Source organism: Pieris napi, chromosome 1 (genome assembly GCF_905475465.1).
Source record: "Pieris napi chromosome 1, ilPieNapi1.2, whole genome shotgun sequence".
Lineage (NCBI taxonomy): Eukaryota > Metazoa > Arthropoda > Insecta > Lepidoptera > Pieridae > Pieris > Pieris napi.
In genome coordinates this window covers 11,255,023-11,374,072 of record NC_062234.1, presented here as the reverse complement: position 1 = coordinate 11,374,072, position 119,050 = coordinate 11,255,023, and the positions used below count along the sequence as shown (strand labels likewise).

General features: G+C 34.5%; 18 protein-coding genes across 26 annotated transcripts; 9 read left to right on the top strand and 9 right to left on the bottom strand.

Moving 5' to 3' along the window:
• Positions 1-2,022: 2,022 nt before the first annotated feature.
• LOC125063422 (ran-binding protein 9) lies at positions 2,023-22,974 on the bottom strand. 3 transcript variants are annotated; one of them, XM_047669853.1, is made up of 12 exons: positions 22,713-22,974; positions 11,846-12,010; positions 11,423-11,625; positions 11,091-11,275; positions 10,118-10,230; positions 9,410-9,567; positions 8,776-8,887; positions 7,736-7,834; positions 6,308-6,379; positions 4,481-4,590; positions 3,863-3,974; positions 2,023-3,011 (listed from the first exon to the last, which is right to left on the bottom strand). In XM_047669853.1, the coding sequence occupies exons 1-12, from the start codon at positions 22,957-22,959 to the stop codon at positions 2,878-2,880; spliced, it is 1,710 nt and encodes a 569-aa protein (XP_047525809.1). In that variant the 5' UTR covers positions 22,960-22,974; the 3' UTR covers positions 2,023-2,877. The 3 variants fall into 3 exon arrangements, with proteins under 3 accessions (XP_047525809.1, XP_047525815.1, XP_047525822.1); XM_047669859.1 differs by having other exon boundaries at positions 11,435-11,625; XM_047669866.1 differs by lacking the exon at positions 6,308-6,379.
• A 303-nt stretch (positions 22,975-23,277) lies between these two features.
• LOC125063445 (translin-associated factor X-interacting protein 1-like) lies at positions 23,278-30,708 on the top strand. Of its 2 annotated transcripts, XM_047669887.1 has the most exons (13): positions 23,278-23,421; positions 23,503-23,637; positions 25,133-25,270; positions 25,610-25,791; positions 26,050-26,225; positions 26,602-26,728; positions 27,120-27,228; positions 27,561-27,727; positions 28,179-28,257; positions 28,569-28,685; positions 28,880-29,032; positions 30,006-30,180; positions 30,459-30,708. In XM_047669887.1, exons 1-13 carry the CDS (start codon positions 23,293-23,295, stop codon positions 30,635-30,637), a joined length of 1,866 nt encoding a protein of 621 aa, XP_047525843.1. In that variant the 5' UTR covers positions 23,278-23,292; the 3' UTR covers positions 30,638-30,708. The 2 variants fall into 2 exon arrangements, with proteins under 2 accessions (XP_047525843.1, XP_047525834.1); XM_047669878.1 differs by lacking the exon at positions 25,133-25,270.
• LOC125063457 (homocysteine S-methyltransferase 2-like) lies at positions 23,924-24,955 on the top strand. The gene has a single exon (XM_047669899.1). It carries the CDS (start codon positions 24,098-24,100, stop codon positions 24,914-24,916), a length of 819 nt encoding a protein of 272 aa, XP_047525855.1. The 5' UTR covers positions 23,924-24,097; the 3' UTR covers positions 24,917-24,955.
• A 177-nt stretch (positions 30,709-30,885) lies between the features above and the next one.
• Positions 30,886-34,097, top strand: LOC125051441 (WD repeat-containing protein 89-like). The gene is made up of 7 exons (XM_047651771.1): positions 30,886-31,180; positions 31,259-31,482; positions 31,581-31,756; positions 31,941-32,204; positions 32,355-32,446; positions 32,750-32,852; positions 33,240-34,097. The coding sequence occupies exons 1-7, from the start codon at positions 31,032-31,034 to the stop codon at positions 33,369-33,371; spliced, it is 1,140 nt and encodes a 379-aa protein (XP_047507727.1). The 5' UTR covers positions 30,886-31,031; the 3' UTR covers positions 33,372-34,097.
• A 394-nt stretch (positions 34,098-34,491) lies between these two features.
• LOC125051192 (cysteine and histidine-rich protein 1 homolog) lies at positions 34,492-38,600 on the bottom strand. 4 transcript variants are annotated; one of them, XM_047651434.1, is made up of 7 exons: positions 37,933-38,600; positions 36,791-37,029; positions 36,440-36,601; positions 36,103-36,335; positions 35,755-35,915; positions 35,159-35,358; positions 34,492-34,523 (listed from the first exon to the last, which is right to left on the bottom strand). In XM_047651434.1, exons 1-7 carry the CDS (start codon positions 38,134-38,136, stop codon positions 34,496-34,498), a joined length of 1,227 nt encoding a protein of 408 aa, XP_047507390.1. In that variant the 5' UTR covers positions 38,137-38,600; the 3' UTR covers positions 34,492-34,495. The 4 variants fall into 4 exon arrangements, with proteins under 4 accessions (XP_047507390.1, XP_047507459.1, XP_047507542.1 ...); XM_047651503.1 differs by having other exon boundaries at positions 36,103-36,314; XM_047651586.1 differs by lacking the exon at positions 36,440-36,601.
• A 143-nt stretch (positions 38,601-38,743) lies between these two features.
• On the bottom strand, positions 38,744-39,913 carry LOC125051511 (SAP30-binding protein). The gene has a single exon (XM_047651907.1). It carries the CDS (start codon positions 39,724-39,726, stop codon positions 38,866-38,868), a length of 861 nt encoding a protein of 286 aa, XP_047507863.1. The 5' UTR covers positions 39,727-39,913; the 3' UTR covers positions 38,744-38,865.
• A 733-nt stretch (positions 39,914-40,646) lies between these two features.
• On the bottom strand, positions 40,647-47,370 carry LOC125054708 (WD repeat-containing protein 89-like). The gene is given in 7 exon segments (XM_047656775.1): positions 40,647-41,524; positions 42,362-42,464; positions 42,750-42,841; positions 42,992-43,170; positions 43,173-43,245; positions 43,430-43,605; positions 47,361-47,370. Coding segments are annotated over 7 exon segments (765 nt in total). The 3' UTR covers positions 40,647-41,392.
• Positions 47,371-50,717: 3,347 nt separating this feature from the next.
• Positions 50,718-54,249, top strand: LOC125049427 (trafficking protein particle complex subunit 11). 2 transcript variants are annotated; one of them, XM_047648716.1, is made up of 2 exons: positions 50,718-52,497; positions 54,056-54,249. In XM_047648716.1, the coding sequence occupies exons 1-2, from the start codon at positions 50,926-50,928 to the stop codon at positions 54,071-54,073; spliced, it is 1,590 nt and encodes a 529-aa protein (XP_047504672.1). In that variant the 5' UTR covers positions 50,718-50,925; the 3' UTR covers positions 54,074-54,249. The 2 variants fall into 2 exon arrangements, with proteins under 2 accessions (XP_047504672.1, XP_047504679.1); XM_047648723.1 differs by lacking the exon at positions 54,056-54,249 and adding an exon at positions 53,543-53,654.
• A 139-nt stretch (positions 54,250-54,388) lies between these two features.
• Positions 54,389-55,211, bottom strand: LOC125049442 (proteasome subunit beta type-1). Its single transcript, XM_047648749.1, has one exon. The coding sequence runs from the start codon at positions 55,118-55,120 to the stop codon at positions 54,422-54,424; it is 699 nt and encodes a 232-aa protein (XP_047504705.1). The 5' UTR covers positions 55,121-55,211; the 3' UTR covers positions 54,389-54,421.
• Positions 55,212-55,826: 615 nt separating this feature from the next.
• Positions 55,827-56,477, top strand: LOC125049450 (dolichyl-diphosphooligosaccharide--protein glycosyltransferase subunit DAD1). Its single transcript, XM_047648761.1, has 2 exons — positions 55,827-56,121; positions 56,201-56,477. Exons 1-2 carry the CDS (start codon positions 55,914-55,916, stop codon positions 56,329-56,331), a joined length of 339 nt encoding a protein of 112 aa, XP_047504717.1. The 5' UTR covers positions 55,827-55,913; the 3' UTR covers positions 56,332-56,477.
• On the bottom strand, positions 56,470-76,547 carry LOC125049437 (E3 ubiquitin-protein ligase AMFR-like). Its single transcript, XM_047648738.1, has 11 exons — positions 75,945-76,547; positions 71,642-71,899; positions 68,451-68,603; positions 67,840-67,950; positions 66,781-66,959; positions 62,935-63,045; positions 61,841-62,022; positions 59,961-60,091; positions 58,702-58,831; positions 58,083-58,149; positions 56,470-57,945 (listed from the first exon to the last, which is right to left on the bottom strand). Exons 1-11 carry the CDS (start codon positions 76,185-76,187, stop codon positions 57,795-57,797), a joined length of 1,716 nt encoding a protein of 571 aa, XP_047504694.1. The 5' UTR covers positions 76,188-76,547; the 3' UTR covers positions 56,470-57,794.
• A 359-nt stretch (positions 76,548-76,906) lies between these two features.
• Positions 76,907-84,141, top strand: LOC125049897 (protein VAC14 homolog). Of its 2 annotated transcripts, XM_047649422.1 has the most exons (13): positions 76,907-76,919; positions 77,019-77,156; positions 77,231-77,381; positions 78,040-78,270; positions 78,606-78,823; positions 78,889-79,009; positions 79,412-79,535; positions 79,948-80,171; positions 80,240-80,396; positions 81,259-81,539; positions 82,166-82,284; positions 82,895-82,974; positions 83,355-84,141. In XM_047649422.1, the coding sequence occupies exons 2-13, from the start codon at positions 77,056-77,058 to the stop codon at positions 83,618-83,620; spliced, it is 2,073 nt and encodes a 690-aa protein (XP_047505378.1). In that variant the 5' UTR covers positions 76,907-76,919; positions 77,019-77,055; the 3' UTR covers positions 83,621-84,141. The 2 variants fall into 2 exon arrangements, with proteins under 2 accessions (XP_047505378.1, XP_047505370.1); XM_047649414.1 differs by having other exon boundaries at positions 76,913-77,156.
• A 208-nt stretch (positions 84,142-84,349) lies between these two features.
• Positions 84,350-88,439, bottom strand: LOC125049888 (serine/threonine-protein kinase TBK1). Its single transcript, XM_047649403.1, has 7 exons — positions 87,400-88,439; positions 86,893-87,120; positions 86,495-86,630; positions 86,266-86,417; positions 85,939-86,175; positions 85,366-85,869; positions 84,350-85,242 (listed from the first exon to the last, which is right to left on the bottom strand). The coding sequence occupies exons 1-7, from the start codon at positions 88,144-88,146 to the stop codon at positions 85,036-85,038; spliced, it is 2,211 nt and encodes a 736-aa protein (XP_047505359.1). The 5' UTR covers positions 88,147-88,439; the 3' UTR covers positions 84,350-85,035.
• Positions 88,440-91,004: 2,565 nt separating this feature from the next.
• On the top strand, positions 91,005-97,167 carry LOC125063025 (cactin). The gene is made up of 10 exons (XM_047669236.1): positions 91,005-91,252; positions 91,328-91,651; positions 91,914-92,151; positions 92,595-92,769; positions 93,591-93,877; positions 94,044-94,167; positions 95,274-95,650; positions 95,984-96,174; positions 96,310-96,454; positions 96,959-97,167. Coding segments are annotated over exons 1-10 (2,052 nt in total). The 5' UTR covers positions 91,005-91,250; the 3' UTR covers positions 97,148-97,167.
• Positions 97,168-97,376: 209 nt separating this feature from the next.
• LOC125063034 (NADH dehydrogenase [ubiquinone] iron-sulfur protein 3, mitochondrial) lies at positions 97,377-98,410 on the bottom strand. Its single transcript, XM_047669248.1, has one exon. The coding sequence runs from the start codon at positions 98,288-98,290 to the stop codon at positions 97,502-97,504; it is 789 nt and encodes a 262-aa protein (XP_047525204.1). The 5' UTR covers positions 98,291-98,410; the 3' UTR covers positions 97,377-97,501.
• Positions 98,411-98,518: 108 nt separating this feature from the next.
• Positions 98,519-105,972, top strand: LOC125063020. Its single transcript, XM_047669223.1, has 11 exons — positions 98,519-98,905; positions 99,046-99,149; positions 99,266-99,452; positions 100,143-100,302; positions 100,548-100,659; positions 100,886-101,111; positions 102,687-102,874; positions 102,947-103,088; positions 104,093-104,317; positions 104,719-104,829; positions 105,061-105,972. Exons 1-11 carry the CDS (start codon positions 98,717-98,719, stop codon positions 105,634-105,636), a joined length of 2,220 nt encoding a protein of 739 aa, XP_047525179.1. The 5' UTR covers positions 98,519-98,716; the 3' UTR covers positions 105,637-105,972.
• Positions 105,973-107,209: 1,237 nt separating this feature from the next.
• On the top strand, positions 107,210-110,458 carry LOC125050543. The gene is made up of 4 exons (XM_047650466.1): positions 107,210-107,940; positions 108,310-108,483; positions 108,584-108,700; positions 108,835-110,458. The coding sequence occupies exons 1-4, from the start codon at positions 107,629-107,631 to the stop codon at positions 109,003-109,005; spliced, it is 774 nt and encodes a 257-aa protein (XP_047506422.1). The 5' UTR covers positions 107,210-107,628; the 3' UTR covers positions 109,006-110,458.
• Positions 110,459-112,089: 1,631 nt separating this feature from the next.
• On the bottom strand, positions 112,090-113,538 carry LOC125050538 (uroporphyrinogen-III synthase-like). Its single transcript, XM_047650454.1, has 2 exons — positions 113,359-113,538; positions 112,090-113,212 (listed from the first exon to the last, which is right to left on the bottom strand). The coding sequence occupies exon 2, from the start codon at positions 113,142-113,144 to the stop codon at positions 112,392-112,394; it is 753 nt and encodes a 250-aa protein (XP_047506410.1). The 5' UTR covers positions 113,145-113,212; positions 113,359-113,538; the 3' UTR covers positions 112,090-112,391.
• Positions 113,539-119,050: the final 5,512 nt, after the last annotated feature.

The following is a 119,050-nucleotide window of genomic DNA, read 5'->3' as shown; positions in this document are numbered from 1 at the left end:
CCTATAAAAGATGTGAAGTGTTTTGTTTACACATTACGGAGAATGTGCAAAAACTATGTTGAAACAATAACATAAAATACATTGATAATGTTTGCGATAAACCCGGCAACCCTAACACGATGAGAACTGCGACGTTGTGCTAATTGCATATTAAATTATTTCAGAATATATATAAATTCGGACCTAACCTCAATCCAGCGCCAAAATAGCGTGACACAGAAATAAGCCAAAAAATTCGACTATTAAATTTGCACAATATAGAAAAAACTAATTACTAAAACATAACTTAGAATTTATTATAAATATTCTTTGTATATTTTTTGTGTTTGTATAGGTGAAACTGTGCTTTGTGTATGTTTAAATGTGTATTCTGTTTTTGGCTTTTGTGTACAGTGTAATTGATTGAATATTGATTAGTAAGTAGCTGTAGGAATACCGTTGAGCAAATAAATATATAAATAATGACCAATGTTCATTTACGACCAAGGTAATACAAGAGTACCTTGTAGGTTATGCAGAAATAAAAATCATTTTGACGGTTTAAACACAATATATTATTAAAAAAGAAAACAATACAATATACGAACAATATTGTAGAATCGTCTTTACAAAGCAGTGTCTTAGCCCGGCGCACTAACACATCTAAGTCTATTTACATTTCCATGAAAACCTCCGCATTATATTACAACAAAACGCGTACATAATTTTTTTTAATATGTTAGTGCGTCCAACTGTACCTACAAAACATTCTCACTGCTATTAGAAATCGGCGAAAGGTCATATAATATTTTACATCAAACTGGGCACACGACACGGGTCTTTCAAAGAGAGCATTTTCACTTCCGTGGGATAACTATAAAAGCCAATATAAAACTAATTAATGTACAGCTAATTTAATATTCATGAAATCAAAACCAGGTTCGAAAGTGAAGTAAAACTGACGACTCCAATCTTTTGAAAACCTTAGCACAATACAATTAAATACCAACTTAATATAGAACAGGCTAAAATTGTTTTATGGACAATTTCAGTAGCCCTCCGGAAAGTTTGGTACTAAAACGGAAGAAAATACTTGAAGGGTCCAATAGCTTTACTAGATCTATGTAAAACGTGTTCGCTTTCAAAAATATTAAAACGTCGATACAAATACTTAAATAAGTATTGCCATTCGACGTATTTCCGAACAGTTTCGACTCAGGGGCCATCAAGAGAGGAGTACCAGTAAATTAAAGGCCTGCAACAAATTTTCAAGCTTCCTGGTGTTGTAGGTAAATTCTAAGAGCTCGGTTGACTCCTGTCTTATAAAAAAAGTTTACACAGCAAACGTCGTTTTGCCATGTATATTATTTTTTCTAGGAAAAAAAAATTTAGTTCAATAAAAATAACTTTCGGCTATAATAAAAAATAGGTGTCGTAGAGGGGTGACAATTGACGGTTGTAAGTATTTTTGTATGCTGTATAAATTTATATAATTTATGCAAATATTATAATCGGTCGTCATAAGAATCGGTCGAGCCGTTTCGAAAGAGTTTGGGAACGAACATTGTGACACGAGAATATTATATATTAGATTGCCAAGGTGTGATCAATGAAAAGCAATATTTATACATCCGAAATTATTTACTGTACGTAAGTTACGTAACCGGTCGTGTGCACCAAAAGCAGTGACCTTAACTCTTAATCAACTACTTGCAAACAGTTCGTCTCACATTATAATTATTATATTATTTATTTTTTTAGCCAATTAATTGGCAGCTACTCGTCTAGTCATTATTTAAAATCACGAATAAAAAATATTTTTACAAAATTAAGAACAGTATGAAAGATACAGGGCGTTATGAAAAAGAAAATATTTTTTTATACCTATCACTAGCTTTAGGTAATATTCAGAAATGAGACTGCTATTGGGGATCGCAGTTCGCTCTAAGTCTCGTTTCCGAATCTTACCCTTAGATACAAAATTGCAATTGGGAGATTCATGAAAATTCAAGTCAAAATAAATTTAAATAGCCATTTTTGTTAGTGTTTGTTAAAACAGGCTAAGTTATAAATTTGATTGACTTTCGAATTGATTTAGGTATTGGAAAAATTGTAATGAACACATACGGGCGGCCGCTCACTCGCTTCCAATTAATTGGCCAACAAAAAGCTCGGTAAAGTTAGGTTTAAGCGGCGGCACTATAAGTCTTATAAACCCTACAACCCACGCTACTGCCTATTGTACATTGCAACCAATCGTAGGCCATACATAATTCCACAAAACGCGTCTTCATTGTAACAAGCATTTTAGAACATTTATTATTTTTTTTTATCTGCGTGTTACGTAGACAAATACATTTGATGAATCACAAATCCATATACAAAATCAAAAACAGGGCGATCGTACATGAATACCATACAATGACTATGTAAGTGCTCGCTATCGTATAACATAAGTAGTGCCCCGCGTTACCGATTTATATTAATATTTATATTCTATAATATATCTATGTATTAAAGTCGGAAGTGATATCGTTTACCACCTCCGATTAACGAGCACACCCGCTAGTAACGTCCATATCGTTCGCACCGACCACTGCAATTTAAGCTCACCGCAATTTTAATTTTTGTCAGGACACGATAAAATCAACTATCAAAATGAAAAGCGTAAGTACTTTGGTCATTTGTCGGCACTCCATAAACAAGAGATACAATGTAAAACGATTCCAAACAGGGGCACGATGTCTCACTCCGCTAAATAATCCGTAAGGAGACAAAAACAAAACGCTTACGATATATTCGTCTCACTCCGTTAAGCTGTAAATGATTCGATCGAAAGGGACAACATCAGTGGCGATGACGGTGGGGGCGGGGAGCGCGGGTCGCGGCGCGCGGGGGTCAGCGGCGCAGAAGTGCGGGAAGGTCGGCGAAGGCACAGGCGCCGAGGGACGCTCGCGCCATACGCCGGAGGAGCTCACGGGAGTGCGACACGCACGCTTCCACCGGCGATATCCACGGCATGCCTTGGAACTCTATATAGGACAGATTTATTATAATCAGTTGTAGTTTTATGTAGTTAATTTAGCGTAGGATGAACTCTACGATTTAATTATACGAATTTTATTAATTATATTATCTATACTCTGATTTCTAATTCCGTTGAGTTCTGACATTTCATAAATGTTGCTACTAAAAAAGTTCTCCACCGAAAAACGGACAAATTTCACCAATTTTAGGGCAATAAAATAAAATGCTACGTATTTTTTTTATTTTTAACCTACAAAAAGGTAAAAATAAAATTAAATGTTATCTTTAAATCCGTAAAACCACTTATAGTGTTGAGCACCGCACTTAATAAAATGAATACATTCATTAACAAATAAAATGTTTGTATAGAGACAGATGTTGACTCGTATTGAAATTGAAAAATGTGCCAGGCCAAAAAGGTTTGTAATCTCTGACATGTCAAAAAATGATAGCTGTCAGAATTCTACGGAATTAAAAGTCCGAGTATAGCATTACAGCATCTTAACACTAATTCGATAGCAAAGAAAAGAAAAATTTACCAAAGCATTATCAAAACAAGTAATAGGCAACGTTACTAAGTGAATAAGTCAACGATTAATTGAATATAAAAAAATATATATTTATATCGTCATTTGTGATTTTCACTTAAAAACAATTTTAAGCTCTGCTTAATTCAATTTGCTCGTCCATTTTTGGAAAAGAAATAGGTATAGCTAAAAATTTCTAGCACTAATAACCTATTAACGAGTATATTTATTTTCCTAACTTATTTTTTTTTAATATTTTAAATTATTATAAAGAGTTTCCACATAGTTTTTACTTTTCTGCTTGTTTATGCAGTGTAATGTATACTTACCCAGTATAGCGGAATTGAGCGCTTCGCAGACAGCCTCGCGGCGCACCGGCTCTAATTGCCAGCCCAGCGGGCTGTCCCATGGGTTGCTATAAGCTAACAGGCTAAAGGCATCCTGCAATGTACATTATAATTTCCCAATAAATGTGTTTAATTTCTACCAATTCCTTAAAAATGCAATGTTACAATAGAATGATTCTGTTGTATAAGAACCGCTTGACGCATTTAGTATACATTCATAAATCCAGGAGGTAAGCCCAATTACCAAATTCACTTGTGACTTCAATTCAATTACGCATCTTCGGCCAATATCAGACATGAGCGAAGTTCGAGTTCACTTACAGAATCGAAAAAAACTATACCGATTTCCACTATTGACAAGATATTAAAAAATTATTAAGAAATTATTATTTTCTAACAAAATTCACATTTCGATAATTATGATATTCGCATGTACGCATTTTAGAATTATTTTTTAAATGTTTCTTTCAATGACTTGAAACTGATGTAATCGGAAAATAATATAGAAATCTGTTACCTTTTCAATTATAATAATATAACCTTGGTGCCTGAAAATTACGGGCTAAGTCTGATGATTAGGTGGGTAAACTTATACTATACCTCTAGCATTGACTTGTGGAAATGGTCCTGTGACAACTTCTGGCTCATGGCATACAGCTCTCGTCCGAACGAGAGCATACGTTCCACGCTTACGCGGCAAGCTTCACCTTCTGTATATATAATATATCTGTTATTACGTATATAATATTTTTAAATAACCAGAAACAAATTATTCTTTGCTAGTGAGAACTTACGGTACACCAGAAACACACAACTAATTCAAATCAGTTACAAAGTTTCTCTTTAAAGCATTTATATACTTTGGCTACTTTAATATATATTCTGATTTGACACAACAGAAGTCGAACACTGTCAATTTACATAAATTACTTGAATCGGTGGTAATTTTTAATATAAGAAAAATTATATCTAGGTACTTACTTATTCGCTAAATAATTAAGAAATTAGTTTAATCGATAACCAATCACACAGACGTGGTAAGGGATTTCGGAAAGTGACGTCATGATATCGATAAACGTGATAGTTTGTGTGTATGTATCCGTCCGTGTATATCATGCGTTGTATATAGATAATATATATATAGAAAACAAGGAACATGCATAATATAATATATCGCCGTTTTGATAACCATCCCATTAATCTGCATGCTCAACCAATGATGAAATGTTAAATTTTTCATTGCAACAAGCATTGAAGTCTTAGACCAATGCAAATAAGTTCATTCAAATGGACATCATAGAATCGTCAAATTTGCTGTAAACTAGAAATATTTGCAAAAATTGGTGCGTGCGTACAAAGTACACATGTCAGAAGTGAAAAGTTCTTTGGCAAACTAATTTTTAAGTCTTGATTTATACAAATATAAAACTTTACATTACCGAGACTTAGATGGAGGGAAGGAAAGGAAGATATGTTAGGAATTTAATGAATTCATTTGAGAATTCAATAAATTATTTTGCATTAAATATAAAATAATTCATTTGAGAATTCAATAAATTATTTTGCATTAAATATAAAATACTAATACTCTCTTTAAGAAATTTTTATTTAAAAAATAAAATTTCTATAAGGTATTTCGATACGCCCTTCTCACTCTCTCAATCGGTCTGTCTTCTTCATTTCGGTCATTGTGACCCTAATATTATTATTATTGAGTTTCATTCGTAAACTTGTTACCCTCATGCGGCTTAAAAAGTTTCACTTTAAAAATTAAATTTGAGTTGCAACCAAATATTTTTATTCCAGCAAATTCAACCGATGAACTTAGATTATGAAAATGAATAATGTTAAACGACAACAGTTGTTAAATTGATAAGAGAGAAGTCAGTCGAAGAGACCAAGTGCACGCACAATCTCACGCCAACACACTGACCAGGTTTCGTGTCAAGCGATAGCTAATTAGTACACTGGTGACCCGTTCGCATCAAACTATATAATTAAAAGTGAGTAAAGAAATTTAAAGTGATTCGTTAGGTCATCTTAAGAAACATTTCAAACGGGAAAATTTCCTATTAAAGGGAGCGTTCAAGTATTACGTAACGTATTTAGGGGGGTCCTTTTGTAAAACGTTACGATGCGGGGCGGCGATTAAATTACGCGTTATTGTTAATATTTTTTTCGACTTACACCACATAATAGTAACTAAAGAGTCACTAGGTGGTCACGAAACGTTTTACTATACTTGGGTACTGAATAACGTTACGGCGACTTACATGAGGGGGGGGGGGGGCAATAATCTCCAAAAATTGCGTTACGTAATACTTGAACGCTCCCAAAAACAAATTGCTGAGACTCGAATAAACTTGTTAATATTAATAACGTTAGCTAGCGCGTGTCACGACCGGTCGACATTAGTACGATACGCACCGAACCGGCGCGGCGATAGCAGGGCGGCGACGCACGCGGTGACGCCCGGCATGCCTTTCACTGGCTCCGGACCTAAAACCACCACCCTCGCTCAACCTGCGACCCTTCACTTAGGGCGCGACCACCCCACATGCATTTTCACGTGTGCCGTATTGGCAATAGCAAAAGCTAGTAATTCTATGTTTACCCATGTCACTAAGCAGCATAAGTTCCTAAATATTCCTAACCTATACAGTGATCTTTTCAAAATATATACAATTTACGGGTATGGCTAATTGTAGTTTAGAGAGCAATCTTCTGGCAGCATTACAAGTGTATGACAATTTAAAATGGCAAGACGATCGAGTCTAGGTATATTTTCTTTTAGACTCGGCCGTATTCCCTTAAAAATCATCAAAACGCATTTCTTACCATTGGTACTTCCTGTAATTCCCGGTGATGACTCATGCGTGGGCGCAAATGACATAAGAAGCCCTAAGTGCAAGTCCCACACAGGAAAAGATCCACTTATTGCGTCATTAAAACTGAACTTCTGCCCAAACCATTATTGCTTAAATACATTGCATTTGCTCAATTTGCTTATTAATATTAAGGCAATACGTGAATCTTGTCCAAAGCCCGGGCAAATGGCGGATGGCGTGATTAACAAGGCCGCATGCTAACTAAGTTATGACATCCCAAGAAAAACATTGCAATATAAAACGGTAACCCAATGTTTCTTATGTGAACTTGGGTTTATTATTTCTAGTCTTCTCTGCATATTTCGTATTAAACCTTAGACTACAATGAAAGTTTCAAATAAATCGAAATTTTGTTATCGAAATGGGATGGTGTTAGTTTATACAAAATACTATAGACACATATATTATATTAATAGTAATATTAAATAAGTATAACTAAAAAGCGACGAGCAAATAAAATATAAATGTTATAAAACGATAATTATAAATAAAATATTATGTATGAGTGATATGATGTGCAAATAATAATTAACCATGTATTTACATAATTATTAAATAATTTTAAAACGTAAATGTTTTGTGTCTAATTAAATTAAATTCCTTCTTAATATCTTTAGGACCTCTCCTTGGATCTTGGAGATTCGTAAACCATATAGTAATTAGGCTAATTTGACGCTACATATATTTAGAGAAAAAACTTTTTAACCGGATTAAAGTGTATTATTATAAATTTACAATTATTTAACATAATTTTTCAAAAGTTATGTCAATAAAAGACAATACTACATATTGTTAAATTAATTAATTCCCAAAGACCAATTCCTTTCGTTGTAACAGACGGAAGAATGGAGAAATAATTCAGTAATTTACTTCTTGAGTCAATTTCCAAACATATATATCAGTGTTTATATTTAAATTACATAGTTCTAAATTCTTAAAACTTTAATAACATCGTAAAAGTACTTACCGTCGATCTCACCGTTGGGTGAATCGGCCGAATCCGTAGCGGGTGGCGCCGGCACCATTTCTACATCACAATTTTGTTTCTGTTCTATATCTGTCACCCCTGTAAAAGCACAATTTTGTATATAACCGTATTTCCTTTAAAATAGATTTTGGAGGTTAGTGCGCATCCTCCGACCTCCATCCTGGACCAATCAAAGCACTGGTCCTAGTGATAAAGGAATACCCCCAGAATAGGCTTTCTTAAAAGTAAACGAAATTATACACCATTTACAGTACCAGGCCATTTATAAGTCGAATCGTGCTTTAGAAAGAGATACTAGCTTTGTAGAGCGTCATCTCTGTCACACGAAACACTAACAGTCCGGTAGAGTCTGGCTAATGAAAGAAGATAATTGAATTATTTGAAAACTTTTGGATGGCAACACAAAATTTCAATGGATTTTTTAGATTTATTGTCTTGATATTTCATGCAATTACTCATTATTATTTCTATTATATATTTTTTTTCCGAATAGTTAAAAGGTATAATAGCCTAAACTTTGTTTTATTTGATAGAATATTTCGTTTCTTTCGCAGGATTTGATTATTCCGAATAAAGTTGTGTTTTATAATAAATTTAGTTTTAGTTTTCCATCCAATTCTAGTCATTTTAAATATCAATAGTAAAAGACTAAACACGTATAGTATTTAATTTCATAGAAATACAGTTACTATCAATGTAAAAAATAATAAAATAAAGTATCAAGTTATTTTAATCCACAAAATATATCAAACTTTTAGGGATACCATATTAATTTTTTTTCAATTTGCCGCGCTTTTTCATTATCTTCTTTCATTAGCCAGACTCTATCTATTAGGAGACAGAGACGGCGCTATACGAAGCCGAAGCTAGCCGAGTATCTCTTTCTAAAGCACGATGCTTATAAATGGCCGGGTACTGTATATATGTTTCTATTATTAAATATAACTATTGAAAATAGCTTATTGGTAATTACATTTACGTTGTAAATATAAAGATAAAAATGAATCATCAGTATTCACCATTAGTATGGAGGCCGTTGTGAGTGTGGTGGTCAGAGGAGGGCGAATGCGCCCTCGAGGTGTGAGATATCACCGACGTCGCCACGCCATTGTGGTTGGTCCCACCGCATTGCTGGAAGGTGATAAAAAAAAATGTAATATAGAAAAATAAAACTACTTTCAAATACATATTACCCTTATTTACCTAGGTATCTATTGTGAATGCCGGGATGCATCTTAAAAACTACTGAAACGATTTTAATGTAATTGTTGGAATATACCTGATTCAATTTGTGAACAAATACTACGTAATTTTGCCTTATACACTACACTATACATATTCTATCTACTTTCAATATTTTGTTATGACGTTGTCACTTTAAAGTGACAAAATTGATGAGATCATTGCATAGTTTTATGCATAAAATTAAATCATTTTTATTGATATATTTAATATTTTTTACGGATACAAATAAGGAGAGAATCCTCGAACGCATAGGCCAATCCAGTGGTAGAGCGATAGATCCGGCGGACGCGTACAATGAGCGTAACGGGACAATAAGTCATGCTTTAGCGCGCGTGCAGCCGGCTTTCATCGATTTATGAGAAGTTGTCACGTCAAAAAGAATATGACATGATGTGTGATTAGACAAACCTGTGCATCATCAGCCGTGCCATTGACCATCTCAACAAACTGGCGGCACTTTAGGAGGAAGAGTAGGTCTGGATCTCTCTCCAAGAGTCCCGGATACCAACGCCGTGTGCTCTCTATCGCCTCGCCGATACGCCCGCTTAGCACCAACGAAGATATCCCTGTAACATTATTTTGTTTGTTAATATAAAGGTAATTTAATGCCCATTAGCCAATAACTGATTTGTGCATTGTATTCGTGGTTATTATTTAAATATTTACAAAGCTTAAGTTATCGAATAAATGACTAAAGTACGTCTCTGGGTATAAAAAAAATGTTTGAAAATGCTCAATAGTAGTAGCAAACTGTAATAGTTTCACAAAGAACTCTTTATGTTACTCATAAAGTGTATGTATCGATTTGACTAATGTCAGGGGATGTTAGATTTATTTGAAACTTTGATTCAATAAATAATATTTTCATTAATAAATAAAACGCGTAGCAAATTTTTATATTAATAAGAAGCCGCCGGTTCCTCTTCCGCACAGATTATTTGACACAAGAGTATAATATTTTTAATGTCTCATTGACGATTATTCTGTCATAATAAATTGTCTGTATTAAAAAAAAAATATTATCTATATATTTATATAGGCAAAAAACAGGCTGGTGATTAAGAATTAAGTGCTAACCCATGGCAACCCCGAAATTTTATTACGAATTATACATACGTTGTCGATTTTTGATTGAGGCGATATCCTCGTGTATATGTTGGCCTGTGGCGCGGGAGAAGGATTGAGCTGATCCACAGTATCCATGGTGTACCAAATATGATGACACCATTCTGCAATAAGACAAAGACAGAGTTAGAAAATTATCGAACTTTTAAAAAAATCGGTTGTCTGTAATGTCGGTTTACCGACGATAGTTGTGACAACGTCATAAGAAAATACTGATAGAATGGTTGGATTTTTCAAAAGAAAATTTTAATTTTATTTATTTGATAGATATTTTGTATGGATATAGAGGAGGTAAATGGAAATCACTATTGAATTGATCATGTTACATTTTACAATTATGTCATTTTTAACGAACGCAGCCGAACTCGGAGGGCGATTAGGCCTCTTTGTCGCTCGCCCGGCCTTAAAGTCGTGTCAACCATAGAAGAATGATCATTTACTTGTCTATGAAGAAAAGAAAATGTCCAAGCATCAGACTTAGGTATCTGAGGCCATGACCAAAAGTTGTAGTGTCATGGTTTTTGGACTATCCGTTTAACAAGAAATACAATAATACAATTTTTTTTACAGAACAGGGCAAACGGGCAGGAACTCTCAATGCCAGAGGGTTACGCGAATACGTTGCCGGCCTTTTAAGAATTGGTACGCTCTTTTCTTGAAGGACCCTAAGTCGAATTAATTCGGAAATAATTTAGTGGGCAGCTGGTTCCACATAGCGGTGGTGCGCGGCAAGAATTGCCTTGAAAAACGCTCAGTCATGGAAAATTCATCACCAAAACCATTACTAATCACGTCAAGTGAATACAAAATGGATTCAAATTCCGGTGAAAATGAAAACAACTTCAATGTCCTTCAGTATTTAGAAAATCTCATTTTATTAAAGCAGTTTTTTTAGACACCTAGTTTCAATCTAAAAGATAAATTTACTAAAAGGCTTATAAGATCTATAATATTCCATAAGCACCTGTGAAGCACCTGCTGCCACTGGCCCTGCTCATCGGGTAGTGGGAATTCGTCAATTGCGAGACGCGTGCGCGCACGCAACTCTCGCAGCATATCTTCAATGTCGAATACGAACGGCTGCTGCCCAAAGTTTGCGTCAACTACCTCACCAGGCGTCTGAAGTCCCACAGTCGGATATAGATTGGCCTGCAAGGTATTTTAACGTGATTACATTATAAAATTAATTATAAAGAACAAGTTCAACCTATACTTTAACAATTTAGAATAGCCAATTGTAGTTGTACCTCGGTAGCTATCTATCAATAAAATATAATTTTGAAAAATCTTAGATACCATCACACGCACCGGAAGTCCTCTGAAGGCGATACCAAGATGGTGTCCGTTCTTTGTATAAAAGCAGGTATTGTCGACAAGGTTCACTCCACAGCCGATGACGTCGCCAGTCGTAAAGGTAGGACCGTAAGGTTGCCCCGTTCCGGACGAACAGAAGGAATGTCCGTCGTCGCCATGGTAACCGTATGAGTGTTTGTCCCAGCCTGAAATATCACGTCGTACATAAAACGGATGCACAAGATTAACTGAAATAATTGTAAAATCCTATACGTATAGAGGCAATACTCGAGCGGCTTGTCGTGCGCGTCAGCGGTCATCGGGTACGAGCTCTAAAGATGCGAGGTGTACGTGAAGAGGCCATCCTAGCGATGTTTCTCGCAGCAGTAGAGTACCTAAGAACCCTTACTTGCGGCTAGTACACACCGGGCAGTCTATTCATGTTGACGCCATGAGCCGACAGGCCGATGCCCATGTAGCCATCTCGTCCCTTCGACACGATGCGGACCTCAAAGTAGTAGAGCCCGCAAGCGGCTGGGATGGGATGTGTCGCACGTACGCTGGCTGCATCCTTGTGGGTTTTGCCATGACCTGTAATATTACAAATGCTCATATTACATGTGCTCTAATAAGCAACTTGATTGAGATTAAAAACAGTAGTGTTACTTCTTGATATACTTTTTACCTACACTGTATAATTAAAGTATAATATTTAAAATTGACTGTAGTTATAAAAATCACTGCTATCAAATAAAATAGTATAAAGCGTCAAATAATATAAAAATTAACCTATTTCTGAAATCGTCGTCGTTCTACTAAAATATTTACTTTTGGCGTTCCGATATGAATTAGATAAAATTACCTACTAATAAAAATTACTTATAAAATCAAGAATACAAACATAGCAAATATCATAGAAATGCGTGTATCTCATGATATCAGGTTACGGCCTTATAACATTACAATATTTAATTCTTAAACACTGTACCATAACTACCTAATTTACATATTTTGGTATTTCAGCTTACAAGGAAATATGTTGAGAATTATACAAACGTTACGCATCAAGACTTGGAACATATTACAGCCAAATACGAAACTTTTGGAACCGCAAGGTCAGTGGTCGGTGTTAACGACCTTATGCCTCAACTACTAGGCGAATCACACCATACCTTTTAAAACAAAGGCAGTAGGCAGAAACCAGGGATCTCTACTTGCTACGGCCCTGACACTTTCATGACATTCACCATGCATGCTCGTCGGTCATGGGTACTTTTAACTTGTCCCTTCTCTAGTACTTCCTGGATTATGTCCAGGAATGTACGAAAAGGCCTAGCCAACCCGATCTAACCATCCACGGTTGCCTTGTATATACTACTTGTTACCCGCTTAATATTTATACTGCTTATGCTAACGCATATATCATGCGGAAGTAAAAGTGGGTATCATGGTGTGAATGTATTAGCATACACAAACACAACTCATTGCTAAATATATTAGAATCACACGTAAATAGCACGGTGAGCGCGTGTTGGTAAACATTATCAAGCGTATCAAGGTCGACCGTAGTAAAAACTGCGTAAATAGTCCCGTTACCAGCAAAACAATCGTTTCTAACCACGGCGTTCATGTAGATGGAGACGCCACGCCAACGCATAGATATCTTAAAAATCGCCCACCAAATAAATACGCCTGATTCTTACGATCAGAAAGTGATACTTTCTAACGCATCTAAAGTTAATCTGGTGAGCTTGTATGTATTACAAACGTTTTCGTAGAAATAGGTTTTGCAATATCTGATACAATTTGCAGACATAAAATGAATAAAAGCTAAATCAATTTTCGCATATCTGCTCTCACGAAGGATGGTCGAGAACAAAGTGCGTATTCCAAAGATGTGAGCGTCTCTCGCGCAGGTTAACAACCCCATGTTTACGAACGCGATTTATTTATTCTGCGATAGTACTGCCCGCAACAGTTATATATATACGTATAGTTTTTAAGATATTAAGAATTTTGAAACCATTATCATTAACAAGCTAATCAGGACTAAAAAGAACGATTTTATTCGAGTGAAATGGAATTAAATTTTAACAAACTTTTTAGATAACTCAATATTGCGTTGTTATTAAAAAAATATGACGAATATAGGTAATCTATCACGTGTAGACTATAAAACGTCATTAATAATAATAACAATACTTCATTCGTGTTCCACTTTACACATACCATGATAAGCGTAATAGCTAGAACTCAAACTTTGATTTAAATATTATGTAAGTTCTTTTTCGTTTATTATAATTACTTTCAGAGCTCTCGACTTAGCTTAGGTATCACCCTTACACTTCATTGTAAAGGTATTTGATTAAGAAATAGCATGACTATAATTTAATTTTAAATCGACCTTAATCTATTTTCAAAATTTGTTTTGAATTCGAATACACAAATAAATAATTACTGATTATGGTTAAAGACTCATGATAAAGGTGAACGACTGAACAATTTAAAACAAGTAGTTAGTATCGCAAACAATACTGATGCATTTTTTGTTCGCAATGAGTAATACATTGCCCTCCACCTGCAGCGGTTACTGTCTCTAATGAATCATCAACGGGTGTTTTCACACGGAGAGAAATATGAGACACTCATGAATAGAGAAGTACAGTTCTATTAATGAATCAGATGATTGTTGTAAATTTTTGAATGCCGAAAAGTAGTCTAATAAATGAAGCCTGTCATATGCCGGTATATATTCTTACTACTAAACTTAAAACTAAACTAAACTACTACTAAGACTTAATTGCAAAATAAAAAATTATCATTTTATAGAACTTTATAATTATCCATTTTTATAGTAACACTTAATACAAAATTCTCGTGTCAATAATTAAAGAAACTAGAACATAAAAATTTAGCTAGATAAAACATAAAAACATGCAATAAATTAGTAGCTATAATACAAACCATAACCGTTATAATAATACAAAAAGTAGACGGGCGAGTCGCTTTATGAAGCCACTCCAGTAATTAAAACTTTAAATTCCGCGAATACGAGGAAAACATTATCTATTAACATTCAGTTTCATTAATTTAGCAATGATGAAAGGATTCTTTGCAATATTCTTCTGAAAGACGACGATTTGGTAACTTAATAAGTTATTATTTTCTAAGTCTTCTTCTTAATAGTAATACTACACATATTATTAACAGTAACATTCGGATTCGAAATTTTGCATTACTCCTACAAAATCTTCCACCATTCTGAATTTTACCCTAAGACTAACAGAATTCCTAACAAACGTGACGAGTGTTTTTCAAGCTCTGTTCGTACTGATTCAGTTTCAAAGACAGGTATGTATAAGCCTGACCATTGTGGTCTGTAATTTTCTTGCAAACTTTTGAAGAGTTTCAATCAATACTGGGACCGTGCGCTTTTCAATAAAAACTCTTTAGGATTCATCTAAGCAAAATGTATTAAAAGTTGCTACAAAGAACGTGGTTGACAATATAAAAAAATTCATAATTAGCACGAGGCTTAGTATGAAAAATCATAAAGCGTGTTTATAGCTCACTTACTATACAAAGTTCAGGGCTAATCAATTACTGAGTTTCAAGCGTGCCCTTAACAATGACTACGTCTTCATGCATAGCAAAATCAGGTACAATTACAATACAGGCTTTAAAAACCTGAGAGGTTAAAGCGAATGTTTTAAAGTATTGTAAACTTTTTCGCATGACCTTAACCTTTGCCGTTAAGGCTGTTGCCAGGCAACAGGGCACGTAAGAGCAGCGCATTGCGGGACACCCGCAACTAAATACAGCATTACATAAATTGAATCCACCAGCTCCAATTCTCGATTTATTCATTGAACTTAATATTATTATAATTTTTAGCATACTGAGGCACTACTTCACATACGTATGAAAATCGAGCCTAAAAATTCAGGATGAATTTAATGAATTTTACCATATGGGAAATGATGAATCATGAAGTCCAAGAAACGTAAACAGTATTAAGGGTCTACAATTACTTTACTAAAAACTTTTGTACCCCAGAACGGTATTGTCAGTTACTAAAATATTGTAAGACATTAAATGAATTTTCTTATATGCCCCGATGTCGAAAGGATATAAAATAATTGTAGGCCCTTAAGGTTAGGAAAACAATGGAAAATCTACAACTAATTAGACACAACACATTACCTATATACCTAAATAATTTTGCTAACAAACAGAGCATACGTCTATTTAGAAATTACTTTTTGCAAACTATTTCCTATTTCCCCGTTACAGAACATAAACAACTACGCTTTAAGCTCCATAAGTTGACTTCGAACAGATAGTTACAAAATCAGATACATGTAGCAATAGTATCAGAACAAAATCGAGAGATAAAAGACATATTATTCTTCCCTGCGCTGTTTGTTAACAAGCTCATATATATTATATGCACGTACGATACATCCAGAGGCGTAAGTGGAAATAGGGCAGGTGGGGTCTTCTTCCCGGACCCTGCGTCCCACCTTACAAAAGAGAAAACCACTTCCATTAAACAGTTCACACGAGCCCCATACACCACTCACGCGTCCAGCTGCTCGGTCCTTATCCAATCCAGAAATCTTATCACGACGATTTTAAAGTTATGCCAGAGGTGCGGCGAGTAAGCAATGTGGAAGCTCGAAGAGGGCACAACTCTAAAATCTAAATCTCCAATTCTTGGGATATCTGCGATTGAGACACATTAGCTGGGAGCTGGTTTTAACGGATATCCGTTAAAAAGTCGTTACATACAATTTAAAGTATCTCGATTTTAATCCACTAAAGTAGCATTCACCAATGTTTGTTTTTATTGCAAACATTATGCAAATGACGCAAAGCAATGCGAGAGATGTGCGACATTATCGCAAAACATGCAAAGTTTTTCCTGATAAACGAGCAATAAGAGCAAAGTGGTGCTATGGAGCCGATTATACTCTATCATCTATTTAATTCTAAATAAACTATTTTACTAATTATTTTAAACTACTTTAGTTTACCAACGTCTAAAACCCGTTTTATAAAATGCTGCTAAGGTCTCTCCTCTACGTATTTCAAATTAAACCTTGTTCAGTACATGCGATTCAGATATTGTTAATAAGATTCACTCATAGAATCAGGTTTATCGAAGAAGGCTAGTTTTTGTGACTTGTACCGCTGTAAAAGTTATGAAGCTACGTATAATATGCTAGGTATGTCAGACTTACAAATTCAACAGACAAAAATACTAAGTTACTCAGTAAACAAAATGGAAACTCAAGTAATTTATCACGTTGACTTGCTGTCCGCAAACAATTGTGATGTTATTTAATAATATAATATTTAAAAATAAATCACTGCCGCTAAAACCTTTTTAGGTCTGGGCCTCAGATTTCTGTAACTGTTTCATGATCATTTGTCAATCTAGTAGGTGATCAGCCTTCTGTGCCTGGCACACACCGTCGACGTTTTTGGTCTAAGGCAAGCCGATTTCCTCACGATGTTTTCCTTCGCTGTTCGAGCGAATGTTAAATGCGCACATAGACAGAAAGTCCATTGGTGCACAGCCGGGGATCGAACTTACAACCTCAGGGATGAGAGTCGCAAGCTGAAGCCACTAGGCCAACACTGCTTTAATATTTAGCAAGATTAAAACCAAATTCTCAATAATTCTGATATTAACGTTGTGAAATGAACTTGGCCCGATATTGGTGTGACCTACATCGATTCGGCGGCCAACTTGACACCGATAAACACGAACCACTCTTTACATGAAGTATCCATTTAACTTAAGCACGTCTTTTCTATGGAAACGCATAGAAATTCATCCATGGGGGATTAGAAAGTCATTTCTATGGGACATTTTAAAGGCAAGTAATCCCTCTACATACCTACTTTACAAAAACTAAATGAAATGTGAAATGAGAGAGAATTACGTTAAATTAACTCTAATCCACTCCCTTTAATTAGTGTGCTCAGTTTTACTGTCATACAGTACGTAAGCGTTTACAAAAGACCCACAGCTAACTTAAAAGTAGGTAACTCATAATTATATACATATAATTATAATCTCTTAACACCGTAGCAAGTAGAACTTGACCTCAAATTAGATAGAAAACAAAAATCGTTGAACTAAAAAATACCATTTAAAGTATAAAAGAACCGTTACGAAAAATCTGAAAGCAAATATAATTTTGTTATGTTTAACGTATCTTGTGCAACTGAAGAAAAACATCAGAGCACAGCAACTGAAAACTTCTAATGTCAAACGTAACAAAGTAAGATTACCATTGTTTTAAGAAAGTTTATTTATGTAATCTCAACCTATTGCTAGGGAAAATACAGTTGATTTTTCAATGCTCAACTATCTAATATTCCTATTCATGCACCTCGGAAGCAAGGCCAGCAAGCTTATTAAAGGCAGCGAATATAGACCTTACAACGAGGGCATAAGAATGGATTTAAAATGCAGAGCAGTAATGCGAGGGTGGGGATCCACGTGGCGACCCAACGCGAACGCAAGCGAGCTTGACCTAGTTAGTAGATGCTCATGCACCATTTCGGTCCTGTTACGAAAGCCCTTCACCAATGCGTATATCTTTCCATTGCTGATCCTTTCTATTATATATTGTTCCTGGACAAAGTACTTTGCGATGATTTAACTTCGGGACTTTTTCGCATATTTTGCCGTAAATTTTACGCAGACGTTGCTAAAAACTTCTACGTGCAAACATTAGCGTTCGAGTAAATACTAAATTTTCTGTTTGAATAAGAAATCCAGATCTATATTTATCTATTACGGCAGAAGTGCAGATGTTAGTGTTAATGAAGAAATATGCATCGTAGGTTTTGGCAGAGCGCCGTATAGCAGTGTCGTCAACTATTTTTGATACGAATATTCTGTAAAAACCAAACAAAGAAACTGGACCAGAAGTATTTGTTAAATACATCACTCCTATCCAACGTTCCGTAATTTGTGGTCATGAAAGTTCGCTATACTAATATGGATTATAAAAGACTCAGCATTTGAGTTATCAATGTTGAAATTTAATTCAATTTTTAAAATATGTATATGTATTAGGATTTTCATATTTGAAAAGTGAAAACTTTACCACCGTAGTTCCGTAGTAAAAAAGTATGCGTATACGCACAGTGACCAAAAGAAAAGGTCGCAGAGACAACATCGACGTTGAGACGATTTAAAGGTTCAATTATAATGACACTACAGTAAAATTTATTTTTATTTACGTACGTACTTTTCTGTGTTAAAAATACACAGAAAAGTACGTACGTAAAGCGTGTAATTCATTTTAAATGGACAATATATAAACAATCAATAATAATTATTAATGTATTTATAATAATTATTATTAGTAAATAATTAGTTATGTTGCATTCTTATTCCGTAGAAATGTGGGTCAAGTAATGTAAAATGTAAATGTTGTAAGCGACAAACATCGTGTGGCTAACGGCTGTTATGTACAGCACTCATAGTAAAGGTATTTGTTTTTCAATTGATAAACAAATTTGTTTTAAAAAGCACGCCAATTACATCACAAAAAATCAAAGTCACGCTTTAAAATAAAACCTATATAGTATATATTTATGCTTTTAGGGTAAACGTATAAAACCACAATTGAAGAACGTTATAATGAGCACTACGGTTCATTGACTGCGAACAAAGACAATGAGAATAAGTTTAATCCAGTTAGCGAGCAATCTTCCTATTGCTTCTGACTGATCTTGAGACATTCGATGACCTAAGGACAAGAAGTCTTTCGAATTGTAAACGAGTTAAGTCTTAAGCAACGATGAGCTAAGCTTATAGCAATACAATTCATTTTAGACATTAATGATATTATGTAATTAACGTATCAGAAGTACATAAATTCAAAAGACATAATATAAAGAAACCTATGCTAATATGTGTCAATACATATGTATATGAATTGCATAATTTACTGTCAATACATTGTTGTCTCAAGGAATAGAATCCATCTTCGTAGCTACTACTAAGAAACGTTTCCTTAAAGAACAATTTTTTTAAATCCATTCATCAACCTGCTTTATTTTACGTAGAATATTTTACTGTATAATTTGACTGAAAATTTAATAATTAGATGAAAAAAGAAATTCAATTAAAGACTGTAAAAAAGATAGTGATATAAATAAGTACAGTGTTCTAGCATAATTCATGTCAATAGATCTACGAATAGATTTACGAAGGGTAATTTTCAGAAAGTTGCACGCACTGCATGACCTCATTCCCTAACGACCTTTGAATCCCTTGGGGTGAAATCCACATAAGTGACATTTTTAAAAGTAAGAACTTATCTTCTTTTGCAATAACACTTTTTGAAAGTTGTTTATCTTAAGACAAAGAAAAAACATATAAGAATACTTTCGGAGTAGAATTACAAACATCAAACGTGGGTATATAATATACCGTCCGGTATATGTATAAAACAAGTTTAGAAATAATTTAAAAATTGCGTAATACTGAGATGAGTGCTTTCTAGTTTACGTCATTGTATACAAGTTTCTTGACGTTTGACGATACGAATAACAAGATTTATATAAAAACGTATCACATAATAAAAGTAACAGCCTTCACGCTGGTAATTTTTATACTTTCTAGTATGTAGGATATTACCTAGAGTCCTGAATAACATCTACCAACTGTATCTTTTGTATTCCATAAATAAAAATATTTAATTCTAACTTTCAAGCATAACAGCAGAAAATAATAAATAGCAGGATATAATTACATTCAATTTCAAACGCGGAAATAATCGATTCTTCCATAAACAATCAAGCACGTCACAAATAGTTACAACATACTACGTAGAATATCAGAAGATCTACGCCCTGCCTACACAACTCCTCTATTGTATCTAAGACTGTTGGCATTAATTCAAGCGACAATAAAAACAATAGTCACTCCTAATTCATGCGTACCATCTTGTAATACGTGATTTGGTGCTTCAATCGTTTTCAATACTGGTTTCGATAACCCATTTTTTTTAACAATTCAATTATTAACGCAGGGAAAAGTTAGGTAGTCGGGAATTCAATCGATATTCGCCAATAGGTCATTATAGAACATAGATTATGAATTTTACATCGACTGCATCGCTACTGCAACTGGCAACGGACATAAATAACATTCGAACGAAGGCTTTGTGAATTAGACTGTGTCAAATCAAAATGCACATATTAAAAATTTACTGGAGAGTCCTCTTGCATGAGTCAATTGTCAAAGTACATCGAAAACGAAATTAATTTTTAATACAGAAATTATTGTAGATTATTATAATTCTACTTATTTCGAAATACTCAGACTAATCCAACTTGTGAGATTTGTAAGCCCTGTCGATTCTAACGATAAAATTGTCATTTGATAAGGTCTTTGTACTAAAACAGACCTCAAAATGCTCCGTCTGGAGTCTAGACTAAGTCTAGACAATTTTAGGCAAGTGCATTGGCTTGTTCAAGCACAGGTCGACACCCGACTCGACGTGATATATTGTATATATTGGATTTTAATAATCAACTATCGGTAGGTGTATAAAAATAAAAACGCGTAAAATTTAATCGAAATTAAAAATTAAATTTATTGGGTATCAAAACTACCAATGATACTAATCAGCAGATAAATTAATGTGGTGTCTAAAGAAAATTGTATAATTACAATTTATTTTACATTGCATTTAAAGTTGATTGCCACGAAGACCACAGGGACAACAATCTTATATGTTAGAATTTAGCCAATAAGTTTTTTATATGAAAGATTACATCAGCTAAGAGGACAAACTGTAAAGAAAACACTTTTTTACCAGATTGAAGTTATGTATTTTTATAAATTTACAATTATTTAACATAATTTTAAATTGTTCCGACGTTTCGCGTGCTTTACAACGTGCGTGGTCACCGTGACCATGTAAAATAATTGTAAATTTAAAATAATACATAACTTCAATCCGGTAAAAAAAGTGTTTTCTTTAAATGTGTAAAAGTTTTGTCAATAAAAGACAATATTAGGTCTATACTTAAATATCTGCAATCAGGTGTAATGAAATATGGAATTAGTTATTGAAATGCCAGATGCAAACACAAACAAAAAGCATATAGGAATGTCTATTTAAAATGTAGTGAATCCAAACCACACAAATACATTTTATTTAAAGTTTACAATATTTACTCAAATGTTCTTAAATATAACCTTTAACCACATATATCTAATCCTTAATGAATAATAATGATAAATAATTAGATAACAAACCTTTTCTTTTTTACTTTTCAAAGACATTTACGATGTTTTAAATAATAATAAAAACAAATCAAATCATATAAATATGAATAACGCAAAATAAGCTGATTTGTAAATAATTTTTGTTACTAGCTTCAAATCTATCGACAATTTCATATAGAGAATTGAAAATTATTGTATACATAATAATCTTATCTTCTTTTATAATTAGTTAAAAAAAATAAAAATTTATAGTTTTTTCATATTTTACCCATATTTTAAGAAATATTTAATATTTATTGTTAAACTACTTAATCCATTTCTCTAAGTGTAATGTTTAAAAACTATTTATATAAAAACAATTGTTTGAGACTGAATACTTCCAATTATATTTCTTTACTTTACAGCTTTCTGTTTAAAAATTATATTAGATTTACCATTTTATAGCATTAAGTTCTTGGCATTTTAACTCAAGTTATAAAATTAAAAAAACCATTTGACACAATTTTTATTTTAGAAAATAAAGTAAAAAAAGCATTTTATTAAAAAACTAATTTATAAAAAAGGTATGTTTTTAACAAGTTCAATCAAGAGCATACTAAAACAATGACTTGCTATACCAACTCGTACGTGGTATTTTTACGTATCATATCAAAGAAACTAACAAAAAAGTGATACCTTAGCATTGATTTATAGGTAAAGGTTGTTACAGATATTTGTTCGAAGGAGAGACCTTAAGTCTATTATATTACGATTGTTATATTACATTTAGTTGAACGTAAACGAAAAAGTCTTTGTTAAATGCCAGCGTTAATGTTTTATCATCAATGTTGATACAAAATATACGATCAGCTGATTTCTTTGTTTGCATGACAGCTAAGATTCGATGCTTGCATTTAAGCTGACACGTCAAATACCCCTATAAATACTTATGTATTAAACGAAAATTTTTAAGTACGCGAATACATCTTTATAGAGTAACCAGAATCGCAATTAACTACTCCATAAACAAACCTTGAAAGTTCTTACCTTTGTAGTGCACTCTTAGATTATTCTGTGATAGACCGATGTAGCTGAATTTGTCCTTCGTGCTCCATGATTTTGGCAGCGGTGTCTCATCTTCGTTCACATTAGGATAAAGCAATTTTAAACGATCTACATTATCACTTTGCACTTGATTTTGGGAATCCATCGTCCCTCGTCCACTACCCATCGCAGCCATTTCTGATTTCCGTATATCTTGACTTAGAGTGACGTCACATCCAGTTTTTGTCATTATGTTGGCATTAAGTAGGATTGACATTGCCATATTTAGCGAAACCAGAGACTGCACTTGAAACAATGAACAGACTATTTCAGCCTTTATAGTCTCATATAAAATATATAAGTAATATAAATATTTTTATACTTTTATCAGATTTGAGTAAACATTCATTTTTTCTTTAAGTTATTTAATTAAATTTATTTCTTTAGAATTAAATTGATTACAACTAACACCCTACAGATTACGGCTTTTACGTATTTGACAAAAAGATAATCACTGCAGAAACCGCGTAATCAAAATTCTTCAGTTAAACTCAGATCATTTCAGTGGAAAATTTATTTTATCATGCACAAAAATACTCCAAAACACGTTAAAGAAATCGAATGCAGAGTGTTTGAAAAGTTAAAACTTGTAAAGAAAACTAATTCCACATTGATAGAAAAGAAACAAACATATTTTGATGAAGTTCTTGTGGTATAAAAAATTACCATTACTATAAAAAGGACTTTTAATTAATTTAAATAAAGTTTATTGTTAAATGTTTAACCATTTTAGATATATCGTGATGCATGTAAAGAACTGATTGAAAATTCAATTACATATTCTTCACTATTACATGACATACAAAACTCTTATGAAAATTCTCTAGGCATACGTGATGAGCGTTTAAAGCAACTCATCACTCAAGATGTAAGTTTTTAAATTTATTTTTTATCATTTTAACCATAATGAACAATAAGTGTTTATGAAAATAGGCTTCGTAGTTAGATTTCTTCATAAGTATCGATGTCGGCCCTTTGTTAGACAGGGCCTATCTATATCAATTATTAACTTATTTAATACTGACACAAGTTATATCATTGAGTCAATAATTATATTTACGTTGTATTGAAAACAAAAAGTAGTCAATAGAAAGACGAAAGATAATATGACTAATAAGTTTTGTCAATTGTCATAATAAAAGGTTGTGTCATTAATGAGGTTAATGAACTTACGAACTGTTTATATTTTTAAAATTTGAATTGGTTGTAGGAGGTGGTGGTAGATTTCCGACCTCCACTATTAAATTAAAATTTTTAAACTTTTTTTTGTTCAGTAGGTTCTTTTTTCATTTCATTTTCGTATTAAGTTCTAGTTTTTTAAATTTAAGATGAAGGAAATTAACCTTAAGAACGTAGAAAATATATACGTATTAGACGGAGGGTTCTCGTCGCAACTGTCCCGGCACGTTGGTGTTACACCTGATGGAGACCCGCTATGGACATCTCGCTTTCTACAGACTAATTCTCAAGAAATAGTTGATACTCACCTTGACTTTATTCGAGCTGGTTCAGACATTATTTCTACTAACACTTATCAAGCTTCTGTTGAAGCCTTTATGAAACACCTGGGAATATCATCGGATGAAGGTTTATCATTAATTAAACATGCTGTGCGTTTAGCGCAACAAGCGAGGAGTAAATACATAGACGAGTGCAAGTCCCGTGATTTAACTCCACGTAATATTCTGATAGCAGGCTCTATTGGGCCATTTGGGGCATCTCTGAATGATGGATCAGAGTACAGTGGAAATTACATCAAAACAATTTCCGAAAAACATATTCAAAACTGGCATAAACCTAGATTGGATGTTTTAGTCAAATCTGGTGTAGATTTAATTGCATTTGAGACCATACCTTGTGAAAAAGAAGCTCTAATACTTGTTAATATGTTGAAAGAATATCCAGAGACAAAAGGATGGATATCATTCAGCTGTAAAGACGATATGAGTATAGCACATGGGGAACATTTTTCTAAAGTAGTTATGAATTGTCTGCAAGCAAATCCTGAGCAAATACTAGCTATAGGCATTAATTGCTGCTCGCCAAAACTTGTCGGACTTAATAACAAGTCTGGAGGTAGACATACCTATTGTGACATATCCAAACTCAGGAGAAAAGTTTATTCCCGGACATGGATGGGCAGATGATCAATGTCAACCATTGCACTCATTTGTGTCTTGTTGGTTGGACATAAATGTTAAGTTCATTGGTGGCTGCTGCAGGACCTACTGTGACGATATAGCAAACATTCGTAGCGAAGTTGATATTTGGCTTAAAAATAAGCAAAAGAAATAAATTCTTACCAATTTGTAATGTTCCTATTTGAACAATATTTGTCAGTATTAAGGGTGATATTTTTGCAGAAAGTGTTTGGTGTTTCGGTAAATAAAAAGCAATATGATGATAAAATAAAACAATTACTTAGAAATAATGATGCCTTGAGAACTGAAAATCTTAGTTTGAGCTTTGAGATATCCAAATTAAAGAAAGATAATGGGAAGGTTTGTCATTACTGCATTGTTAAGACTCATAAAAACATGGTTGTGTTGTTCTTCTTTTTTCATCTTTTTATCCTCATATCTGTGTAACTCTGTGGTGATTAATTTTGTATTATAGCATTATAATTTATATTTCATGATTCATTTAATATACAGCTTTATGTAACATTGTTTTCTTTTTATATTATTGCTTATATGTATGTGAAAATGTTCAGAATAGTTGCTTTACAATATAATTAATTCACTTGGAGATAACTGCAACATAAAGAAAAAATGTGTGATACTGTAATGTATTCAATTCTATACCATAAACAAAATTAAATAAAATTTATTTCCTTCCAGTTAAAGGATGAGAATTTTTCAGACTACTTATCGTTAATGCGTGAACGAGACGCTAGATACACCCTATACTTTGAGAATTTATCGCTGCATCTGAGACTAAAGGAGTTAGATGATGACTCCAGTCAACCAATGGCCATCCGATCTGACCCCATCGTACTCAGAATTGCACTTGACAGATGTCGGTACGTTCACAATTATGGTTACAATACCTATCGAAATCCAATAAAGCGTCCGATACCGCAAATCTATAATTTTTCACATGATAATAATTCAAAGTAGTAAAAAATGTTTAACGACCCACTACGTAATTATGAAGTAGGTACGTCAAAATATAGCTTTGGGTGCCGTGATATTACTTTTCAAACTAGTATTTAATCTACACATTGATCCTAAAAACTGGTTAGCTGTTGCAAATTATAATATATACTAAAAATAAACAGCGAGCAGCTATCGTCAACTCAAACCGAGTTGAAGAGTATGAAAGAAGAATACGCGGAAACAGTGCCGAGACGTGACTTCGAACATCTGGAAGGCGAGCACCAAGAGTTACAGACACAGGTGCAGCACCAGCTCGCCCAGTACGAACACCTGCAGAGCACCTACAAGAAAGTCACTGGTAAATGATTTTTAATTGCTTATGTGCCGCGTTATTTCCCAGAGTGATTACTAGACGCGTTAGCTTAAAATTCTTGTATTCACATTCTAAGGAAACAATTTTACAGCCTATGGTCAAAAATATTTTTATTTATTCGTAAACTGAATCGTAAGCTAATCCGGTCCCAAAACATATAATGATTAAAGGTGCAGCAGTTTATAGTGTTTAATGATTTCGTTTTTATTTTTTCATTAATATATTAGGTAAGGTTAAGTTAGCTTACCTTCGAGAAAATGAATTGATAAATTAAAATCAAAGTAGGTATTTTTTTAAAATATTTATTTTCTTCATAAAAAGCCCATATATATATTTATATTGTATGTTTTCTAAATTATAGCGCATAAAAATAGTATCGAGGAAGAACTCATGGAATGCCGGGAGCGATGCCGAGAACTAGAGCGGGCTGGTACACCACGGCCCCCTTGGGATCTCTGTGCAGACTTTATTGGCGGCGGCAAAAAAAGGTACAACATGCACTCTGTATCATACAAATCAAAGGTTTATTACTAAAATATTTCGCTTCAGTAGGTTAATCATGTTTATATTAAGTATAATTATATTTATTTCATTTTACTTGATTGTTAATTTGCTGAGACGGAACGGGAGCGAACTGAGCTGATGACGGAAAGAAGCATTATCGTATCGTTATAAAGAAAAATATATTTTCCTAAATTTGTTTAAACAGTAACTATCACATACCCGATCGCTAAAATCGCATTTTTAATCATTAATACTATATTACTGATTTTAATGCGATTTTGATGACTGAAATAAATAGAAGTTTATTTTTATAAAATAATCGTAAAAAACTTTCTGACTTCAAACTATTATTGATATGTTTAAGTGCATCACCAGATGGTGTCAGCTTACCGAGGGTTTGTCGTCCCGCGATAAATTGCGAGCACTGCTTAAGGAGTTGGGCCCAGCAGCCGAGAGTGAGCACTTGGAGTACTTTGATGGACTGGTGAGATTTAACGCATAGACCTATGGGTTTCCAACAATACATTAAAATTACTAGAGAACAAGCCACAACATTGACAAATCTCCAACACTCGGATAGCATCTAGGTCCGAGTCAGGATTAACATGAAATTCTGTAAGTTCCCTGTAGATGTGTATAACTTGTTAATAAAATAATATACTTTTCTCGACAAAGTGGAGGAAAATAATAATTCTACCTATGCTTTCTATCGAGAATAACTGTACCAAGCGATGTGTGTATCAAAAAAATTTGGCATTTATACAAATAAGTTACATAATCCTAATTGTTGTTTTATAATATACTTCTCATAAAAAGGGCACGGACCCCACTGTCCCCCCATACTTACGATACTCGGGCCGCGTACGCAATCTGCGTCTGTCGCGTCGCGAGGTACGCGTCGTGGTCAACGATGTTTGGCGCGGTCGACCCCATCATCCTCATCTGGCATTGCAGGATTTCGTGACCAAATACTTTGAGGATAGGTAATAGATCCTTAAAATTATGTATTTATACTGTACCTCACGGAGTCAATATTCTTAAGTAATTACTAGCACTTGGCTCATTATAGGTGTTTATTAATCGACTTAAAAAATGCGCAATGTACACTGGCTTGTTGAAGGAAAACATCGTGCGGAAACCAACATGTCTTAGACTTAAAAATCGACGGCGTGTACAGACACATACGGCTTAATCTGCTTAATCTCCTTCTTGCCTATGAAGAAAAAAAATATACAAATTTATAGTCGTAGCCCCCCCACTGATATTTTTTATGAATACCTAGAAAACATATAAAGTATCCTTATTATTAATTCATATCCACACGTCATGTCTAAGCTGAGAAACACAAAAAAAAATTGTATTTGCACGATTATCATGAACATTTGTTTCATAAGTTATATAATTATTACTTTTTATTTGGTGACAAACGAACAGATACCAACAGTCGTCAGTGCGTGCAGAGTGGGCGTACAATGTATGCGCGGGCGCCGAGAGTATGCTGGACGAACCACAGGTGAAACATTAATAACCTTGTCATTAAAATAAAATTAAAATTTAACCCCGTTATTCATAAAAAAAAATCCGTCTAAATCAGCATTAATCAGCAACTTAAGTCCTAATCTGTTTCTTTTTATTAGGTATAAGTTTAATTATAAGTCGCAAAGGGACTTTGTCTCAAGCTCCAGATGCATTAAAAGATCTGTTGCTGTGATTGTTTATAATCTGCATTTTATAAGTCTTGACAATGGCATGTTCTGTTTTATAACTCTGTCTCGCTTTGTGTCTCTGGCAATAAATAAAAGAGCGGTAAATTTAATAATGCAGGTGCGTGTATGGTGGGGCGCATTGCACGGACAGCTTAGTGAACAAGTATATTGGGGTCTTCGTCGCCAATGGGACCAATTGCATCAGCATCTACGCCGCCATGCGTTAGATGGAGAGGTACCTATACATAACACATTATTAAATTTTGATGGATACATTTAATGTGGTAAATATTTTAAAACGTGAAACGTAAGTTACAATAGAAATCGACTCGTTTATCATATTTTAAATAATTAATGTAATAAATATGTAAATTTTTGCAAATAATTATTAATTATTTAAATTATAAATAATATGTTGTTCTGTTCTAGATTGTAACAATAGAAGAATTTGAGCGGGTATCGCGGTCGATATTCCCGCTAAAAAGTGAAGTTGACATTAAAAATTTAACCGACGTTGTTAAGAAACAACTTAAAATCAAACTCAACTGTAATGAAATAAACTTGGACAAACTCTTCTACGAGGTATAACGCTTGAAGTATTTATAAAATTGAAATTTGCCATCAAAATCTATACATAAATAGATTATCACCGTGAACGGTACTTTTGATTCAAATATCATTCTTATAACACACTCACGCTGTAATGGTTGCAGCTCATTTCAAACATTTTATAAAACAAAAACCTTGGCGATTAAAAATAGTGGCGGAGAGTTTATTGTCAGTTCTTCTCGTCCGTTCTTCGCCCTTGATTTCAGAACTGACAATAAATATAAAATTAGAAGCAATTATGTATTTCTTTATTGACGTTCATAAGTGTACATTGTTAAATCCCCTTGTATATAGCATTATAAGTATATTTATTGTAAATAATAACATTAAACTATAATTTTGATATAATTTTCCCCTTATGAATCTATTCTGATTTTGTTGTAAATTTAATGCGTTTTCAATCATCTATGTTATGTTGCGATTAGTTTCCTTCGTTTTTTAATATTCATAAACTGTAAATAATTAAAACAGCGACTTATAAAAATCTTATACCTAGTTGACGCTGGCTTATGCACAAACCGTGCCAGAGCCATAAAGGAAAAAAAAAGAAGTGTACATTGTGTTACATAAATGAATAATGACAACTTAATCAACATTAATATTTATTAATGTCCACCAAGTGCGTACAAGTAACTTTTTCGTAGTCAATTCAAAGTAGTGGTGACGTAAAGGTAAAAAAATTAAATGAAATTAATTTTTTCGAAAAAACAAATGCAATGTGTATAAAATTGAATTTCCTAAGCAAAGAGGAGATATTTGAGGTCCAAGTGGCCAGTATGACAAAACGTCAATTTCATATCTTAGGATCTAATAATAATATATAGGTACAATTAACTTTTGAATTACCTTATAACGAGACCCGGCGGAACAACGTTCATAATGTTTTCACCTGAAATCTAAATCCAGTAAATTTCACTCAATTTTCAATCACACTATTTGAATTTAGAACGAAGAAGGCTTTGACCGTGTGGAGTTAGCTCGAGAGCTGTTCCGTCAGCGTCAATTGTGTCAGGACAAATATATACGTGAGGTTGTGGCGGAGTTAGGAGGCCGACGTGCCCAACACAATATTACAGTTGATGCACTCAAACGGGCTTTTGCGATTGTCGATCCGGCAATTGGTAAGGCAATATAATTTAGTTATGTATTTTTTTGACGGTATAAATTTTATTTAATGCATTCTATTAATGTGTACACACATTAGGTCCACGTCATACCTAATGTGTGTAATTAAATATATGTATTTGAATTAAGGGGTACTAATGTATGTTTTGATATTTAAAAAAATTCAGTGTAATGAAACGATAGAGTAAAAAAATAAGTAATTATATTTATTGGTTCCCAATATCTCTTTCTACCATGACCAAATTGATAACATAAATACTCTGATTAATTACAGACCATGTCCGTATGGAACAATATATCCGATGGGCATTTTCGGATCAGACTTCAGAAATCAGCGCTATCAGCTCGCTACCTCTTCAGAACATTGTCGTACGCCTGGCTGCTGGAGACATTGAGAGAGTCGGGCCTAGATCCAAGGGAGTGCGTCGCAATTATAAAAACACTAGGAATTAACTAAATAAATTATTGTAGGTATTTATTTTTACATGTAATCTGCACTTTAATTATATACCTTATAAAAACTGTGTTTTCTTTCATTTCCTTAAAGGGGGAAGGCTTATAAAGGACTGCATTATGCAATCCTAGATAGAACTTTTTATTTTATATTTCTTATATCTACTATCCACAAATATTTGTGGAATGTGTGAGGAATTATCTATGTTGCTTAACAGCAAATGTTCATAAGTGACAACTGACATTGGCAATGACACATGTTCGAGCGATCATCACAATTGCCATGCTTGTTTGTTATTATTTTTTTGGAAAATTCTAAAACGTGTTGAGCAACGGACGTTAATTTTTCCGTAGATAAAGAAAATTTTGAAAGGCTTTAGTAGACAGTATCAAAATGACCGATATAATCGAAAATTTGGAACTTGATCGAGATATCATTCCTTCCGAAGAAATAGAGGAGCAGTTCAGCAAAAAATACCATTTACTGACAGAAACAGCAGTAACACTTAAAACAACATATGTTGATACAATGAGTGTCAGTAGGTACAGTATTAAGCTACAAAAAAAAAAATTGAAAATTTTACCAACTACAAGCTTAGTTTCAAATTGTTCTCCTTTCAGAGCATTAAAAATTGGAGTAAGTCTCCAAGATAACACATTAGAGGTGTATGAATTAAATAGTTCATCATTACAACATGTAAGTCGTTTACAAGGCCATGACAAAAAAATTACAGAGATTAGTTTTCATCCAAAGCAGGAAAGTCTTTTATTTTCTACTGGTCTAGATGGTTACATTAGGTTATGGGATTTACGAATGAATGGAGAATGTGTTCAGGAGTTTAAAGGTAAATAAAACAAAACCCATGTTTTAGTTAAATTTGTGTCAATATTATTGTATGTTTATCAATCAAAAATACATCAAATTGAATTACGATAATTGCAGAAGATGCTGACTCTCCAATCAGGCCCTATGAGTGTATGGATGTATCGGACAAAGGAAATGTGTTTTGTACAGGCAGCCAACTTGTAAAAGATGAGTGTTATATTGTTTTTTGGGATCCTCGTACAACAAAGCCCTTGGGAGCTTACTGGGAAAGTCATACTGAAGACATCATTCAGGTATACTTGCTTAACTTATTAAAATCGTTTTTTTGCCTTCCATTTTGTAATGCATTTATAGCACTGATGTTTGGCTAAGTATTACATTTGAGTTTATTGTTTTACAATAAAATAATGGTTAACTACATACATTTGCTTTAAGTTATAAATACCATGAGATATTTAATATTAAAACTTGTTACAGGTGAAATTTAAACCAAATACTAACACAGTTTTGACATCTGGTGCTACTGATGGTCTTATTAATATATTTAACCTGTTGGAACATGAAGAAGACAGTGCCCTGCTATACTCACTGAATGTTGGCAACTCTGTGGAGAAACTTACTTGGCTCAATGACGACCAACTGGGCTGCGTTACACAGTCCGATGACCTTCAGATATGGAACACAGCCACTGGTGACATGATCAAAGAATATAGTAGAGATAAAGTTGCTAGGAGTATTAAGGTACATTTATTTATAAGGATTTTCACAATATAAAGGATTTAAAAAAAAATATATTTTGCCATTACTAAAAGTATATAATAATTATTATATCAACATTTTACATAAGTCTAATGTATATAGATATGTATATTATGTGTACATACATTTCAGAGGAGCAGAGATGATGATTGTTATGTGGTAAACATGTTTCCTGGTCCCGACAATAATAACTGGCTGCTGGCAGGCTCTCATGGTGGAAATGGGTAATTTCAAATGTTTACTATCTTAAAGTATAGTATGATAAAGTACTTTATATGCTGAAGGACCTATATAATTTATGACATTATAGAGTTGATGGTAATCGAACTTAAAAGGAATGTTACATTGTATAAGCAACAAGACAAAAAAAGTTTTTTGAGTGTTTATATTATGTAGTGTGGTATGGTATGGTATATATATATGGTAATTACATCTTAATTTTTAAACTAGAAATTGTCACAACTTTAGAGTTAAAACTTGCTAGCAGCTTCCATATAAATGAAATTAATATGTAATTGTTTTTGCAGAAACACTCTGAGGTCACTTAGTATAGCTGACAAACGATTATTGCCTAGCACAGACTTTGTCAACAACAAACAAATTGTTAGATGCTGCCACTTTGATACACATGTGAGTTCCTTAAATAAAACTCATTATTCATGTTTTAATGTATTTGATGATTTTTTATCATTTTTATATCTTGTCTACCATGAAAATTATGTGAATTGGAAAAACTATTTGAACAAAAAATACACTTTTTTATTGTAACATAAAATAATTATACTGGATAAAAATTTGACTTTTTTAAGTTGGTTTAAAAAGTGTTTTCTCTCTCATTGGCTGACACTCTACTAATAAAATGGGTGTCAATTGGCTGCAGTTATTGTCTTTTGCCCGACCCGCAGTCATGTTTGCCCCTCTATTTCATACAAAAATCATTTTTGATAAATGATAAGTATACAATCTTGTTATTAACATCATAATTACACGTTTATCATAAAGACTTTCTTTTTTCAGAATAACCTCTTAATAACAGCAGGTGAGTCAGGTCTAATCAGCGTATGGAGTGAAGAGCAATCACGCGAACGTGACGTCACGCATGTGCACAAAAACGATAAGTTGCATGCACATAGACATAGACCATACTAGATAGATTATTGCCAGAAATGTGATTAGCCTTAATTGATATTAGATTAATGACGTAGTACTTTTCTCAAACAACTAAATATTGCTACTAGGACTTTTATTCTGTTAGTCAAGGTTTAAGATCTACATTCTACACAATAAAAACACTATTACGACAGGTACCATATTAATATAGACCTTATAAAACGTAGTGAATATGACTGAGAACATAAAATGTCAACAACGAAACGATAGTTCTGTTTGTGCAAGCGATAGACTCACGATTTTTTAAAATAAAATCATGAGTTATGAATGAAAATCAATGTTACGAATTACTATTATTTATTATAAATAATTATTGCTTGTATTATAAATAATTATCGATTGTTGCTTTCACAGTTTGTTAAAACCGTTTCGCGTCAGAACTTAAAATTCCAAATATAAAATATTTCTCTCCATAATTTTAATCGTATAGCATAGAAAAACTTGTTGAGTTTTTTTATGTGGCTCATCTGATATTAAATGATACCGTCGCCCATGGACACTCCTATTGCCAGATGGCTCGCAAATGCGTTGCCAGCCTTTTAGTAATGGTATGGCACGGGATAATTTTCAAAGTCATAATTATACTAATAAGGGGGCATAAGTCTTGTGTGCTTATTTTTACGTTGTATGAACTCCCTACAAAAGAGTAACGGCCAATATGGAAATGATTATTTCGTAACTTTATAAATAAAACATTTATTATTTGATAATTGTGTTTTATTACAACTCCAAATATTATATTAATAATATGGCTGGTTAAAACATAAATAGAATCAGTCCTCCATTAAAATACATGAAATTTCATATACCATAAAATCAGGTAAACATATAACCCAGAAAATATAAAGCTATTAACTAATGGTCTAACTACCACCACTCCTTAAAGTCAATTTGTACTCGAATATAATTCTAAACTCATGTTTATTACAATAGCATTAAAACAATAAAATTAAGCTAAAAAGCACATTTTAATTAATGTAAATAATTCATTAAAAATCCAATAAAATAATGTATGGTTAATATGAACCTTGAATAAAAAATGCAATTTTGTGATCTTTGGTTATGAAGCAAAATAAAACGCATCATAAACTGTATCTTCACTCTTACTTGTTCGTAAGAAACATGAGAAGTCTGAAACAAAAACATACACATTAAAATTTGATGTTTTTTAACAATTTAGAACAATGTATGTACGTCGCCGTGTGAAAATAGCACCGTCTGACTTGTGGTATTTGAGATCGCTGTATATTTTTTATTTAAATTGACTACAGTTATGTACAGGGGTACAATGAATATATGTCGACAGTAATCTTGATACTTAATAGGCTTTTGTTATATTACATAGTAGCAAACCATTCAAGGGAAACGGTAGGAGAACACCAGTCATGGGGACCACCATGCTTTTTTGCTGGTTATGCCATTAAATTGTAGCTTATGTGAAACGTTGGTACTTTCAATACAGCGCCATCTGTTTGAATTGTGACTATCAAATAATAAACCAAATATATTTTGCAATAAAATAATATTGCGGGTAGAAATTGAGATGTAAGCTATCCTATCTTTTAAGTTGGATCAAACTACACACGGTGTGCAAATTTGATTGATATCGGTTCGGTAGTTTAGGAGTCCATAGCGGACAAACAACGTGACATGTAATTTATATATATTAAGATAATTGTTGTGAATAAATGACCACCTTTTTCGAGTGTACGACGTGAAATCGAGTGAGGTTACAAGTATACATAGAGGAGATCATTTATCGTTACCTAAAATGTATGGCTTTGTTGGAGAGCAACCGGTTGGTGTCCTCAGGGTCAGCGAGCGGCAAAGGCGCAGGCGCAGGGTCGTCATCGCCGCGGAAGGTGTGTGATGAGACCCGAGGGGCCAAGCGCGCCTCGCCAAAGGGACCCCTCGCTACTACCCACTGCACTGAGAGCTCGCATTGCGGCTTGCTCTTTAGGATTAGCTGTCCAAGTAGATTAGACGAGATTACAAACCATATACTAGTTGTTTATCACTTTGAAACCGTAAATATAACGTGGTATTTGTTACCATGGTTACCATACTTTTTATATGAAATAACATATTATGTAGTAATAAAGGTTATTTTTAAAACGTACTAGCTGACCCGGCAAAACTTTTTTTTAGTTCAATAAAAATAACAAATTACTATAATATTAAATAGGGGTATTTTTGTATGCGAGTATTTATCATTAAACAATAAAAACAAAAATTAAGGTTGACCACCCTTAACTTACTGAATATGCATAAAAAATTTCATTTCATTAGATTTCGTAATATGTAAATATATTTAATATTACCAAATTTAATGAAATTGCCATTATTTAAGAATGCGGTGTACCTGGTATGTTATCTCACGATGCGCAGTGTGGGTGGGGTGTGGCTGGTTATTGTTGATGAAAGCCTTCACCACCCATTGATGCCCGAATGAAGGAAACCGCAACGTTTCGTAGTACAGCTTATGGATGAACTCTTCCGTGCGGTACGGCTTCAGCTGCAAATCTGTTTACCCCCGACATATTAGCTCTTACCCTCTTAGAGAGCGGTAAGGTTCACTATTGTCTATTACAAAGGTTTATGTAAAAAATAATACATCATTTTCAAATAAATATATGTTTTAACTGATACAAACCGAATAATTATATGCCACCCAATTTCCATTTAAAACGCTATCAGTGGTGATGATTACCATTAAAAGTAATCTTCTCTAGGGACAGGAGGGAGAATATCTGCGTGTAGACGCGTGTGTGGTCAGCGGCCCGCGCCTCGCGCTCCGCCAGCGCCGGCAGCACATCTCCTGCCGATTTGTGCGGCCTCTCGCAGACCGCCTCGTGTGCGCTGGCCTCGTGCGCAGGCCCGCGCCATCCGCATCCGATACGCTCGTAGAGACACCCCGTCAGCCTGCCACAGCATCCCACGTCACTACCGAATCAATGCCTCCTACGGTACTGGAGTGTCGGGTCGCATCACAGTTTGTTACGAAGCACTTACGATACGTTAGGAACGAACAAAGCGGCGGCACACACCTGCGATACCTACGCCGCTTGTGTGCCGTCGCCTCGAGCGGTCGGCTCCTGAAGGAAGCCAGCAGGAGGCCGACTACCCACACCACGATGCGAACCAAACCACTCACAGCCGCGGGCGACGCTACTTCCACAGATAACTGAGAGAACTTGTACTCGTTTCCACTGCGGGACAGAGTTTTAATGACTCCTATGTCTTATTAAATCAAGAACTAATTTTCATACCTGCATGTATGTCAACAAATTTAATATGAATTCTTATCCTAAAAATATATATGAATAAGAAGTACAAATGATTTTTCAATCCAAGGTGAGAAAATTATGTAAACATTTACAGAATAAGCAATAAATTACCTATCTTCACAAATCTTGTCTTCATGATTTTGCAAAGCATGCCTAGGGAAGACACGAGTACAAAATTTGCATTCAGAAGGCAGTTCAGAAACAGTTTTTTCAACTGCTAGGTTTCTGGAGGCTGAGGTTTTGGAGATCTCGACACGGCAATTCGGGCAGGTAGCTGACTCGTCACGAAGCTGCGCATCCGCCAGTAGATGAGTGAAACATGGGGCACACATCAAGTGTCCATTGCTACACTGCAAGACAACTCAAGTTTAATAACAGGATTGTGATTGTTAGGACTTTCACTATTTGTGAGTTGTAAATGTGTGTACACAAAATAAACAGCATCCACTATTAAATACTGAAGTAAAAGTTTAAAAACATTATTTTCCAATTATAAAAAGAAACAATGTAGTTATTTGACACAAAAATTTAAGTGATATGATAATATGTTCTACCTCTGCCCCTCTCATCCATGAACCTGAAAACACAAATAAGTACAACTACTTAAAGGTTCAGTTGAACTTAACTGTCCATTAAAGACAATTTTATGGTCATTAAAAAACTTGTTTGGCTTGAATGAGTACGTTATAAAAACTTAAAAGAGTGTTGAACATAAAACATATTACATACAATCATAATCTCAACACATTATATCAATTGCATGTCATAATAATACTGGGATTTATGAAAGAGGGATATGGTAGCTCAATAAAGAAAGACCTATAATATCTTAAAATATTTCTTTATTGATTTAAAATTACACAACAATTAACACTTACAACTCCTACATATGTCTATAAGATGATAATTAGACTATATAAAACTTATACTATGTCACAGTAATTCGCTTATTACAAAATAACAAAATTTTTTACATACAGAAGTAAGAATATATATTTCTTGTTTTGATAAACTTCGAAGACAATATTTAGAAAATAATATTAATACTTGCTACATGATTGATTACAACAGGATCAAATTAAAAGTGATAACTATAGCAAATATTATTTCATAAGACATAACCCAAAAAAGTGATTTAAACGATTGTAACTACGAATTGGAAACATTTCATTTAGGTAAAACATAAATTAATCAAATGAAAACAGCTGATATATTGTAAATTCAATGTATCAGTATCAGCTGTTTTGGAATACCTGGTATACGGCGGCTGGAGGCAGGTCCAAGCAAACTGCGCAACACAATATACCCCCCAACCTATGTTCTAATTTAACAGACGGGTCTTCGTCAAAGGCAGTCTTACGCTTTTTAGGCGAAGGACCCTCATCCTTTTTTAGCTCTAATAAAAAAGAAATTTTACTACAAGTAGGTAAGGGGCTATTTTCAGGTACATCAGACATTTTTAATTTATTTTATTAATTTTTACTACTCGTAAGCACTGCGATCAAAACAAGAATAACATTTAACAAGACAAATTAATAAACAAAGAATATCAACTATCAAGCAAAGATTAAAGAACTAAAACATCGATAACAGAGCATGTCGGTACACAGATAGAATAATACATAATATATTATATCAGATAGATTATTTCTTTCTACCTAGGCAAAGTGTCCACTATCCATCTGGTTAGATATATATACAACTTTTTTATTTTGGATTTATGATAAAAAGTTATATAGACATAATTGTAGGCAAAGCGATTTGCTACAAAATGTGTCTTTACAAATTTTATGTATGATGGATAGTAAAAGGGATATAGCCAAAAACGCGTTTTTTGCACCCCCTTTTTCCAACATGGCGGCCGGGGGATAAGCACGTCAAGGGGTTGCCCTTACACCACAAACTTGAGGTTAAGCTTGGATTGACCCCCCTACATGTCCCATGTTGTTTGGCCCTCAAATTATAACATTTCAATGGACTACATGTCTTTTACTTATAATTGTATATTAGCCAAATATATTTGAAAAAAAAACTGAAGAGAGAAAATATAATAAATATAAGATAGAGGGTTATATTAAGTAAACAAAGCCTACAGGCAACAATAGTATTGCTTGTATTAGTTGCTTATTCATCTTTAATACTCATTCATGTGGGGTAACAGTTTCGACATATTATGTTATAACAATTCAGATCTTTGGTTTTTTAGATATTGAACCAAATGCTGATATTACTGTACCCTTTGTTCCTGTAACATTAGTCGTAAGAGGCTGTTGAAGAAGACCTGGTTGCTTAATTGTTGGCTTCGAGCCAACATTTGGTGCAGCTTGATCCCATTTCGACTTTCTTTTTTTCTCTTCATCACTGTCAGTCTTCTTACCAGATATAAAATCTATTTTTGACAATTTCTCCTTTTTTTCCTTTTCTCTTCTTTCCATTTCTATTTTCTGAACTCTCGCTAATTCATCATAATAAGACTCCTTACCCCATTTTAAAGGATCATATATTTCAGGTGGATAATTAGTATCTAATTCATTGATATCACAAAACTGGATCAATTTTTCATAAATACTAGGATTTCTAAAATTCTTTTTGTCTTGAATTATTTTGTTCATATCATATCCTTCAGTGAGCATTCGGTTATAGAATTTAGCAATGGAATCCTGTAATTCCTTTGGACATTTGCCTGGTGGCTCAGGTGGTATTATTACTCCATCTTGAGAGTCATCAGCATCTGAACGTTGGACTGCATCGTCTGTGTCTGTTTCCATAGATAGTCTTCTCATGTCATCCTGTCCCTCTGCAGAAGGGGACATTTCTTCTTCATCTGACACCACAGTGTCATCCACATATGAGACAAGTCTTCTTTTGGGAGAGGATGGTTCTGACAAACTTTGTTTACTATCAATGACAGTTTTTGGGCTAGCAGGTTCGGATTGTGTTGTTTTGGTTGCATCTTTTTCGGGAGTTTGTTGCCCATCTTCCATATCTTCTTCTCCTTCAGAGTCGGTATAAGTAGCAGTAAGGGAAGCTAAAGCTTGTGAAGCCATAATTCTTGTCCGTTATACCCCAATTCTGCGCTATTTAATTATTTATTGAAAATGAGTATTCAAGGAATGTTCTAATTAAATAATTGTAAGTTATTGAAAGTGTTATTTAATTAACTCTAAAACGGAGATTTCACTTATTGTTAATAAGTACAAACTACAAATACAAAAAGTTGTTTTCAGACTTGACAGTTGACACTTTCTTTTTTCACTTATCGCCAATGGCGCAGGCCATAGTCTTTCGACCAAACAGCCTAGTCTTTGTAGAATTTTTCCTTTAATTATAAAAGTAATATAACAAAAACCTATTAAGTATCAAGATTACTGTCGACATATATTCATTGTACCCCTGTACATAACTGTTGTCAATTTAAAAAAAAAATATACAGCGATCTCAAATACCACAAGTCAGACGGTGCTATTTTCACACGGCGACGTACATACATTGTCCTAAATTGTTAAAAAACATCAAATTTTAATGTGTATGTTTTTGTTTCAGACTTCTCATGTTTCTTACGAACAAGTAAGAGTAAAGATACAGTTTATGATGCGTTTTATTTTGCTTCATAACCAAAGATCACAAAATTGCATTTTTTATTCAAGGTTCATATTAACCATACATTATTTTATTGGATTTTTAATGAATTATTTACATTAATTAACATGTGCTTTTTAGCTTAATTTTATTGTTTTAATGCTATTGTAATAAACATGAGTTTAGAATTATATTCGAGTACAAATTGACTTTAAGGAGTGGTGGTAGTTAGACCATTAGTTAATAGCTTTATATTTTCTGGGTTATATGTTTACCTGATTTTATGGTATATGAAATTTCATGTATTTTAATGGAGGACTGATTCTATTTATGTTTTAACCAGCCATATTATTAATATAATATTTGGAGTTGTAATAAAACACAATGATTAAATATTAAAATGTTTTATTTATACAGTTACGAAATAATCATTTCCATATTGGCCGTTACTCTTCTGTAGGGAGTTCATACAACGTAAAAAGCCTTATGCCCGCTTATTACTGAACTATTAACAATTTTCATAGTCATAGTATAATTATGACTTTGAAAATTATCCCGTGCCTTACCATTACTAAAAGGCTGGCAACGCATTTGCGAGCCTTGTGGCAATAGGAGTGTCCATGAGCGACGGTATCACTTAATATCAGATGAGCCACATTAAAAAAAACTCAACTTAAGTTTTTCTATACTATTAAAATTATAGAGAGAAATATTTTATATCTTAAATTATAAGATCTAACGCGAAATGGTTTTAACAAACTGTGAAAACAACAATCGATAATTATTTATAATACAAGCAATAATTATTTATAATAAATAATAGTAATTCGTAACATTGATTTTCATTCATAACTCATGATTTTATTTTAAAAAATCGTGAGTCTATCGCTTGCACAAACAGAACTATCGTTTCGTTGTTGACATTTTATGTTCTCAGTCATATTCACTACGTTTTATAAGGTCTATATTAATATGGTACCTGTCGTAATAGTGTTTTTATTGTGTAGAATGTAGATCTTAAACCTTGACTAACAGAATAAAAGTCCTAGTAGCAATATTTAGTTGTTTGAGAAAAGTACTACGTCATTAATCTAATATCAATTAAGGCTAATCACATTTCTGGCAATAATCTATCTAGTATGGTCTATGTCTATGTGCATGCAACTTATCGTTTTTGTGCACATGCGTGACGTCACGTTCGCGTGATTGCTCTTCACTCCATACGCTGATTAGACCTGACTCACCTGCTGTTATTAAGAGGTTATTCTGAAAAAAGAAAGTCTTGATGATAAACGTGTAATTATGATGTTAATAACAAGATTATATTGTCAATCTCCAATGTCTTACTGATCGGCTTGATTCTCTATCGCTACGCAGAGACATTGCGTCTCTTTGCGTTTTTTACAAAGTTTATCACGGAGAGTGTTCGGAAGAATTGTTTGGGTTGATCCCTCCTGCCTCTTTTCATCACCGTACGAGCCGAACGACCTCTAAATTTCACCAGCATCATCTTGATGGTTGGAGGTCTTCCACGGTCCGCTTCACAAGGCATTATCTTTTGCGAACTAGCGAACTGTGGAATCGGCTCCCGGGAGGGGTCTTCCCTCAGAGATACGACCTCCAAATTTTTAAAAAACGAGCCTACTCCTCCCTCAAAGGCCGGCAACGCACCCACTAATAATGGGTGTCTATGGGCTGCGTGGACTGCCCTTTTTGGTCGTCCCGCAAGCTCGTTTGCCCCCCTATTCTATAAAAAAAAAATATACTTATCAACAATGATATTTGTATGAAATAGAGGGGCAAATGTGACTGCGGGTCGGGCATAAAAGACAATAACTGCAGCTAATTGACACCCATTTTATTAGTAGAGTGTCAGCCAATGAGAGAGGAGAAAACACTTTTTAAACCAACTTAAAAAAGTCAAATTTTGATGCAGTATAATTATTTTATGTTACAATAAAAAAGTGTATTTTTTGTTCAAATACTTTTTCCAATTCACATATATATAATTATTCCATTTTTATGGTAGACAAGATATAAAAATGATAAAAAATCATCAAATACATTAAAACATGAATTATGAGTTTTATTTAAGGGACTCACATGTGTATCAAAGTGGCAGCATCTAACAATTTGTTTGTTGTTGACAAAGTCTGTGCTAGGCGATAATCGTTTCTCAGCTATACTAAGTGACCTCAGAGTGTTGCTGCAAAAACAATTACCTATTAATTTCATTTATATGGAAGCTGCTAGCAAGTTTTAACTCTAAAGTTGTGACAATTTCTAGTTTAAAAATTAAGATGTAATTACCATATCACACCACATAATATAAACACTCAAAAAACTTTTTTTGTCTTGTTGCTTATACAATGTAACATTCCTTTTAAGTTAGATTACCACCAACTCTATAATGTCATAAATTATATAGGTCCTTCAGCATATAAAGTACTTTATCATACTATACTTTAAGATAGTAAACATTTGAAATTACCCATTTCCACCATGAGAGCCAGCCAGCAACCAGTTATTATTGTCGGGTCCAGGGAACATGTTTACCACATAACAATCATCATCTCTGCTCCTCTGAAATGTATGTACACTTAAATTAAAATATCTATATACATTGGAATTTTGTAAAATGTTGATATAATAATTATTATATACTTTTAGTAATGGCAAAATAATTTTTTTTTTAAATCCTTTATATAGTGAAAATCCTTAAAATAAATGTACCTTAATACTCCTAGCAACTTTATCTCTACTATATTCTTTGATCATGTCACCAGTGGCTGTGTTCCATATCTGTAGGTCATCAGACTGTGTAACGCAGCCCAGTTGATCGTCATTGAGCCAAGTAAGTTTCTCCACAGAGTTGCCAACATTCAGTGAGTATAGCAGGGCACTGTCTTCTTCATGTTAAATATATTAATAAGACCATCAGTAGCACCAGATGTCAAAACTGTGTTAGTATTTGGTTTAAATTTCACCTGTAACAAGTTTTAATATTAAATATCTCATGGTATTTATAACTTAAAGCAAATGTATGTAGTTAACCATTATTTTATTGTAAAACAATAAACTCAAATGTAATACTTAGCCAAACATCAGTGCTATAAATGCATTACAAAATGGAAGGCAAAAAAACGATTTTAATAAGTTAAGCAAGTATACCTGAATGATGTCTTCAGTATGACTTTCCCAGTAAGCTCCCAAGGGCTTTGTTGTACGAGGATCCCAAAAAACAATATAACACTCATCTTTTACAAGTTGGCTGCCTGTACAAAACACATTTCCTTTGTCCGATACATCCATACACTCATAGGGCCTGATTGGAGAGTCAGCATCTTCTGCAATTATCGTAATTCAATTTGATATAGTTTTGATTGATAAACATACAATAATATTGACACAAATTTAACTAAAACATGGGTTTTGTTTTATTTACCTTTAAACTCCTGAACACTAAGGCTTCAAAGCCAAATCCTTTCGCAAAATTCGCCATGTTGTGCTTTTGGATAACCCCAATTGTTGAGAACGTCGTGAAATTGACAAATTTTGATCTTCTTCAACACTGTGGCTCACGGCGGCGATGTTTTCTGTTGAACGACCCGGTCGAACACGTGTTGGTGTTGGCACATTTTGTACCGAGCCTGTCGACTCAAATTTCGAGACCAAATTCTTAATAGCGGTCTCAGAAGGACGATTATGCTGGCCGAAAATATCACGAATTTTACGAAATGTAACTTTAACAGAACCACCATTTTTATAGTGGATTTGAATTATTTTAATGCGATTTTCGAGCGAAATTGAATTCATTGTAATAATTGCCAAAGCACCTGCTACGAATACCGCCAAAAACTAAATGTCAAAACTATCACGTTCTCGGTGTTGCCACAATTGAAAAACAAACTTCTTGTTGAAATACCCTTTATTATATTGGCATGTAGATTAGAGATCGATCTTTAGATATGAATCTATCCAAGATTGGTTATAATCTTAGATTGAGGATACATTATTAATTTTGCAGTAATGAAGTGTTGACGATTAATAGAGACTATTGGAAGGAAAATGCTCTAGTAGTTGTAACTTTGCTATTAATTACCGCCACTTTATCAATGCCAACATTTACGTACTTGATATAATAAATGGTACCTTAGCGCGGACCGATCTCAAAGAGAACATGCATATTATGTTCGACAGTAAAAGTATTTTGTGTTTATAAAAATAAATCCTACCCTAGGCTGTAATAGAATGTTACGAATCTATTGTTTAAATATACAAATTATTTTTTTTTGTAATTTTAGTCGTTTAGGCTCAAGCCTCTGGTGGCCAATTAAAAATCCTTCCATCCGTTAACCCTGCATATAGTCTGAAAAAACAACCTTGATATTTGCTAAACTAAATTATTTTTTTTTTAAAGGTTTGGTGTCTCCAAAAAAATTAGTTAAAAAATTAATACAAGCAAAGCGAAAACATTAACTACATCAAAATTAATATACCAACATTTCTACTCCACCAAAAACAGGAATAATAAAGATGCTCAACTTAAAATTAAAAATATTTATTCATTCGAAACCATAATCAAAATCTGATTCAAGAAATTCGATGCCTCGAATTCGAATCTAGTACTTGTTTTTTTTTTTTAATATTATGGCAACAGCTTCAACTTTATGCCAGTTTCAAGTAAAAGGTTGGGAAACTACACGCGAAAAAAAAATAAACAAAGACATCAGAAGGAAATAAAGGGATAAGCTGGTTAAAAATAAAATATGTACATAAACATATTACATCTTAATATTATTATAGATTATGAAAGAAGATAATACATTATAATACAATAAAGGATAAAGCAAAAGGCAGGAGATTTTAGTCGGAAACGGAACATGAAGTGATTGTAAAGAATTCAGAAAGGAGGTACGGTCATATTGGGAACAAGAAAAGAAAATATGGTCAAGGTCACCAATATCTTCTCCACACTCACAAATATTACTATCAATAATACGAAGCCTTGCTAAATGATGAGGTGTACAAACATGTCCTAACCGCATTCTGGAAATGATAGAAGTGACAGTTTTAGAACTTTTAATCTCAAAGAACCATGGTCTACTGGGGATCCTGGGTTGAATTTCAGCATAATGTTTGCCTTTGAACTTGCTGCTTCTCAACCAAACATCATTCCATGACTCCCAAAGATGGGTTTTCGGGAGAGCAGCTAAATCATGACAATAATTAATGTATGGGACTATGTCTCCATCCTTTATAGCTTCTTTAGCAAGCTCATCGGCTTTCTCGTTTCCTTTAATTCCACTGTGACTTGGAATCCATGCAAAGATAACGGTGTAATTTCTTTGAGAACATATTAAAAGCTTATCACGTATTTCGCAAATAATAGGATAACAAAGTTTCATTTGGAAAGGAAATTTTTCAAGAGATTGTAGTGCACTTTTTGAGTCTGAAAATATGATTGTACTTTTAGATTTTAATAAAATAACTAGTTCTAAAGCTTTTAAAAGAGCAAAACACTCTCCAGTAAAAACCGAGGATTCAGGAGGAAGTTTAATCTTTTGAATTATTTTATGTTGCCAATGAATTAGACCAACTCCAACACAATCATCAACAGAGATTTTAGAGGCATCTGTAAAAATATAATCCCAACCTTCCCAATTTTGTTCCTCAACGCTACTCATGAAACGAATATTTGTTTCCAGAATATCTTGCTTACGGACGCCTATATTATATCTTATATCCGGATCAAGAATTAAAGAATTGAATTGTGTCATAAATATGGGTAATGATGGAGATCGATGAATGCGGCTGTGTAATGTTAAAAATTTACGAAAGCTTATTATTAGACATGGTAATGATTTGTGACGCCAGTAACGGGATGTATAAATAATATTGTTCAATTCATGCAGCCTTCCATGTAGAGGGTGGTTAGAAAACTGCATAGATTTGAACAAGAATCGATCACTTAAAAATTGCCTTCTTAATTTTAAAGGAGGATCGCAGCATTCTACTTGTAAAGCATTGGATGGGCTTGATTTCATTACTCCTGTCACAATTCTCAAAGCTTTTGACTGAATGACATCAAGTTTTTTACTTCCCAAGACACTTCCTCCATCTAAGAGAAATGTGCCATAATCTAAAACAGATCTTATAAGCGCGTTATACACAAGTTTCATAGAAAACGGATGAGCACCCCACCATACACCTGAAAGGCATTTCATGATGTTAAGCAGCTGTGCACATTTCATAACAACATGTTCATAATGGGCAAGTCCAGACAATTTTGAATCCAATATAACTCCTAAAAATTTAATTTTTGTTTGGAGTGGCAAAGATTGACCATTGAAGGTCACATTTATTATAGGAGTTGTGCGTTTTTTGGAAAATACGACTATAGAACTTTTGGAAACTGATAGATCTAGGCCATTTTTAACTAACCAGATATTAAGACAATTAAGTGAACTAGACATGGAATTGCAAGCCTTAACCACAGATTTATCAACGGAATAAAAAAGAAGATCATCTGCATATTGTAGCACATTTATATGGGAATTTATAGATAATTCTAAATCATACGTGTAAATATTATATAAAAGTGGGCTTAGTACCGAACCTTGGGGAAGGCCTTTAAAAACTGTACGCTTTAACTCGGTAATATTACCATCTTTCTGAACGATTAATGATATGTATCTGCATGATAGTAAATTGATGATAAAACGTATTAATAACGTAGGAACCTGTAGCTCTAATAATTTGCGTTGTAGAATAGAAATGTTCACATTATCATAGGCGGCAGAGATGTCCAAAAAGGCAGCAACAATATCTTCATCACGCGAAAAAGCTATGCGAATATCTGTGGTCAATATAGCTAAATTGTCTATTGTAGATTTTGACTTCCGAAAACCGTATTGACTATTGGCTATTAAATTATTGTTTTCTATAAACCATTCCAAACGATTCTTCACAAGATGTTCAGCAATTTTAGTTAAAACGGAGGACAACGCAATAGGTCTATATGAGGCAACATCATTGGTAGGTTTGTTAGGTTTTTTAATCGCTATAACTTCTTGAGACTTCCATGTTTCAGGAATATTACCTGTGACCATGACGGAGTTTATTAAATTTAAAAAATACATTAAGGCAGTATCACCAAGATGAGATAAAAATGAGTACATAATACCATCCTGACCAGGAGATGAATCTTTAACATGTGAAAGCACACCTTTCAATTCATGTAATGAAAAAGGAGAGTTTAAAGAGGAACTGTCATCTATCAAAGACGATTCCAAAGGAAAGTAGATCGATTCAGCAGCTGATGGAGGAGCTAATCTGTCTAAAAAGGCATTTGTTAAAAAAGGGGGAAGTGAAGACGATGATAAAGATTCTTTGAAAGCAGATCGAAAACGTTTAATACTTGTCCAAACTTCTGAAGGGCACGTAGAAGGAGATAAAGAAGTACAAAAAATTTTCCAGCCTGCCTGCTTTTTATCTCTGAGGAATTTACGTGTGGTACTAATAACTTCATTGAGAATATCTAAATTTTCATTGGACATGTCCTCAGCATAGACTCTCTCAGCTTCCTTTCTTCTGCTTACAGCAACCATACATTCTCTATCCCACCATGGAGGAAAAGGAATCTTATTAGACGGATTTCGTTTGACAGAAAAAATCTGATCGGCAGATTCTATTAAACATGTAGCCAAAGCTTTAGAGGAATTGGTCTCACCACCGCTAACTAATTCAGGCAAATCATTTATTTTAGATTCGACAAGGATTTTAAATGCAAGCCAATCAGCATTATTTAATTTATATTTCACACGAGGTTGTCGTTTTTGATAAGGAGAGCGTCTAATAGGTGAGGATATGATAATCGGGAAATGATCACTGCCAAAAGTAGATGATGAAGTGTACCAAGAACGAGAAGAAGCAAGATCTGGAGTACAAATTGATAAGTCAACCGCGCTAAGCTTTTCATTAGGCTTTGTACGTCTGGTTGGTGAGCCAGTATTAAGTAAACACAAATTATGTAAATCTAATATTTCAACTAAACGTACACCATTGGAGTCAGTAGTGCCACAACCAAACATTTGGTGATGAGAGTTAAAGTCACCCAATAGAAGGAATGGACGACTAAGTGAAGAAAGTAAATTATTAACGCTATTGAGAATAACAAAAGAGGAACGAGCTAGGTAAATGGAAACTATAGAAATATTATCAATTTTTATGCCGACAATATTAATGGCATCATTAGAGATTAATGAAGAAAACGCTATTTCAGAAAAATTAATTGAGTTCCTGACAAGTAACGCTACGCCACCATGGCCATCAAATCTATCATCACGCAAGCAGGTATATCCTGGGATCCTTAATAGGTACCCTGGCTTCAACCACGTTTCAGATAACGCAACAACAACGGGAGAATGTTTATTTATCAAATATATCAAATCATGTTTCTTTGGAACAACACTCCTGCAATTCCATTGAATTATCTTGGAATCCATTATTTTTAATAACATTAACTGATTTAATTTTTTCATTAATAGAGGCAACGTGGGACGGTTTCAATAAGTTTGAGTTTATTAAACTAGTTAATAATGCTAGTATCATTTCTAATACATCAGATTTTTCTTCTTCTTTATTTTTGTGTCCAACCAGAGCACTGCCATTTTTAGGCTCTGGAACTTGGAAATCTTTTAAAACATTATAATGAGCAACACGATCATAACCATGTTGTGGTTTACGAGGAGAGCGAGGTTTTAAGAATATTGTCTTTTTATTTGAGGCATTAGTAGAATTATCACGAGATACAGACTTCGATGCGGAAGAATATACGGGTTTTGGTACTTCCGGAATTGTTGAACTTAATGCATCTGCGTATGAAGGCTTAATAGAAGAAAAATATTTACTGGCTTCGGCATAAGACATGCAGCTCTGAGCCATTTTAACTTTGATTTCTGTCTGTCTCACAAATTCTGGACATGACTTATCTATCGCTGAATGGGACCCTTCGACTTCACACATTACACAGTACAGAGGATCTTTATCTGACCTGTCACATGATACACCTGCATGTTGACCTCCACAGTTATAACATATTGGAGTCTTAGAACGACATTGAACTTTGGTATGACCATAACGGCAGCATTTATAGCATTGTATGGTAGGATAAATATATATTTCTACTGGAAGAGCATTATAACACATGAAAATCCTTTTTGGTAAAACTTGCCCATCAAATGTTAATACAACTGATTCAGAGGGTTTCCAAGAAACCGAGTCATTAATTTTTACCTTGCGATTCAAACGTCTTATTTTAAGTATTTTGCCGCAGCCTATAGGTACGGATACATTTTGTTGAACTTCCTCTACACTCCAATCTACAGGGACCCCGCGAACTAGACCCATTCTTGTTACGCTGAAAGTGGGAATGAAGGCTTTTAACTTTTTCGTTTCCAAAAGATTGCAGTTAAGAAAATTATTGGCGTCTTTATAATCGGAAAAGCCAACTACGCACCTGTTTCTTCCTATACGCTTTACACTTCCGGGAATAATATTATTAAATTTGTTCTGCTTTAAAAAATTGCCAAATGTTATTGGATGGAGAATAGTCCCATCGTCAGGTGAACTTTGAATACGTTGAACATGTATAAAATAAGGGGAAACATCGGTAGAAACATATTCAGCACGGCCAATCGAACGGGGGTCCGTATTGGTTACTGAAGTTGTGGTGTTGTTTAAATTTCCCGCGTTAGAGTCTTGAGAGATATTTGAATTTTCCGTGTAAGATGTTGATGGTCGAGAGGATGTGCTATGTGAATTATTATTATTTTGCAAGTGTGGAGATGACGTGGATTGAGATATAGGTTTTGAAGTAACCTTTTTAATTAAAATTGACTCATCTTCTACATTGCATAAGCTTTCGCACTGACAGTAATCACCGCTAGAACCACTACCTTTCTTTTTCTTAATTTTCGTACATTGGCGACAAAGGCGCAAATAACGTGTTCGTTTACGACTTCCTTCACCTGTTTGAGATGATACCGAACAATCGGTATCCATTTTGTCAAATTCATCTTGTGAACCAACAGATACATTTGATCCCACAGGGAGATTCAAGCCAACAAGGCCATCATCCCCCCGACCTAGATCGGGGGGCTTGTTCATACAATATTTACAGAAATTACAAAAACTTACCGACTACACGATGACACTATACACAAATATGATATAAAGATTACATATAATACAAAAATTAAAACTACCAGCTTATCCTCTGCGTTTTAACTAGTAAAATTAAATTAAATATTCAACACCGTGAAAAATACGTCTACCATGAACGAAGTTTCCCGCGCTTTTTTTTTTTCCTAGTACTTGTTTGTCAGACTATGTAATTTAATCTATCCTATAGTCCCGTTATCACATTGTAGTCTTTGGTTTCATCTGTGTTTCTACTTTATTTCTGTAGTCTGTGGAAAATCTAGCAAGAAATCAGCCGTAGCACTTAGCAGTCCTGAATTTCTCTCCTGTGCAGTTCATTAAATTTAATACATACAATGATATAAATGGAAACATGCAAATATGCATTTGTAACAGTTTAGTTCTGCAATTTGTACTTTTTTGTACGTATAAAATTAAAGTGGAATACGAAGTTAGAAATAATTATGGCGTCGCAACCTAGTGATAACACAGAGTTTCCACCAGAAATTATTCAGAAACCTCTTGCTTTAATTGGACTCTCTGGACTAGATACTATCAATAACGCAATTCATAAAGCCATATGGGATGCTTTTTATAACAACCGACGGCCTGATCGAGCCTCGGTAAGATTTAAATTACTCAACAATACTTTTGAATATCCAGTGGTAAAGCCTAAACGAAACTCATATGAGTGGTACATCCCTAAAGGGATTTTAAAGAAAAACTGGATACCCAAGAGGATATCTTTAATACCAGCAGTTATAGTTATATTTTATGACATGGAATGGAATGATCCACAATGTAATGAGAAAATTATAGAATGCGCTTCAAGAGTCCAGTCTATAAGAGCAGCGGTAGAGGGCCATGCAACTCGCGTTGCTGTAGTAGTAGTTCAGAGTGGCCTCTCTCCTCCACCTTCAGAATATATGCTTGGTGCAGAAAGAGCACAGGCACTGTGTGCTGCATGTGAAATACAGTCCAAATCATTGTTTGTTCTTCCACATAGTGATCACCTCATGGGCTACATCATAAGACTAGAGAATGCATTTTATGATATAGCCCAAAATTATTATCATCATGAAACTAAAAATATAAAGCAGCATAGAGATCATTTGAACAAGACCACACATCAATATCTATTTGTTCGTCATCAATTTAAACTTGGTTTTTTAAATGAAATGAAACAGGATTTTAGTACAGCACACAAACATTATATGCATGCTTTTAATAATTTACTGGAAACACGTCAAGTGGATACAAATATTCATGAAATTAGAACAGTTGCAGGATATATAAATTATAAATTATGTAAACTACTTTTTGCCTTAAATCTACCAAGAGATGCTATTGCGCAGCTTAAAAATCATATTGAAAGATATAAAAGCAGAATTGGCCCAACAGAACTTCTGTTTGAACACTATGCATGGATTGCTAGGCAGTATAGTGCCTTCGGTGAATTGTTTGATGAAGCAATTAGAGCTGGACTTCCAGCTATACAGTCACAACATCCAGGTTTTTATTACCAATATGCAGCCCAATTTACTGTGAAGAGAAGACAAGCCATGAGATCAGTTTGTTGTGAGGCACTTCAGTATCCGGCTCCTCCTGATCCAATGGAGGGTATAGTTGAATTTTATGGCCAGCGCCCTTGGCGACCGGGAAGACTTAGTGCCGATCCTCATGATCCACAAAAAGAACAAGGTGCAGTTTTAGCACTCCAATATAATGAAAGAATTTTTAATCACTCTGCAATGATCATAAGTTTTTTAGGGTGTGCAATATCACAATTCAAAACATTCCACTCTCCTCGGATGAGGAAGCAATTAGTTGTTGAAATGGCAAATGAATATTATTATTGTGCCGACTATGGCAAAGCCCTCACCTTGTTAACACATATGCTCTGGGATTACAGAAGAGAGAAATGGTGGTTTCTTGCATCCCATGTTCTCAATCGAGCTTTACAATGTGCTTACCTATCTGCAAAAGTACAGGATTATATTCAGCTTTCTGTTGAGGCTCTATCAAAAAACATACAGGTACCAAATAATGATAAAAATAGGATATTTCAAAATATCATGTCAGTTTTAAACTGTACCATTCCTACACCTGAACCAGATATCCCAATTACATCACAGAATAAAGCTGTAGATTTCTGGCAGAATGTTATAGAGAAAGATCCTTTGCTCATTGCTATTGATATGGTTAATATATCGAGTTTTTTAGAGGTAAAAACTAAATTTTTGCAATCTAAGTACAGAATGGATGAAGGAATTGTAGTGGAAATTTATGTAAGGCATACTCATAATGCTTCTCTTGAAATAAAACAGGCTTACCTTACAATATCTAGTAATACAGAAACAATAGAAATTCAAATAACTAAAGAAGGAATCCCATGTTTTACTATACAAAAAGATAAAGTACATAGATTTTTGTGCCACTTTAAATCAAATCCCCAAGACATAGGCTCACAGTTACATATACGAAATGTATCTTTTATCCTTGAAGGAAATCAAACTAGAAAAATAATATTTAATTTTAAAATAGAGGATAATAAATCTACTAACTTGTTTGTACATCCTGAATTACTGCATTTTATTATGAAACCAAAAACTGATTTTGAATTTGATTGCATTGTGCCTTCAACATCAGCTTCAATTATGTCAAGAGAATGCCAACTATCTATGAGTATATCTAATAATGTTCCTGCACTTCAAGGAGAGTGGTTTCCTACCATCTTTACTATTACAAATGATGAGGAAAGTCCTGTTTTTGAAGTCACAATTTCACTGTCACTTGTCAGCTCTCATGATAACCCCAACCCTGAATCAGTGACTGAATTAAGTCTTAAAGCAAGTGAGTCCCAAACTCAACCTTTAACAATTCATGTGGCGAATATTAATCAATCATGTTGCTACTCAAACAAATTCTACTTGAAGAGCAATAAAACTGCATGTACTACGGTACAGATTAAAGTATCTTACTTAATCACTTTTAATGAAACTCCAAGATTGCAATGTATGAAAGAGTTTCTTACTAAGATTACTGTAATTAAACCCTTTGAAGTAAATGTAAATTTTTCAGATTTAAATTTCAAGCCAATTACAAAGTGCTTTATAGATGATGCTTTTATAGTTTTGCCTCAAATAAAAATATTAAGTCCATGGCCATTATTAATACTTGATACAGAATTAGAAAACATTGATTGCCTTGAGCACTGTGACAATGAATCCCAATCATGCATAAAAAATCTGGAGGTAAATGATGAAGATGTTGCTTCTGATGCTGTTTGTTTAAGAGCAAAAAATATGCCTAAAGAGCTACCAACTAGACTGGGACTTTACAATATTAAATGGAAAAGAAAAGAAGAAACTGATGGCCTATTTATAATGAGCACTACTGCTTTGCCAGCATTGCCAATAGACAACTGTCCCATATCAATAGAGGTAAACTATCCAGAAGTAGTGGAGTTGCAGACAAGTGTGCCTTTTAAATGTGTTCTCAAGGGAAACACAAACATTCCTGTGAGACTTAACCTAACTGTAGAAGGAACTGATTCATACATGTTTTCAGGATATAAAAAGTTTTCTGTTACAGTTCCTCCAAAGGAGGTAGTGGAATTGTGCTACAACATACAACCCTTAGTTGCTGGCAACACCATACCTCCACGGTTAAAAGCAACATTGTTGGGAGACTCTTCAAGGCAAGAAGCAATAAAGGAAATGTTTGAGAAGAACTTTCCACAAAATATTTTTGTTATGCCTAAGTACAATAAATAAAAATAAATGTTATAGTGTTTTGTAGAAATAAATTTTATCTAGTTTGTATATAGTATGAACAAATTATGTAATTATTAGTTACCTTGTAATAACTACAATTATTAATAAATTCAGTTATTTGTTAAAAAGTATTTGAAATAATACCCTCTTGATTTAAAAAAAATGTTTATTTCAGTATAGCAAATTAATCTTTACGGAGCTCAAATTTTTCTTCTTGTATACCATTAGCTGTAATAATCAGGATGTAAATACTGTCTCCAGTGTAGATGTCTCTTTCTGCTGCACTTATAAAAACATCCTTCAATAGAGCCAATGCCTTTTCTCTTGGTAAAGGTGCCTCAGTAACATTTTGCATGTTCTTTAAACCAATCTGGTTATCAAGTAAGGGCTGCAGCTGTGCTCCGGCTGACCCTCCTGCTCTATATGTTGACCTTTCACAATGACCAATGGGATCATAGCTATAAACACATCCCTTGCCATCACTATCTATGCCTGCCAGTATGTTAGAGACATAGTAGGGAAAGAATCGTTTGTAGTAAAGCATAGTAGACAACATTTGAGCAACCGCAGGTGTCGTCATAGCCTTATTGTGTTCATGTTCGTACATTTGCATACGCGCTTGCAACAGTCTTGTTAGCGTTAGAGTGTCGCACCAACAACCCGTTGCACCCAAGACAGTGTTATCAGATAGCTTAAATAGTTTCTTTTGTTCCCTGGTATAGATAGAGAAACCGGTGCTGAGTCTAGTGTCTGCACCAATTACAGCGTAGTCATCACCTGCGATTGCCACAATACTTCCACCATTGTCCGCATAGGGTTCAAAATGAACTTTCTTCACTCCAGGCAGAGCATATTCAGGGAAATTGTCGTTTATATTCAACATTTTTAACACAAATTAAATTGATTGCAAAATTTTACAAATTTGAACACGAATGACAAGCAATAATTTGATCACAGAACTTATAACTACATACTTTTGTCTTTTGAGTTTTGACAGATACAGTAACAGAAAACAGAAGTTGTCAATTGTTAATTACAGAATACAGATTCATATTTTTAGGCATAATATTAGTAGACTTCAGAAAAAGGTGAGAAAATTCAGATTTGAGAATTTTATTTCAACCCTCAAATCAGATATATACAGTAATAAGTTATTATGGTGTTCTTACGGTAAGTACGCATTTAACTTTTTATTGTTTTTTTCTTATTTAAATATACGTAATTAAGATTAAATTAATTAATTTTAAATTTTTAAAATCAATATAAACTCTTTAATCTTGAAAGTATAAAATTTAAAAGTTCAAATTACTTATCATAAAAGTTTCATAATTATTTATGAATTATTGTAGGGAAAAGTTCGTGACTATGCGTATCTATAAACAATAATCTTTAAAGCCACGTCAATGCAGAATTGTTAAGACTAAAAAGTCAAGTATCAACTATCATTTACTGCCTTCTACTAGTCTGTGGCTGCAACTAACTATAATTAATATTAGTCTCTAATATAGATATCAATACGGCTCTAATTCGCCTATGTTGTAACATACTCTATAAGTGCTAGTCTATATAATTTGTGATTATTATTCTACTTACTACTATATTGTCACTTTTTGCATGTAGGCTAGACCTACTTGAATCTTCATATCCAGTCTTGTAATTATTTATACTTTGTGAAAATGACTTCAATAGTATCAATAATACCGAAGCTGTACCAAGAATACGCAAATAAAACTTCAAAGAAACTAAAAATCGTAGATGCGTATTTGTTGTACGTTTTTCTGACCGGTGTTATTCAGTTCATTTATTGTTGTCTGGTTGGCACTTTTCCATTCAATTCATTCCTTTCTGGATTTATTTCTTGTGTTAGCTCATTTGTACTTGGCGGTAAGTCCAAATTCGGTTATAATTGTACGGTTGCTTTATTTAAATATTCGTATATTAATATAGGTTATGTTTGTTTCAGTGTGTTTGCGGTTACAAGTCAATCCTGAAAACAAATACGAGTTCTCAGGATTAAGTGCTGAGCGAGGATTTGCAGATTTCATATTTGCACATTTAGTCCTTCACATTGTAGTTATGAATTTCATTGGATAAATATATTTTTTTCACAATAAATATGTGGTGTTAATATATCATTCAATACAGTTAGTCTATAAAAATTTTAATTCAGTGTGGGCATGGTCAAATAATGGTTTCATACTGGGTACCTATTTTCTAAAATAAAATCAGTTGAAAGTTTATTTAATAGTTTTATTGACTAGTATTTAATTTTAATACATCATGTTATTTATACTAAATCTGCAATCCAGTACCTGCTTTCAATAGAAAATGTAACAAGTATTTAAATAAAATTTTGACAATAACAAGATGGTGCAAATGTACAATAGGAAAATAAATCAATGAAATTTAACCACATTTTTTTAGGTTTTAAAATAAAATATCAATTAATATCTATAATAAAAATTTAAATGAAGGAAGTGTTCTTTTTCATTTTATACAATTTGATATAACTATATGGCAAGTCTGCCATCTACAAAAAAATAAAATTATGACAATAGGATAGAGAAAACTATCTATAATGGACAAGTCATACTTTCAAATAAGGTACTCTTACAAAAATACTCTTAAAATTTATCTACATATAATTAGTTAAAATAACAAAGCAGTCAACCATGAAAATGAGCAACACTTAACTGGAAATAGATAGGGATAGTTACTGTATTCTAATTTAAATAAAATACTATATTATCAGCAACAAATAATGTATCTATTGACAATTTCAGTGAAATTATATAATAAAAAAAAGATATATATGAGCATTCTGTGGTATCACAAATTCACTGGTGACTTGAGGTTAGTAATTTGATATTATAAACATCGCTTTAAAATAACAATTTTCATATTAAAATTTTCAATAGCACAGATGGTTACAGGAATAAACCTTTATATCATGTACGCCCATGTTGGTTTAGATTTGTACCACAAAAAAACTATCACAATAATTTTTAAATGTAGAATCAGCCTCTCAATGTTTCACTACACAGTGACCTTGTTTTATAATAGTTTTAAAGAAGCAATAAAACATCTTCGGTTATTGTTTCCTTAAACTGGTGTTAAACCTTAATAAGCCATGGTAATAATTAAATTTGTTATAATGTACAATACATTCCGGCTTCCACTAAATTTAACTCAGATGTGTATTTTACATAAGCCGACAGCCAGGCCGATTATTGTAAACTATGGAAACAAGTCATTTAAGGTCTATCCCATCCAAAACGGGTTTTTTAAGTACTTATTAATTTCACTTATAATTATTAAAAAGGTATGTTCTTAAAAGGATGACTTTGTGCGGTTACATTAATGTCCAACATATATTTACAAGTTAATTAACATCGATTCCGTGTTCTTAGCAATTTGAATTGTCGAAAAGGTTAAGCTTCACTTAATCATTTATATCCTTAAAACGAATGCGTTTGAGATCAATTTACCTCTGTTACGTCATATAAAGTTCGATACACCTGACGTCAGTAACATACAATTTAGAGCCGGTTCGTGATTCAGGACATCATCCCATGTTCTGTTGTATTGGGGCGGAGTCTTTGCAAGTATCGTCTTCTGGCAGCGTTAAGTAATTGCATTTTACGACGTCTCAGCGCCATCTCGCGTTCTGCGGCGCTCTCTGAAAACTCCGCTTCCACTGACTCAGCGCTGCCAATAAATAATGTTAAGTTGTTCTGAGAAACTAGACACTAACGTATTAGGTCTTCTATATTTAATTACTGACATAACTGTATAAAACAATTTGTACAATAAAACAACAATGTCAAAACAAAAATTATAAATACCTGTGAAGGTCAGCAACGGTTTCGGAAGCGGTAGCGGCTGGCTCAGAATTTACTTGCCTTGCGTTCTCTAAACAAAATAAAATGTAATTTTTTAGATACTTTACTATATATACTTCCTAAATAATTATATGACCAGTCACAGTGGGATAGCTGGCGGTGAAAACATATTTGGTAAATATAACACTGTAAATAAATAGGTGTTCAATTACCACAGTTAACTTTTAGTAGCTTGACTGGGTATATAGTCTTTAAACGATGGACACATGTCTAAAATATATAAAATTTTATCATATATCTTCACGTTTATGTATCAAATGACAGGCAGCTTTTTTTAAAGTTTCCAGTTACTGCGGACTTTATATTATATCTTGGGTTACATTATTGAACTTTATAACTAAAGAAATATTAAAGACTGATTCAGTTGTCTTTAAGATTTATGCATATACCATGCTTCTGTTATCTAAGGGCAAGTACTTAAACTAAGCCTTAACACGATTTGTCCTAACTGGTCACAAAATACTTGTCAGATATTTCTATGTTCTACAAGTTTACGCCGCAGCAACCAATATTTTTGCGGCCAGTAAAAGTTTTTAACATTAAATACTATGACGTGTATAACCTGTGGGAGGTGAAGGGGGCGTGGGCAATCTTCCTTCCAGAATGTTCTCGATTGTGAGGTGAGCGGAACGCGTACGGGACACGTCGGCACGTACCGCTGCTGCGCTGTACTGAGGGAACACAGCTGACACCTATTACAAATATAAGTGTAACCATTCATATATGTAAATTTTATAAAAGTCAATTTAACAGGCTATTTTATTTATTTCTACTCTCCAACATTACACTTGTTAAAACGAGGACAATCAAACGCTTATGGAATAAGTAAGAAATAATATAAGTGTGAAAATGTGATCCATGCAAATTATTCGCTTCAAGAGTTCGAGAGCCAAATTCACAAGCAATATTAGTTTAAGTTTTTTTTATAGGTCTCAAACATCACACATGTTAATAAAACAATTTTTTACCGGATTGAAGTTATTTATTTACAATTATTTTAAATAATTTTAAATTTAACCGACGTTTCGCGTGCTTTCCAGCGTGCGTGGTCACAATACATAACTTCAATCCGGTAAAAAATTGTTTTTTTAAATGTGTAAAAGTTATGTCTATAAAAGACAATACTATATCATACATGAGGACAAACAAATAATTATGTAATATGTAAGAAATAGGATATACACGTGTGAAAATGAAATGAAAACTTAAGGCAAAGCGCTGACCAGATCCATGCAACTTCCTCACAATCGAATAGCCCGCGATATCACACAACTCCCGAAGGAACTTTTTGTATAGAAGAAGTCGCATGGGTCCGCACAAGCGTAATTAACAATGCAAGCTTTCTAAAAAGACTCTATGTAGTTGCTGAAAACGTCCGCCGGGTCATTTTTCATCTCAGTTTTATTGTAAACCTGACATAATCTGATAACAGAACCATTAAACTATAAGCAAAAACGTGAGAAATGCGTGTAAAATAGATATTTTTTCTAGTCAAACGTGTACTGCGGTGATAGGGATTTTAGCAAGTATCAATATTTTTATGTATTATCTTGTAAAGATACGCTATATTAATGACGTCATGTCGCTATTCAAGTGATTGTTTTGACAATCACATATAGGTACTTTAATATATCTCAACCCATTATAGTTTCGATGGTAATTGAACCTTCCTAGGATGCAATTGTTTCGAGTTTTTAGAAAGAAACTCTACTGACTAGGCGATGTCCTCTAAAATAACGATAAACTGACACGTTTTGACAACAAGAGATTTACTCTACGAGATATCAAAATTCATTTTTATAGTATTGTTTGATGCATTACCTGTGCAATAATTGCATCCAGTTGCGGTGACAGTGGCGTGTTTGTCTGCGGGGCGGGAGTGGCGGTGGCAGGGGCTGGTACTCTTGTCACCTCCACAGAGAAACTGGGCAGCCACGAAACATATCGGGACCCTGGAAATCACAGGACTGTCAGTAGCACTGTAGCACCTACATTCCTATAGACTAACGAAAGTAATCAATCGCTAAGCATAGACAATCATAAATTTCCAATGCATTATGTACAATTTCAATGTCGAGATAAGCACTTATCTGAATAATTAGATTGCTCCGTTATACCAAAATTCGTTATGGTACATGGATCTAAACGCCTTCTTCGAGTATTATGAATTTATTTTCTAGTAATAACGATATCCTCTACGAACAGAGTTAGTTTTATAAGATATGCTATATGTATAAATTGCCTAATGCCTATACTAAATAGCAAAAGCTTTGCTTTAGCCCGGACTTAAAAGTTATAAATTAGAATTTTTCGTTAATGATGTGTGTAATTTTGTTAAATTTGGATAATATTTGAGTATGACATAAAAAATTACTTTGTATTTAGGATAAAATTTACGGAATATTATGGATCTGGAGGGGATTCACGTGATTTATTTCTACAGGTATTTGGTCTGAAAAGTTTTTTAACTATAAGAGAATTCGATTGAGATATCATTTTTTATGTTGCAAAAACGAAATTTAGGGTATTATTAATTTATACCAGCTTTATCCTGTTTTAAAGATGACTATTATCATTATTGCCCTAACGTGCGTAACAAACATGTTTATTATTCCAACAATTTCCTGCCAGGAAAATTTTCTTGAAGCAACGATTATTATTATTATATATTTGTTTCAAAAAAAACCTATTAACGACTTCTGCGCATCTGATGAATCTGGCTAACTTATTTGCCGGGAACGACCCTTCCTTAGCTCCTATACAATGTAACATGACTAGAACAATGATGGCGGAAATCATCACCGTTCCAGTTCCGTGGCAGACACATAAGCGCGAGGAGAAGCCAGACCGCGCCGAGCACGCAAAAGCACGCCGCACCCACATTCACACAGGACGCCACCATCACATAATATTGCCGGTGTGATATTTTTAATGCATTTTAGTATTATAGAAACTCTGTCAAATTGACAGAAACGCGTAGTCATGACGTAATAATAAATAATTCTTTAAATTTAAATTAAGGATTTATTGTTAATGCATGCAATGTACGCAGTCAAGCATGACCCCGAATAAACAACATTATCGTTTTAACCTTGGCGATGTTGATTGAATGGAATTCTTTGGTTTTTACAGGTAAATTATTCAAAACGTAATAATTAAAAAATGTTTTTGGTGTAAATAAGTTAAGTATTGATTAGATTAAATGTATTTCCGCAGTGAATAATTAAATTTTAATCACTCGTCAGGTGAGGAGAGGTCACGAGACACATTAATCAAAATATTTTTAACGCTTTCGACTAAAATAATTAATTAATTTATATTTTATTTTTTGAACGTTTGTAGCGACCACATAGGTCACGTGTAACACATACTTTTATTTTGTACCACACAATACAGGAACATTTAATTCGCTTTAAATTTTTGTTTATACGTTTTTATAACCTTTGTTTATTTTTCAGCTTGTCGTGACCACAAGTAATTGGCGGAATACTGACGTCATTACTTCAATAATGTATCCGCAGGTCCTGCTTTTGCTAAAAAAAAAAATCTTCTTCCTTATCTTCTTTGCTAGTCTTTCCCTCTTTTGCCGTCTATTGTCTTTGTCACACGTGTTAGAAAAATAAAGTTATATTTCTGGCTCTATAAATACTTATCTAGCTCTTCACGTTAACTATTTGAAGACATTACGTACAAGTACTTACCATCAAAATGGAAAAGATGATTAGCGGCGGGCGGATCGGAGCCAATGTGTGTGAGCGGGTTAAGTGGATTAAGCGGAGACATAGGCGTAAGCGTAGCGGGCGGCGGAGTTGGGCGGGCCGATAGTGATCGTCGGCACGTGGGGCACGATGCGTCTTGTTGCACCCAACGACAAAGGCACGAGCTGTAGAAACATACATACACTTTAGAATGTAGAAACATACGCACTAATACAATAATTATTTGATACTGCGTAATTTCATTTCTTCACAAAAACTATATACTATTAATTTTTTCATATTATATAACAATGTTGCCAACATAATAAAGAAATGTTATTTAACACTACTGCCTTGAAACCCACAGGCTACGACGGTTCTCCTTCCGTACAGAATAAAAATGAGATAGGAAGATTCTAAAGGGCTAAGCTTTTTTGTATGAGGATCGATTTCACACAAGGAAAGTTAATAATATACCATACCCATGTTTACTCCGAGGTTACCTTTATACAGGTCGGAGCCCTTAAAGTAAGATTCAGAGTCAACATTTAGTGCAAACTGTGACTGTGTGTGTGACTCCCATACATTTTTGACATACGGAAGTAATAATTGCCGCTCAAACTTAATTCTAAATGATACTCTTAGTGTGTTTTTAATCGAATTCCTTATCTAGTTTTTGATACCGCGAATGAACTGCTATCTTATAAAGTGTATTAGTAGGTTAAATAACAGTTAAATTTAAATAAACATGAGGAAGCAAGAGGGTTAATGCGATTGGCTGCTTTTCACTCTAGCCTTTCGCCTTTCGCGAGAGATAAAGAACTAAAGTGGCTAGCTAAAGTTGAGCATTAAAAATTAATTAGCGTTTAAAACAATTACATACAAATATTCATAGTTTAAAAACCTAAACTAGGTAATAAACACACGCATCAAATATTGTTTTAAACAATCGTGTTGTTAATTAATTTGAGGACACTCTCAATGCCATAGGGCTCGCGAGTGCGTTGCCGGCCTTTTAAGAATTGGTACGCTGTTTTCTTGAAGGATGAGGATTTATTATCAGAGTCATATTAGAAAGCAAATCGTTAAAGGCTTACTTGTGGAATAGATGAGCGCAGGGCAGCTTACGCGCTTCCTTCATGGGTTCCCAGCAGATGGCGCAGTTATCCTGGTTCTTTTCTACCTCCTCCGGGCTGGCCATAGGGTAGCTGCAGACATCATACGACTTAAATGCTTTTGTTCAAAGCTGTTTGAAGTGAAACTTCTTTAGGCGCATGAGAGTATAATTTTTACGGATGAAACGCAATAATAATAATATTAGGGTCACGAAGATGTGCAGCGTTTTTGTCGAAGAAGACAGACCGATTGAGAGAGTGAGAAGGGCGATTACCTTATACAAATTCTGTTTTAAAATTAAAATTTCGTAAAGAGAATTTATGAAATATTAGTATTTTATATTTAATGGAAAATAATTTATTGAAATCTCAAATCACGAGTTCTAAATTAAAATACCACGTGTTTTTATTATCGAAGAAATTTATAATTTGTATTAATTTTCGACACTTTTAATATTTTAATGATAATTAAATTAATTCAATTCCTAACATATCTTCCTTTTTCTCTCCCTCTAAGTCTCGGAAATTTAAAGTTTTAGATTTGCATAAATATGACCAAGACTTAAAAATTAGTTTGCCAAAGAAGTTTCACTTCTGATATGTGTACTTTGTAGGCACGCACCTTTTTTTAAGGGACATAATATTGCCGTCCTTTCACTAACAATTAATTTCCTTGTAATATTTGTTGCTGGTTTACCTTTACGTGTTTTTTAATTTTGTTTTATTTTCTACGATCCAATTTCCTGGCGTCAAGCGTGCATTATTTAAATTAATTTTTCGCGATAACACTTTTTGCTTCATGACTTTCCAAAAAAGGCATCTAAGTCAAAGTTGTACAATTAATTATAGATAAGAATGTTATTATAATGTCGTGAATATTATTGTATGCAAGAAAGGCAATAGGCAAGTTTCATCGTGTACCATAATACTGTTAGAAAGCACATGCCACGAACAATTACATTTAGTTTTTATGTACTGTCACTCCAAGACATTATCGACCCACTGAAAATCAGTGTTGCTGGTAAAACAACAACAACATAAATCTGAGTTGAGCTTAGTTTTTTATTAAAGTAAGATTGTGTTTATTTTATCATTTATTTCATATAAAAATATTTTATTTATATCATCACGCCATTTCCAGAAGGGATTGGCAGGGATCACGGATTTCCACTAGCTACGGTCCTCACAACCACAACCCTCAAATCACCACTTTCACTTCATCTACTTTTATGACATTCACCAAGCATGCTCGTCGGTTATGGATACTTCCATGGACTTGATCTAGGTATAGGGGCCGTTCAAGTATGGGGGGGGGTTGTCTTTGATTTTCTTAGTTGGTGATTACGTCAACACGTTGTCTATGCTTGAAAACGAAATGCATTTTCATAAATTCCTACAAAAAAATAATAGGTATGTTTATGCACTATTATTTTTTAGAGATTTGCTTACTTTTACTGACAAGAGGAAGGGGGATAAATTGGAGTAAATCTGCTTACTTAATACTTGAACGGCTACTATGTACGACCAGGCCTACCCAACCCGACTTCACCATCCACGGTTGCCTTGTATATCCTACTTGTTTACCGTTTGTCATTTATCCGTTCTACATGGCCAAACCGCCTAAGCATTCCCCATTGAATCCTTTTCATTACGTCCTCTTTTGCTCACGTATCTCTCTATTACTTATCCTGTCACGCAATATTACACCACGCATACTTCTTAATTCCCTCATTTCCACGGCATTTATTCTTCTCTCATTCTTTCTCTGCCATACCATTCAAAATAATACAAAATACACTAAATGTAACGTCCCTCGAATAAAGCTGAAACGTCTTAAAGCGTCGAAATTACTCGACTTTGGTTGGTTTACCTTGTTGTCCATATAATGTGATATTTCCTTCTATATAAGGACAACTCTATATAACGCCAGAAAAGCGCTGAGTATAAGTTTACACTGTAGTCGAGGACAACGATATACAAACTCGCCGACCTTTGACGTTAACCGAATACATATAACCATTTGCATACATTTTAATTAATATTTAAAATACACGGTATAAATGATAAGTTGTGAGGGGCGTGACCTTAAAGGAATGTTCTATTGAAATTTGTTCCGTTTTTGTATGTAATCGCTCCAAACCGAATAACAATTCATTTTATGTACGAATTTACTTTGAAACACGTGCCGTCTGACCGTATTTTAACTAGTTTGTAACTTTTTGAAGTTATACTTCTTTTGGCGCTTTAGGGAAAAATGATTAGAGTAAATTTTAACGATGCGCGCGCACACCGTCACAACAAACCGACACCCTGAAGTCAGCTATAGTCAACATTTTAGTTTTTTCTATTGTTAGTGTCGTTTTTTCTACAAACGAAGAATAAAATTTTTGAAAAGATTTTTATCTTGTTACGCCAAAGATTCTAACGCGTGTACAAAGTACACACACGTTTATTTATTTATTAGTCATTAATGGTTCATGCCATTAAATTATAAGAATACAAACTCATGTTTGTAATGTAATTTAGTGGTAAAATCGATTGTCCTCAATTGTATAAAAATAGACTTTTAATCACATCATTACCAACGAATCATTAACCTTAATAATAAACTTCCCATTTATATCTCGCGCGATAAAATGCGCAAGAATTCTAGAACTTCAATTAACCGTGCAGAAATTAGGTTTCAGTACTCGTTATACTAAAATTACATAAAAATAGATTAAATAGTACTATTTTGATTGAATTCACGTAAGCGAATCGTGGCTCGATGCGCTTGTTGGCTCTTCACAAAATGTTTAGTATAGTAGAATATCTAATATTTAAAATTCTCGTGTCACAGTTTTCGTTGCCATACTCCTCCGAAACGGCTCGACCGATTTTGATGAAATTTTTTGTGCTTATCCGGTATCTATGAGAATCGGCCAACATCTATTTTTCATCCCCCTAAATGTTAGGGGTAGTCCACCTCTAAATTTTTTTATATTTATTAGACAACATTTTTAATTTCTATTTTTTATGATGTAACAACATACCAAAATACATACAATCCTCAATTTTCACCCTTCTACGATCAACGCCTATTTTTATTATAATGAAAAGTTATTATTATTGAACTAAAACAATGTTTCCTAGAAATAATATACATGGCAAAACGACGTTTGCCGGTCATCTATTAATTATTATATATGAATTTTGAAACACTTGAAATAATTTTATACTATTATTATTCTTTGACAAATGAAGTTCGGATATGCAAGTACAAAGCTAAACTTATGATAAACAATTGCCGTTCGAATCAATTTTAATTATGGCTCTTTGGATAATAAGATTGCCTAACAACTAATTCAATTAATTCGCGAATTACGTATTTAACAATGTATAATTTTTCATTTATTAACACTTTACTAAACCATAAATATAATTCTAGCAATTTAAAATTTAATTACACATTTACTCGAGCTAAGGTCGTAATGTTCTTATAAGATGTTTATCCTTAATATTTAAATAACTTTAACGGTATTATCAGGTGATGTGGATAAAAGTAATTATGATAAAGAAAAATATTTGCTTGTGTGAGCGGATCGTAGCATATTTAGGACTAACGGTTATACTCATACGACCTCAATACATACATGAAAAATTACGAAAATTGTTGGTATCATAATTCTTGTTTTAAGTAAGTTCATAATAATTTAAAGTTCTAGCCAATTGTCACTAAAAATGTTATATTAACTTTTTTGCAGTATACCTAACGTATTAATTAAATACACCCGTAAAATCGCATTAAACCGAATAAGTACGTTCCCGACTTTGCGAATTAGTGCTTACTTGCGGCTCATATGGTGCGCCAGCGCAGCATAAAGGCGATGTCTCTTAAGGCGGGCCAGAAGTGCGTGTAACAGGTGCCGCAGCTGCATTAACAGCACCATCGAGGCCATAGAGACTACCGCGTTGCTGTGAACCACCATGTGGGCCACGTGACCCGTCTCAGCTACTAGCCCGACCGCCTGCAATGTGCACACACACACTCATAAAATACTTATGTACTGAAGTACATCTTCAAAATAATCATAAGAAATGTCTGTTCAGAGAGCCGAAGACGAAACGATAGCGTGTTTTGTTTGACTGTGATTGGTCAATAGCATCTCTAGTGCAACACGCATAGATATGCGACATGTTATGCGTTGGAAGAATCACAACTAAACGCACAGTTTCGTGTAGCGTTCAACATTCATCCTAGACTGATACATTATGAAACCTAACAAAATGCTAAAAACTAATTCATTGTGTTCGGCGTTATTCATATCTAATCAGGTGATTAGAAGATATCCAAACCAACAAGTAAGACATTCATTTGATTAATAACAACCGGAAAAGTATAAAAATATTTAATTCCCAGAAACCTTTTATCTGTGGCGTAACCTAGTAATTAAAAAAATGTTTACACAACACACAATGTTATATTTGTCGTACCTACATATTGATAACGCGGAACTCGTTATCAAAATTAAGTTTGTTGATTTATGTGTCAAAACAATGTCAAATGTTGATTCGAAAAGGTTATTTTTGGTGAGTTTTTGAGCACACAATATTTACAATACTTAGTCAGATTTCTGAATCGATCCTTGATCATTCATGATCTTTTAAAACAAGTAGGTTCAGCCTTATACATACATACGCTTGATTTTTGGGAATTAGACTGCTGCTGTTTTTCTGATATCTTACGGTATGATCAAGTTTTAATTCCGTAGTATTAGGATATATAATAGGAAAGTCTATTCGTGCATGACTAACACTGTCTTCTTCTTTTAGTAAGCTCAACAAAAAGTTTCTGGAATAAATTTAAAAAAAAAATATTTAGACTTTAGAGTATGTTGTAATACGTACGTCGAAGACAAGATGCGTGTAGTAGGCAGCGGAGCCGGCGGCATCAACACCGCGTGCTCGCAGTACGAATCGTGCTACTACGTGCACGCAAGGCACCATAGCTATCAGACACTGCAAACCAGGGGACAGACTATTATTGTTTTGCGGCTTTGGGATGGAGATTATTCATAGATTATTTTTAAAGTCAAAACAGAGCTTGAATAAGTACGAGTGTGCCTGTCAATCCGTTATAATTATTCGTAGATTAGAAAAAAAATCATGCGGTAAATGGCCATAGTACAGATTTGTTACAGAAGCTACAGCCTATGTTTGCATTGCTTAGCTTCGATATTTATTATAGAGAAATGTCAAAAATTACCTACCTGTTCTTATACGATAGGTGTTTGCAGAAAAACTGATCAGAGACAGAGAATAAAATGATAGAATAAGAAGCAATGATTGACAACACCCAAGTTGAAGTTGATCAACTCGTGAAATATTGTAAATACAAATCTCTCACTAACGAACAATTATGTTATATTGCTACGTTTTCAGTGTCGAAACTAAGTTACATAAATAAAATACTTACTAGTAATGTAATTTTAAGTTAAAGTATCAAAAATAAATATTACCTCAGCGGCCATGAAGGCGAATGTGTCTCGGCCTGCAGGCAGCCCCCATCGTGCTGCCACAGCCATCAGCGCAGCTCCGGCAATCAGCTCGCCAGCGAGCAGAGCTATTAGCCTCCCGTGCGCCCATGTTGACGACGTCGGCGAAGACGATAACTAAACAAATAGCCCAGCTGCTATAAGTGACTATTTTCCAGATTTTGTAACAAAATAAAAAGAAATTTATTTCCCTGGTACACAGAGTGACGTAATTAACAATTCTATACCAATCAATATGTCTCCTTGAATTATTTATTATAAGTTAATATAGGATATTCGTACTCGTCTCAGTAGTCTTTATTTTGGCTAAAATCTAGGCCAGGGCGAAAATATAATTCAGAACAACAAGGTCAACGACCAACAAACATTACTTGGTCGGCAAATAGCCTAATTAGTTAAGTATAATAATTAATCATATACTACTGTTGTTACCTAAAAAAAATACATCTATAGAAGTATGTTTTTTATATGTAAAGGTGTGTTTTCAAGTCAATATCTATGAAAAATAAAATGGCGCTATAACCTCTTTAGGCCAGGGGCTCAGATTTCTGAATCTGTTTCATGATCATTTTTCAATCTAACAGGCAAGTAGGTGTGCCTGACGCCGTCGACTTTTTGGGTCTAAAGTGCCCTGTAAACGATCAAATTTGCTTGACAAATTTGTTTGTCAAACTTCACGTTTTCATGAAACAATAGCTTAAACGATCAAACCAAATATCAAACAAATTTGTTAACTTTCTAGTAGATTCGGGTTTCTCCTTTCGTGACGTGACGTCGCCGTGCCGAGCGCTTACAATGAGTAATTCAGATGACGCATTTTTGGCATTGACTCTAGCACTGTGTGAAGACAAAAAAAAGAAGACGATGGAGTCGAGAATGGTTGAAATTAAGAGATTTTTTTTATTGCTGTGCTTCTCTAGTTCTTGTCCATATAATCTTTTGATTTTATTTTTCATAACATCGGCATATCACTATAAACAGAACGTGAACGGGTGCTACTTGTGGTGACTGGTCGTACTTGAATTCGTGTATGCGGTGATGTCAGTATTTCGACTATGTGCTTGCGTGTCCCACGAGAATGTAAATGCGTGCTCCTATTTCACCATGTCTCTCGCTGATAGAGGACAAGTCTTTGTTTTTAATTTATGTTATTATTATTAATTACTTAAGATGTCATGTGGAACATGGTGTAATGGTTGCAGCTCCTTACAAACGTTGTGTAAAAAAAAATGGCGATTAAAAAGAGTGGCGGAGAGTTTTTTTTCCTTTTTTTGACGATTATAATTTATAAGTGTACAATGTGTTGCCTATATGATTAAATGATTTTTGAATTTGAATTCAATTTCTATAGAAATGGTAAAACCCCAATATTATTAATATTCAATGATTCCTAAACCGATGAAATACAATGAGTAACATTCTGTAACCCAAAAGAGCAATGTGCAATGTGATCACTAACCAACATTCACTAGGACTGGAAAACCAGTCAAACTAGTCTACGTGACCTAAGTTTTATATCCACCTGCCTTTGCCTACGTTTAAATTATTTTCCTATAGACAATGCTATTTTTTCTGCATACCGGTCACACCACTTTGATTCACTTACATCAGGCGATAATAATTAAGGAAAACCGCTTACGTATGGTGTGAGGGACAGCCATTGCGTGTGTATCATGATTCATATACTACTATTTATTACTTTACTTTTGGGTTTATTTCTAACGTTTAGCTACAAAAAAATCACTATTCTTCTCTCTCGCTGGGTTGCAGATAATTCTGAGTTCTGTAAAACTACTTGTGTTTTCGTAAATATCACAGAAAACCTGTTAGCTATATAAATAAAGCAGGTTATTTGTATAATAATTAAAACTTAATAGGAAGTGATGTTCAATAATTAAAACACAAATATTTTAAAGTTTAGGCAAACATTAACAAGGGACATATACCATAGAATTCACTACTATTAAATAGACGTAAAAAATATGTATTGTAAAAGTTTATTCGACTAAATATTTAACCTTTATTTGAATCTAAAATGAGATTTAAATATCCGTATTGTCTTGAGTTAGCTTTTAATATTTAATATATTAAATTTTAAACATTTTTAATAAATCTAAATACATAAAAATGTTATGTTGGTTTGTGTACGCTTCAAAAACTCAAAAAGTTCGGCACCGATCGAGCTGAAATTTGAGCAAGATCCGCATCAAGGATTGTTTTTATCATTTTTTTTTGTTTCTTTATTTTTTTTGTCCACAAGTATTGCAAAATTAAACTTATATGAATTGTTTTCTTTGTTTTGTTTCTCATTTCTCAACCATTCAATCACAATGTGCGAAGCGTGGCAGGGAACAGTACTATAGAAACATATTCTTAAAAATCTTGCTACAAGCGCGCATGTGCCATAGTTGCTCATTTGGCTCGTTAAGTTGTTTACGAATAAACGTCGAACATTTGCCCGAAGTGGGATGGTCGAGTCGGAGTAGGGAATAGAATATAAAACAAGTTGTGGCACATGCGCACGGCCATTATTCGTTTCACTTTAATATGATACAATTAATGTATAATCAAAGTAAAGTGAAAGAAGTAAATAATAGTGAATCAAGTCTTTAATAGATTGTTTAATTTCCTACCCTTGATCTGGTTCTTACACTTGGAAACAACAACTCCATTCTTACGACATATTTTTTCTTGTTGTTCAACAATTATTTTTTTCATATTTACGATTATTAATATCATAAAATTGTAAAATATGTCAAATGGTATTAGTATAAAATGTAGAACATCAAAACACCGATATGAGGACGTTCAACACTTCGTCCGCATATTTTTGTATTATTTGTGATTATTTTTATCTTATAATAAATGTCTTATCACCGGTATAAATATATAATTAAGAGATAAGACGATTATTATTACGTCTGGACGTTAACCTACAAGTAGTCAATAAACGTGATATTATAATTACTGCATAAATTATTTTCTTATCATCTTTGTTATTCGATGTGTCTATTATGTACTCTAAAAAAATATGATTATTTTATTTAAACAGGAAGCCAAGGAGACTGTCCGCCTTTGACTTTTGCCCTTAATTTTCTTTCATCCCTTTCTGGTCTGAAATAAAAGACTTAAATAATGCGTTTCTAGGTACTTACATATTCGAATCTGTCCTTAGCAAGCTGAGTAAGTATGGTTAGCGCGCCAAGAAGCGTAAACCAGGCGCACCAGAGGAGAAGCTCGTCCAGGTAGTGGACATTGAGCACCCCAAACACGAAGATGAACTTGTAGAACACATAGTTCCACAGCTTGTCCTTAGCGCGCTGCGCTTCACCTACGCGCAAACGCCCGAAGACTGCGCGCACCACCGCCCATCCACCCACCGCCAACAGACACCAAGACATGTTGATCAGCGTCTGCGCAACATAAACACACCTCTTTATTTCGCATCCTCACACGTCTACTAAAAGGGATGTTACGTTTAGGGGTTGATATATCTACGGAAGTAACATTCATAACACACAGAAAGAAGAGTTCGATGTGTATTTTTTTTTGTTTGTCTTGAAAAATAGCACAATTTGATTTCAATCCTCTTTTATATAAATATTATATTGTTCCGTCACCAATAACAATTGCAAAGCGGAAATATATAAAATTTTTAAAATGCATATTTTATTTAATATTTGTATTTCTTAATCTAGTTTATTGTCGTTTATTTTTATTGTATTATTTCTCTCTTTTATCAGTGTAATGTTTCCCTATAAATATTGTTTGAACTTGTCATTGATGCACATGCATGTATTGTGTTTTCTGTATGTCGTGTATCTGTAAGTGACTATATGTTTCATTAGTGTGCCCTTTTAATATAAGTAAATAAATAATTTATACAATATACTATAAGACTGGTTTTGAGTCACTTGTTTATCAATTAAAGCTTTTTGTATAAATTAGATTTAATTAACAACCAATCGTGGAAAAAAACAGGTATATTTAAATTCTAATTAAATTGTTCAATTTTCAATGATTCATACGTTATAACTAATATATTATAACAAAATTATATTATATATTTTAATAACTTTATAAAGAACAATATTTCTATATTGATTAATACGTGATGATGCGTCAGTAAGTATATCGCTATGTCAATTAACATTTATATGTATAGATCGGAAACTACGTTGAACGTCAGCGACAATTACCAATCCCTTAGTATAAACTTATCGATATCTTAGTCATATTGATTTTGTATGTTTGTTACGGTACGATACGGCGCTAGCCGACGTAATACGTTTTGCTTAATATATTATGTATTCGTAAGCGATCGTCATGTATGTTCATGCGCAATGTCTTTAAAAATCTCCAAGCACGGAGCGTCGTTTTGTTTAATGCTGATTACTTTCAAACAAAAACATAACGACCACAGTACATGAGTGTTAAACTACTAGACAACAGACTACCTAACATTCCAAAATTTCCATTGCAGTGGATTTCTTTAAATAGATACAGTCATAACGTGAAAATCATAAAAAAAACACATCTCAGATAATAAGATAATTTCGTTTTATCGAGATAATACAAGACGTTGTCAAGGTCGTCGTTATTATTGTGACTACATTGCTTAAGAAAATAGCTTGCTCTATGGGTTGTATGGCGCATCGACTGGCAGCTGTCCAGATGACGTGAAAACAATTGTGTTTATGATCAAGCAATGACAATTAATAATAACAATCACGTCCAACTGTATTTGAAATCATTGCACTGCGTCTGAAGGAAAACATGGAAATTGATGTCATTAATTTCCAATAATTAAATCACTGTGTAGTTGGCATCACGCAAGTACCTTTGTTAGGTTTATTAAGTACCATGACGCGTTACCGACCTAATAATCTCGTTATTATGACTGCACACCCACTTAGTTATCGACGAGTCAAAACAAATAATACAAGTAGGACTCGGTATAATATTCAAAAAAGTTCCATCGCTCTAGCAGAGGAAAAGTACCATGGAAAATTTCGTACACATTTAAAGAAGTTGATAGAATCTTGTTATTTTAGAATTGGGGCGAGATCTTGTCTTTTTACTTGAACATTAAATTGTTGTTCATATATTTGTTACGTTACTTTTTGTAGACATAAATATATATTTATCAATGCGAAATTTTATATACGAATGGTTTTTGCAACACATGGTTTTTATTAAAAGTATTTAATAATATAGATAGACGCATAATGCATAGTTGAGAAGTTTAAATTAGTATTTAAATGTGAAGGTTATCAACTAAGTCCGACTAGATGAAGTCCGTGATTGTAAATGTACTTGTAATTAACAAAAAAGGTATCCAAATAAATGTCGCTTTATATAATGTTATAAAAGATAATAAGATAAGATAGGAAATAAAAAAATGCTGCTAAATATGTTTTGTTGTAAACTATATATTTATTATCGGGATATACGATATCTTTATATCGGCCACTACTAATATCAAGGTTAAGAAACATAATCGGTTCCTTGCCAACTACGTGGTAGTTCCATCGCATTTGCTACTGTGCTCTACCTATACTATTAAATAATATATAAACACTGTTTTTACAAACGTAATCATTTATTTCTTTCTAACAAGAGAGATTTTGTTTACGCTGTGCTGATTGTGTCTCATTTGTAAATCTTATCAAAAAATACCTATGTATTTAAGCACATAATATGTAATATCGATTGCAATGTGAAAATGTATTGCGAAAGGAAAGACTACCATGAACGATATATATCGCTTCTTTATGTGACGTGCAAATAATCGCAATAGATGAGGGACTAGGACTGAGAATAAATACAAACAATTATATGATGTTATAACCATAATATCAGTTTATATAGGAGTACGAAATAAATAAATTATAATATGTATAACGTATTAACGATTGCCTACAAGAAAATTTCATCGTTCTGTCCAATTGAGGCAAAAAAGAAAGTACGAAAATTTGAGATTAAAGCTAGCAAATAATTCAAACAAAATTAATTTACATAAACAGCGGTAGGCAAGATAAATTGAAACTTTGATACACACAAATATAAAATTTGATGAAAAAACCAGTTAAACATGCTAATTCTACACCCCAAACCGGGGCAGCCTTCTTGAGCGCCGCAACAATCAAGTCGGCAGTAAAGACCACACGTGAAGGTCACCTGATGCCTTATCTAACACCGGGGGCAGTACCGCAAACCGAGGTTACTTCCGGAGTATAAGTGACTTACTTATAACTTCAGTAGAATACATCTTTAAAAGATCTGGCCAATTAGGCCAAAGTAAAAGTTTATAATAATACTAAGTAAATAAAAGTTAAAAGATGATTATAAGTCATGCTTTAGAGAAAGTGCGTAGCAAGCGCATCTCGAGGATAAAACCATTGCACAATACTCGCCACTTTCCCTTACATCACAGTACTTTTGTTAATACGCTTTCAAATTGCGTAAGCTGCAATTTATTTGAACTAGCGTAACTTTGATAAATCAATTTCGAGTTAACGACGTTTGCGAGATCCTAATAGGCGTCGCATCGATATATGTATTAAGACAAATAAAGATTTTACTTGATTATTACATACTGTAGACGCTTCGCAATGAAAGTAAAATATTTACGGATGTTATCTTACAAATACTTTCACTCATGGCGACTAACTATTTTTTTTTATATAACATAGCATACTTTCGGACTTTTTATGGCTTATGATATTGTTGAAAATATTAACTACAAACAAATTTTTTGTTACCCAAAACTATTTAGTATACAAATTATTTAAATTTCAAGTTCACAGTGTTGAGAATGAGCACACCTACTGTACAATTTCCGAAAAACATTTTAACCTTGCAAACCAGTTGCAAGTATTCACCTTAATAAACTCAAAAATTTATTTAATAGTGCAAAAAAATCTAGTGGTAAATAATTTAAAACTGATCTACAAAATGGTGAATGGAGTGCCAGTCTGCCTTTAAAACATTGTGGCTTTTGAGGGATTATTTATATACAATATAAAATTGACTTGTTTTGCAATTGTTAGTTATTTTTATTGATTTACAATTAAAATATTTAACATATTTCTTTTTAATAAATAATATATAATTATAGTAATAATAAATAATTAATGTAATGAGCTTACTAAAAAAATATACACATCACTTAATATCTTACATAAATTATTAAATATGATTCAAAGTAACACCTGTTTATACAATATAAGGATGGCGTCATCCATCCTACTTTAAAAAATAAGGTACATTCCCAAATTATATTCACTTACATAAAACAATAAATTAATAATATAAGTACAGAATAATTTGTATTCAGAATACAATAATTATAATTGGCAGCTCTAACACAGCAAATTCATATTATTGCCAATGTTTATTTTTGACACAATGTTTGTAAACAACCTCTATCCAATAATCATTTGAAACATTACTCACCCACATACACAGGGGCTCTTGAATCATAAAGGTCATCACTTCCATCATTTGTTCAGTGAGATTTCTGGCACCATCCATATCATGTACATCTTGCTGCTTTTGGAGGGTGGCATTTGTTCTCCAATTAGGATCACTAGTTACATTAACGGCGTAATAAGCTGCAATAGAAAGCAGTAAAACACTTCCCGCCGAATAAACCTTCAGGTTCGGCAAGGGCAACCTGTCCATGAGTGTCACAGGCATCTTGAAAGTTTCACACAAATAAATTATAACGAAAACTTAACACTTGTCGAATACTTTGTCCATTAGTAATAAAGACTGTTTATTTGTGTTATTTTATCAATTAATAACGAATAAGAAAATAAAAATACATAATCGAAAGAACAGCGATCACTCGCAAATAATGTACATACAACAGTATAAAGACAAACTTAGTAATGAATAACGATAATCGAATATCAATCGCGAGTAGTAGTCCTTGGTTGATGATTAATTTAATAGTACAATTTCCAAACTACGAAAACAAAATCACAATTTCTACTTGTGAATTTTTAACGATTTGTCAGTTTACAACTGACTTTAACGACTAACAATATGACACTGGCGTAAACCCAATCACAGTCCACAGATTGTATTTTTACATTAGAATTTTTGTCCCTAAAATGTTGCGTGGTAATTTTTATCGTTTAACATTATTTGGTTGAAAACGTAGCACCCACACAATAAAAATATACTTTTTATCGCGTTGACAAATTAGTAACTACAAGCGATTATATTTAATTTAATAGTTTATATAAAAAATATCTAGTTCGAGATTCAAAAGCACAGACTGTCCAAAAGTTTGACTTGCTCAGCTGTCAATGAATGTAGCATTGACACCTTAGCAGTTTGCTCATAAGTCATAGCTGCCATGTGTGATGTGAGTTAGGATATCAATGTCAAAACATTCTTATTGCAGCAGCCAGCAAATAACAAGTATAAAATATTAATGATACTCTGATTACAAATTTGTTTAATTTGGAAAGTATTAATTGAAAATTATTTTAAAATTGCATGTAAATGCTCTGATTTTAGGAGAATTATATGAGTTTATTGGTTTACAAGTACAATCATGACAGAAAGGGATTACGCCCCTTTAAGCCCGGCCTGTGTCCGGGGTTTATGTGACAAAATATATGAAAAAAGGAAATTTGCTGGCGGCGAGATAGAAAAGCACGTATATTTTTAATCTATACATGAACCAATTTAGTTTTAATGTGATTAATTTTTTTTACTTATGTTTTAAGGATGGTGAAAGATTTTAGTGATACAAATAATACCAATCAAATTAAAAGGTTGATACGTGTACTTGGGCAAGATTTAATATCATCAACCAACCCTAATGTAAAAAACGGTGCTCTCATGGGCCTTTCATCAGTAGCTGTAGGATTAGGAAAAGTAAGTAATTATTATAAAACAACAGTAAAATAAAACATCTATTGTCCTCACATGTAATCTAAATATTATAATTTATGTTCATGATCATCTTCATCATGACTTCCAATGGGTACAATACAGTGTGTACTGAAGCTATGGTTTGGTAAGACACTGTAACAATATCATAGTGAATTTTTGGAAACTTTATCTCATTTTAAATAAATTATGATGATTTTAATAAATTCCATGTATATATTAATAAGACATCTTATATAAAACATGCTAATTTTCTATTTCAATAAAAAAGTTAGTGCTATGTAATTTTTACAGATTTTTTAGTATACTTAATTAAACCAATAATTCTTCTTATCCTAAGTATTCATGCTTCAGCATATTGCTACTAGTGTGCTTAGTATATACTAAAATAATTGGAAGCAATGACAACTCATATTTTAGACATATAATTGGGCAATCATTCAATTTCCTTTAAAGAAAATTTGAAACTAACAATTTAGAGTTTGTATTTGTTACATAATTTACGTTATAAGAGATGTAACACAAGTAAATATGGGATATTATTTTACTGGTTACATAATCTACTATGTTCATTAGAGTTATATATTAATAATTATAAATTTTAATTTATGTATAATAATTATATTGTTGTTTTTTTAATTAGGGTTGTGAGTCATATGTGGGAGAGTTGACACATCCAATTGTGGCATGTCTTGGTGAAAGTGAAGCTCGTGTTCGTTACTCGGCTGCTGAGGCTTTATACAATGTCTTGAAAATTATTAGAGCAGCTGCATTACCATATTTTACCCTAATATTTGATTCATTAGCTCGATTGGCAGCAGATCCTGAACCACAAGTGAAGCAAGGAGCTGAACTTTTGGACCGCCTTGTAAAGGTAACATTCATATTATTGTATTGTTCTACTGTACCTGCATTATTTTTAACTTCCATAAAGCTCTAACAGCGGCACTTGGTTTTCTATATAACTTTTATTTATGGCCAAATAGGTGATCTGTCACAAAGATCCGTCGAAGGTGGATCTGTAACATGATGCTTTCCTTCGCCATATGAACTAGCATTCATTATTGTGCATAACAAGAATTCAAATATATGACAGGCTGCATGGCTAGCCATTGGGCACTGCAGACTGCTCCTAAAGTACACGTATTATTCTTATAACTTATCATGTATATTTATTATATGCATATGTATTTTGCAATTTCTGTTTAGGATATAGTAACAGAGAGCGCCTCATTTGACCTCGCTGCTTTTGTACCACTAGTGCGCGAGAGAATGTACACTCGCAGTGCGAGCGCACGTCAGTTTGCGGTTTCGTGGATATGCGCTTTAGATGCTGCACCCGCCCTCGGTCTAAGGAAGTACCTGCCCGATCTATTGGATGGACTGTTTACTATACTTGACGACCCTAATCCAGAAATACGACGCATGTATGTGTAGCAGTATCAAGTGTGCACTTAAGGAATTCAGTTATAACATTATGATGTTCTTTTAGGTGCGAAGTACAGTTAAACGAGTTTCTACGCAGCATTAGGAAAGAGCATTCGCAAGTAGATTTTCAAGCCATGATCAATAGTCTAATTACCCATGCGCAGTCTTCAGAAGAATTACTACAGGTTAAACTAATTAATCATATTAATTTATATCCTCTCTCCATTCTCTGTTCTCCAGTTCTCCATTTAGATGTTGATGATGAAAAATGTATACTCTTTATCAGTTGTTGATGTAAGCTTGTACATTATTTATTTGGAATGCATAACTGTATATTATAAACAAAAAAATCTGTGCAATTGCACTTTTTAACTAAATTACTCTCGTCTTTTTCTGTCAAATTGGGTTGACGCTGTGATGAAAAGAGACAGGTGACTTTAGTTGCAAAGATGTTATTATATGAATAATTAAGGGATTATATAAACAATATAAAGTTATTACTTACTATGTAAAATTGACGATCGAGTAAGCAATATTATTGAAATATCCAAGTGAAATATAATAGTAATCGTCACGTTGTCTCGCAGCTGACAGCCATAACGTGGATGCGTGAGTTTGTAGAGCTGTCGGGAGCCCGAATGCTGCCCTTTGCTTCTGGCATCCTCACTGCCGTACTACCCCCACTCTCCTACGCAGACGACCCCAGAAAAAGTATCCTTTTATGATCACACAACAAAAACTTTGAAATGTTTACGCTATTTTGAATAATTATTTATGCAATAATAAAAACAAAAATAAATGTTCTTTCCAAAAAAGTGTAATTCCCGGACAGCGGTCTCCCGTATTTCAGTTTAAATAAATAATGTATTTATACTATCACTCCTTTCTATCGAAGGGTACCTACCCTTAAGCAGAGACCATGGATCTCCATTTGCTACGGTCCTGACATACCTCTCTCGCTTCATCCATGACATGAATTTCATGACATTCACCATGCATGCTCGTCGGTTATGGTTACTTTTAAGTTATCTCTTCTCTCGTACCTTCTGGATTTGGTCCAGGTAGTACATGGCCTACCCATCCCGATCTTAAATAAATAATATCCTTAATGTCATGGTGAAAGAAATTCGTGAAATAGCCGCAACAGTAAATTTGCAAATGCAGAGGCTCGTTGAGTCTGAGTCTGAGGCGACAAAAACAGACGTGAAGGAAGAGGATGTAGAGGGAAAATTGAATTTGGTGAGCGTGGTGGACGTTCTGACTCAGATGCTCCTTCACAACTCAGTGCACACTAAGATCGCGGCGCTTGACTGGATTCTTCACCTCTACGACAAAATGCCAGCCGAGGTGAGTCCACCCCGTCTGTGTTTATTCGTCTTGCCTCGAATCGGCGTCTCATCTTCTTTTTTGGGCAGATGAGCCGCGAAACAGAACGCGTGTTCAACCCGGCCTTGGGTGCTCTAACGGACAGCTCACATGAGGTGGTAAGGCGCGCCATTGCCCTATTGGCCGAGACCTGCACTTGCGACCCCACGGCGCCCCCAGTTACTGACGCATCCCAAACGCCCGCAAGTAAACTGATTTTTATTAATTACCGGCAGCTGCCCTGTCCGGTTGTCTTGCCATATAAATATTATAACCGTATCGTTATTGAAAATGGGGCTTAATGGTACAAAAGTGATAATTAAGTTTTATACGTATTTTTTTATGTCAAAACACAAATGAAATATATATTTACATATAATTTTTACTTAACTTATATAATTACAAAACATATTTTCGACAACGCTGGCATAATATATATGATATTCATGATATCAAAGACCAATAATTAAGAGCGCGCATTTAAAGCTAGCAAAATTCATGATTTCAACCGCGCGTTTCTCTCCAACTAGCTCTAGTGACTAGTGAAACAAACGTTTCTCTGAAGTTGGCGGGAGATAAGACGGACGATAGGTAAGTGTTTCGCGGAACAGAACAAATAACACGTAAAATATACAATATGTAATAAAATTGCTAGTAACAAGCTCTCGGCCAAGCAAATGTGCTGTAATTCAATTGTTTTTTGCCTCTATAATATTTGCCAAGATTGAATAAAAACGAAATTAGGCAAAAGTTAGAGAAATGAGTGTTTTTTTTGTATCGAGTAATTTATTTTGTATTGTGTTTTTAATTAGTGGTTATGGTTGACTACCATTGAAATTATAGTAAATGATCAATACAAAGACATATTTATTGTTTTTAATTCAAGCATCACATACTTAGATCAGATCGAATCTACGTCCTACGATGAGTGATTTTGGGTAGTGCCCGCTCTAAGGGGCGAAGTTACAGTTTGGCGGTATGTCAAACAAGCATTATTTGACAGCTTGAACTATCGTAACACAGATTACAATACTGTTGACTAATTTGCGGTGACATGTATCTATTTCAGGCAATCTTGAATCGAGCCCTTACTACCACAAGTTCCTGAAGGCGCTTCTGCGGTTGCTATCCACCGACGAAAGCCTGCTGGAGGAGAGAGGATCATTCATAATCCGACAACTCTGCGTGGTACTGCCAGCAGAGGCAGTACTAGCGGCGTTGGCGGGTGCACTAGCGGCGGAACGCGAGTTGCGTTTTGCTGCGCGTCTGGTGGACGTCTTGTCCGCCATTCTGCTCACGGCGCCAGAGTTGCACGCCACCCGACGCCGCCTGCGCTCTTTCGCTGACACTGTGAGTTACAATGCAAAATATAATTTAAAAGTTCATAGATCTTCTAAAGGTTGCCCTTATTGTGCGCTACGGGCTACTGTTACTCTATGTGAGCTATCATTAATTAGCCAGGACTTCACGCACAACGGACCAAATGGGCGTCTAAGTGCGGAAACGGAACACCACACTACATACATACATTCATACATACATACACATAAAACTTTATTTACATCACAATAACACAATTTTTTTTTAACATAAAACTGAATTATTTTATATAAATAACATGCAAGGGGTTACACAAATGATTTTATCGATACAGTATTGTTAAATGTTTCTTAAACGTGTATTTGCTCTGCGAGGTCTGCACTGTAGGCAGAGAATTGCACTATTTTTAATTCCACTAAAACTTTGTTATCAAAGTATTTGTCGAAAATTGGGTGAAAGAAGGAAGATTGGGAGGAAGAATTAAATACTATTCGACCTCTACTAATTATTTTAATGAGAGAAAAAAGAACTTGCTTGATGAACCAATTTCTTGACATGTCACATTATTCACATAGAAACTTGTCTATCCACAGATATTCTTTACTCCACTGAACTCTTTCATACTACAAAAACTTCAGAGATATTAATTGTTTCAGAGCACACACGCGCTCTTCCAGTCCCTGTATCGATGTTGGGCGCACTCGGGTGTTGCCTTAGTGGCGCTGTGTTTGCTCACACACAACTACCGACATTGCACACAGCTCATCGCCACCTTGTATCCTTGCCGATCTATTTTTATACCAATAGCAATGTCAATTAATTAATAGCAATGTTAAACATACCAGTTCTTAAGAAATTAATGGTAATAGAAAAATATATATCATAAAAGGAAATATTACCTATATTGTATCCTAATTTTTTTGCTGAAGCTAGGGAGATGTGGCGCAGCGTTATGTTAGAGCCTTGCGGTTCTCATCACTAGGATCATAATTAAGGAGCCCTGCATTTAGCACTTTCTCGTACAGTGAAGAAAACAACGTATAGAAATCGGCAAGCGGGTGAGTTTCAGAAACGAAGACAGCCCTAAGTCTGACTTCCAGTACGTCAGAATGTATAGAATTCTGAAGTCTCGTTTCTGAATCTCCTTATCACCTATTTTCCCTATCAACAAAATTTCACGAAATAGATAGAATTCTGAGGTCAAGACCAAGGGTTGCACCGCTGTTTTACCTTTAAATATTAATATCAAAACTCTAATGTCAACCTCAGAACCATGAAGCGGGTAGTTTTTGCCGATGTTTGATGTGAACAATGCGGGTAGTAGCAAAATTGTTGTTTACTGTTTTCCCCGTTCAAACTTAAAATTTCCTTAACAAACCTAACAGTGGAGACCTGGAGATAACCGTGGAGTTCCTCACTGAGATCGACAAACTCGTGCAGCTTATTGAATCTCCCATATTTGCATGTGAGTGACGTAAAATTAAGGTTTTTTTTAAACTATCAAAGGGACATAACTATTCTTCGATTTTGTAAAGTCGTAATTTATTTTTAAGCATAACTTTGTTTTTAATTATCAAAATTTTAATATTTGAAACTTTTAATAATTTCGTTCGTTACAATCTTTTAGTTAAGTAGTAATTAAATCGACAAGTCATTAAATGGAATGCTTTCTCTTACTAATGTAAAATAAAAACCTTTTACTCTAGATTTAATGTTTTCGATTGGTGTAATAAATACAATAATCTTAGAGAGAAATAGACAAAGTCTTCTTTAATATGTATCGATATTCTAAAGGGTGGAATGTTCATTCTTTTAAAATTAATTATTTTTAACTAAATTTGTAAGATTTACGGCTGGAGCTGCTGAGCGGTGAGCAAAGTACAGAGCTTCGGGGAGCGTTGTACGGGCTGCTAATGATACTTCCCCAAACTACCGCCTTCCACGCGTTGCGGCATCGTCTTCAGGCGGCGCCACCTCCGCTACCAGCTTTACTACCGTCATCCACGCAACACGCTGTACCCGTGATTGACTTCGAAGAGTTGCTAGCTCACTTTCAACGTGTACAGGCCGCACACCGCGCCTATCGCTTAGCCGATCGCCGCTATCTTTAGACTAAGAGGACTACCATCATATTGGATATGTCATACCAAAGGTACAAGGCTGTTTGTGATCTCCACAGAATATAACACGTGGTTTTACGTGAGGCATAGAGCGCAGAATGAAATGAAAGTGCCTTCAAATTTATATGAAAACTTATGTTGTCTATGCATACAAGTTAATACAATAAACGTAAGTAATGAAATTCGTAGATTACTGAAAAGGAATAGGATTTGATACTAGCTAAATATTTCCCATTATCATTTTATTATATATCCCATTTACCAATGGCTAAGCTTACTTATGTGTTTACGTAAAACGATATTTTAATTTGCCTTTCATTATTCTACAGCACAATCTAAAGTTATCCAAATTTTTGTCTTCTATGATTGTCATGTCAGCTATTACTTTTATATCAGAATGGGATTTTAATTATTAATACTTTAGTCCACTTTTTTGCAATGAGTTCAGAAATTGAAAAGTGAAATATGAAATTCGAAAAGAATATTTTTCTTACTGTTCATCTGTGATAAAATTTCAAGTGTTGGTATGTGGTAAATAAATCCAGGCAGCAATACAAGACTTATTAAATCTCAACAGAAAATGCTATTCTATTGGAAATTATTTTTTGTATTCTATGACATAACTTGTCTCAATACACTATGTACTAGTTAATAGTTTTATTTATATTTACACTTTTACTAATCAAAATGTAATTAAGCATAGATAAAATAAAACCAATATTACATTCCACATTTTGTTTTATTTAAATATAATTTATATAATAGCGAGGTGTGTATGTTCTAGTTCGTATTTAGCTGACAAACTAAAGAAATTGTTACACATGTAAGAGATTACTACTACCCCAATACTATCATCACAGTTTTGATTTTAAATTCTTAAAAAAAAATGAATTTAATATAGGAAGTTGTGTAAAAATTAAATTTCAAAATACTATATAATACTTCTGTATTTAAAACATGTAAATACAAATATTAATTATCCTACCTACATATTTATTACAATTTGGAATAAGTTTCAACTTCTAAAGCTTTAAGTTTTTAGGCTTCTCTAATATTTATAGTGAGTCTTTATATCCCATCAAGCAATTAAAAATTGCTTAATGGTTGAATAATAAATTTACTTTAAATTACGCGCGCGTTGCATCACCGAATTTATCATAATCCAATTTACAAGTAAAAGAAAAATGTCCTCGCGAAAATCTTTTTTGTGCCATGAATGCCAGAGTATAATGGGTCGTACCGGGTGATATGTAAGAGTAAACTGAATACCACTAGGATAAAACACACGAGGTCCTTGCGGGGGGAACGGGGGGCGAAGGGCGGTAGATGGCAGTGTGCGCGGGCGAATCCAGCGAGCTGAGCGCCTCCTCCGAGCTCGAGTACGAGTGGAGGTCGGACGGTGGCCGCTAGCTGCGCAACTCGCGCGTCAGCCGCAGCAGGTCCGCCAGCAGCATCGAGTTGGTCGCTAGACCCGCGGCTACGTCATCTCCGCACGCTGACAACGCGCGCACGCCCGCTCCGGACGCTCCTACCACGCCAGCTACACTCGTCCCCCGCGAACCCTCCACGACGCCCGATGTCCGACTTGTCGGTTCCGCTTTTGTCGAGTTCAACTGAAATACAAATTAGTTCATAAATAGAAGAGAGCATAATATTTGTACTTTAAGTATTTGGTATATATATACTTATTACGTATTTAATCAGCAATATATTAAAATTTTCCACTGTAAACAAACCTGCTGTATGCGGGCGCGCATCTTGATCTCGGCGTCCTGCAGACGGGCGGTTAGCGCCAGCAATTTAAGGTCTGCGCTGGCCACGTCCTTGTCGAGTATCTGCGTCTGCAAATACACGGTCTGCGCCACTTTATACCAGTCGGCGATGGCCATCGCTCGTGCGCGGGCCAATGGTGCAGCTCGTTGCAGCAGGGCGCGCGCCCGACGCCCCGTCTCCGCCACCGTGATCCGCTCCAACACGTGAAACTGCTCATCGTTGTACGTCAGGGAGCGCGTGGCCCTGTCGCGCACTAAATGCTGCCACGAGTCTCGCAGTCGCAACACCAAAGACGCCGCGCGCTCCGCTAGTCGCAGGCGCGCCGGGCAGGCCGCGTGCGTCAGCGCCTCGTCCCACTCGGCACGCAAGGCCCCGCCCGCGTGTCGGGTCCGCAGTCCCGCCGCCCCAGCGCGCAAAGATTCCGCTTCCGCCGCAAGCAGCGACGCGCTGCCCGCCCACTGCTCTGCCTATCGAAACCGTAGTACTATATAATAAGCTTTTAGAACTGTATAATAAGGCGGTTCTAGAGCGCATACCTCGTGACTCGTGAGAGGTGCGGCGTGGCGCAGGGCGGCGGCGGCGAGGTCGAGGGCGCGCGCCGCGTCGTGTAAGCGCTGAGCATTGGAGGCGAGAGCGGTGGCTCGCGAGGCGGTGTCTCTCAGGCGGGCGGTGAGCAGTGAACCCCATCGCGCAACGCACATGGCACACAATTGGGACGCCCGACAAAGCTCTTCCACACGCCGCTTTATAACGTGGCCCACACTACACGCCGTCTGAGCAGAACAAATTTGTGAAAAATTTATTTTAACATTGCAGTTTATATCCTAAAAAAATACATTTGTTTACAGTTAAAAACTTATTACCTTGGCTTGTGTGGCATCATTCTCAACAGAAATAATTGTTGGGAAAGCAGGAAATTTAGGAGCTTCGGGCTCCTGGGGCATATTAACATAGTTGTCATTCTTGTTGAAAAGCATCAGGGGATCATTATCTGTTGTATCCGGGTAACTTTTGCCTAATTAAAAACAAAAAGATTAAAGCACTAAAGTTTTAAGAAAAGGCTACCAATGATCAGTATCAATATGAACAAACCAGGTGTATTTTCATCAATTTCATTAAGAATTAATTTCTCCTGATAAAGCAATATTTGTGTCTCTGCTACAACAGATGTCTGCTCACAGATGTAGGTCTGGAGATGTTCAAACTTCTCTTCTGGTTTTAAAAAGACCTGCAAACATATTATAGTTTTAATTATAATCTCAGAGGCACTGTCTCTAGCATCCTTAACAATATCCTACTTGAGGAATCATCTCCTTTTCCTCTTTTTAAAATTTTATAAATCTTATGTGAATCAATTTGATAAAATATTTAATAAGATTTGAAAAAATTATAGAGTATATTGCACTTTCTGTCCATGTTTTGAAAAAAATTCTCTATTGACAAATGAATTACAATACATAAAAATATGAAAAATTGCATATGAAACTAACCTTAATAACACAGGCCTTGTTTACATGAAATATGTGCACAGGCTTTGTTGATGTAACAGTCTGAACTTCAGAGAAGAATCTTTCAAAGGTCCAAATTCTATGTGGGTCTACCTCAAGCAAGCCAGCCAAGAGAGGTGTTACCAGCTTTTTAAGCCCTGTGCTTAGCTGACAGTGAGGTGGTAATTCCCGAGACCATTCTATAGGCCCATTGTCTGTTGTTTGTGTACCCTACAGGATTCAAATAATATTTATTGTGTATATGTAATACAGATTATATAATAAGAAGTAATATTGGAAACAAAAAAGGGTCATCTTATATTCTCTAGAATGAACAATAATACTATTGTAGACTTTGATTTCATTGTTGAATTAAGATTCAAATTGAAAAACAGTAGGTATATTGATATTAGGATATATGTACAACCATACTAACTCTCCAGCTATATTGAGTTACTGTTTCTAGAATGTAGTGGTAATAATTAAGTAGGTATTTTAAAAATTACTAACACATATAACACCAGATGCTTTCTTTGTTGTAATAAAGAACATGGTCTCTTTATTCCTCCTTCCACCAAATGGCCTAAATGGCAACTGGCCTGTAGCAACATGATACAATGTGACTCCAATAGACCACAGGTCAACAGTAGCACCAAAACTTTTTCCTACTGGCTTTCTTAAAACAGCCCTTTCATACATGTCTGGGTGCAAGTATTCCTCTGTACCATAAAGTGATACAAACTGTTCCTCCTCTTGTAACTCTCTAGCTGCTCCAAAGTCTGTAAGCTTATAAGTAGTACTGCCATCCTCATTTATAAACTTCATTATATTACCAGGTTTTAAATCCCTATGCACTAAGTTGTTATCCCGTAAATGTTTCATTCCAGCAGTCAAGTGTTCCAAAACCAAGAGAAATTCTTGTTCTTGTAGTCCATAAGTATTTTCAGGGTCATCAAGAATATTAAACAAGCTACCACCTGTGCACAATTCCATTACTATAACTTTTCCCCTACCCTCCTGTTCTTCTTCAATAGCAAGTAGCTTTACAATATTTTCATGTTTAACTTTTTTTAGTACTTCAAATTCTCGCAACTGCACATCAGGAGGTCTCATGTGACTTAACTGATTAAATGTTTTGACTGCCACCGGTTCGCCGTTATTCTTATTGACACCTTGAAACACTGCACCAGTTGCACCCTTGCCTAGTACACTTGTGGTACACCAAACATAATTTTCCGAACCTCTGAGGAACGACATCGTGTGTTTTTAAGATGTATATTGTGTTGTGGAGACGTGTGTACTCCGATTCAGGAATTAATGTTTATATGTAACCTTCCTTAATTTGATAAAAGTAACATTTCGCAATTTTATACTTTAAAAACAAAAATAAAACATCTAATAAATTTAATTTTCAATTCAACTAGTAATCAATGTACTGAATTGATCTTGTGCTTATAAAATATTATATGCCCTTATATATAGTATAATTCTAACTTTCTTTAACAAGTTAGAAAAAATGTGTACAAATTGTACAATCAATTATTATTAACATAAAAATAATTATTATAAAATATTTATAAATATCATGCTGTCATGACATTGACAGTTTAGAGTAACTCAATTTCATGATAATTTATTTCACTTTTGAGTATTTTGGTGACTCTTTTATACTAGTAGAAGTATCGACATGTAAATTTGCATGTATATTGTATATATTTTTTTTTTATTAAATACGGGGGAACCTTAAGTTGGCGGGGGGAAATTAATTTTTTGCACTTATCCTCCTGGTACTAATAGATGATGATGATGATGATTTTGTTGTTGTTGCTGTTATTGTTGTGTTGTCTCTTTGAATCGAATTCAAATAGGCCGCGCATAATTTATGAGAACTATGCGCATTGATACTGCGCATGCGCAATAACATTTAATTAAGATTTATAAAAAAAGTTAATTATTATTAAATTACAGGATAATGAAAGCCGAACAGTTGTTTATTTTGAACGAACAGTTATTGAATAGTTCTAAACTATTAGAAAAACAAAAAAATATCAAAATATCTATAGTTCGTGCCAAATTGAGGGTCAATTTTTTAATAATTAAAAAAAAAAAATAAGAACGAACAAAAAATTTTTTTGATAGAACAATGAAGAACAGTTAACGAACAGTTGATAGAGCCAAAAAAAAGTGCAAAAAATTAATTTCCCCCCGCCAACTTAAGGTTCCCTAAATACGGTATATAAATAAAAGTAAATGAAAAAAAAAAACAAAATAAGAAGTAAATTCATCAATATATTTTTGCTCTATAGTTTTTCATTTCGAGTCTTACTAGTCTGTGAATTGCTATAATATAAGTATTATAATTTGGCCTAAAGGTCTAGATACCAGTCCATAAACTCCAAAAAATAAGTATTATAATTGGCTAATGCACAAACCGTGCCAGAGCCATAAAGGAAAAAAAAAGTATTATGATAAACCGAATAAAAGTACTGGGTTGGGTTTAGAATTACGTCGCATGATTGTTGCTGATTATTATTGATGCTGATTATGCAGGAGTATCGGGGGACCTTGATTGGAACACCTCCAAGTGATTTTGTCTAAGTATTTAAAAATTTTTTTAATGTTTTGTGAAATGTATTGAAATTTGTAAACAATCCGCCATTGTCTACTTTTCTATTGGTTATAAGATATGTAACATTGACATTCTCGTTAAAAAATTGTTTTTTTAATTAATCGATTGTTTTTTAGCATGAAAAATCGATGATAATTTTGTGTTGATAGATTATAGGGTTCCGAAAATTTTGAAATTATCGATACCTACTCGTTTGACTTTCCTAATTAGTACTTGTATTTCATTGTTTGCAAGTTTCTCATTATTTAATTCGTACTAGAATAAAGTGTTTACTTCAATATCCAAAAAGTACCCAAAACCGAATCAGAGCACCACGTGGTCTCATCTGCCCTACTCCTAAAGTGTACATAAAAAATCGGAGGCGCGGAGGAAGAGTAGCCACCACCCGCTGTAACAAAGCACAGGCATGGCTGCATTTCCCGTAGCGCCGGAGCTGTCCAAAAAATCTACACCCCTCCTCCCCCCGCCCCCAATTCGTGCGACGTAATTCTAAATCGTTACCAATACTCAAGCCTTGGCTTAAAGGTCTAGGTACCAGGCCATAAACTCAAAAAAAAAAGTAGATATGTACTGACTATAGTGCTTTTCATGAAAGAAGTCCCGCGGTGATTTTTGGAACTAAATTTGACAGGTCGGCAATGTTGTCACTTGTCATTCGTCGATGTTTTTAAGTTTGTTTGTTGTGGTAGATTTTTGTGAATTTTTAACTAGCTTAGTGCATTTTAAAGATTGATTACAATGCCAAAAGTTGTAAAAAGTTCGGCTCGAGAAAAGATATTAAAGGTGAAAGAGTTATGTGAAGTGGAACATAAGAATCAAGGTGTTTTAATACCACTAAACAATGTTCGGAAGAGAATTGCCGCCATAACAGGTACTTTTTACAGTTGCCATTTAATAATTTTTTGCTGTATTGATGGGACTTTTATGATATAAATTCGTTTTTGTGACAAAATGGAATAAATACATAACGTGATGAAACTAGGTAACTGATATTAAAACATATATTACAAATCACATAAGCATTATAAACTTAAAGTTACTATTATTTTTAGTTGTTCATAATTTAATTGCAGGTGTGTCAGAGAAAACTGTAACAAGAATTACAAACGAAGGTATAACAGCGGCGTGTACTTCGAAAAAAATTGTAACCCAACAATTATGCAATAAAACTCTGAATAAAAAATTGTATTGCTTTTCTCTACCCTATTTTCTCATCTTTTCCCTGTAAGTAGGTAGAACACCGCTAATATAAGTAAATTAAAATATACTTTTTATATAACAGAAATATTGTTTCATCGAAGTATGCAGAAAATAATATTATTTGATAAATTACATCTGCTAAATGTAAATAAAATAGGTAAATTGTTTACTCATAAATGGCAACATTACGTCATGCGATTGCAGCGCCGCGTCTGGGGGACTTCTTTCATGAAAAGGACTATACTTAATCTGTGCTGAGTGCTCTATTTTGATCTTGCTGCTTGCATCAGAAATCACAACTCTAATTTCTATTTTCTTTAAACGACATTATTCAGATAATGTACTGATGCTTTTTTTTACGATATTATGATTAAGGAATTGTTTAAAAAGTAATATCCTGTATCCTGTTTTTTGTGAAATACTTATAAACCTTTTACAATACATCCTATTAAATCGACCAGGCTGGCCAGTTTATAATTTTAAAGTTTTGCTCTTATTTGAAATTATATCCTTTTAAAATACATCGACTTTAATGTAAGTATTATTAACTTATATTCTATTAATATTGTTAATGAAAACAACTACAACAACATATTAATTATATTATAGGGCCTCAAGAAGTTCTGTAGCAAGATATGATAGATCTAGAAGTAAATCCATAAGCCGTAGACATGACGATAGAGTAAACAGTAGAGATAGGTCAACTTCCAAATCGCGGAAATCCAAATATAGGTCCAAAAGTCGAGAGAAGAAAAGTAAACACAAGAAAAAGAAAAGGGATCGAGAAAGTAGTACTTCAAGTTCATCAAGTGATAGTGATAATGATGAACTAAAGTTACTGCAAAGGCTTCAAGCTGAAAGAATGCGAATAAAAGAAGAAAAACGAAAACAAAAAGAACTTATGAAAGCAAATGAAACTCCTGAAGAAAAGAGGTAAGCATATGAATGGTCACTGTTTCTTGCAATATAAAATTTGTATACACTTCTAAAGAACCCTGAGATTTTCCTTTTTTGTTAATTCTTAATGAAGTAGCTGGCAAGTGTTGTAGTGTAGATGGTATTTTTAAAACTAATAAATAAATAAAGATAGCATACATACCTAGAGCAATAGTGAAGTATAACTTGGGTTTCTTATTTCTGAAACAAAATCATTATATAAGTTCCAACTTATATAAATATACTCTGTGTTTACCAGGGCAAGACGCTTAAAAGAAAAACAAGAGAAAGAACGCAAGAGAAGGGAGAGAATGGGGTGGGACAACGAATATCAGTGTTATACTAATCAGGACAATCCCTTTGGTGACTCAGCTCTCACCAACACATTTGTCTGGAGTAAGAAACTGGCTAAAGAAGGTGTCAAAACAGTTTCCCGTGAAGAATTAGAAGCTTTTAACAGACAAAAACAATTAGAAAATAAAATAGAATTGGAAAAGGTATTTTGAAACAAACTTATATCTAAAAGTTACCAGAATTCACAATGATAGTCTGTGTCTAGGCTCTCATCAATTTTGGTAAATAATCTATCTCACAATTATTGAGTTAGCCTTGCACCACTTCTAGAATATAAAGTATACTATCTATAGTATACAATACATATAATATAAGATTTTGTATACAATATAATATAAGATAGTACAATTTTCCATAAAAACAACAAAAAGATTCATTTTTGTTTATATCCATTTAACATAAAAATAACTATATCCATTACATATACTAATAATATTGCCATCATGGTATTGTAGGTGTTTATTATTATTGTACTCGCTGAGCTTGTGTAAAGTGTATTTTGTAGTTAGTTTCCACATTAAAAAGTTCACTCAATGTTTTTGAGATTTTTAGCTATTAAACTGTTTTGAATTTGAACTTTGTGCAGGTAAAGCAGCGTCGACTAGAACGCGAAGCTGAACGTGTAGCACGTGAAGCAGAGACAGCTGCGGCCGCTCGTGCACGTGAGGCTGCCCAATTCGATAGTTGGGCGCGACAGGAAGACGCCTTCCATTTGCAACAGGCTCGTCTACGATCACAGATACGGATCCGTGACGGACGAGGTACGTAAATTGTACCGTAAATTGGTATTGTAAATTGCTTAAATGTGCTCTTTAGGAAAAAGATGACTTGCAATATATGCAATATAAATTTAATTAAGTTTATGTTACTAAATACTAGTAATCAACCTACAAAGGAGTGAATTTATTTATAGCCTTATATCAGAAATACATAATAAACACATAATAGTTATTTTTTTCTTAATCTAGGACAACCGATTCTGTGTGTCTACGGGTAAATGCCTCCCCCATTGTACTCCATTTTTCCTAGTTGTATACCAATCTCGTCCAGGTCTTAGCCATCCCAGCCATTTCAATCATTTAATTGGCCGATACTTTAAATGGCCTACCTCTTTTTCTTTTTTGGCCTCTTGGTTGCCATAGTGTTATAATTAAGTAAGTGACCATGTTTGGCAGCCGTATGTGAGAATTGAGGAACAAGAGAGAACTTTTCAACACTGTTGATGTGTTTTGTTTTGTCTTGATGTGCATGCTTGTTTTACTGTTTTTAATAACTTATTTTAGGGACCAATATCTCCATGCATTTTTAATACTTCTGTCGATTTCCGTTATTTTGAATCGTGGTTGAATATCAGTTGACCTAAATATAGATATTCTGATACTTAATTTATTATGTTCTTATCTATTTTTATAACTTTGGCAGTCCTAACATACACAAAGGAATGCAAGCCTCCTTCAAATTCTTCGACTTGTCTTGCATCATTACAATTATTTTCCAATATTTCCCTGTTTTCTATTTATTATACTATTCCAGGTCCTCTCCCTTTTTGAAGATATATTTTGAAACAGGGTTGTTGTTACAGCGAAGCCGATTGATCTGTTGGCTTGGTATGTAAGCTCGGAGCAGTGTGTAGACGCCCTAGAGATGCACGAGCCCTACACGTACCTCAACGGACTACAGGCTGCAGACCTAGAAGACCTTTTGGAAGACATCAAGGTGTACAAGGAGCTCGAGCAAGCGGAGTCCCTCAGTTATTGGGAGGATGTCGAGACCATCGTGGCAGCGGAGCTGGGCCAACTTCGAAGGCAAGCTGAACCGCGCGCTGCCCGTGATGGCGTACACACCGCCGTCGCAGGAGACGTGCAGCAGGTATGAAGGGCATTTGCTGTGTTGTTATAACTATTGATGTTTTACTTTATAATTATTACCTAGCACCTCTTTTGAGCAAAAAACGTAAACAATCACAAACTAATAACTAAAAAGTAATTATCAAAAAGAAATCGTAAAATTTATTTAAAGAATGGATGCTTGGCAGATATTTAAGGGCAAATCGGGTGCGCAGCTGGAAGCGCTACAGCAACAAATTGCCCAGAAGCTGTCGGCGCGTTGCACTGGTGTAGATGTTGGGTACTGGGAGACTTTACTTGCCCAGCTTAAAGGTAATTGGAGATGCTTAATTTAATAATTATTTTAGGATAACGTATTTCTTGCCATTTGCGCCTTTACTTTCAAATTTAATGTTATTCTCCTTATCAGCTTAATTATATAATAAAGTTATTTAAACATTAATATACCGCATATTCCCATTTATAACATTTAACCTAATTTTTTTTTATTAAAAACTTAAATTGTTGTCTGCTATGGTTATAGCTGTGTCGAAAGAAATCTGTCCTGGAGTTTCTGGTCGCTAAATTAAACTTTTTGGGTTACCCCTTACATGTTAAAATAAAGACAATCAAACAATTGTAAATTTTGGAATAAATAATATATACACGTGTGTAAATGACATGAGAACTTAAGAAGGTGGAGTGCTAAAGAGATCAATGCTACTTCCTCGCAATCGAGTAGCCCGCGGCAAACAAATCCCTGGATTCTTTGTATAGAAGAAGGCGCACGGGTCCGCCAAGCGTCCGCAAATATACAAAAAATAATGTAAATGCATAAATAGCAATTCGGTAGGAATATAACAAAGCAAAAGTAAATACATAATAGTATAAGACTGCAGAGTTAGTTGCGTAGAGATGTGGGTTCACTCTGCATCTTCTACCGCATTTACCATGGAGAGTGTTCAGAGGAGTTGTTCGGATTAATACCTGCAGCTGAGTTTCATCATCGGACGTTGAGGCAGAATACGAAATTCCACCCGTATCAACTCGACGTCCGCCGTTCCACAACTGAGCGTTATTCAAGGCTTTTGCCACGCACCAACACTTTGTGGAACCAGCTGCCCACTGAAGTATTTCCGAACCAATTCGACTTAGGGTCCTTTAAGTAAAGAGCGTACCACGGCAACGCATTTGCGAGGCCTCTGGCATTGAGAGTGTCCATGCGCGGCGGTATCACTTAACATCAGATGAGCCTCTTGCCCGTTTGCCCGCTATTCTATAAAAACGACTTGGCAAAAGTTCTCCATGGAGTTCCTGAAAATTTCCACCGAGTCATTTTTCATGTTATGTTATATTACTTCCGAACCTACTATAACAATAACAGTCGTTAGTAACATTAATCCTTATTTTATGAAAAATATATGTAAACTTAAATTTAGCTCACATGGCGCGAGCGCGTCTTCGCGACCGACACCAGCTCAATTTGCGTCGCAAGCTGCACATGCTCAAGACAGAGCAGGGTGTGCGTCCGTCCGACCAGGCCGTTGACACCAAGGAACCTGCGGAAGTGCAACCGGAAGTAAAGCACGAGGAGGAGCCTCGGCAAGAAAAGGCTGAGGCGCCTGATGGTGAGGCGGCTGAGCCTGAAGCAGAAGCAGAAGGTGACGACGCATGGGGAGTGCGCGAGTATCTTCGTGGGCGTTACTCTCCGCCACCATTAGATTCCGCCACGCTGGAGCCAGGCACGATGCTCACGGAACCTGTTGATGACGCCAACCGACTTGCATATTTACGCGCTGCGCTCACGACGCCAAAGGTATTATATAAAACCCATTTTTTTAAAAAGTTGTTACCTACCGAATAGTAATACGTTAAATTGTAAGCAGTGCTTTGAGGTTCACAATCTTTCGACAGTTCATAATCTCGCGAGATAGATTACAATCTAACGGTGTTTAAAATTTTACGGATTTTCTTTAAACATTGTCAAGTTTAATAATATTGTATATATTATATGAATAAGTAATATAATATGTAGTTTATGTCATATGCTAATTTTGCGTATGAATCCATAACTACTTGTTGTTTCTTATTTCTAAGCTGTTAATTGTCAAAAATATTGACTATACTCAGTAAAACGGTCGTTTTTCAGGCGGTAGTTGCGGAAAGTAGTGCAGCTGGTCCAGGTGCACTAGAAGCTGCGGCTCGACGTGCAATGGACGCGGCAGCTGGTGAAGACGCGGCGAGTGCTGGAGCGCAGTTCAGCGTGGAACAAGTGCTGCCCGACCAGCCCTATCTATGGGCGGATAAGTACCGTCCCCGTAAACCCCGCTACTTCAACAGGTCAGTCAAAATAAAACATCTTTTCTGTGTGATAACTTTTGTGCACGAATCTCAAACACGAATTTTTTTTTTAACTTATAGCCAGAAGTAAACATATTCCTTTTAGGGTGTATATTTTAATGTGTTGTATTTCAGAGTGCACACGGGCTTCGAGTGGAACAAGTACAACCAGACTCACTATGACATGGACAACCCGCCTCCCAAGATTGTGCAGGGCTACAAGTTTAACATTTTCTATCCTGACCTCATTGATAACAACTCTACACCCCAGTTCTCGTTGGTAAGATAAATTAATCTGTATGTATTTTATTATTGGCTTAAAAAACTAATAAGATTGCTTAAATTACCAAGGATTTGATAGTATTACAAACATAAACTACTGGATTTTCATGCAAACATAGCTTAATGTTTTTACAAAATTAGATGTCAGGAAAATCATTTAAATTGTAAGAAAATTATCATTGATCGACGCTATTTATAGAACAGGTTTTATATTGGGAATTATTGCAATTAAATTAAAATTGTAGGTGATACAACAAGTGTTAATGCTTAATATAGACAATAGACATATTTAATCAAAAGCCCTATTTATTTAAAATGATACATTATTATTTTGGGTACATTTAAACTCTCTCTTCAAACATAAAAAGTCTTAAGTAATCTCTAATAGCTGCTAGTGTGAACTAAATGACTAATTCATCTCATCCATCTGTTACCAGACATACAGGCCTACTATAAAATGTTAATATTAATTTTAAAACAACTCTTTATTTATCTTTAATAGAAACCATGTGCGGATAACCCAGAATTTGCTGTGCTGCGATTCCATGCAGGCCCCCCATACGAGGACATTGCCTTCAAGATTGTAAATAGAGAATGGGAGTACTCCTACAAGAGAGGCTTTCGTTGTCATTTTCACAACAATATTTTTCAGCTTTGGTTTCACTTCAAGCGATATAGATACAGACGTTAGATAATAAACATTTAAGTTAAGTTTTGTTTTATTTTGAGCCCTTGAATATATAAAATAGCATTGATAATAATAGACCAGATTGATTATGTCTTAAAGGTCCAAGTGTAGATATTTTTGCCAGGGATAATGGGGATGATAAAATATATTAGAAAACCTAGGATCCCAACTGCTAATCAACAATGAAATGTGCTTTCAACAGAGCAGCTTAGTTTAGAATAAAAATTCAATGAACTTTTCTCAACTCGATTTATTTACCTATGCACATAACTTTTCTTGTAAATTGTTACTATTATGTTGAATAAATACAGTTTTAATTTTATTAAAGAATTTGAAAGAAAATAATGAACCATAAGTTTATTCTTTCTTAGGTTCTGCTGTGGAGGCAACTTCTTCAACGGGATTTCCTCTAAAGTTTGGAAACTGTTCCCAAGGAGCACTTAGCTCAAATCTTCGGAATTCCTGAGCCAATTCTAAGGGTTCCACAACAACACGCTTTTGTTCATCATCATAACGCAGTTCTACATAACCACTTAGGGGGAAATCTTTTCTGAATGGATGGCCTTCAAATCCATAATCAGTTAGAATTCTTCTTAAATCTGGATGATTCGCAAAGAAAACTCCATACATATCCCAGATTTCCCTTTCGTACCAGTTTGCAGCTTTGAACACTTCACAAGCAGAATCTATAGGTGTCAGTTCATCCGTGTAGGTCTTTACCCGAATCCTAGCATTGTAACGCAGAGACAATAAATTGTAGATAATCTCAAATCGATTAACCCGACTGGGCACGTCCATCCCCGCTATGTCTACCAAGCTCGCAAATTGTGCACTGTGGTGGTCTTTTAAAAATTGAAGAACGGGAATGACTCCATCTGGAGGAATAAGTACTTCCAACTCATTACCGGATGTGATTTGAACTTTTTGTACGTACTTTGGTAAACAATCAGACACGTATTTCCCAAAATCGATCAGTTGAGACTTTTGAAGTGGATCTAATTTTGCAACAGTGGGACGAGATTCAATTTGCGGTGTTTGGTCAGATTTAAAGGCAATGCGCTGGGTCACTGGATAGTGTTGGTTACTAAGTATCGTCCGCCCAAGATTACGAGTAAAATCAATCGTTCGTTTGAATATAAGAGACATTTCGATGGCTTTCTTATTATTACGTAATTGCTCGTTTTCAAATTTCAATCACTTTCAACTACAACTGTGAGTACTGTCTATAAGGAAAATGTTATTGGCCATTACTCAAACTCAAGTCTCAAAGTACATTAGTGCCATTTTTAACCATTCGAAATGTTAGTTGACATTAGTCATTGTCAAATGTCAAGCCACAAATGTCTTTTCAATTAAAATATTCAAAAATAAAAACGCAAACTTGCATAGCCTGAAATCGTTAATCGAGAGACTTTTTATGCTTGACTTTAAAAATTAAGATTAAGCTAAAACAGCGTTGTAGCTTCCTATTTCCAATAATATTCAGTACCACAAATACTTAAAATACAATGCACTGTTGACCCTTCCTCCATACCTCCCCATTACCACTGCCAACAACAACAACAACTGAAAATGGAAGAGGAACTAGATAAACTAAAAACAGTTCTTCGTTCCCTTGTCGTATCCTCACCCGTACAAGTAGATGTACGGGCTTTATTACGTGATTATAAGGAAATGATTGGTACTCCACTGCCTATACATAAATTTGGACATCGCGATCCCATGGAATTTTTAAAAGAGCGATGTAGTGACTCTTTCTTAGTAAGTTTACCAATTTGTACCTACCTACATTTTCGTGTTGAAAATAATAATAGAAAGGGTCAATCAATATCAAACTATGTATATTGTAGTTATATATTGTTTCAAAGAAATTTTTTTTTAATGAAATGGATTTATTACAGTTCCAGGGAACAACAAATAATCCAATTTTAACACTAATAGTGCCAGAGTCAATAAAGCATATTGATAGATTGGTACAGAAACAAAAGTCTAATAATACTAAGTAGTAAGTACTGTTATTGTATTACTTGTTCATCGTTCATATCGTTATTATTGACTTGTTCAGTAAATTAATAAATTGAAGAAGGATAGACTAAACTATAAAATATTTTATTGTTTCAGTAAAGGGAAAAGAAGAAGTGTTATGAAATCAACAGTCACATCATTAAATAGTGAGTCTAATCTTATTGTTAAGACTTTTCCAAAAAAATATGTTGGAAGTAATACATCACCTCCAAGAATTGGGGTCAGCAATCAAAATGTTAATAATACAAAAGAGAACCCAGGACAGAGCATGCATAATGGAGTGGTAAGTAATACTTAAATTAAAGTGTTGTTCATTTAAAATGTTCTCATATAGGGATGGTGTTGTTTTTAAAAAATAGTATGTAGAATATACCAATCTTTTGATATATTCTACACACTAGATTAGATCTTTTGTTCAGGCCCCTTTTATTCAGCTGAATTGCCTGTTAAATTCTATATTTGACCAGTTACAAAAAATCTGTATTTTCATTTGGAAGTTTTTAGTCATTTTAAATGAGAGCAAGAGCAAACTGTCAACTCTTTAATGTTCTGCAACTTGCTGTTGCTGATAGGATCGCTAACAAAAAAATAAAAATGCATATGGGAGAAATAAAATATAAAAATTATAAACAATATTTATTGAGTAAATGTAGCTGAATTACTGTACTCTTTTTTATATATTAATTTCTTATATGCACTTTATGTTTGACTATATTATTAGATCTATGTTACGTAAATCTGGTCACAATAAGCATAAATATGATAACAGTAATAAGTTCACTAATATGACAGGACTGATATTATTGTTACACTGATACTATAAATATTAATATTGATTATTCTGACTTTTATACCACTTGAGCATATATTATTTTTTAATTTTACATAGATAATTTTTAAAAGGTAGGTAAGGCTAATCTCATCTTCCTTCATAATATAAACAATGTTTTTATCATATTACCAATTTTTAAAGGTTGACATAACTCCAAAACAAAGGGAACAACAACATGTAGAACATGAAAGACCTGTTAGCAACAGTATTAGATACACAAGGGGCCATCACAGTGGATACAGTCAGCATGATTCTGTGTCCATCTGCTCAGAACATGATTCAGCAAGAGACACTCTTTCAAGTGCGTACTTTGCATGCAACTTTTTAAATGCAGTTGTTACTCAGTCCTGCCATTAGTTGTGTGACCGCAAAAACTTTGTTATTAAGAAAAATTAATATGTACACAAATGTTTTAATATTAAAATTTACATTGTTTAAACTGTATACAGTATAGATTTTCAAATGTTTGATTTATCTAGTAAACAATTGTTGGCTGTACTTTTGCACATTTTTTACAGTCGTATGTAGTGTAGTTGTGTGCTTCAGGTAGTAGCAGTAGCAAGCAAATGCAGCTGGAAAAATTGTTGGATGAAGTTGCCACCATTGTTTTGCAGAATCCAGACGGTCTCTGGGCTACTGACATATTGAAGTGTTACAGGTAACCACATCATTCTTTTCAATATAAGATAAAATTGGGTTCTTTTAATACACTTATTTTAAGTTAAGTAGTCACTGTCTATGTACTTTTTTCACATACATGCGGCTACTAAAAATTATTTATATATCTGATTTAGTTAAATAAATAGCCAATTCTAACATTAAACTACAGGTCAAACCGATAACTTTTTTTTAAGTCTGTTTATAAAAGTGATGTGACTCCACAGACAGAGTTACGGCTGCGAGTTGAACTTAATACGATTTGGGTACACGAGCATCGTGAGTCTGCTGCAGCAAGTACCAGGCGTGTCATCTGCGCAAGTGCTCGGTGGCGATTGGCGCGTGTGGGCTGGTGACGTCCCGCCTCGCCTTCCGCCCGCCTCGCCACCTCCCGTGCTGCGCCCACGCACACCCACCCCCGACCCCGACGATGCGCTGCCCGGTGTCCAGTTTGTGAGTACAATATTCCTATTCCAAGACAAACGCTATAAGGGTCCCTTTATATTCAAAATTTCTTTAATAAAATGTAATACAAAGGACTTTTCTTTTCGATAAATTAACATATTTTATTTACTCGTTAGTCATATTTTTTTAATAAGTAAAGAACAAATACGTGTGATTATATCTTAAAATGCAAGAATAAATGACTAATTATTTGCTGCAATTGTTGTGGTAATAAACAATGAAATTCACATTAGCTTTTCACTACACTTTAAAAACAATTGACACATTAACTCGGACACATTGGCCAATGGAGTGGAAGAGAGATAAATACGTCACAAGTCAAACGCTCTCGCTTGCACGGCTTAGGCGGAACGTGACAATGAATCATGTTTATTCGTGCGTGCAGCCGGCGTTCATCGATCACGTCAATAAAAATATAGATTAATTTTGTTTCATATGTAATAAAAATATAGCAGTTATATTTAGCCAATAGGTAAAAGCGTCCAATTTTTTTTTTCTATCTCCACGTTTGGCCCGCCGTCATCGCAATTTCCTCTGTCAATTTGGCACAAGGCCCCACATCTTGTTTCTCGTTATCGCGGCCATTTCACTAGTGTAAAGAAATAAAGTAAAATTAAATTAAATATATATCTTTTTCTATTGAAGTATTTTCTAAGTATATTTTAAATAAAATACAATGTTTGTGTCTACTGTTAAAGTTAAGCTCGGATCATACAATTAGGTTCTTCGTTATTATTTATTGTTTGAAGTTATACTGATGAAAGTAATTTTTTTGATGCGCGTCACAAAAAACCGACACCCTGAAGTTAGCTATAGTCAAGATTTTAGTTTTTTAAAGGTTTCTTTTGGGGCGTTAGAGAAAAATTATGAGAGTAATTTTTTTCTATTGTTAGTGTCGTTTTTTCTACAAACGTAGAATAAGGCAAAAGATAAAAACAAAATTATCAAAGATTAACCAGAAGAATTAAGAAGAATTCTAACGCGTACACACACATTTTTTTTATATTTGTGGCGTACTCTAAATTTATGTTTTAACATCATCGTGGGTAGTATTGTATTTATTTATATTTTAGTTTTGTTACTCAATCTTTTATAAAAAAATCATGTCTGTGAAACATTTCAAGGATACTTCTGTAATTATAAATTGTGTATATTTTTACACGCTTTATATTAGCTTCACCTGTATGTATGTATGTAACCGACTCCTTCGGACTCGATTTTGACCCACTTTTAACGGACAGATTTAATTCAAACTTTGCGCACCTGTCAAAGATCGATGACTATTTTATTAACTAGATTAACTAAAAAATAAATAATAGTTAAAAAAAACCATATGGCTCTGTGCCATATTTTTCGTCTATCGAGCAACCCACGCTTTTTCACAATAATACCAGTATTTTTTTTTTTAAAAGCGTGTGTTCTAGTTTTTTAAACTATTATTTATTTTATATATTTTGTATTTGTGCTTTGTCTGTAATGTTTTCTTATTTAAAAAAATCTTAAAAAGCATACACAGGATATTGTATGCTAAATAAATACGAAACAATGTTGATTAATTTGAAGGACCCAGACGTGTTCCCGTCAGACTGTCTGCATTACACGGAGAGCATCCCAAGCGCGGAACAAGACGGAGTGCGACCCGGGGACATGTTAGACGTGCTGATCGGGGAAGTGTATTCGCCATCGCACTTCTGGCTTCTTCGCCTCGGCGAGCAAAACAGTGCCATGGAAGACATCATGGATGAGATGAAGTGAGTTTCTTTCTAGGGCCTTTCTAGTAGGGCAAGATAGTGCGGCGTGTGACTGACAGCAGTGTGTTATAGCCAGTACTACGATGGCGGTGCGGAGGGTGAGCGACGACTGGCGACGGGTGCCGTGCGAAGGGGCCACTATTGCTCTAGTCGCTACGAGGGCGACTGGCATCGATCCCTTATTGTCAAAGTGATAGACAGTGACACAGTCAAGGTGAGCATCTCTAACTGTTCTGCATCATGTAATATTTATATCTTTAGTTTAATTGTTTTTGGTTATATATGATTTATGTCAGTTGTAGGATTACATATATTTACATACACATATACACATGGTATAAAGAAAATCATAACAACCTTTTTATTAATGTACTGTAATGTAATTAAACGTACAAAACATAACATCGCGCATGCAGAAAAAACCAATTATATAACAGCTACAGCCAAGGTACCATATACGGAAAAAGAACACGAAGCTGTATGATTCCAACTATAATTAAATTACCAGAATCACTACATGAAAAACTGAGCGACAGAAATATGCAGACCAATGTAGTATGTTTAAAAAGTACTACATTGGTCAAACTATAAAAAAAGTATTCGTACTCCTCTTTTCTTTATTTGATTCCTTTTTTATTTTACATTTACTTACTTTTACAAACATTAAGTGAATATTAAAGACTTCTCTACCTCGACACTTGCCACGGGCGTCCATGACAGGTTCCCTGGACTCAGGATCACTGGACTGAATGGCAAACCAATTTGGATTTTTTTTTCTTTAAATAAATAAATAAAAAGAAAGTAAATTCGTTTCATAGCAATTAACTAAATCATGCTAGTTACCCCCCGAGAGTATAGCGAGACGTAGGCACTCTCTTCAACATTGCATTCATTCGTTACATAGCAATTAATATTTCATTATTTCGCTTATATTCTATTGTTATACGCGTGTGGTTAAAGTAGAGTAAATATAAAATCCTCTATTATTTATAGCACCCCGATGACCCAGGAACGTACATGGTCATAAAATCAACGTTTCTATTATACATATAAAACTTTGTATGTAAAAAATAGTTAACTTGGTTTTACCCGATTTTTTATACTCTCGGGTTTTAATGATATGCAACTTGTAATATAAAATAGCGATCGTTGTCAATACTGATTTCGCGTGCTTAGTAAAACTCACCACTAAGCCTTTATACTCGTTGGCCTGTGCAGGTCCGCCACGTGGACTATGGGACGGTGGAGCGTGTAGAGGCGCAAGCCTTGCGGCCGTTGCGCCGCGAGTGGGGTAAGCTGCCGGTGCAGGCCGTCCGCGCACGCCTGTCCCGCGTGCAGCCACCCAACGGTGCCCGCCGCTGGCCACATGGCGCCGCCACTGCTTTTCTATCACTCGTCGCACAGAAGCCGCTCGTCGCTGCGGTCGCTGCCGTCGACTCCGAGGTAATTTCCAGCTTTCGTGATCTTCTTTTGGAACGAAGTTCCTTATCGCGCGTTGTGAAAGGGGGCTAGACGGAATAAATTCTTACGAAAAGTTGTCACGACACTTTTTTGCTATTTGCTATTGTAATACACCGGTTCTCGTCCGATCACCGAAGTTAAGCAACGTCGGGCGAGGTCAGTACTTGGATGGGTGACCGCCTGGGAAACACCTCGTGATGTTGGGTTTTTTTTTCCTCGTAAGATTGGTGTCGAGAAAACCTATCATACTGTTATGATACAAATTAACATATAAATTAATCGAAAGGAATTTCGTTCCATCCGGGTGTCCTTTGACACCTCTTAAGTTTTATTAACCTTTGATTTTTGTTTGGCTGCAATTAACTTTTTTTTTTTGTTTTTAGAACAATGTCCTGGAAGTGGTCCTCGTGGATACGTTGACGGATGTAGACGTGTACATATCGGACGAATTAGTGCGCGCCGGACATGCCGATCCGCGATCTACTGTTCCTGTCGTAAGACATTACCTTTTTTATCGATATTGAGCAATGCTACGACCCTTGCGCTTCGCATGGATTTGTATCTATTAATAAAATATTCGTCTCTGAACATCTGTATGTGTAGTGTTTAATTGCCTCAATATGAATAAATAATATGTGGTACATTAAATTTGTTTGTTTTGAATATTTAACTGTGTAGAAACCCTAAATTAGGATTTGAGTGACGAATACTTAATTCATTTTCAGTTCTCGGAGCCGTACTTGTCACCCTCCTTCGACGCCCTGGAGAATGGCGACACACTCAACTACGCTGAGATCAGCGCCTACTTGCGCAACGGCGTCGTGCTCGATTTCCTCGACGAATATCGCCGCCACGTTCCCTCCGCTCTGCCCTCTCCTCCCCCCTCGTCTCCTCCTGCGCAACCCGCGCACACCCTCGCTGTGGCTCTAGAAAGCATGAATATCACAGAGACAGTTCCGCAAGAGCAGGATCCGCCGGGAGGGGAGATGGAATTGTGGAACAGAGGGGGAGAGCATTGGCGGGAGGAGACACAAGCGAACTGGCCCGTCCCTGAGACGGACTGGCGGAATAGCGTAGACGCACATTTGCAAGCACATTTGTCTAGTTCACAACTAGACAATGAAGTCGTGAGTATACCAGTACGTGTATGCCAAACGTTCAACCAGCTGCGCGGAATAAACCCGCTTATGGCACTGCATTACATTTCAAAAGCGATTGACCTCGCCTCGGCTCCCGTCAATGTGGCCCCTCCACCTGGTTTCGGCCCTCACCGCTTTTGTCCCTCGCCGCCGGGACTTTAGCATCTATATTTCAAAATCGTTTATTTCATGAAGAAGGAATCTGATGGTTGTTAAAGTATTTGAATAGAGACGTTACTTGTTGTTATTTTTATATAACGTTAAATTAAGACTTAAATATTTTTGCTACATAAGTACATTTTAAGTATCTTTGTGATAACATAACATTTTTATACAATATAAAAAAGACCTTTTTACTGTGAATTTCAAAATTACTATCTATATTAAACTGTTAGTTTCGATCTGATTAGTACCAATACTACCGCCATATATTATTAAAGACAGTAATGTTATGTGACTAAAGTGAGATAAAATAAATAAACAAGCATTTATACATAAGTGTTTTTATTCAGTTCCTTAAATTAACATAAGATTAAGATATTCTAGGCAAATAAATTGCATCAATTATTGCCAAAATTATTATGTAGGGACCCGAAATTGAAGAACATGGTAATCGTTCAATGGAAGATCGGAGATCCACAGCGGTATGCAGATCAAAGCCGTGATTTCACACGACAATAACATCAATGAAATATGTTCTGAAATCGAACAGCACTCACAAAAAAACTAATCCCGATATCTTTTTTAAAATGTCAAAGAATTAACATGACCACGAAACACGAAAATTCCTTTATTTAAAAATACTATGCTACTTAGGAAGAATGATTATTTTTTGTCCATTCTCTTGATTGGAATCAAAAAATAAGGGGTGTTGTTTTTTGAGTCGATTCAATTCCCAGATTAAACAATAATTTTTTTTAAATCATTGAATGCAGTAATAATTACTTTAAAAATAAAATAAATAATAGTTAAAAAAAACTAAAAAACACGCTTTTAAAGTACATCAAACTAAAAAGTGAAAAATAATTCCTAATTTAGGCTGAAAATGGTAATGAACAAAAAATACTGGTATTAATGGTTGCTCGATAGACGAAATATATGGCACAGAGCGCCCCACGCTTTTTCACAATAATACCAGTATTTATTGTTCATTACCATTTTCAGCCTAAATTAGGAATTAGTGCTTTAAAAGCGTGTTTTTTAGTTTTTTTAAACTATTATTTATTTTTTATTTAATGATTAAATCAAATTCAAAGCAACTTTGGTTATGTACCAGCCAAGGCTGTACATTTTGCTCACTCAGGCTTTCTTAGTTTTATAAGCTTCATTTATAAGCGTGACGTGATTTCCTAAATCGTCGGAGTAACGCCCCGAGAGTATAGCCTGACGCAGGCACTCTCTTCGACTGTTACTTTGCAGTCATTCGTTTCATAGCAATTAACTAAATCATGGGAGTTTCACCCCGAGAGCATAGCCAGACGTAGGCACTCTCTTTGACTGTTAAATTGCTTTCATTCTTTACATAGCAATTAACATTTCATAATTTCGCTCATATTCTATCTATTGTTATACGCGAGTGGTTAATATAGAGTAAAACAAAAATCTTCTCTTATTAAAGCACCGTGATGACCCAGGAACGGTACAGTACAGGTTATGGTTATATCCTTTTGATACGAAATTAGATTTATGTAAATTGTCATTATGAAATAACCTAACTTTTCGACAATTATGTTTCACTGCGAGAATTGTTGTGTTGTAGGCTGACGCTAGATTTATTCTAAATAATCAATTTGGTATATCTAAAAGATTCATTGATTTGAGTCCTGACATTTACTTACTACCCTACTACATCTGTGTTGACAGATCCTTAGATGTTTCTAGGATAAATTGAGTATTGACTAGTCTACAATATTTATTGTCAAAAAAAAACCTGTCAAATCTGAAGATGTTATCAAACATGGCGTGCTATCAATGCGTAATTTTATTCTGTTTACAATGAAATTTTCTTAAATTTATTTTTCAATTAGATGATGTGACTAGTGAAAAGGCTGAGTGTTGGATGTCGCCAGTGTGTCATCAAGGAGTAGGGCGCGCGAGCCCATGTGAGTGCGGGGCGCAGGTCGTGCCGCGGGCGGCCGGGTGAGGCCGAGGGCTATGCAAGCGGCGCCGACGCGCTACGTGTCTGCGAGCGAGTTATACTCGACCGACGAGGTGGAGCTGTTGCTGGAAGAAATCCGCGAGCTGGAGCCGACTAGCTGCCGCGGTGAGGAAGGGCAAGACTTGGAGATAGCGGGCAGCTTCGGCGGCGGCCGCTCGCCTGCTGGTACCGAACTCACAGAGCGCTCGTGGGATTCCCACGCGCACTACTCGCGTGCGCCGCCGCCACGACCCCAGCCGCTCGCTCCGGTCTACTGCCGCCCGCGATACTTTTGTTCTTCCTTTGGGGCTCTCACTCTACTTCTTGTTGTAAGTGTCTTTCAAGTCTATAGGTAATCAAAATTTAACTTATTAAATTAAACTACATTTAGGTAAAATATTGCATTGATTTTTTCTATTATTGCAATACATTTTAGTTTTAGTCTAGAATTTAATATATAATCTGTTTATCAAGCATGAAAGGTTACCACACAACTCTCATCTTCATGTTTTTTAATAGTATAAGATGGCTGCACTGTATTTTATGTATGTAGTGTAAAAAATGTAAATGTGGTCTTTGTGTCTTCGTTAATTCCATAAGACTGTTCTGTATATTACTTGTTTCATGCTGAAATTTTAGAATTTTCTATCAAATAAGCTTCCTTATAGCATATTAAGTGGTAAGGAGTGTCTTTACAGGTGTGTAGTGGAACAGTGTGTATATTGGTGTGGGCAGCACTGGGGCTGAGGGGTGCAGAGGCAACACGGCCTCTGATGTTTGGTGCGCTCACTACATTCTTGGCCCACACCCTGCTGCTTGTCCTGCACTTAACAGCGCTTACAGCTCTATTTCCATTGGATTTCACAAAATGGGTAATTTATGAAATATTTTAACATGATGATTTTCAATTTATTGTTTATATATTTTTAAATCAGGAGTAATGTATTTATGGTAATGTGTGTGTAATGACAGAGTGGTTGGCTGGGGGCATGGAGTGCTTGCTGGCTAACGGTCGGCGCCGGATTGGCGTTGCGACCTCTTACCGATGTGCGCTTCCTGTACTCTCCTGCACTCATTTACTCTGCGGTGGTGAGTTTAATTTTTTAAATAAACCTCCTATACTACATTCCTAATGTTTATTTTGACTATCACTAACATACGAACTACACTAGTAATTTGACAGTACTTAAGGTCTGTGATGTGATTAAGTATTCCCTTTAAAGGGCGTGGGCGGGGCCGGAGCGTGCGCGGGTGCTGCGCTGGCGTGGTTGGCGTTACGCGCGGGGTGCGTGCGCGCAGGGGGCACGGGGAGGGGAGGCTCTCGACGCTCCTCGGGCCCAGCCGCGTACCGCGCCGTGCCCCAAGCCTCCAGCTCGCGAGACGACCCGTTATAGTGACGCGCCACGCTCACCGACTTCTAGAGCCGGTGGAAGGCAGCGCCTCGGCTCCACGCCGCCTTGGCACGAATTGACGTATCGTCGGAACCGTCTGAACGCTACGAAACTTTTATATGTTTTATAGACGTTAGAGTTTTATAGTCGAGGAAGTGGCTCCAAATGAAAACGTGATCCCTCCTCGTCCGGTCCGTGTTGGGTTCGACTGTAGCGAGGTTTATGGGTGTGGGACGTGTTCTTAAACTGCCATTAGATGTCGCGATCTCACTTTTTTATAAACTCTTTTGATCTCTATTCTCAACCACAGATGAACTATTATTGTTTTTATGATATTCTCTATCTGGGAACAAAAAATCACAATCCACCTACTTCAACCTATTATATGATATTTCCCCGATAGGGATAATTATTTTAGTGTTTACTAATTTCATTCACAAGTCTGATTTTATTCTAGTCAGTACTTAGTTAAGCATTTCTGTATAATAGTAAGTTGCACAAATTAGATAGTTGCCTATTTTTATTCTCATTGCTTTAGATTCTATTATGTTACAATGAATTCTGGATTCCACATAGCATTCAAGGAAAATACTGCCGTATTATGTTGTGCCAGTTAGCATATCATTTGAAAGCAGTTATAGCTAAGAACTTATTATTTGTAATACTTGTTATAAAAGCAGTATTAATTGTATCAGACTAGCATTTACACAAAGGTTTATTTTAGTTTAAGCAATATTTGTATTGTTTGCGGTAAATTGAGTAGTATTAGATTTAATGAGTTAAAATGTGAAAGATATCTTGCTATATTGTGTCAAAGTTCAGACCGGCCTTAATATTTTTTATAAAAACATGCATGAAAATCCATGTGGTCTATTAAAAGTATTTGAAATTAAAAAATGCTTAATGTGATGTTTTCCATAATAATGAATTTTGACTATAGCAAGATATCAAATTTAGGTGATTGACGTACATTCCGTAGAATAAGCGAGCCCGATATATACAGTAAGTGTAATTGTTATATATTTATACCGTGTGTCGTACTCGCGTCATGAGCTTACATTAGCACTATTCGTCGACCTTAGGCCGGCGCCTCCTTAATCCGTGCTCCAGTCGGCTCGGAAGTGTAGAGGGGCAGTCTATAGTGAAACAGGTTTGAATTGAGTACTAAATGTAATCATTGATGTAACTCCAGTGAGAGCATTATTTTTATATAGTAGTGTACATATCACCACTTTTGTAACTTCCTACACGAAGTCGGTTTGTCGTACGAGTCTAGTCACGTTCGCGTTAGGGTAATTTATTAAACACTTGTTACCGTACACCGCTCGCCGACCGGCGGCTTAGCGCACAACCTCCCCGTTGTCATGAACCAAACGCGTGGTGGGCGGCCGCGAGTGTCGTTTTCTTTTAACTTTGAATTGTAATTCTATTAATATATTATATGGTTTTTATACTACTCGCATTTTTACTTTGAGATCATTACCTGACTATATGATAGTACAGTAGAACCTCGTTAAGTCGAACCTCGATAAGTCAAAAACCTCCAAATCTCGAAAAAATGTTTTGTTCCCTTCCCTTAAAACACCAAAACCTCCATTACTTGAAATCTTGACCCTCTGTTAATCGAAATAATCACCGAGTCCCTCCAAGCCATTTTGGTACATATTTTCACTCTATAACTCGAAAAATTAAATTTGACCTCTGTATCTCGAACATAGGAACGTTTTATTTTACAACCTTTACAACTTGATCATTTGGAATTTATTATCTCTATTGTTCGAACAAAAATAAGTTACGGACTTTAAGAACTTGCCGACAATGTGAGTACACTATTGTTTCTTAGAAAACATTTTAGGAGTTTACAATAATAAATTTATGACTCATGGAAACACGTGTTTGCTTGCTTTGTGTCGGGTGCTCTAGCTCAAAATTTATAAGAATAAACCTCAAACTCTTTATGTCGAATCAAAATACGCCTAAGTCGAAATCCTCCATAAGTTGAAAACTCTATAACTCGAATTTTTTGGCGTCTCCCTTGATGTTCGACTTATAGAGGTTCTACTGTATAAGAAAAAAATATTGGTTGTTTGTAAAGTAGGTTTACGATCGAGATGTTTACGTGATAACGAGACGGAAGATCGGTCCACTCACTCGAACGCTATGCCAGCCTCCGCTCGTGAGGATTCCGCGTGACAAGTTTCACGGAATGACTGGCAGCGCTCGAGATGAGACGGGAGATCGGTCCGTCTCTCTCTCGTTATACCTGCGATCGCGCTCGTGAGGTTTTGGTGTGACACAAGTTTCTGAACATGTCACCCGACTAAAACGATTTTAAAGACGTTATCACGTCAATAATAAAGAAATTAGTAATGGTATGCGCTAATGTAGGTGACATTGCTGATCTTAGCCGTCCTCAGCCTCACAGTCTTCCATCCACGTTTTGCCTGGGGTGTGTCACTTGGTCTATTTTATAGTTTTTTCAATGGAATAATAAATTTTGTAGGAGACTTTATAAGAAAGATTATTTCGCTGTTGCTCAATCACATACATTTTATTGCTTTCGAAGTGCATTGACCGACCTCGCGATTTGCCTTACCCTCAACTATGACTTCCTATTTCATAAAATGTACGGTATTCGTTGCGCCCTTGTGACCAGCACAGCCCTTTCATTTACGAATCCTTTGTTAAGAATAAATACTTCCAAGGTTAAATCAACTGCCACAAACAGGATATAATATTTACATAGATGTTTAATTATGATAGTTATCCAAAATCTTTAAATAATTATTAATAAGATTTAGTTATTATATATTCAATATTTGACATTGTAAAGTAACGGTGTTGTTATTACTTATAAATATATTTTTTTTAGCCTCTAGGCATACCGCATAATAAACGCGAGCATGATTCTAGCAAGTGCCGTGATGGCATACATATCGCTAACGCGCCGACGACGGGCCGCTGCCATCCCGAGTTTCGACCTGTGGTTCTGCCTGCCGAGCTGCATGTCTAATAGTGATTTAGTATATCTAAATAATCTCAATTTATTAGTTCATTAATTTGGGATATGAAAGTGCAACAAATAAAAATCTTTCACACTTTTTACTAGTACATCACAACAAAAATTTGTTTTGTTGTCTTACATGTAGCTTGGTTTGTTCTCATCACTCTTGTAAGAATATTTGAATTTGAAATGCTCTGATTCACTATATAAATATGCAAATTACATAATATTTATATAATTAGAAAGCAAAGTCTTTACGTAAGAATCAAAATAGTTCACTTAAACATGTTTTTTTCTTAAATTAATAACATTTTAATTAAATTATTTATAAACAATAATAAAGTTATGTACAAAACCAACACCTTAATTAACATGTAAAATAAAACTAACCACAGGCTTCAAATGTTCTGAAATATTCAACAACAGATTCAATAACACACTCTGGTTTGGGCTTAGCTGCCACCCCTGCTATCTCAACACCCAAGTTCTCAATCTTATGAGCTGTAGAGTTTCCGATTGCAAAGTGCGGCAATAAAGAGAGGTTATTGCTAAATGTCTGTAACTGCCTGTAAATGTACTCACAACCTGAGGGACTAAAAAACACCATACAGCAAGGATTTACATTTTCATTTAGGTCTATTAATCTTTCTCTTAGATGTTCATTTTCTTTTGTTTCATACACTGTCAATGGTTCAACTGTCATCTTTGCTGCTCCTAATACATTTGGTAATATTTCAGATCTTAAGTTTCCACATGGGAATAAAAACCTAGCAGACTCGGGGTTTTCAGAAGCAATCAGGTTTGCCAAATTTTCTGCATTACCAGTAGTGCCACCCAATGCATCCAATCCAAGCATATGTTTTATTTTCTGACAGCTAACTTCACCCACCGTGTACACGCGTTTTGAATTCCAGGCTACGTATTTCGAGGGAGACCAGCACTTCGAGACAGCCTCGATAGCCCGCGGACTCGATAGTATAATGCCATCGTAATTATTCTTTGTCAACTTCTCAGAAAGTCCTTGTAAGTTTATAAAGACAAATTGAAGGGGCTCCACAAATATGGGCTCGTAAATACTGTTACTGAACGCATTTTGATAATCTTCAGATGTGCTTTTAAACAATACGACCTTCTTCATGATTTTAACTTTGCTTCTTACATTTATAGGTTCTTTATTTGTTTGTTTGCTACATAACAAGGCTGACCCTGAAAATGCAGGAAACATGGAGAGAAATATATAAGGCATTGAATAATTAAATAGACGTAAAACTCCTTATTTAATGTTGCAAGATCACAATTTAACACTCACAACTTGTGTTGTATAATTTATTAACAACTGATGATAAACTTACACAATTCTCTATATATTTATATTGTTACAAGGTTATGAAAACCAGAATAACAATCTTATTTTCTTTTATAAACAATGATTCTAAAAAGAACCGTGTTTCGATTTGCTATTTTATTTTTAACTCAGAATTTACTTTCCCAAATCATTACAAAATGCAAACAAGATTTGTATCATAAAACTAAAAAGTCAATAGTCAAATATTTGATAATGGCAATTGACATTTCCAGTGTTGGCACCTGGCATATGTCATTTGTATGGTAGATAAAAAATTCACCACAGGTACCAATTTAATTTCCCAATATCGAATCGTTATTATATTTACACTTTTGTGTTGGGACTGTTAACGCGAGTTTTATTTCAAGTTTAGAGTTATTAAAGTCGTATATTAACGGATCTCTTCTACCAACAGTCAAAGAATGCTGGATGATATTATATTTGGTATTTAATAGACACATAGCTATCTGTTTTATCCGAAATTAATAGAAAATGTATATGTATAATATTGATTTCTTCTTTTATTACAATGCGTTTGAATATAGAATCGGTTCAAAGTACACCGCATCACTATCTTACTTAGATACCTAGTGATCCTGTGTACTTTATCGTAACACTACAGCTTTCACTTATATAAATATTACTTGTGGTGTAATATTAATACGACGCCATACGTTACATATTTAAATGTTTTAAAGGTCGTCTTAAGTTCGATCCTACCAGTCATAATTTAAAAAAGTTAGGTTTTAATTAGTGTATCTCTGCCCTCTGGCCTTTGCGTTGGTAGGGCTATAAACAATACATTCAGTGGCATTACAACTCAGCTTTCTGCATCTATTTCATTTATAATTTTCTTTATATATCTACATTAAATATAATAACCTAATCGTCACAACGTATAGTAATTAGGAAAACAATGTGAGGAAACCGGCATAGCTCAAATCCAAGAATTGACAACATGTTCAGACAGAAGGCTGATTACCTACTTATTTATGAAATGAAAACGATCAAAAAAGCGAATGCAATATGAGATTAAGAGCCATATAATATATAAAATAGGTATGGTTGTAGGTTGTATATTCATTAGCAATCCTATAATGTAACGCCGTTACAATTTGCACGGCCGTGCCGGTCGGTAATTCTTCTGGAAGAAACTACCTAGCTATATTTTCTACACTATTCGCATCGTAGTAATAATAGTATAAGTACTAAACAACCATACATACCGTTAAAGGCCTATTCCAGATTTAACTTGTTTTCATTCAAGTATCAACGATGATAAAAATAAAAAATATAGGTATATATGCTCTTTCTTGATATATATTTTGGTTTTGGGCCTGACTGAGATTTTTAGTGCTAATATATTTTTTTGTCATATTTACATATTACAGGTATTTTTACTATGTTTTTCCGTTCACTTTTGTTAATTCAAAATTTATATCATGATTTTAGTCCATAACTATTAATTATAGAATGCGCGTTTCCCTTCATAGGGCATAATATGAAATAAAATATTAATAGAAAGCTGAAATATAAGCTAGAAGGTGATTTCTTATTGATTGTGTTCCTACGCTTGAAGTACAATGAATTTATTATTAATACAATTTATCCAATATTCATCTCCTTTAACCTCACGTGTGACCCAGGTTTGCGTTATTATTTCCACTGAACTCATTCAATTTTTTTAGTATACCAATAAATATTTAAGTAAGTAGTTAAGTTTATGTAAATATATAACATTAAGGGGATATCCCCAAGTTTATGTCAAATGAAATAGTTTATATAATCGATTGTCACACATTTAATCACTACTATTTTTCAACAGCGATGGTAGCTTAAATTTATTATGTTTCCGTAATATTTATAATACGTTAATAAATAAAATAAAGGTGCATAAAAATCGGAATAGGATGCAAATAGTTGTTGAATATGCAAGTGAATCCCTCGATTGAGGACTTATAATACACTCTTTCTCATTATAGTTAAGATGCAAATGAGTGTATGTCCCAATGGATCGGTGGGGTAGAGGGTCGAGGAGGGGAGCTTATCGGACGATCGGAGAATATTCAAGGGGTAAATTTGCATGTAAATACCTAGGCGGGCGGCGGGATCGCTCCCGAATACAAACAACAACTATTTGCATCCCTCTACAGTCTAAAGTCTAAACTGTGCCTCAACTACAACCTTTAACAGTACCTAGTTAGAACTTGTGTTTTTTGCGGAATATAACTTAATTTGTTCATATACAATATTGATATATAATTTGTATTATATATCAATAGTTATATATAAGATATTTTGAGCAGGTAGATCAATCAATATATAGTGCATATGGAATACAAATAGTTTATGGATTTGATATTAATTTATTGTAAAAGGAATTATAATAAATATTATCATCAAAAAGTGAAAATTAAATTAAAAACTGTTTGTACATTAAAATGTGCTTAATAATCTTTTTGAAATATATTTTTTATTAAAAGACTCCAAGATGTTGCAGCAGAATAATTGTAAAAATGCATACTTTTGAGTTCATCATGAAAGTACTATTTAATAATAACCCGATTCGTCAGCTGATAAGAAAAGAAATTAAACATTTGTTAATGACTGTTTAATGACGTTTAAAAACAAAGTGGTGCTCCACCCGATAATAATGGAAGCCATTAAATAAACGGACCATTTCACTAATTGGTCATACATTTAGCCTCCAGTGGATCGCAGACAGTAGACGCCGCAGAGCCACATCCCACAAGCGCTAACTAGCATAGATAACGTGTTACCGAACAAATGATTGTTTGGGCGAGATCCGGAATAATTGATATCGTTAGCGTAGAATTATCTTTAGTTACTTCTGTTTAACTATAATTGTATGTATATATATATTATATATATGTATATAATTCTATCTAAAAAAGAGTGGCGGAGAGTTTATTGTTCTTCTCTCCCGTTCTACGCCCTTGATTTGAGAACTGGCAGTAAATGTAAAATTAGAAGCATTAATATGTATTTCCTTACTGACATGTCATAAGTGTACATTATGTTACCTATGTAATTAAATGATTTTTTACTTTTACGTTACTTTATCAGGGCTAAAATCTAGATAATTCAAAGGTATCTTGGATTTTAATATTTGCAAATGTGACATGAAGAACATCATGTGAAACTTTGTAAATTTTATTTTGCAGAATGAAAAGTCGCTCTGCAGCTGACTCCGTTCTCTGGTTCTCCATATTACGTCAAGACTAACCGGGAGACATATTTTGTAGAGATTTTAGAATGAAATGTTAATATGAGAGTCGTATTATGAGATTCTACCACATATATTTAGTAGTCTATATTACTTTGCTTTACTTTTCTACTTAAAGTTGAATGCTTTGCTATTTATTGATATTTTGTTAAATTTTTTATATCTGTGCCAGCTTTATCTATTATATTATTCATATTGAGAAATGACAAAACCATCATCAACTTTGATTGAAAGGTAAAAAAAACTTTCAGTAATAAAGTAAAATATTATATACCACAAAGGCTAAGAATTATCTCGTAACATTGGAAATAAACAGGGAATTAAATGGTTGTAAGCTCTTAAGAAGATTACCATATGATATTTATAAAATAATTGTGGCTCATCAAGAGCGGGTGTCGTGTGCCCTACAGCTGTAATAACTAATATGATATTCCCGCCCCGCTTTACCTCCCGCCCGCCTCTAGCCACGAGGTATTACTATTTTATTTATAACGAAAATTCATGCTTTCATTAATACTACGTTAATTATTATTCGTGATTCTGGTTTAACCGCAATTATTTTAACGTAAACCCAAATTTAAAATGTATCATATGTTTATACGACGAATATTTTATAACCAAGTATTGTTTTAATTATAACGTGATTGGACGAAATGTTTATCCAATAAAGAAAATTTTACTTTGTATTTCATAATAAAGTTAAGATTTTTCGCTCACATTTATTGGGGAAAAAATTGCAGACCCAGATTAGTGTCATAAAATTCGTTTATCCTCCATAAAATAACGAAATTTACGAAAGAATTCACCTCGAGTAAATTTCGTTGAGATTATCGATACATAGTGCTCGAGGAAATTAATTTTGCAGTCCACTAGAGCTTTAACAAAGTTAAAGGTTCAACATGACGCTGGACTAGATCGGCCTCCAAGACCTCCCTTAGATATACCATACCTACATAGATTAGTATAACAACTTGACTTGGTGGAAGCCTATATCGGTAGAACAAAACGATCAATCGAGTGTTCAATTAGGATTAATGTCTCTAATAATTGCTCGACTTTTGCGGACTATATATCGACTACATACGATCTCTCAGGTTTCTAGCAAATGCAAATTCTTTAGATCAGATATCTAAAGAATATTTTTTACAATCAATGAAATGTTGAATTTATACAAAATGTCAGAGAAATCCTCAATATTAGGAAAACATAGCAAACTATGCATATGTTTGACTTTGGTATATTGGAATAATTATACTCAGTATCATTTTAATATGCAGAGGCCGGTGCCTCTTTTATAGCATAATGTACAGGTTTTATAGCATAATTGGCCTCTTTTATAGCATAATCGGCCTCTTTTATAGTATTATCTACCAGTTTTATTCTATAATCTATATTATAGTCTTATTACTGAAAAAAGAGTTTAGTATTACTATAGCTACTTAATTAACCTAATAATTAACATATCGTACAAATGAAAATATGAGTAATTTAGTCTATCAATATATTAATGACTATTTTGTAAAATAATAATTGCATTCCTTCTTTGATATTCAAGGTGGAAATAGCCTTTTCAGTTTCCCGCACTACAGAGAGTATGAGGGTAGGTATGTGTGACTCAGCTCATTCCAGGTTGTTGCCAAACCCTTTGCTAGAATTGCTACTCAGAGAGCCCCTTCAAGAGAGCTCTGAGCGCATTGCCACTGCACTCAAAACTCCTGGGCAGCCTTTCGATTGCTGCTTTTTCTTTGAGAAGGTTGAGAGCCAATTAAATCTATAAATAAAAAGTGTGTAATTAGCCATAGATCAATGACTTTTAACGTTTTCCGGAGCTTATTAATTATTTTGATTACACTCTTAATAAGCCTCTGTATCGTCTCCCTACCAATTCCTAGGCTTTTGTATCCCCACCTCGACACTCCGGAGGATAACGCAATTGGTGTTATTAATTAACATTTATTATTACACAAATAATGGCATGTATCGGTGACATACGGAGAATTTTGTCGTGGACATGTTTATCAGAATATTTATTTCAAAATAAATGTAATTAAATTTCAGAATATTTATTACAATTAATACATAATTGCATAACATAATAATAATAAATATAATATTATATGTTATGCAATCTCAAGAAAAAATAGTTTATGGATTTGATTAGCATTTGGAATAATTTTTAAATTTGTTGAACCCCTTCGGTAGGTAAATCATTAGAAAAAATTGTCAAACTTTTTTATTTAAAATATAATTAGATACCTTGAACAGATTGCATGTGTGATACTTTATTTAGTTTGTAGTCTCATTTCAATGTCGTGAACATTTCGAAACCACATGTACGACGAAAGGTCACCTCGTGGCAACTGAGTTCACAGACAACGTAGAGGTTATGTAACCTAGTTAATATCTTTTCATGCTTTCATTTTAAATGTCGACTAAATTGACTTGGTGAATG

Coding starts and splice junctions, on each gene's coding strand:
- LOC125063422 (XM_047669853.1), bottom strand. CDS start 22,959: ATGACAAAAACTGGATGTGACGTCACTCTAAGTCAAGATATACGGAAA. Junction 9,568..10,117: donor CTCAATCAAAAATCGACAAC/GTATGTATAATT, acceptor ATAATGTTACAG/GGATATCTTCGTTGGTGCTA. Junction 7,835..8,775: donor CAACGGCCTCCATACTAATG/GTGAATACTGAT, acceptor GTGCTTTTACAG/GGGTGACAGATATAGAACAG.
- LOC125063445 (XM_047669887.1), top strand. CDS start 23,293: ATGCACAAAAATACTCCAAAACACGTTAAAGAAATCGAATGCAGAGTG. Junction 26,226..26,601: donor CACCTACAAGAAAGTCACTG/GTAAATGATTTT, acceptor TCTAAATTATAG/CGCATAAAAATAGTATCGAG. Junction 29,033..30,005: donor TGGACAAACTCTTCTACGAG/GTATAACGCTTG, acceptor ATTTGAATTTAG/AACGAAGAAGGCTTTGACCG.
- LOC125063457 (XM_047669899.1), top strand. CDS start 24,098: ATGAAGGAAATTAACCTTAAGAACGTAGAAAATATATACGTATTAGAC.
- LOC125051441 (XM_047651771.1), top strand. CDS start 31,032: ATGACCGATATAATCGAAAATTTGGAACTTGATCGAGATATCATTCCT. Junction 31,181..31,258: donor GATACAATGAGTGTCAGTAG/GTACAGTATTAA, acceptor TTCTCCTTTCAG/AGCATTAAAAATTGGAGTAA. Junction 31,483..31,580: donor ATGTGTTCAGGAGTTTAAAG/GTAAATAAAACA, acceptor CGATAATTGCAG/AAGATGCTGACTCTCCAATC.
- LOC125051192 (XM_047651434.1), bottom strand. CDS start 38,136: ATGTCTGATGTACCTGAAAATAGCCCCTTACCTACTTGTAGTAAAATT. Junction 35,359..35,754: donor ATCGTGAGATAACATACCAG/GTACACCGCATT, acceptor CTACTTGGACAG/CTAATCCTAAAGAGCAAGCC. Junction 34,524..35,158: donor AACAAAGCCATACATTTTAG/GTAACGATAAAT, acceptor TTTTTGTTTCAG/ACTTCTCATGTTTCTTACGA.
- LOC125051511 (XM_047651907.1), bottom strand. CDS start 39,726: ATGGCTTCACAAGCTTTAGCTTCCCTTACTGCTACTTATACCGACTCT.
- LOC125049427 (XM_047648716.1), top strand. CDS start 50,926: ATGGCGTCGCAACCTAGTGATAACACAGAGTTTCCACCAGAAATTATT.
- LOC125049442 (XM_047648749.1), bottom strand. CDS start 55,120: ATGTTGAATATAAACGACAATTTCCCTGAATATGCTCTGCCTGGAGTG.
- LOC125049450 (XM_047648761.1), top strand. CDS start 55,914: ATGACTTCAATAGTATCAATAATACCGAAGCTGTACCAAGAATACGCA. Junction 56,122..56,200: donor TAGCTCATTTGTACTTGGCG/GTAAGTCCAAAT, acceptor TGTTTGTTTCAG/TGTGTTTGCGGTTACAAGTC.
- LOC125049437 (XM_047648738.1), bottom strand. CDS start 76,187: ATGCCTGTGACACTCATGGACAGGTTGCCCTTGCCGAACCTGAAGGTT. Junction 58,832..59,960: donor TGGATGCAATTATTGCACAG/GTAATGCATCAA, acceptor TATTTGTAATAG/GTGTCAGCTGTGTTCCCTCA. Junction 57,946..58,082: donor ACCGTTGCTGACCTTCACAG/GTATTTATAATT, acceptor ATTTATTGGCAG/CGCTGAGTCAGTGGAAGCGG.
- LOC125049897 (XM_047649422.1), top strand. CDS start 77,056: ATGACAGAAAGGGATTACGCCCCTTTAAGCCCGGCCTGTGTCCGGGGT. Junction 77,157..77,230: donor GCTGGCGGCGAGATAGAAAA/GCACGTATATTT, acceptor TTATGTTTTAAG/GATGGTGAAAGATTTTAGTG. Junction 78,824..78,888: donor AATCCAGAAATACGACGCAT/GTATGTGTAGCA, acceptor ATGTTCTTTTAG/GTGCGAAGTACAGTTAAACG.
- LOC125049888 (XM_047649403.1), bottom strand. CDS start 88,146: ATGTCGTTCCTCAGAGGTTCGGAAAATTATGTTTGGTGTACCACAAGT. Junction 87,121..87,399: donor AAGCATCTGGTGTTATATGT/GTTAGTAATTTT, acceptor TGAATCCTGTAG/GGTACACAAACAACAGACAA. Junction 86,176..86,265: donor ATGATGCCACACAAGCCAAG/GTAATAAGTTTT, acceptor TGTTCTGCTCAG/ACGGCGTGTAGTGTGGGCCA.
- LOC125063025 (XM_047669236.1), top strand. Junction 92,152..92,594: donor ATAAAATAGAATTGGAAAAG/GTATTTTGAAAC, acceptor AACTTTGTGCAG/GTAAAGCAGCGTCGACTAGA. Junction 95,651..95,983: donor CTGCGCTCACGACGCCAAAG/GTATTATATAAA, acceptor GTCGTTTTTCAG/GCGGTAGTTGCGGAAAGTAG.
- LOC125063034 (XM_047669248.1), bottom strand. CDS start 98,290: ATGTCTCTTATATTCAAACGAACGATTGATTTTACTCGTAATCTTGGG.
- LOC125063020 (XM_047669223.1), top strand. CDS start 98,717: ATGGAAGAGGAACTAGATAAACTAAAAACAGTTCTTCGTTCCCTTGTC. Junction 99,453..100,142: donor AGAGCATGCATAATGGAGTG/GTAAGTAATACT, acceptor CAATTTTTAAAG/GTTGACATAACTCCAAAACA. Junction 103,089..104,092: donor TAGACAGTGACACAGTCAAG/GTGAGCATCTCT, acceptor TGGCCTGTGCAG/GTCCGCCACGTGGACTATGG.
- LOC125050543 (XM_047650466.1), top strand. CDS start 107,629: ATGCAAGCGGCGCCGACGCGCTACGTGTCTGCGAGCGAGTTATACTCG. Junction 107,941..108,309: donor CTCTCACTCTACTTCTTGTT/GTAAGTGTCTTT, acceptor GTGTCTTTACAG/GTGTGTAGTGGAACAGTGTG. Junction 108,484..108,583: donor CATTGGATTTCACAAAATGG/GTAATTTATGAA, acceptor GTGTAATGACAG/AGTGGTTGGCTGGGGGCATG.
- LOC125050538 (XM_047650454.1), bottom strand. CDS start 113,144: ATGAAGAAGGTCGTATTGTTTAAAAGCACATCTGAAGATTATCAAAAT.